This window comes from Vitis riparia, chromosome 7 (assembly GCF_004353265.1).
Source record: "Vitis riparia cultivar Riparia Gloire de Montpellier isolate 1030 chromosome 7, EGFV_Vit.rip_1.0, whole genome shotgun sequence".
Classification (NCBI taxonomy): Eukaryota; Viridiplantae; Streptophyta; class Magnoliopsida; order Vitales; family Vitaceae; genus Vitis; species Vitis riparia.
The window spans coordinates 8319469-8459064 of NC_048437.1; the positions used below are offsets into that span (position 1 = coordinate 8319469).

The following is a 139596-nucleotide window of genomic DNA, read 5'->3' on the forward strand; positions in this document are numbered from 1 at the left end:
ATAGAGATTGAAGAAGCTAGCTATGTGTCACAGACTTAGGCTTTTCCTAAGCTCATGTGCCTTAGACAACTTCAAGACACTTGACGTCATTAAGTCAACCTTCCCCTCGTACTTAGCTAGTTAGGCTAAGTTAGGCACACAACTTGGAAGCTAAGAGAACCGAAGGCAACACTTAAGGAAAAGAAGTTTTTATTACACAAATGATGCTTTACAATGCTTTGGAAGCTCACTTGCTTGATGTCTTGGCCAAATGAGGTCCTCAACTATTTATAAACACCTTAGAAACTCTCTGAAACCTTGGAGGGTTTCTTACAAATCAAGAATTCTCTAGAACATCATAGACAAAAACTATGTACAAGCTATGTACAAGTATATACATGATGTCTTTGGAACTTTCTAGGATGTCATACTCTTCTTATGCCTTCCACCTTAATGTAAAGATGTGTGGACATCTCTAGGCATCTCTAAAACCTTCCACACTCTTCCACTAGTGGATGCTTCCAAGAGATTCTAAAAGTTTCATGCTCCCTATATAAGCCTAAGGGAGGAGGGTCATTTGAAGTAGGGTGTGACATATGTCTTACATTAGCCTCAAGCTAGCCAAACATATATCATGGGGGGACCCCATAGATATTTGACACGTGGAATAGCTCCCTGAGAGGATGGATATCACTAACAAATGTCTATCCATGGTCTCTACGCAATGGTAGTATCTTTATTCCACACACACCATTATGAAGTATTATGACAATGAGATATATATTTATACCTCTTGAGGACATATGAAGGATGAAAAAACAAGATACCTACCCTTTCTATGAAGGGGCAAATAGAAGGCAACGGTGACTTAGTCTCAACCATCTAATAGAATGGGCAATAAGTTAAAAAGAAAGAGAATAGGGTCAATCTCTTAATAATGCACAAGTGAATCCATTCATTACATTATGCTCAAACTATAAAAGGCATATTTTAATTCCTTTAATTTCTATTTTATAAACATTTCTCAAGATATGTTAAAGCAAGAAAATTTTAAAAATTTGTCTTGCTCTCCATTTTTCATCCATATGTCATTATCATGTTTCTACCACATATTACATGTAGGGAATCCCTAAATCTCTTCATTCCCAACCCTGAATCACTTAGGATGCATGCTACCAATCCTAGGACTCCCTAGATCTAATCACAACCAAACAATATGATAATTAAACCATAAATAATATAGATCTAGAGAGAATAAATATCAAACCTATAATCTTGATGTTCTCATATCAATTTCAATCATATATGAAGTCATGTAGGGTGGATCATAAGTCTTGTCAACTAAATAACCTTCCACCAAATCACTCTCTTTCATGGATATAAGCACTAGAGAAGGATAGTCTCCTCTCTAGAAAGGGAAGTTAAGGTTCCCCTTTGGAATCTCAAAATGAAGAGTACAAAATTGAAGTCATAAACCCCTAAGAGGATTTATATAGGCTTCTTTGTGAGTTTAAGTGACTTGAACCTAATTTGGATTTGAGTTACTTAATCTAGTCCACTTGGGTTCTAATTAATTGATAGTCTTATTAGGCTATAATTAATTAATAGCCCAACTAGAAAAACTATTTATATGATCCAATGCAACCTTGCATTTTTATTAAAATGTCTTTACACACATGAATTAGAAACCTAAATATACCCTTAAAACCATGCCACCATAAATCAAAAACTTAAACGAGGACCATTAGGACCCATAAGAAAATATCAACTCCCTCAAAATCCACTTGGTTGACTCAACATCCTTTTAGAAAAAGTCAATTACACTCTAATATCCTATGAAATTACAATGAGATACAACTCAAGCCTATTGCATATAGACTTTCCATAAACTGGTATTTGTAACCAACTGAGATATATGTTATCGACCTATCAATATTACTCATTCGATTTTTGAGTTATAAATTCTTCTATTATGTGATTAATTGAGACATTCTAGCTCACAAAAGCATATGTCAAATTGCACTTAAGAAATTACTACGACCATAGATTTCATGATCACACATCCTTAAGATCACTCAATAGGACACGTTGTCTCAATCTCATGAGATATCTACTTTTGTTGGGAATACTACTCACCACTAGCCTTTATTAATAGTATCTAAATCCATAAGGAAAATATGAGCACCTTAGGGCTTTAGTCATAGATCAAAGTCTTCTGATGACTTTAATACAAGTTTAATATTCTCTAAACGTTGAAAGTCCATATAGTATAATAGTTTAGTGAATCATGACTACTCAATAGCTAATGTCATGATTCACCATAGATCTTGTCTAATGTGTAACTATATATATTAGTACATTCACCATGAGAAACTCGTGTCAACAGCCAAAATCAGTCATCCCTTCAATTAGAAAATAGTGCATTACAATTTGAAATGAATTGTCTAAGTCTATGAACCAATTATAAACAAATCATCTACTTGTAAGATCGATACATCTTGTGCTTACCTCAAGCTAACCATGCATATATAATGGTGGGACATTCAATGGATCTTTGACATGTGGACTTCCCTCATGAGAGGGATTAAGTGTCTACCCATGTTTTTTACACAATGATATTATATTGATTCCACATGTGCCTTTATAGAGTATGATTGGTGAGATACATATGCGTTCCACTTTGGGATGGATAAAGGATGAAAAGTGAGACACCTATTTGTCTTGCGAGGGAATGGATAGAATACAACACTGACTTGGTCTCAACCATCTAGTGAAGCAAGCATCAAGCTAAAGGGAGTGAGAATGGTGTCGACCTCCTGATAAGGCATAGATGAATCCAATCACCACATTTTGCTTAGACTATAATGGACGGACCCTCATTCCTTTAAAAGCCCCATAGCTTTAGCAACAAATGCTCCTAGGATGAACGTAGAAGATCTGAGTCAACTTGAAGTCATGAACACTTCTAGGCCTTGGTAACCAATTAACCTACATGATAGAAATGGGTTTAGGTATAGCTCAATAAGGAGTGAACACATCCAATCCTCCTTAGGCGTATTACAATTTCGAACCAAGGAGGCCAATATTAAGTATATTGCCCAGAAGTTTGATTTTATTGTCTAATTATTAATTAATGACTTCATCAACAGATACCTGGAGACTTACCAAAGCTAGGGGTCCTTATATCAGAACAAAGAGGTTATGAAGAAGGAAGCTGGCAAGGGATCTTAAATTTGTCCTGTATAATGCAGGATGGATATGATGGGACCAAAGTGGCTCTGTTAGCCCCAAAATTCTTTTGAGTCGGTCATCCATCAGATTTGCAAGATCCATACGTAAAAGCAGCTCCAAGAAAATATAAACACTTCTCGTACTACTACCTTTGTCTAAAGACTTAAAACTATTTTCTTTTGCTTAAAGTTAGCATCGCATACCACTGAATAATACTCGAGCATCATATTCTATGAAGTTAGTCATTTTGGTGAGTGGAAGCCAATGAATCTAATTCAAGGTGACACAAACTTTCAAAAACATGTCCTTAATTAGATCTTTTTTTTCTCCCCTTACAGTTGGTCAGAAGATTTGAATTCCAAACTCTTGGGGTATGAGTTGTGCTTGGTGGGATCATCAAGAGGTAGAAGGGAGAAGAGTCCAAATTAACCATTGAATATATGTTTCTGATACATTCCCATATATATAATTGAAATATCTCATCTTAATCTATTTAAGATTTTAAGAATAAAATATATTATTCAGTCTCATTCTTACTCCCCAACAAAGAACAAAATATAAACTATGCAAGTGAATTATGATTATGCCTTGATTAATTCTTCTGACATTTTCATCAATGTTTTTTCCTACTTTATTATTCTCTTTGAGAGCTTGAGTTGACATTTAATGCAAAGATGGGTCATGGGAGGGTCCGGTCCAACATACCTACCCCAAAGAAATGAACCTAAAATTAATAATAACTAGTAATAAGAGATGCCATGGGAGTTCAGTTCCAATCATTTGTACAGAAACTGAGGCCTCAAGTTAGCAAAACAGCTGAGATTGATGGCTAATCATCAGTGTTGTTCTCTCTCATTTACTATGGTTGGTGTCAATCACTACCAGTCACCAACACTGAGCAGCAGCTCCACCAGCATCAGTGTCATCAAGATAAGCATTGAGATACGCATACGAGCTGTTAGGAAGCCATACATGTGATCTCATTTAAGGCTACACCCCTCTTCATCTGCCTCACATCCATGTTCAGCCACAAAACTTATCTCCTAGGGGGGCCATACAGTTTGAATATTAGCTATTAAGACCCTGCTTGTCGTCATCTATTTTTCCATCACTATTGACTTTTTCATTTTTTTTTTCTTTTTTGCTTAGTGCCAAGGAATGGGACATCTTTAAAAGGAGAATATTGATAGAATGTATGAAAATGACCTAACACTGTTGTCCTCTTGCTTTTCTCTTTTTACTTTTTTTTTCCCTTTTTTATGTTCTTTATATACGTATGGAACTTGGAAATGCAAGACATCTTCATTCTCACTTTATTCTCAACATCTTTTTCGCAATAGATCAAGCTTCCCGGCCGGTGATTTTATCAATTAGTGATGCCTATCTAAACAAGGCAGAATTTAGAAAGTTGGGATTCCCTGAAAAATATAATAAGTTAGAAGTGGTCCATTACGCATGTTGGCCCAAGATTAATGACAACCAGAAAGAACCAATGATGAAGATATATTGCCTTGAAATGAGGTCGACATGTTGGGATTGGTTTTATATCAGAATATGAACTGTAAGCTGGTTTTATTGAGATTTAAATCTGTTGAGAGAGAACTAACATCTAGCTCAAATCACATGAAAGAGCAAGCCCCAAATATTTTACAGATGGTCCATTCATGTCTTTAAGGTATTTTACAAGTTCAAAAAAAGTTGAGATATATTGGGACTTTCTCTACTGGTCCCCTAATCAATGATTGGAGTTGGGGACTATATATTCTTCTTCAAAAATTAGAATTGACTGACTGGATCGATTCCCTAATAAAGGATTCAGATTTTAGTCTCCATTTAGTGGTGCAACGTGCAACGTGCAACGTGTTTGTGTCCATTAACATGAATGTGAAAACTAATTTGCATGCCCGCAATGATTGGTCCAAAGTGGGGGGTTGGGGCAATCGTTTTCAGAATTTGAAGCTCCTTGCTTTAGCCACTTCACCCTTCTTGACCAATATGCCAACCAATGTATTCCTATAAAGCATAGAACTTTATAGAACCCTGCAAGTGAACATTGCCCATAACAATCTTGGAGGGGACAAAAGCAAAAAATCTTAAAGCACTACCTTTCACCCATCTAACCTCACGGCCATCTCAGAAGAATAAGTATTACCACTCATCCAGTTTAACTAAAAATTCTAATCTTGACAAATATCACAAGTATGCTTAAAAGTTGGTAACGTATGGAAAAATCGTTATAAAAGCTTATATAACCTATGAAAAGTTTCTACTATTAAAGGACGGGGACATACGTACGTGGATGCAAGTGGCAGTGGAGTTAAGTCTCAGAGGTGTGTACGTCTCGCCCATTTTCGGAAAGCCATAAAGCTGTGGTGCAAAAAGGGCTGCCGACTCCAAAGCAACGTCACTTTAGTTCCTCTCTCTACAGACTACAGCCTCCACCTGTCTCTCAAATTAAATTATGTGTGCCAACTTGTCTCATGTTCCTCTCCGGGACTTGCAAATTAAAATTCGGACCGATTAAAGTCGAATCTATTATGCCATTGCAGTTCTGTAGCATGCAGCTGCAACTTCAATGCGGCACCAACCCACTAATTTCCCTTTTCCTTTTGGGTGCTGCCAACTTTTTACTTTGCTACAATGCTTTATAACAGGAGGAAGGCTTCGAATTCATTTGAGACGATTAGATTTCTCGAGTTCAACCGGAGCATGATGCTGCTGGCCTATGATTTCCTTCGTGCAGGAAACTTGATTTTAAAGGAAGAAATGTTTCTTTTCCTAAAGAAAAGGAATAGAATGAGTTTCTTGCACATGGATTAACAGTATATTTTCGAATGAAAGGATTTGGGTTAAAATATATTTTATATCTTAACTTTTCGGTATTTTATATCTCACATTCAAAATATCTCTCCTGTTAAGTGCAAATAATTTATCCCTAATTACAAACCCTCATAAAAATTTATTAAATTATAAAGAAGATCTTATTTTTTTATTTTTTTCACATTTTAGTTTAAACATTGGTTTGAATTTAGGTAAAATCAACTTTGAATTATCATTTTTAAAGTAATTTTTTTTAAATGTTTTTAAAATATAAATCATTAATTTTGATTTTTTTTTATTTTAAACAAATATTTACATGACTATTCGTGATTTTTACATATAATTACGAAATATGATAATTTCTAACTTAGACAATAAATATTTTTCTTCAAATAAAATTTACAATAGCACTTAATAATATTTCAATTAGAATAAGCAAATTTTTATTTTAAGCGAATTAAAATTTTAAATTTAAGATAATTTCGTGTCATTATAGGAGTGATTTTTGGTTGCAATTTTGTATAGAAACTTCAAATCATTAATAATGATTGTTTATTTAATATTTTAGTTCTTATAATTAAATTAATTTGTAATTAGGAATAATCAAAATTTAAAATTATTTATATTCATAATTAGAATTAAAATAGTAAAAGGAAAAGGAAAAAGGTAATACTAAAAACATATAGAAAAGGTAGGACCAATGTTGAGGTCATTACTTAATGTATTAAATCTTTTCAAATCTATTGGTTTTGTCCTTATTCTTGCAATTCTAGAAATGTTGCAAACAGTCCTCGTGGTCGTTGACCAAGATTAGATTCATCTGTACCTAGTAAGTCTTATTGATGATGTCATGGTTCTATGAAACTGTTACATTTTAATTACAAAATTATTTTATGAAAAATCTAATAAATTCATATTTTGTCAAGATTTTTTTTTTTAATTACACAATTGATTTATGCAAGTCTTATAAATTCGTATTATTTCACAACTATTTTCCGTTGAAATCCATCTTGTGTCATATACAATTACACCTTTGACGTCGTCACCATAAAAGTCTAAAAAATGTGGTCACATCATATGGATATTTTTTGATGAGTTATAGTCCTTCTTTATAGAATTTTCATAATAGAAAAAGTCATGTTATACCACCAATTGGAACAATAGAGAAGGAATACAAAAAAACATAAAAATAAATTATAAAGATGTGGCATAAAAAAAATAAAAAAAATCAATGCATATTTATCATAAGGATGTTTTCTAGTAATGTCTTGATGAGATATATTCTCTTACGCATGGTAGACCTCCAATCGAGATAGTTGAGTTGTTAAAAATGTATGTTATATTAGTGATGGATGGCCACCGCCTTACAAATGCTAACCCACCTCTTGCACTTGCAAAAATAGCTATTGAATTCTAATATTGTATACATACCTTAAATTGAATTCTTTTTTTTTTTTTCACATTTTTTTAGAGTTTTACCTACTTAATATAAACTTTACATGTCTATGTTTATTTCACAACTTTTTTACTCTTATAATTTTTTAAAAAAAATTTATGAAAAAACTTATTTGGTAAGAAATTTTGCATAATAAATATGAGAACATCTATTATTTAAGGATGACAACGAATTTGCATTTTTTTTTTCCTATCTTGCCTCTTACTTAAATGGGATAAGTTTGGAAGAAAAAAGATTTAACCTAAGTTGGGTTTGAGTATTACATTGTTTTGAATTTATTTAAATTTTTTTTTTCTTTTTAACACATATAAGAAATAAATATAAGAACTTATAAAAATAATAATTTTTCATGTAATTAGAATAAAATAAAAACGAGGTGAAGTTGGATGCATATGGAAAATTTATACCTTTCCCATGTGATTTATAAAAATTTAAATTTCGAAAATGAGAATAAATTTAAATAATGGGTTGGATGGAGGGTAAACGGCCTCGACCCGGTTGCCATCCCTGGGCTGGCTGTTGTGCGATTCAAGACTAAAACAAATAATAAGAATAATAATAAAGAAAAAAAGAAAAAGATAAAATAATGCCTGTTGGGAGGAAGCACAGTAACGCAGACACGGACAGCGATAGAGGCCTCCACCACACCACACCATCTACTTCTTAAGCTCACTCTTCCACTTGCCTCACAGCTTGCCTAATACCAGAAAAAATAAAATAAATTACTTTCTCATAACAGGTCCTCTTCCTCTTCAATCTTTAGGATGCGCAGCATGGCCAGTTCCGCGTCTTCTAGAGGCATAGTCGCCATTGTTGGCGTCGGCCCCAAGCTCGGCCGCTGCATCGCCCGCAAGTTCGCCCACGAAGGCTACACCGTCGCCATCCTCGCACGCGACCTAGGCACTCCTCCGCTCTCTCTCCTACCTTCGTTTGGTTGGAGAGAAATTAATTGCAAAAAATAAAAACTGTTATTTTTCCAACAAAACCTTTTCGGACCAAACGGAGGCATTTCACTTGTTTTTATGTGTTTTGTTAAGTACTAATTGGTCAATGACCAGCAGAGAGGTTATCGAGGTTCGCGGACGAGATAGCGAGAGAGGAAAAGGCCCAAGTGTTCGCCATCAGAATCGACTGCTCCGACTCCAGAAGCGTAAGAGAGGCATTCGAAGGTGTGCTATCTCTTGGATTTGTGGAAGTACTAGTCTACAATGCGTACCAGCCGGTGCCCTGGCATCCCACCAACTTCACCGACATCCACATCGATTCCTTCCAGAAATCACTCGCCGTTTCCTCCATCGGCGCCTTCCTTTGCGCTCAACAGGTTTTTCTCAATTCCCCCACCCAACCAAAAAAAAATAAAAAATGAACGCACAAGTATTATTTTGTTTTCCTTAAGTTTCTAGGAGATCGATAAGCTTGTTACTCGATGGTGTTTGTTAAGCAAGCTGTTGAATTGACTTTGGTGAAACGGAATCAGGTGATTCCGGGAATGGTGGACAGAAAGAAGGGCACGATTCTCTTCACCGGATGTTCGGCTTCGCTGAATGGCATTGCCGGCTACTCCGAATTATGTAATTTCACTGAATCTCAGCAAGCCCAACTTCAGTGGTGGAATCTTTTTTGAAAGATTCAGTAAAGAATTTCTTACCTTTTCCTCCTGTTTTTCCACTTAAACAAACAGGTTGCGGAAAATTCGCCTTGAGAGCTCTATCACAATCTCTGGCGAGGGAGTTTCAGCCACTGGGCGTACACGTGGCCCATGTTATCATCGATGGTGTGGTCGGCCCACCCAGGTTCCTTCCTTTCTTATTTATTTTTCGTCAAGATGTTTGCGTGATGAGTACTGATTCTCCCTTAGAGATTCCCCTTTTTTGACATTGTTTTCAGTTTTCATCAAATTTTCCTGTTTTTGTTCTTTACGATCGCTCGCTGGCCGTTTTGAGACAAAACTACTGTTTTTAAGGGCCAATTTTGTGGTTAGCAAACATATTTTCCCTTTTTTCTTTTTTCTTTTTCAACAACAGAAAATACAGAAAATTTAATATACAGCCCATTCATTTTTTTTTTTAAATATATATATATATACACGAAGAAACTAAAATAATTACCAGTATTTGGCCTAAAAGTAAAATTGAGGTTTACATAATTAAAAAGATCAAATCTTCAGTTTTTATAAGCATGGACTAAGCAGTTGACGCTATTGTCAGATTGATGTGATTCTTGTGAAGTATGGTCCAGGGAGAGGAATTTGCTATCATTATTATATGATTAGTTGTTCAAAATAAATAAGGTTATTTTCTTGTCCAGATTTGTAACAATTCTAAGATACCTCAATTATTCATTTCTCTCCCACCATAAGCATGAAAAGAAGGAAGAGAGAGAGAGGGGCAAAAAGGCTAGGTATAGCGACCAAAGAGGAATGATTAGCAATAAATAGGTAATGGTGATGGATGCAGGGCGGGAACATCAGGGTCGCAAAGATCGTCAGTTGGGGAGCACCAGAGCGGAGGAGGGGACGGGTCTATGGACCCAGATGCGGTGGCTCAAACCTACTGGCACTTGCACATTCAGGACCGGGCCGCTTGGACCCAGGAGATCGACCTTCGTCCTTGCCCCCACAGGCTCTTCTAGTTCTACTCCCTCTTTATAGTTTTCACCTACTTTGTTTGTCGTTACACTATTTCATTCTTCCTCCTCACGCCCCCCCCCTCCCCCTTTTTCCAATTTTTTTCCCCTAAGGTACAAGCAGCCCTCAGCCTTAAGCTGATAAGCAATGTATGCTAAGAAGCAAGACCGCTCACGTGCTTGCCAATCACTAATCCCATGAGTGATTGGTGGTGTGCACTGTGGGGTCTCATATATACTTTTCAGAGTTGGTCCAGGGCGTGATTTCAACGCGGTTCTTTTGTAAGGGTCAATGACGGCTCCGCTGAGTCCCACACCAACAGCCCCAGCCCCATCCCCTTGGTTAAACTTGTCTCGTGCCTATGCTTAGTAATTTGTATTTTGGTGGTTGTTTTTCTTTTATTACGTGAGACTGTGCATAATATGTGTGATTTTAATGATGAAGGATGAAGAATTTGTGAGAATGTACATAATGTCTCTTTAATTTACTTCTTTGAATCCGACTCAATGACTTCTAGTACTTGCAGTGGAAGAAGGAAAAGGGAGGGGGATGGGCCACGGCAGTGGGCAGTAAAGGAGTTGGGTGGACAAGTTGGGGGAAGAATGGGGTATAGATGGGGACAGTGGATGCATGGATATTAAAAAGGAATCGTGTTCTAACTGCGGACGCACAAAGTGGATGTATACTTTCTCGTTATATATGTATACATATATGTCCGCATTTAGTATGAGGGGAAGGGACTCGGTCAAAAAGCTCGCTGCGTGTCCATTGCGGTACTTGTGGGCGAAGCCGTCATTGGTTGGGTCCTACTTCTCTATTTGTCCATACACACCATTTCATTAGGGAGAAGTGTGACGTCATCTCAGTTTCAGATCCGATATTCACAAGTCTTATCTCAATCATTATTAGCTCCATTACCATGCCAACCATGCATTATTTATGTGCCAATTATCCTCATCAAATCTAAAACCAAACTATTTGGACCTAATGAAAATAAGAATTATCTTTAACTCCGATTAACATCGACTCCAATTGAGTGCCATAGTTGGAGCAGCTTCAAGAAGTCTCAGGATATTCCAACACCTCATTTTTATATAAAACCTGATTTTTGTATATTAAATTTGGCCACAACAATCTTTATCAATCCTTGATAAGTCACGGATATGATATCATAATTATATAACTTATATATTAATATAATTAAAATATAAACATTTTTCATCTAAAAATTTAATTAAATCAGGATAAAATATTTTTAATTTTATTAAAAAGAAAAACTAGTAAGAATAAAATAAATTTTCATTATTTAAATTTATTCAAATCTCAACGGTCATATTTATTATCTTAAATCATCATGATAAATATTGATATTTATTATAAAGTTTTTAAATAACATATACATTTAATTTATATGATAATATGAACAAAGATGATATGAAAGCCCAATGACCCTACCTCTTATTTTACATGTAAAGGAACCTATTCGGAATTGGTTCGACGTATGGTCAACTTTGAAGTATGCACAATTAATTGGTTTAATATTGAGCATCAAAATTAAATAGAATTGATCTAATCAGTTTTGGTGTAATGAGAATTGAACTAATTGAACTTAAAGAGTATTTAGGCCCGATTGGTAGATAGAACCCAATGCGTGGAACAAGTTTTGAATGTCTTATACCTCAGGAGCTTTGCAACCTTAGGTGACCCAAGTTTATGATGGGACTGGAAAAGAAGGGGAAGGTGGCACACTAGGTGAGTAATTAACTTAATGGAAAAGAAGGGGAAGGTGGCACACTAGGTGAGTAATTAACTTAATTTATGAAAATAGTTGATATAAGATTACAGTTAACAAAAGATAAGCCAGAGATAAAAGAAGTGGGCGGTTTTACACTAGAAAAGTAGAAGGTCATGGACACTAGGGCATTTATATATACGTACTTGGAAAATAGAAAACCGTGAGCCAAAACGATATCTTATTAGGCTTTATACTTAGATAATCAAAATTATTAAAAAAATAGAAATTGTTCCGTTTAGATCAATTTGGTTTTGTTCAATTTGATCAGATTGTCGGTTCAATATGTTTTTTCACACCCCTAGTTGAACCAACCGAATTGTTCATTCCGTCGGGTCATCCAGTTTGATGCAAAACGAGAGCCAGACCATGGCCTGGTTGATGGTCAATTTGGTAAAGTCGCCCAATTCAACGATTGGACCACGAGGCCTCCTTGACCGTATCAGTCGATTTACCAAGTCAGCAATTGGACCATGAGATCAATCCGATTAGATTCGAATTTAACTTAGTCGCACCGGAAAAGACCATGGTGGAACCAGCTGGTCTAAGTTTTTAACTTTTCAAAACAATAGATGAACTAGTACCAATTGATCTGTTAGAGAATTAATTGATAACTTTGCTGGGGACGACCCATCGCCACCCTAGCAGAACCTCACAGGATTTCAAAATTTATATCAATTGATCCATCCCCCTAATCAACTATTCACTTGGTCGTACATTGAATTCCTGTTTATAGAGATTGATCAATCACTCTTTTGGAGGATTAAGTCAGTGGCATACGAACTTTACAAACTAAGAAGCGAATATTTGTTGGTTTATGATTGATTAAATTGTCAAAGATCATGTGACTCTGATCTCTTTTTATGTTAGGCTTGATTCATGAAACCCACCTATACAGGTTTATATGATATATTCTCATGACTAGACCCCGTCAACTAGAGAAAATGTGACTGGTTTATTTCAGACCGGTTTTTAACGAATAAAATTCCATACATTTCATATTCATTTTTACTTATATTCCCAATCTAGATTTATAGGTTGGTTACTGGACATCACTAATGCTTGGTGGTTCCACTTTGATTATGGATCTTTCATCTCAATCAACATTGAGAATTTTGCAAAGTAAAACCATATTATGAATACCTACAAACAACTACCAAGAAAGGCAAAGATATTGAGTGCCTTGGCAAGGGGCATATTATGGATACCTACCAAGGTGATCGATAAAAATGAGAAATGTGTTATAATTGGTTTAAGAACTACGGATAACTAATGTGCAATCTACTCTAGTTTTAGTCCTTAGTGTGCAGTCATGCCAAAGAAGATGTCATAGAGCTGTGGCACCAAAGGAGTCAAGGTAGTTCATGGATGAATTGCTAAAAATGGAAGACATCAGATCAAAGACAGTAAAAGTAATTCATCAACATATGAACGGGAAAGCTAATCAATGAATGTGATTGTTGTCTCATTATAGCAGTTTCTAACCAGCACAATATATAATTCAAAAGATCAGGACTTACCAGTCTAAAAGTAGCTTGTACAAAAACCAATTCCATGAGGAAGAAGGTGCTGCAGAATTCCAACAGGGCGAAACAACACAGCTTTCAGATCCCAGGACATAACATCCTAACGTCGACCAGTGTGAGAGCCTTTCTTCCTTCCTCTATATGTTTCAGTTCCCAAAGAAAATGGATGCACAGGAAAGCGGTTCAAATTTCTTGTTTCAAACTCGTTGCGGGGATTTGAATAAGCATGGTAGGTATTATAATTGCTCTTGTTTACCCCCTGATGCCATGATGGAGGCATTACAAATGTATCAGCATAAGGCCTAAAAGGCGGCAATCTCATCATATTTGGAGTGGAGCCCATATCATGACTAGAACACCGGTATGGTGTATTTCCATGGTGAAATTCCATTGGAGAGTGGTAAAAATTGTGGGCAGGATCAGTATGCAACTGGATATTGGAAGCTGTGACTTTAGAGGGATATGAGAGCCTCTGATGCCACTGTGAGGATTCAGGGGCTCTTGACTTTATACTCGCCTGTCCAATTGGAAGGGCCTTTTGACAATGATCATTTAACTTTGCATGTCCCATTGCTGTAGCCCTTCCACATTCATCAACTCGCTTCCCCTTTCCTGATGTAGTTCTCCTTCTCACTTGAGGTGGTCTTGTATGGTGGAAATGTTTCTGATACTCTTCACCTAATTATCATTGGAGGTTAAGTCAGACAGAAGATCTAGTGTCTCTCCTTCTATCTCAATCTCTCTATACATACCTCCATTTGAAGACAATTTCTTCTTTGCTTTCTTCTTTGCTCTGACAAGTCTTGCTGCAGCACCTCGTTTATGCTTCTCAGCAAGGACTTGTAATCGTTCTGCTTCATTTTTCCAACGCTAGAGTGGGAAAAAAACCATGCAAGTAAACATCACCTTAATAGGATGGTAAACAGAAAATTTTCTATCTTCTCAGGAACTCCTTACCTGTCTGAAAGTCTTCAATTTATACAGGTTACGGCCCTTCACAAGCAAGGGAAAAAGAGGAGGCAACTTCTTAATCCCTTTGCTCCACAATACTTCAACCTTGCAAATCACAAATACTTATTAATAGCTGAATCAACAGCAGGTGACAGTAAGACATATGCCACACTGAAATAGCAATAGTAATGGCACAAAAAAAGATTATCAAGACTTTCACTCTGATATAAAATCATTAGTTTGGATAAATATAGATCTCCCAAGGACAAATTATTTTGGGCCTAACCCAGAATGTGCAGCACATAACTGTCCCAGCACATGGTTTTACCTCATAATCAACTTAAATTTTCTCCAGAAATAACATCCCATATTCTCAGCCTTACTGTAAATGTATGTTGTTGTTTGGCTGCACCATAGCTTTCCTTAACAATCCTCCCAGCAATAGTTCTCTTGCCTAGAAGCTTCCCATTTCTTTTCACTTTGTCAAACCTGCCCGGAGTTATATCCTCAATTTACAAAGCAACAAAATCTAGGACCTGGGATAAATCAGAAAATTCAGGAATTATGAGAGCACAAATCTAGGACAAGTGAGTACTTTGCATAAACTTTCTGTGTGAAGAGAACAACATCTCCCTTACAGACATCACCTGCACAAAGAAATAAACTTCTAATTTTCTCCAAACAGAACTCCTAGAAAGTTAACCAATGAATGGACAGGCACATAAAGGAAACATTCTTTTACCTGTACAATTAATAAAAAATGAAGATTTGGGATAAAGCATTTCACCATTTCCCTCTTTTATTCTGAAATGCAGGACAGACATAAAAGGAATAGTTAGATAAAATTAGCATGTATTAACAAAATAAGTAACTGGATTACTAATCCCATCCCCTAAACCCAAAAAAAATAAAAAAATAAAAAATGAAGGTATAGAAAATGGCAGCATGTTAAGGCATTACATATAGATTCTTTTGTTTGCTTCTTCCTTTTTTTTTTTCTTCTTTTTTTTTTTTTCTTTTTTCCTTTCCCCCCTTTTCAAGCATATTTGATGAAGTGCACCATAATTGTAGAAATGCGTTTGTAGAATCTAACAAACAAGAACTCTAAAAACAAAGAAGCACATATGATCCCAGAACAAAGATAACAATTCAAAAGCATGCTTAGCAGTTGTTCCTCCTTCTCAAGTCACTTCAAAGCTTAGAAAACTCAGAAAGGACAAATAGCATATTCAACAACAGTAAAGCACAATTTGGGAACAACATTTGTAAGATTAAAGACAGAAACCTGAACGATAGACAGGTAAAAATGAAACTTGAAATCGAGGATGAGAAAACAGCTTCACTTGTAAATTCAAATTAAATGCAGCACTTCCTACTCATTGAGCATGCTCCCCACCCATGCGGTGTTTAAATGACTATGAAAGGTACACCTAAGTTTATTAAACAAATTCAAAACTTAGTCTCCATCCCTTATGTAAGGCTACCATACAGTTCTACAGGATCAAGCTACAGTTTCCATTTTCTAGACAACAAATGCAAACCAAACCCTGCCCCACACAAAAACATCATGATTTTATTTTCCCTCAGGGAAAAGGAAACAACATCAAAACTTTCAGCATATAGCAAAGTAGAATTCCAGAACAAGAAAGGTAAAAAGCCAGGAGAAAATTTAGATGTTTTTAAGATCAAATTAAAATTAATTCCCATATGATATAAAGTGCAAAAATAGGCGAGGTGGAGAATCAACCAACATAAAGTTCAGTTAAGACACCCCCTAATGAGGAAATGGAGAATGAACAAAAAAAAAAAAACAGATCAGTGATACACTAAAGAAGCCATCCAGAGAGTGATTAGTAATCTAAATGCCGTTGTTTCCTACCATATATCAAATGAGATTGTAAATCATTTTGGAGGAAAGATATAGATTTGTGTACATAATCATTTTGGAGGACATTGCAAATTTGCAAGATTTGTGTGAAAGGAAACAGAATGTGATGCTGGAAGCTATGTTCAAGCATTTAAAAGTTAATTATCCCACCTCATTCAATTGAATATGTTTATTCATGTTGGTTGATTGGAAGACTAGAACTTGGTAAGTACTGGGAACAATGGTTCTCTAGAAATTGTTGGATAGGAGTGTGGAGAAAGTTGGTAGTTATGTTAAGCAAAGCAGGATATAGAAGATGAAGGTTATCAATCACTAATTGGTAATGGATGTTGCAAGCTAACAAAGGTAACCTTGTGTTGCTTAACAGCTAAGACATCATTATAATTATTTAAGGAAAGCATACTTTCCAATGTGATGTTCGCATGGCAAGAGGAAAGTGTACTTTCCAATGACCCAATGCTACAACTCAGCAACACAGTAAACATACAAACATTTAGTTGAGGTTGTAAGTCAATAAAAAAATAAAGGAAGAAAGAAAGAAAAGAAAAAAGAAGAAACAAAAGCATGAATACGCATCTGAAGCACAATGCCTTCCATGTCATTCCCAATCAATCTCTTATTGAACATCAACATTTTCTCCACTCAGAAAAGAAAGTGTTATAGCTTTTTATTTCCTCACTGCAAAGAACAATCCTATTTAGGGTCCTTAATTTTTGTGAATTTATAGGGGAGCAATTTGCAGAACTCTTTAAATCCCAAAAGGAACATGGCATTACAAACTGCAACCACAAAAAAGTCTGAGAAAGGCATAGATAAACACAATTTTTCATTGCAATGAACAACTTACCTCCAGTGCTCTTTAATTCTCTCTATACATACTTCCTTAGTTCCTGTTATTCTCAGGCCATGCTTCCTCAAATACACCTTACATTCTTTCAGTTTTAGCTCTTTTATATCACTCCCTTCTGCAGAACACAAAGAGCATCATTCAAATACTGGTCCCCATATGTTTGGATTTCAAAAAGCAGTAGAGAAGGGGGGAGGGGGCAAGAACTTCAAATTCTATTATTTCATTTAAGGAATATGAAGAAGAATAAAATATAATAAATATATTTAAAATTTATATATTTTTTAATTCTTGAACCTCTAGACAGTAGAGGAATAAGGAAAAAAAATAACATCTATTGAATTTAAACTTATTTTTTCTATTCTTCTCCTCTTTTTGTCTCTTCCATTTTCCCTCATTTTATCCTAGGAGTCTTGCTCTCAAAATCTCATGAATGTTTGTTCTCATCTTCCTCGGTTTTATTCCTTTGTTATATAGAGATAAAAAAGAATCTAAAATACATAATTTATTATATTTTATTTCCTTCTGCCAAACAAACAAGAAAATTTTCCTATGATTTATTCCTTTGCCTATAATTTTTGAGATTCAAACAAAAAATTAGTTTCAATTTTTTTTTCTACTCTTTTGCCCCCAAGAACCTGACACAAGATTAACAGCTGAATTTCTTGTGCAGAAAATAAGAGCCTGGACGTCAAGCAAATGACAATAGCAATGGTGATAAGTGCATTGTTTTTCACACGATTTTTATAATCTCTTTTATAACTTGCTTGTTAAAATTAATTTCTTAACCTAAAAAAAAAAAAAAAAGGAAAGAAAGAACCCTAGCCTTGGAGAAGGCGGATGACTCTGTTGCAGATATAATCATCATTATCATCATCATCATCATCCTCTAGATCTTCTTCATCATCATCGGTTTCCATCACCTCATCGTCACTCCCCTCACTGCGCACAACACCACACCACGCAAGAACCACTACATTACTAAATTTGAAAAATAAAAAACAAAAAATCCAATGATCAAGAAACAGAAAATGAAAACAATAAACAAGACCTGCAAGTTGAAGCGCCACACTCCTCGTCGTCTTCTTCGTCGTCGTCGTCATCGGAGTCATCTCCCTCGTTTTCTACTTCTTCTTCGTCGTCGTCGGAAGATGAAGACAGGCATATAACAGTTCGCTTACGTTTCTTTCCAGCCATGCCTGGAAAAGAAATCACTAGACTAAAAATCAACCAAAATGGAGGGGAAGGAACTGCTTCTGATTAGAACACCGAAGCGATTAGCCACAACTTAACTCCATGTCCTAATTCGAAAGATGAAGATTAAAGAAAATAAAAAATTAAAAAATAAATAAATAAAAAAGAACCCTCCTTCAGAGCTGTTGTATTTGGACCGTCCACGTTAACACGTAGATAGACATCCACGGTCTAGATGCAGCATCCCGATGACCAATCAACCTTCATTTGAAAAATGGAAATGGTAGTCATTCGTGGTGTGCATCGGAATTAATTTTTCAAACATCTTATGACTAAAATCAATAGGTCAAAATTATTTTCCTTACATCTCACGCTTCAAAACCAATCTAAATGATTAAATTTCAATTATTAGACTTGTTTTTTAATATGTTTAGTTACAAAAAAAAAAAAAATAATGTATGTCTTTCAAGAATCATGACCCGTGTCTCTCTAAACAAGGTGGGCCAGGCTGGGCTTCGATAGTCTTGGCTTATGTTTGGACTGGCTCGTGCATCCTTAGTGTTAGCCCATTAGGGTTTTGGATCTAGCTTGGTTGGGCTATGGATATGGGATTTTGGGCAAATCTTGTTTTGCACGAAGAAGTTACTCTTCACATTTGAGGATTAAAACCACATCGGAAATATGATTAAACACAATTTTTTTAGGAATTAATTAAGGGCGCAACTTGGATAAGTCAGATTGGAATAACATGTTCAAAGTCGATGGATAGGTCAGGTCGAATTAACCTATTTAAAGTTGTTGAATAACTTAATTTGACCTTCAATTTAAAATAGTCAATGTAAGTCCAATCCAATCTCACTTGTCTAAACTTAAGTTGGTTTAGATTAGATTTTAAGTGATTAGGATGTGATCTAGTTGTATAACTCAAAATTTATAAAAAAAAAAAAAATTATATATATTTATACTAAGATGTGAATTGCTAATGGAATAAAATTTCAAAATAATAATAAAAAAATTAAAATAAATTTTAAATCTTTCTAGAAAAATAAAAAAGTATATAAGATAATTAATATTGAAATTCTTTAAAAATGTATAAAGAAAATGAATATTAGTATATAGAAAATATATATTATAAATATTATAAGAATATTAAACCAAATTTAGGTTAAACCCGGATTATTTTAACTTCGGCTCCAATCAAACTAAAATTAAGTTGAAATCGAAAAAACCGAAGCCGAGCGCAACCCTTTTTTTAAAATAATTATGTAAGCCCAACCAAATTGCCCCGGGTCATCCCATTAACCTCTGGTAAGCCCAAGAGCGATGTCGGACCAAACGTACGTCCCCACATGACTGCACCTTGACCTATGTATTTGTTATTTCTCCTCTATCAATTCATTTTAACCTGTGTGAGAAGGACCATCACCATGTTTGCTCATATTTCTCTCTTCCTTTTGTTTTCTTTGATACACCTTTACCATGTACGAAAATCCACCAACTCAAGGAAGGCGACATTCTGACAGAAACTGCCATTGCACCTTTGCTTAAGATTAGAGATTTCTCAAGCTAGCCAGAGTTGAACCAGTTGGGTTCAGGACCTTCAGTCCAACCGCAAAAATTAGGACATCACTGCATTGCCCCTAAAAATTCATATCGTTTAGTTCTCTTAAGGTAAAATTGGAGAATTTGGGTGGAACACGTTTGAATTAGGAAGTATCGAACATAGCAGATGATGCTACAATGCCAATTCCGACATGTGAGGCCGGTTCAAAAGTCAAAACATCAAATGTCTACTAAACCAGTTGAGAAATATTCTCGTCTGCAATTACACACTTAACTACGGCTTTACACAGAAAAAACACAAACACATGAACATTATCACGTGGAAAAAGCAACGAGGGCCACGGTGTTGATCCTCCCAAACTGTTAGGGGTGTATACAAAGCTTGTGCATAGAAACCTAGAAACGGTCCCAAAATGACTGGGGGGCCCATCGATGCAGTGATGAAAATCCCCAAAGTTTTGAAGCCTCAGAAGTATCTTAACCACCTCATTACCCACTTTTTTTTATTGGCAAAAACAGCCCAAGGCAAGCTGGTAGTTCTTCAAGGTCTGGCATGGGCTTAAAATTTTATTGAGCTTTTGCAAGAGCGCGACTAGACACACCATGCAATAATTTGGCAAACCCAAGGAAGCTCAGTTTTCCATCAGTGTGCCTAATCCAGTCATGGAGAACCGCATGAACAGGGACAGAAGGGCCCAGGCCAAGTTCCTGCAACAATATTTCCAAAATACTGGAGATCAGTTTTTGTTTCTTTATGTTTCCTAAGAAACTACATCAAATCAAAGAGCATAGAAGAATGAACTATCCTTCACAAGTGAGACATGGAAGAAGATGAGCTTAAACTTCAGTGTTTCTCCGGTCAACTAAGTAAAAGCCTACAGGGACTTGAGTAATATTTAGTTTTGACATTGAAATCTGATAAAGGCAAGAAAACTCTTGTATTTGCATTCAGCCCAAATGGGACAATGAGCAAACAGAGCACTGAACCGAGTAGGAATAAATGACTACTTCAACAAACTCTGAGAAACAATTTTAACTGGGGACATCAGATAAAGTTAATTCTGATTATAACAGAAATCGAAATCAAGAATGTAATGTAGTTCAACTATATAGTGGACTCCATTAATTTGTGCTCTGATTTCAGGCTTAACATGATCCCTTAAAAATACTTCATAAATCATTAATCTCCCCATGCCAACTTGAAACACATCTGGACCAAATAAAATCTTCTGTGTCTACTATTAAAACCATATAAAAAATTTTATTTATTGACAAAAAAATAACCCAACATACCGAAGCCAGTTCCTCAATTACAATAGCCCTGTTTCCATCTTTCTCAAAAAGTTCATAGGCACAACGAGCATGTTGCTCCCATCGATCTAGAGCCTCAAGCTGATGAACACTCAATGTAGCTGCACAGAATTCCTCAAAGTCCATCCTTCTGTATTGAAGTGCATTAAGCTGTCACAGAAACAAGAGAAAGTGGTTAACCGCTAGAGAACAAGAACATCAATCACTTCTTCAAGCAATGCCACATATATCACAATAATCAAACACTTACTGATGCCAGTAAATCATGGACACGAGACTCCTTCATGGCATCCGTTGCATTTTTCATCAAGGCCTGAACAAAGAAAAATGTTCAGAGCATTATTCATAACAAACCTGGATAGAAAATTTAGACACCAGGAAAGAAACAAACCGCTCTGATATTTTCTAAGCTTATGGTGCCATTTTTGTTTGGTTCCAATAGAGCAAACTGCTCCTTCAGATAACAGAGCTCATCTACAGTCAGCGTTTTAGATAAAGCCTGCCAAATACCCATAATAAAAAAAAAAGTCAAACAAACAACCATGGCGTATGTGCTAAGACAAGAACTGCTAAAGTTCAAACCTGGAAGCAAGAACAAAGAAGATATGTACACTGTAAAGTTTAGTAAGAAGCATATTAAGGGTCTATCTAGAATAGTCTTCAAGGAAGAATGGCTTCCCATGGTTATTAGAACGACATTGAAGTGCATTAAGTTGTCAAAATTGGGGTGACCCATTGAACCTCTGGTTAGGAAATTTTCTCTCACAACACATTTTAAGTTATAAAATGGAGATATTATCAAGACTAAACATGAAGAACTCCAGAAAGATACAGTTCAACTTGTTAATTATATATGTCACATCGGGCTACAAAACACAAGGAAATGAAAACAATGGAGCTATGCAACAAGGGGATTCCCAACAGCTGCAAAAGAAAAGCCATGCTTAACACTCATGCAGACATGGTAAAATAAATCATAAAAAACAAAAAGAATCTCATATACAAATAGATATAACAAACGCACCCTTAAAGCAGCTTTTCGAAGAGATGATGATCGCATGTAAGCCTTCATGAGTTTCAATATTAGTATATCCAATGGAACTTTTATGTCATTATTTTTAATCCAGGGATGACCTGCAACCGAAGAGTGTGAGTAGCATTTCACAAATAAAAGCACAAATAACCAGCAGTTTTTTTACGGGGTATGAGGACTCACAAAGTGCTTGAGCAGCAGTCATTCTTTTCCGTGGATCTTTATTCAGTAAACGCCTGACAAAGTCTCTTGCCTCAGAAGATAAAGAAGGCCATGGTGGCTCATCAAAACTTGGGTCAGCTTTTAGAACTGCTCGGAAGATGCCAGACTCAGTTCGAGCCCAAAATGGACGGCTGCCACATAATAGGATATATGCAATCACACCAATACTCCAGACGTCAGCCTCTGTAGTGTAAGATCTATGCAGCACTTCAGGTGCTACATAGTATGCACTACCGACAATGTCATTAAGCCTTTCATCTGCAAACAAGTTGAAACATTAGAAACTGTCATTGAATCCCAGAGTTATTTGAATAAACAGCTAGCAGACTATGGATTGAAGGGCTCAGAACATGCCTGGTTTCACGAAATCTGACAAGCCAAAATCTATGGCCTTAAGTTGTGAGTTTTCATCCTTAGACGTGAACAGGAAATTCTGATCCAGCAATTAACTACACTTAGATGAGAATACATAAATGACAAAAAAAAAAAATGCAAATACCACATCCAGTAAGAGAAGTGTGCAATCAATTCTACAAAAACCCTCCCCCCTTTCTCCTCATACCAAACTCCACACACACAAACACATGAGAGAGAGAGAAAGAGAAAGAGAGAGAGAAGATCAATCCCTCAGTAAGTACTGCACTCGTTCAGGCTTAACTTAACACATGATGAACAATGCACAAATGGAAAATGTATTCCACCTCTGGTTTAAGATCCCGGTGCACCACACCCTGGAGGTGGCAAAATGAGACAACATTCAATATCTGGATCATGACAGCCTTTGCGTCTTCTTCAGTGTATTTGCCACCCCTGCAGAAGTAAAAGATCGCTTAGTTATCAGCCCCTAACCAACGTTCCACTTTTTTAATTTCTCATTTTTCTTGTCCATCTAATGCATCCAAAATCTAAAAGATTCAAAGATTACTGTGTCTCATTATAACTAATACACAAAGAAATACCTTGGATGTATTATAAAAGAAATACCTTGAAAGTATTCTATCCAATAGCTCCCCTCCTTCACATAACCTGAAAAATGCAAAACAATTATAGAATCTTATTATTAGAAAGAGGAAACAACATAGAAACACACTCGATTCATCCCGCTGATATTAAATAAATAGATAAATAATAAATATCCAGAAAATTTTTCAGCATGGTTGTAAGACAGAAACAGTAGCAATTTGTTAAGGAAGAAAAGGCCAAGCAAATCCTCATTGCTGATTGAACTAGTTAACAGTTTAACTTATACAAAGAAAGAGTGTGATGTCATTAAATAAAGCCACCATGAATACTTACTCCATTACTATATAGACATTATCATGGTCTTCATATGCATCATAGAATTGTACTAGATTGTTGTGCCCTGTCAGAGCTCTCAATATCTTCACTTCCCTTCTCACATCCTCAATGGCAATGGCTGTAGTCATCTAGCAACAAAAAGGATAACCCACATTTAGCAAAAAACACAAGTAACCCACTGATATAAATATATATATATATAGCGAGAGAGAGAGAGAGAGAGAGAGAGAGAATTGAAGATGTAAGCTACTAAAAACACCATAAAAAAATTCCAAGTCACAGCAAAACCCAATTTGCTACAAACCAAAAGAACCATATGGATTTGAACAACTCTTATCAGTGTCCAGCAGAGAACACTTCTACCATCAGCTCTCTATTGTGATCTTTAAAAGTATATACTACTTTCCTTTCCCACTTTACTACTTTTGCCATTTTTTGAAATCTCTCTTCTTATTAGAAATCTTGAAGGTGGCTGGCTGCCAAGGCTCCGAGCGAGCCTGAAATAGGCCATGTTCTCGCAGTCAAAGTGCATAAAAAATGTAATCTTTTGCACGCAATACAATTTAAATATTAGAATTATTGTTTTTCACGATTAAAAATTTTCTACCCACAGATCAGATCTCTAAAATTTTCAAACTGTTCAGTTAAGGATATGAATCAGTCACTCAGATCATTCGTTATCAATCGAAAAAACCACCCCAAATTCGCATAATTTGACCAAAAAAAGGGAACACAATCAAGAATATAGAACTCGGAAAATGCCGAACCTTGGCCTTTGGTATAACCTTGACGGCAACATTTTGACCCTTAAGCTCACCCTTTTTAAACCTAGCTGAACAGGTGTACCCAAAATGGCCTCTCCCAACCTCTTCCCCAATCTCATACTTGTTCCCGAAATGCTTCGAAAACCCAAAGCTTTTATCCAGCCCCGCCACTCCCTCCGCCGCCTCATTTCCCTCCGGTATAGCCGCCTCATTCGGCTTCACTGAGCCGTGCCGCCGCGCCAACGCAGCTCTGATATGTTTGGCAGGCGACGGAGGGGGAAGGGCCGCTTAAAGAAGCGCTTCGGAGTGGAGTTGGAGCTCAAATTCGCTGGAGATCTCGCCGGGGACTTCTTGGAGAAGAGGTAGTGCGCTGGACTCGGACTGTAGAAGGGGAAAAAAGGTGATTTCTTCCCAGCCTCCACTTCCTCCCTCCGATTCTTAGGGGTTTCGCCATTTACAGAATTAGCAGCCGCAGCAGCCTGGTCATTGTGCTGAGCAACAAGGTCATCCTTCCTACCGGACACGCTGGGGCTTGGGGAGGGCTTGGAATTGCAGAGACCCATTTTCCACCTCCCCAAACACAATCCCCAGAAACACTAACACACACGCAGAGAGAGTTCACACCAACATTATCTGAATGGAACTTGTGTAGCAATTTTGCCTCCTCCGGTTTTAAGAATAAGAAAAGTGAGGAAGATGGTGGGGACTGAAGAGAGAGAAAAGAGAGGATGCCTACAAGCTGCTAAAAAGGAAACGACGGTGTGTTCGCTTTTGTCGAAGCACCAAACTCTGGGTTTTGGGGGGTTTTTAATTAGCGCGCAACGCCTTTTGCCCACGTGGCATCCATCTGGAGCATGTCGCGGTTGATTAAAATTTTTGTTAATAAGGACTAATGGAGTGGGGACCGGTTTATCTACATTGTCTTCCCTGCAGTTATACCCGGTGGGATTGGAAAATGAAATTAGTGAATTACCCCACCACCCCTTCCTTCTCACACTCTGGCGCGGGCCCATTCACATGAACCCAGAAGCTCGCATTTAATTTGAGGCCTTTCTCTTCATCCTCTCTTTTAATTTCTATTTTTAATTTTTAAAATTTTTTATATTTATGTAAATAACTTTTATAAAATAATAAAAGCAATTGAGTTCATGCACTCTGCCCCCGAGGAGACCCCTATCCAGCTTTTCTATTTGACCCACCATGGCCGCCTCCCCGTCAAAGCAAATTATTTTTGGAAAATAAATAAATTAAAATAAAGTCAACCCATAAGATCTTCATATAAGCAAAGATGCAGCGAATCCAAATCAAGCATGTGACAAAATCACAAATACAATTACCCTTTGACTCGATAAACCCAAGCCTTTGATTTTCAGTTTCTCCAAACAGCCTCTTAGACCGGTTATTTTCTCGAGAAAATGATGGATGAAAGATACGAATTAAAATCTCAAGTTGTTTTAATATTTGAATGGGTTAAAATAAAAGTGGGTAAGGGAGAATGACTTTAGAGAACCACTTTGCCATTTTAGCATTAAAATAGGAAATGGAAAGGAAAGGGGGCGGTGGAAAACTGGTGAAAGAATTGGTCCCATGAAGAGTGAGCGAAATGTATGGTTTTTTATTTTATTAATTCCTCCAAAACAGAACCCACATTCATTCTCCTTGCCGCCCACCCAACAATCCTAGAAATGATTTAGTCCCCCGCTATACTTTGACACCCATTTTTGACCTATTTTAATTTTTTGAATAATAAAATTATTTTTATTTAAAAAATCAGTATTAATTTTAATAAAATTTAAATTAATAAAATTTTTGAATCAATGACTCCAAAATCCAATATAATTATCTTTTTTACTTATAATTTAATAATTAAGAAATATTGTTTTGAAATTTTAGAGGTAGTTTAATTAGTTCCGTATTGGATTTGTTTCTTAATGGTTATTAGTTTAAGTCATTCAGGATCACTAGAGGTTTACCAATCGTTAATTTCAAAACCTGTGGGATTAGTCCAAATACGCATAAAAATCGAGAGATATCGGTTTGATTCCTTTAATGCTTTTTAAAATCTATAACTTTTCCATATTCTAAAAACCAGCGAGGTGAGATCAGAGCTGGAATCAGCCTTACGTAGCAGCGTGGGAAAAAGGCGTAGCCTTGCATTACAATTTACAAGATGCTTCCAAACCGTCCAAACCTACCTTCTCCGAATTGATGCCGTTCATTGCTAGGAATATTACATACACATTCAATATTAATATATGTACTCGAGCAGACATTTTCTCCAATATCCTTTTCAATTTGTGACGCACTTGCGGGTTGTGGGTTTTGACTATTGAACCATAATGACGACGATGATGATGATGCTGCTGCCACCCTTACCGATTAGGCAAGTCAAACCCCTTTAAATATTATATTATAAGAAGGAAAGTTTGTTCTTTTTTCTTTGTAATTTATGGCATTATTGCAAATGACACTTCGTTTTTTATTTATATCCTTAACCACCCACCTGCCGTCAGATAAAATCAACAACCACAAACAAAGGTATCATACGTTGGTATCAAATGTTGAGGCCCAAATATGACATTTGGGAATTTTATATTTTGAAAACCACTCCAACATACAGATCTAGGATGACCCTTGCCGGTTTGCCCCGTAACCAATTCAAAAATGGTCATCATCATTTTAGTGAAGCTATTATGCATGAAATGAAGATGTTTTCTCAAGTCAAACGGTTCACAATCCCAAAAGAGGCGGGAGGGAAAGGAAATTTAACTAACCTGAACGTAACTACCCAGAAGATAATAACGGTAATGATGGTGAAAGAAAAGGTGGGGGGGGGGGGGGGGGGGGGGGGGGGGGCGCGGAGAATTCATTATATGGATAGATCCACTAATGAAGGGCACGCTAAGTTAGCTTTGAGAAAAAGAAATTAAGTGGTGCTGGAGGCACATGTCCTCTTCTTGCATTAATACCTTCCAGAAGCAGTGCCTCAGCCCTCCTTTTCATAGTTGGTTTCAGGATGGGATTGGCTTTTAAAGTCTGTTTTAAGGTGGCCCTCAGACGTCAGAATTTGAGTTCATTTCCCTGCGACATTGTGCTCTTGTAGCCCCCTGGCCCCTGCAGGAATTTTTACTTTTATTTTTTATAAATCCTTTTATTATTATGGACCTTTAGTGAAAATGAGTTGGGGTTTAAAATTCAAACTGAAAAAATGGGTGGTTCGATGATAATCATGAAGCATTAACATTGTGGGCATGATGGAGGGCGTGCTGAAAAATCATACAGCAGATATAATGAATTCCGAATTGCATGCTTGGAGGAAATAAGGTTGAATTTGAAGGATGTGGCCCTAGACGGTTCCACTTATCCTATCATAAACTGTTGGAAATTGAATTGAATTTGATTCCCTCTATTGACATAAAGAGGACAATTCAGTTTTTCTTTTGGGTTCATTGAATTTTATGTTGAAATGACCCCCATGCCTGCAACCAAATGATAGAAATTTACTCAGAGAGACAGGATCTAACCAAACGTGAACCAAAAATTTTCGAGGCAAATTGCTTTAGAACTCGAGAAAAGGTTCTGATGAGTTGACATAATTCCAGGACAATGTTGGCCGGTTCCCCTTTGATGAGTAACTGCTAAGTTTTATATCTTATGCTTGGACTGACCCACGCCTTGTGGTGGAGATGTCAATGTCATTTGTCACCCGACTTCAACCTGTATAAAATATATGTTTGCCAAAACATCATCCGTACTACAATGTTTTTTGACATGACGAACTGCAACCTGTCATGGTAAATTTTTGGCTCTGATTCAAGATCATTTGGGATTTCATGCTGCCCAAGTATGCATCATTGATTCACTGTAACTAATCACAAAGCACCAAAAAGAAGGGAGAAGAATTAATGCTAACAAATTAATATTAACATGTGGGAGTTCCCAAGCATACTTGATCTTGATCTAGGAAGATATGGATAACTCTTGAGATGTGAAATTCATGGGGCCATTCTCCATGCAATTGTCTAGGGCAAAAAACAGATGCAATAGCATCGTTGTTATGCGTATGTCCCCTGCATTAGTAGGTCAGATACGGATGCTGGAGGCCAAAATCGAGTTAATGCACGCGATCTAACGCATGGGCTACACAGGCCAAAAGATCGAGACAACCATAAATCGAATCAAATGACAAGTCATTCATCTGTGCATCACAAGCAATAGACTAGACTAAGAGGTTTGCTCTATAAAATCAGAACCACAGCTGCTCTTCAGATGGACTACTTGCATTTTATTATTTGGTAACATCTGGCATGAGAATATCAATTTATCTAATATCAATAATGGCATAAGTCTGTTGCTACATTACCTTTTGCTTTAAGTTGTCTCATAAGTATGGAGTGGAGAAACAAAGTTTGGAGTGAAAATCCATCCACCTTGTATAAGATGTATCAATCCTCTCCCAGGCCACATGGATGAAATAATAACTGAGAATAACAGTCAATTTATTAAGGCCGAGTACTTTCTCCCTCCTGTAACTCAAGAATGCCATTGCTTGAACCAAGTGGCTGCAAAATGCCAAGGTCAGCCATGTATGAATCAACCAGAAGTTCTGTCCCCACCAAAACCAGACTCCAGAAATTTAGTTTCGTCGAGATGACTAATGTCACCCCATGCTTTTATGACCCACTTATCCCCATCACACAAGTGAAATATATTGACAGATGTATTCATTATTTTCCCTGCACGTCCATTTGGAGAAGCCCGCTTGTGAAGTGCCCGAATGACACCCCCATGAGTGACCACAACCACACGCTCTCCTGAAATGAGACCAAGTAACACCATGTAAATTTCACGGACAACAGAGCATTCTCCATTAGGAAAAGCATAAATTTTCCATGAGGCAACAATAATTTTATTGGAATATGCCTAAGAAAAGAGGACAAACCCCTATGTACATAGCAAGTATACAATTAATGCCTAACAGCCTAAGGCAACCCCAACACCTTAAACCTCACTGAAACAGTTGGATAAATCCAAAGAAGATTCAAATTTACAGTCTGAGACTAGGCCGTGATAGAAAACTACATGCAAAAATAGTTTTCAGATTCACTTCTGAGCTCTTCAAAAAGCATAAATTTTTATGAACTTTCATATACTTGTGATATGGCTAGGGAGGCTTTGAAAGGCAATCAAGGTTTTTTAAATACTTAAATAGGGCATAGCACCATTACTCATGATTTTTAATACACCTGAACTTAGTTTTTTTTACATTCCCCCATGTAGACTTACTTAGAAAAGAGATATCATCATTTTAAAATTACCTTTATGCTTGCTGCCAATTCTTTTCAAGGACAATGTACAGCGTTGATAAACTTGATCACGACTTTCTCCACCACCCTGCATTATATGGACTAAAATGGATGAGTAACAGATCCAATAAGTTCATCAGACATTCCAAAATTGAGTTCCATGTCGAGGATGGGTTTCATAAGGTATTAATCATCATAATTACATTTCTCCAAAATTCTTCATTCTTTTTTGAAGTATGCTATTGACCGTGTACACTAGCTGTTTCATTTGCAACTTACAACAGCTAACATCTATTTGAACTACTCCAACATCAGACAACCTCATATCAAAGACTGAAGTCCAGCCTGATGTATCAAGGCCTTGCATTTGAACACAGTCTGTACTCATGTTCCATCACTTGTACTTAGTTCAATGCATTTGAAATGAGCTCAATACAATGCCATCTTACATGGTCCCAAAAAATAAGGGTGCAAGCGAGGCCTGGCCTGCCAAGGCCAGCTTAATACACAAAACCCCAGCTTGAGGTCCATCCAGCCTAGCCTCATCACATCCCCTAGCCAGCAATCAGCCTGCCAGCTTTATTAAATGAACTCCAGGTCAAGCTGTGCACTTTCAACATACTATTGACAAAAAAATTGTCTTGAATTCAAATCATTGGATTTGAAAACCAAGGGGTGGCAATTGGGCTGTGTTGTATCAAGCTCATGTTGTTCAAGCTAACAAAAATGAGAAAATTTACTCAGCCTGAATGTAACTTAATAATTGTATTAGATTCTTTTGACACAAATATTATCCATTTGTTACAGGGGTAATACAACTCAACTTGTGGGATCTGTTAAATGAATATGTTGAATTGAGTTGGGTTGAATTATATTAAATTAATAGAAAACTAATCCAAATAATCCATTTCCATGTATATTACGAGAACATGGTTATGACCCGCTTGACATGATTATGACTCGTTTAACTCATTCAATCTTTAAAATTTGCATAAATTATAAATTAACTTATTTTTTTGAGTAATTTATAAAAAAATATAATAAATTAATGTAATTTATTAAGAAAAACTTATTCTTAAAAAATAAAATTCCTTAAATTCTATAACCTTGTTGTATCCATATTTACACCTAATACTAAGTTTTAATAATTGGTCTAAAAGATATTAGCATTGTAGCTTGCTAGATAAAAATAAAATTTTATTTAAAAAAATAAAAGATCAAAATAATAAAAAGGAACTATCAAAAAAAAAAAAAAAAAGGTTTGTCCAAAAACAAGTATTTTCAAAATTTCAAAATTTATATTTCAAGTGTTCTGCTGCCTCTCTAATTATAGAAATGATAAAAAAATAAAATAAGTAAAGATACATACAAAAGTTTTACGAAACAAAGAAATCATCTTTGAAAAAATTTAATTTATTTTTCTTGTTAAATATACTAAAAATAAAAGCAATCATAAAAAATAAAACTTATTAATTTTATTTTTATTTGAATTAATATATTTAGAAATGAATACATTGGCACCATAACCATATCCCTTTTTATACTCATATTTTTATCCATTTTTAATCCCCATATCCACATCCCATTTATTTTATATAAACTCAAATACCCATTACACATTTGAAATAAACCCAATATTCAGTTACCAGTCTATAAAAACCTAATACCCAATACCCATTTCACTTTTACAACTAGCACCAAATATATACCCAACCTTTGCAAACCTAAATACCCCTTTCATATTTCCACAACTTGCATTGCAAGTTAAGAGTCAAGATGTAAACAACTTCACCTTAGGCCACCGCCATATGTGAATCATGGCAAAGATGGCACCAATCAAGATTGTGATGCCATTAATGCCCCTCCAAAGATGGCTTTCAAGTTTCAACCACTAACAAACAACATCGTCACACAAAAAGATCATTAAAATGGAGAACTTTTGAAGTTTCAACATTCAAGGGCCAATCTTAAAGAACTTGTCAATAACAAGTGGGTTAAATTTCTTCTTTCTAATCATAGATGGAGGGTTTTTTTATTCCTCCATCATTGCGGAGATCCTCTACTCTTTCTTTGGTGATTCTCTGCTTTTTATTTGGTTTTTCTCTAGATTTCATTCAATTCAATTTGACTCTAACTTGTCTCCAAAGCTAGGGGTGGGTATTTTTTTTTTTTAATGGCTAACCAACCTAAACCAACCTACATGGTTGGTTTGGTAGTTTGGTCCACTTAGGAGTTTTTTTTTCTTAATTGATTTAGTTCGGTTTGGTTTAGAGTAGTTCTTTCAAACTGAATAAATTTGAACCACCCCAATTCCCTAATAAAATGCTTTTATTTGTTGTTTTTATGTCATTTAGGCTAGTGTATCAGGATTGTTTGTGTATTACCTTTTTTTTTCTTTAAGTTCTTTTTCATATGTTAAACAATTTAACAAATAGATTTTAAAAAACTTATGATTTAAGGCCTAAAATGTTATATTTGTTGATTTATTGGTTGAAAAAACAATATGGGTTGTTGATATATATATATATATATACCGAATTTAAAATCACCCCTATATGGACTGGTTTAGTTAGGTTAGAGGCATCAATTTGGTGGTTTGGTTAGGTATATTTTTCTAATTGATTGATTTGGCTTAATTAAAAATAGGGCTAAAAATTGAACCAAACCAAACCATGCCTGGCCTTGTCCAAAAGTTATTGATTCATCTCTGAGTTGACAATTTAGCAAAATATTGAACTTGCATAGATATCCAATGTTTTAAAAGGGTAATGACACTCTTAAGGCGTTTTATCCAAATAAGGGAAAGCATAGTAATATTTTAAAAGGCTAAAGAGGATCGTCTATGAGTTGGCAATTTAGCAAAAAACTGAACTTGTATATATATCCAATGTTTTAAAAGGCCAATGACACTGTTAAGGCGTTTTACCCAAATAAGAGGATAAAGGCTAAAGAGGATCTTCTCTGAGTTGGTAATTTAGCAAAATACTAAACTTGTATATAATAATAATAATAATAATAATAATAAATACTAAACTTGAGGCATTTTACCCAAATAAGAGGATAAAGGCTAAAGAGGATCTTCTTTGAGTTGGCAATTTAGCAAAATACTAAACTTGTATATATATCCAATGTTTTAAAAGGCTAAAGACACTTCAATTTAGCAAAATACTAAACTTGTATATAATAATAATAATAATAATAATAATAATAATAATAAATACTAAACTTGAGGCGTTTTACCCAAATAAGAGGATAAAGGCTAAAAAGGATCTTCTATGAGTTGGCAAAGGGGTCTAGTTACAGCAAGCCAGACCTGTTTTGCAGCCCTGCCCACAAATTTCTCCAATTTCCAATAGTATACACTTTTGTTTAAACTTTAAAACAGCAGTCCAACATTCACAAAAAATTTATGATAAAATTAGCGTTCTACAGATCACAAGTATAAAATGAATACTTACAGGAATTTCTTGATCAGTCCTATGAGATAAAAAAGCTTTGTGAGCTTCAGGATTAATTTTGGCTAGTTCCTGGTATACAAGACCTTGAAGATCCCCCAAATTTCTTTCCCGTAGGTCTGGATCTTTAATAACCTGAAACCAAAGCCCAACAAGAAAAAGTGAAGAAATAAAAGATATAAGCCTAAAGGTTCTTGTCCTCCTTATGTAGATGACAGTAGGTATAGTTGTTTTTTAGGTATTTTTCTTTTAGGGGAGGAGAGATCAGGTGGAATGAAGTGAAGGGTTGGTCGTCATGCATGATCAAGATGCTAGAACCATTTAGATATGTGTTCCCAAGGTTGTCCAAATGCATTTGTGCTAAGTTTTATCTTTTATTGTATTTCCACTCATCCATATCAATTTCCTTAGCTACTTTCTTATGTTACTACATATGTCCTTTGTGAGTTTGTGTGTTCTACTTGTCTAACATTCTATAATATTTCCTTTAAACAAGGACAAATCACTGAAATAACAATCGGAAAAGGGGCACTATTGTTACAAAAAGAAGGTACAACTAATTCATCCACACATAAAGAAGCCTGAACAAAATTGACCATGATTATGCATATCTAATAGGAAACTCCTTTTCTCTAATTTTACAGCTACTGTTATTTCATGTATGTTATTGATGGCATCAATGTATTTGCTTCAACCTTCTTTCCTCTGCAAAACCCATCAAATTAACTCCATAAAATCTTTATAATCTAATTCACAAGAGCCAGGCAAAGTCTTAACTTTTAACAATAGTATATTCCTCGGGTGCAAATCATAAAGGTTATCAATATCTTTAATATTTTTCCTCAATTATTCCATATCATTCCCATTTCCCAATTATGAAAACTGAATTTTATTTAATTTTTCATATTGGTATAAGAACAACTCTCATCTAAGGGCCTAATAATAATTTCCTGGTCTTCAGAATCTTATCAAACAATCACTGCAGCCTTGACAAAGTCACAAAGCATTATCTCCCGTGAATTTCACATTCTTAATTTGAATCAGAAAGGCCCAGAGCCTCTATTGCTTCCATTTTCCCAAATCTGCTCATCGTTCATGCGTGTCTTCATTTTTTTGTTACAGCTCAATTTGCTAGCAAAGGCACTGATGTAATTTACCACCTCTTCCAATACTAGCTTGGCTGTCCAGAACCTTCTGTCTATATTTTGGTACCTCTGGTGCCATCAATTGTACTCTTATTTTAACTCCTAGCTTAACCTAATTATTGTCATATGTTCCCATCCAATGCTTCAGCTTTCTTTTATCGTATCATCCTAAAGGCATATGGTAGTGATTCTATCTATTTTTCACAGGGCATATCAAATTCCAAGCCCATCAATCAAAGTTTTAAGCATCCAAACTGACTAGATGCTTTCCAGAACAAGCTTCCATGTGCCATTTCTTTCTAATTTAGTGTGTAAACAACAAAAAAGGAAAAAAAAAATTAGAAATTTTGAAGCAGATACAGTAAAAAAAAAAAAGATAGTTTAAATGGATCCTGTTAGCATCCCATTGCATCTGCATTTGTAATAACAGAAACAGGAAAAGAAAAAGAAAAAAAAAAGGAAATATATGTTCAGAAAGTTGCTTCTTGTCTCACACCTCAAACCTGCCACAGCTGGTTGCTATTGCCTGTGCTGTCTCAAAAGCTCGTTTCAAGTCAGATGAGTAAACAGCAGAGATTCTTGGTCCCTTGGATAGTCTGTCAGCCACCTTCAAGAGAGAGTAAAATAATTATCAAGCATTTGAAAGGCAAAACACATAAAGACATGTAAAATAAGAGTTAGAAGCTTACTGCAGCTGCTTGTTGTCTCCCAGCTTCATTTAATTCAACATCCAGGTGTCCCTGTTAAAAGAAATAAAAATGAAGTTGGGCATGAGATGAGGCAAAAACCAAAGCATACAATTCTACAAGACCATGAGCTGACAACGGGTTATTCTCATAAGGTTTTCAACTAGGAATGAAGCCTACATCAATCACAACTCTGGAAAACTTATAGAATCGATGGGGAAACTTTTGAGTAAAACAGCAAATAGGGCAATGCAGTGGAATTTATAGGGCATCCTCTATAGAGTGATATGTCATTTTTGAATTTCACATACCATTTACCGATGTCAACTGATCACAGGCTTAAAATTGTGGAAAATCTAACAATCAGAAGATAAACCAATCGAATTTCAAGGGAAACAAATGTATTTCCGCATACCTGAATTCTTCCATCAGCATTCCAGGCAGTTTCGCCATGACGTACCACAATGATCTCGACATAGCCCGGGTCAACTGGGCCCAATTGAGGGTCACCATTGCAATCAGATTCAGAAGAAGCCCTGAATTCAGAGTTTCAATTCAAGTCTAATCAGATTATATCAGAGCCTTTAATTCAAGAATCGTGTGATTACATATTGTTCAAAAGGGTTCCAATTAGCAGCTAAGAAAGGTAGGAGAAGAAAAAGAAAAGCAACTAAATCAAAAGTTCCATCATTTACAAATCCAGATTTTAAGTTCTTTTCTTTCGTTTTCTCGGGAACCAAATCGAAGGTTAACCAATGAAGAAAAAGAAAGGAAGTTGAGATAAGGGAGCAAGAATGGAGAATGGACCTGGAACCCGAGTCCGCCATGAATGACTCAGGAATTCTGAGTAGGTGAGGTCGGCGTTGGAGTTGAGTCCTACGCTGCAAGCGAAGATTGGGAAAATGTTTTAATGTCGCTGCAAACAAAGGTGGATTCTTCCGGCTTATGGACCGGCCAGCCACCTGATCAAAGGGTATTGTGCCAATCCGATACTCGCCCCTCAGCATTTCTTCGGGCCATTCAAATTCATGGACCAAGCCTCGAATGTATTAGGATAAGCCCTATATGGGCCGGTATCTTTAGCGGCCCATCCCATTGAAATACAGCATTTGTTGCGTCCACGGAAGGTTGAGACTTGAGACATGCAATTGCCGAAGCAAGAGAACGAACAAGGTAAAACAAAAAAGAATAATAAAAAATATTATATTACAAATGAGTGGTGAATATTTCATTTATGAACTTCCCCATCTAGTCATGTTAAAGATGAGTAATCAGAGATCATTCGATGATGCTTATAAAAGACTTCTCATACCATGTGGAAGGACCATCTCGAGCAAGAAGATGCTATTTTTATTCTTTTCTTTGATTTCCTCCTCCCTATTATACATTATTAAAAATAATATATATTTCTCTTTATTTTTATTTGCGTTGTATTTATTCTTATTTTATAACATATTCCAATATAAACCACTTTCTTTCCCAGAGATGGGCTTGGGCCTCATGCATTCATGCGAGCTCCATTTTCTTTCTACGAGCTCAAATAACTTAGAAAGTAGGACTTAATATATAGACTACTTCTTGGCTTTTTTAAAAAAAGCCTCAAGCAATCATCCCTCTTAATTTTATTATTCACAATTTTTTTTGTTATTTTTGTTTTTTGGTGTTGAAAACTAGCCATGGGAATACCAATACTATTTATTTAATAATTAATAAGAGACATTATTAACAAGTATTTAATATAAAAACAATGGATGATGTATGAGAAGTATGTGGAGAAATGGAGTGGAAGACAATATATGAACAAAATTAAAGAAAAGAATTGTTTTCATTTGATTATGGTAATTGAGTTTCTGTTAAATTGTAGTATTAAAGAATGAGAAATCTAAATTATTAAGGGATGTGTTGCACTAGATCAAAATTTAGAAACCCTTTTTTGGATATTCAACTTTTTACAAAGAATGGTAATTGTTTTTACTTTGATAAAATTTAAAGATGCATGGATTTTCTTCTACTCAAGATAGCCATGAATTTATCTTCACATCCATTTTTTTTTTTGGTAATTCACCTTTTTACAAGTTGGAGTAAATTATTCATTTCTTATTATAAAGACTTAATTTTTCAAATATGTAATTTTGTTGAAAATTCCTTTTGTATTTGGATAAATCTTTTGATTTATAGGATAAATGGAATAGGACATGAAAAGAGTCTTGTTCTAATTCTCTTAATCAAAACCATCAAGCTTCATCTTTCATTTTAGCATAAAATTAATTTGGGTTTCCTATTTTAATTGAAAATTCTTTTAGGCCCTTATGCTAATCTATTAGCTAGCCCAAGATGTTTCTTAATTAAGTTTTGCCAATCAGAGACAAGGTTAAGGCTATTAACGAGTCAAATCTAGTTAATAATTTCAACGTTCCCTTTAAAAGTTTAAAATAATTAAGTTCAAACAAACACAATATAATATCAATGACTTAAGGATCAAAGCTTTTAAATGATAAGAAGACTTATGACTTTTACTAAGATTGTCACTTGTTGATGAACTTGAGTCTAATTTTTTATTTTTATCTTTTTTTCATGCACGTAAAGTTTCAATATCATCCCTTTTCGAACTTTAAAAGATCACATTCCATTATAATTGGATGATTTCATGATTTTGATGAATCCTTGACCCTAATTCTTCCTAAATATGCTTTAAGGGATAAAAACATGTTATTGGAGGTTTCAAACCTCGTTCCAAGGTTATTTTTACATTTTATAGTGCAATTAGTCAAGAAAAAGGAAGAATTGATTGAATCAATTAGGCTTTGCCGATTAAGGTACACTTTGCAGAGTCTTTCTCTTCTAATATTATGTGTTTAACAAGTTGAGACAAGATTTGTCAAACTAGTTGCTTAATTAGTTAAAATCTTGAACCCTAATGCTCACCTACTAATACACAATGACTAGTGAATCAGTCAAATCGGTTGCTCAACCAATTAAGCCTTTTTTTTTTTTTTTTTTTTTTTTCAGGTTTTTGGGATTGAAAACATATAAATTGAAGTGTTTAAGAGCATTGGAGATGAGACTCATTGCATTTAATTGACAAACCAACTATTTCTATTATTCAAAGCTCTTATAAGTGCATTTATTCCAAAACTTGCCACTTTTTCAAGTACACTTTCAAATCCTTCTTAGTTTTTATTTGTGTCGTGAGCTTTACTTGCTATTAGGATTGAAAATTACATTTTCACTTTCATTCATCTTTTGTGAGAAGTGTTTTTTAAGTAAGGTAGATCAATTAAAGTTTTTGTAAAGGTCCATTGGAATTTTAGAATCTAGATGAATGAATTGAAAGCTTGAAGTTCAATATTTGGATGTAATGGAACTCTCCGTCAATTAAAAGCTTGAGAAAGTAGATGTAGACGACATGTTAAACCACTATAAAAGAGTTTGCATTTCCTTCTCTTAATCCTTATTTTTTGCTCTTTACTTCATTTTTTTTTCTCTCAACTTGCCCTTAATTACATTTTTTGAAAAAGGATGAACACTACAATTCACCCTCCATCTCTTGGTTGTTAAAACTACGTTTAAATTAGTTTGATTATATATATATATATATATATATATATATATATATATATATATATATAATTTTATTTTAACTTCTAATATCATTAATTTTTTGAAGTTTTTCCTATATTTTTGTAAGTTTTGACCACTTTTCACTTAATTGATATTTTGGGTCAAAATTTTCACCGACATTTCTCGATATATCTTGATATATTTATAAAATGATCATTATATTTTTAAAACTTGATAATTCTCATTCTTATATATGGAGTTGCAATTAAGTGCTATACTGATTATTTATTTATTTATTTTTCTTTTACATTAATTGCTAGCTCATTGTTAGCTCGAGATTGTATGGGCATATTTTGCCTAATGAGTATAAAAGAAATCTCATGTTCTTTTTGCAACCAAAAAAAGTAGGAAGATGAATAATATAAACATCATCATATATACTAGGATAATGTACCACAGTTTAGCAATTTTTATTGTTGTATGGACTGTACTTATAAAAAAACTCATTTCCCACGTGGCCGATCGAACATTTCTTAATTTGTTTCAGTCTCCTGAATGATTTCAATTTCCAGATATGGAGAAAGATATGTTTGGGAATTTCACTCATTTTCAATATCTTTCTTTTGTCACTGCCCCCTGGTTTTCTTCTATATATGTTTTCCCATTGTACAACTAATGTTATAGAAAATTTTGCATTACCTAGCTATAATTGGATCCTGAAGTCTTTAGCTATCTTACTAGCTAGGATTTACTTCCACATGACAGAAAATCGATCAGCCAGGCCAGCTCAGTCTTCTTTAGGACTATGTTGTTGGATGATCAAAATGGAGGCGGAAACCGCAAAAGCAGACCCCGATAGAATATCGCCTATTGGACCTAGTTCTGGACACTGCTCCCAATCATTCATCCCAGCTGTCAATGCCGAGTTCACCCTCCCCCCTCGACCAACTATGATGAGTCCATGTTGCCCTCCTAATGACTGCAGAGCTGACATGGTCTCACCTGAATTTGCAAGATACTTTTCCATGTAAGCAACTTGCCCTCCTACATGTCTCTCGTAGAACCCTGCAAAGAACTCATCATCAAGCTGCATCTCCTCTTCTTGCTCAGCAAGGTTAACCTTACTGGTGCCAGGTCTAGTGCATTTGGAATTTGCATTGGCGTCCAATAGGAATCTAAGAACTGTGAGTTTCACTCCTGGATGTTGGGCCACGTGGCTGGCATAGACCAGTGCTTCCCTATCATCTTTGCCACCAATAAATATAACTGCCGCATGTAGAAATATGGATGTTCTTGATATTTTGCTGGTCACTCCAAAACCCCGATCCACTAGTATTCCCACTGAGCACGGGGCATTCTGAAGAACCTGTTAGACACCATAACGATCGTTATGACAAATTAGGAAGTTCAGATTTTCTTTAATACTATATTTGGTTCTCAGTAAGGAAAAGAAAATAGAGAGGAAAACTAAAAAGAAGGATGTCCAGTATACTCTAGAGCATTTTCCGTTCTTCTGTGATATATATGCATATACCTTTTTGTTCACGAATCGGAACTTGGAGTCGGCTCCAGTCATTTTTCTATCCTCTGCCGGGTATTTGTGGAATGGCAGTACGATGAGGGAAACGTTCAAGTCCCTTGCGAAATGGCAAATATCCTGGTGCATGACACTGAATGGTGAGAGGGCAAGCATTCGACGGAGGGTAATACCACTTTCATGCTCCTCTTCGTAAGTTTTGATTGCAGTAGTGATTTGGTCTCTCATCTCTATCACAGCCCTGTCGGTCACAGTCACTACTTCCACTCCTTCCCTGTGTACAAGTGTGGACTCTATTTGCTCCGTGAGCTCGATCATGTCAGTCACATAAACCATGATCCCAGGATCGCCTCTCCCCCGAGATATCTCAATGAAGTTAATGGTAGAAGGCAGGTGTTGAGGGCCATGAATGCATAGCAAGACTCGAAGCTCATTTTCAGAGTCGAGCCATTGAAGTGCCATCCGTTGATTTGGTGAGCGTTTCCTTGCACGTCTGATGATGTAGGCCCCCACTAATGGGGCGTAGATCACAGTGAAGAAAATTGCAAGTGTCAAACCAATTCTGGTTGAAGTCGTCATGATCATTTCATGATTCTTCATCTGGTTTAGGAACACAAAGCCGTTAGATTGTAGCGGTTTGGATGGTACAGAAGAATAGCTTTAATTTATATAGCTGGTGTTGCTCCAAGAATGAAGTAGTAAGTGGTACAGAAGTTGGGTCTTTGCTCCTCTCCTGTCTTTATATATAGACATGCCCAAGACATGTATTCACTGGTAATGTTTGTGGGGTTCTAATTTCTCGAAAGTTAGAATGTAATGCAAGTTGAAAAGCATTGAGCCTTCAAAACCATGGTGACAAATTGCAGGACACCTATCAACTTCATTGAGAATGTTCTCAGTAGGAGCCAGACTTGTCTCAAGGTAGGAGCACCAGCCATTATATATAGTTGAAAGAAGGGAATAGAAAGGCTTACGTACGTGGAAGGTGAAAAGAGCCAAGAACATATGAAAATGGCCCTTGACATTAAGAAGTAAACCAAGTGCAACTGATTCTGGGAGATTAAATCCTAACATCAGCCCTGACAGGAAAGTTCCGACCACTTTCCCTAATGTTGCAATCACAAAAATGAAAATCATTCTTGCCCATGTCCAGGGATTGCCTGGATTGAACATCTGAAAATCGACTCCCAAGCCCACCCAAACAAAAAAAATTGGATAAAAGATGCATTTCAAGAAGTAGTTGAGTTTGCTGATCATCATCTTTGACAATCTGCCCTCCCTAGGCAAAGCAATTCCCGTTATGAACGCGCTCATCATGGGGCTGTACTTGCCTTTAACAGCCGAACAGCCGCAGCTAATGGCCACAAAAGCTACCGACAGCACCATGTGGGAGCCTTTCAGAGATTTTCCTGCCGGGTTTTCATGATTGACCCAGATCATTAGAATTGGAGATATCACGGCGGTGACCACTACTTGAACTATCAAGGTAGAAGTTATCTTCAAGATATCCTTGGAATCCCTGAAACCGAGATTTTTGTCGGCTGAAAGGATAACAAACCCAATGGAGATGAAAAGAGTCGATACCAAATCAGAGTACATCCCAGCTGCAACTAAAAACCGTCCTATGTCTGATTTCCCAATCTTGAGGTCAGTGATGAGGCGTGTTAGCAGGGGAGAGGCAGTGCCAGTGAGGGTGACGGAGAGGGAGACGGTGAATTCATGGCTTGGGAACTCCGAATAATTAAAATATGGAGTCAGAAGGTATGCTAGTATGAACGTTGAGAGCATCCCAGAATACGCCACTATGGCTTCCTGAGTTGGCCGCTGAAAGAGTATGCGGGCATCCATTTCTAGACCTAACGCAAGCATGTGGAAAATCATACCAAATTCGATAATATCATTCAAAGTTTTCACTATGTTGTCACGGTGATCTTCTTGCGTTAATATTATGTTGCCAGCAACTATCCCTACCTACAAACACCATAGATATAGGAAACTGAATCACAATAAGAACTTCCCATTAATATGCACATGCATACTCATAAGAAGAAACAGAATTCCTAAGCTAGATATCGTTAACATTGATCCAAAACACAATGGATTGAATGAATTTTTTTTTTATAAAAAAAACCATTGAATGCTTAGAACCATCATAAGATGCATTGTCCTCTCCTGATAATGAAAATGAAATAATTTTAGTGTTTGGGAAGAGAGAAATTAACTTACAAGGGTTTCTGCAACCATCCTTGGCTGTTGATAAGACCTCAGAAAGGCACGGGCTATATTGGATAGGAACACTACGACGAAGAAACCCAAGATATATGCTGCTGCAACTTTCACATTCGTCACTAAATCTTTACACGGCAGGTTCTTGGAAATCAAGTCGGGGAGATCAAAATTTACTTTGCCCATCATTCTTCTTCTTTCTCTCTTTCTATTTCACAATCACAGAGGAAATTCTTGTGTTCATGGACATCTCCATTTTTGTTCTCTTTGAAATTAAATTCATTCATTTTTAGGACTTTTTTTTCAAAGCGTTGAATGAGTGGTTTCAATTGGTTCCTTGATTGGAGGAGAAACTGCGGGAGTGAAAACAGGTGAATTAGCCATCGATAAGTCTGGATATGGAAATGTTGATTGTAATTGAAAAAAATGGCTTGTAACATTTGGAATTGATGGGCCCTGCCTTGTGGTTTGCAAAAGGTAGAGTTTACATTTAAAAACCTTTAGAATTGTGACAAAAAGTGGGTGCACTGAATGGGAAAAAGCTCTAAGAGTGCAAGCCCTCAACCATCGATCCGATCCATCGGTTCACCGGTTAACCGATTTAGTTCAACGTGAAAAAGGGCTTAAAAACTGATCCAAAATCGGATACATGACCAACCTACGATTCAAATTTCCATCCATCAATCCGATCCGATTTTAAAAATATTGCTAATAGTCAGGAAGTCGGCAATTCTAGCATAAGAGATTAAAATTTAAAAAAGCTAATATATTACTGCAAAATTCTTAAAATTTTTAATTTTCTGAGCAAGAAAAAGTTATATGCAAATCAAAAGAACCTAGTAGAAAAAGCAATGTTTCGAAGTTAGACACCGTCATTTCTCAATCTTGACTTATACATAAATTCAAGTACATGATTTTTTTACCAAATGATCATAATAATTTTAGGTTTATGTGTCTCATCAAGACCTTCAAATTTTGATTAAAATAAATTAAGTCGAATTATAGGGTGATGGGTTAAATTTAGTTTTTAAATAAAAAGGAAAATAAAATTATTTTAAATATTTTTTTATTTTCGATGATAAATAATTTTTTATAAAATTTGAATAATAATATTATAATAAACATAATAGTATTGTTGGGTTAAAAATGATAAAATTTCAATACATCTTACATAATATGAATATCATCTATCATCTTTTTCGATACCTCTAATCAATTAAAAATAAATAAATTCTCTTTCTCAAAGTTGTTTGTTTCCGAACAAATGCATCATCACCTAAGTTTTCATTAGAGGTATGAATTTGTTACTTAATCTTTGAAAAGGAATTGTGAGGCAATTTTGGTTTAGGAATTTATGGAATTAATTAGTTTGGTTTTTGAATTCCAAATTACTTTTAAAAATTATTAAATTTATTAATGAATTTAATATGTTGAAAAATTCATAAAATATAGTTATATACCTTGAAAAAAAATTGAGTTATTCTAAACTTGTTTTGATCCATAAAATTGTGATATTTATTTAATCATTTTTTTTTTGTGTTCCAAATTATTTTTAATGAATCTAAGTATTAAATGTTACTTAATTTGGTGTCTCTTTGTCCACCTAAAAATTTGTAAAAAATAGTTGTATCTTGAAGAGAAACTAGCTCAAAGTCATTCTAAACCAATTTGAGTTCATAAATTTCTTATGTTTATGCCTTTCGAGTTCCAAATTAATTTAAAATTGACTAAACTTATTACTTAATCCTAAACATTTATTTTTGTTTGACTTTGGGTCTATTTATTTAATGAAAAATTTGGGAACTTTTGGATAAATTTAGAAAAATACATCCAATTGGGGGAGAAATCACTATGGAGGATTTTAGCATTTTGTAGAGGGAAATGGAAGAAAAAGGAGAATTTTTTTCCATCTATTTTCTTTTCTTTTCTTTTTCTAGTTTTTAAAATTCTTTTATTTCTCATTATATTTTTAATTTTTTTTCAAAAATTATTTCGAACAAAAAGAAGCCAAACAAGAGTTCAATAAAAAAAATAAAAATTTAATCACATTGTTAAACAAGCCCTAAGGTTTTCCAATAATGAAATCCTTTATAAATAAATTTATAAAAGAAATTATTTTGTTAATGAAATTTGAAGAATATAATGGTTAATATTTTTAGATGACACACTAAAAAGGTTACAATGGCCAATATGGTTGGTTTGTTTAGTTAGATTTTTTATTTTTATTTATTTTATTTAAAATGTAGTTATGTATAGAGGAGAAACAAATTTAACCCCTTAACTATCACTTACTTTGGAATCTATTTGCTTTACGAGAAGAGTTAGAAAATAATGAGTCTATGAGACGAGTCACTTTTGATCCATATTTTTCATAATTTTTTTTTATTAAACTTTAAATTATTTTAAAAATTATTAAAGTACTCATCAATGAATCCACTAGGTTTAGTCCATTTAGCATCTATTTCTCAAGTGAAAAAATTTGATAAATTAGGATTATGTGCAAATGAGAAATTAGCAAAGTTTTTCATCATCAGCTTTTGTATTATTTGATCGGTTCTTGAGTTTCATGATATTTTAGCAATAATTAGATTGATTTTTTGAGTTTCAAATCATTTTTAATAATTAACAAATCAACATGCATCAAATACAACTTGATTTCAATGGGAAAAGTCCAAAAGAGTTAAAGAAAATTCAAAAAAACATATGCAATTTAGAGAGAAATCATATATAAAAATTCCAAGTACCGGATAGAAAAAATCGAAGAACAAAAATACCATGTTCTACTTTATCAAATTGAATTTTGCAATTTCTTTTTAAATGTTTTTAATTTCTTTATATTCTCTTTTAATTTTTAAAAAATCGAAGAACAAAAATATCATGTTCTACTTTATCTAAAACTATTTGCTCTATTAATTTTTTTTTTCAAAAATTAATTTAAGAGAATAATAAGTAAAGAGTACTATAATTTTTGCATTTCTAAATCATACTGATCAAACAAGTTTTTCATTTCCCAAATATGGAGAAAGATGTTAAACAATACTTACCTGAAACTAGATGAAAGCAAAAGCAAAATCATCCTGGGAAATGCATATACCTAGACAACATAAATTGCTTTTGTAATTTTTTTTGTTTTTGGTATATTCTTTTGTCACTGTGAACTAGTTTTCTTCTATGTTTTTCCATTCTACAAGTATTATTTTGGAAATTATCGAATCATCTAGCTGTAATCGGATCCTGAAGTTTTTAAGCTATCTTACTAGCTAGCTAGGATTTATATTTACATAACCGAAAATTCTTCGGTGAGGCCAGCTATTTCTCCTTTAGGACGGTGTTGCTGGATGATCAAAATGGAGGCGGAAACTACTGAACTAGACCCCGAAAGAAGATCACCAATGGGACCTAATTCTGGGCACTGCTCCCAATCATTCATCCCAGCTGTCAATGCTGAATTCACCCTCCCCCCTCGGCCAACGATGATGAGTCCATATTTCCCTTCTAATGACTGCAGAGCTGACATGGTCTCAGCTGAATTTGCAAGATACTTCTCCACGTAAGCAACGTGCCCTCCAACATGTCTCTCATAGAAGTCAGCGAAGAACTCATCATCAAGCTTCATCTCCTCTTCTTGCTCAGGAAGGCTAATCTTGCAGGTGCCGAGCCTTGTGGATTTGGCAATTGCATTGGTATCCAATAGGAATCTAATGACTGAGAGTTTCACTCCGGGGTGCAGGGCCACATGGCTGGCATAGGCAAGCGCTTCCCTATCGTCTTTGCCACCAATGAAAATGACTGCTGCATTTAGAAATATAGATGATCTTGATATTTTGTTGGTCACTCCAAAACCCCGATCCACCAGTATCCCCACGGAGCAAGGAGCATACTGAAGCACCTGTTTAGGCACCAAAATGATCATCATCACAAATTAGGAATTCGGATTTACTTTTAATATATCAAAAAGTCCCAGTGTGGAAAAGTTTTGAGTATAATTTGAAGTCTAGCTTCCCCAACTTCTGACTTCTGTATCAAATATTTGTGTACATACCTTTCTGTTCACGTACCGGAGCTTGGACCGGGCTTCAACCATGTTCCCATCTGATGCCTGGTACTTGTGGAATGGCAGTACAACGAGAGAAACGAGCAAGTTCTCTGCCAAAATGCAAATATCATGGTGCATGACACTGAATGATGAGAGAGCTAACATTCGCCGGAGGGTTACACCACTTTCGCTATGCTCCTCTTCATAAGTTTTGATTGCACTAGTGATTTGGTCTCTCATCTCTACCACTACCTTGTCGGTCACAGTCGCCACTTCCATTCCTTCATTGCGTACAAGTGTGGACTCTATTTGTTCAGTGAGCTCGATCATATCAGTCACATACACCATGATCGCAGGATCATCTCTCCCCCGAGATATCTCAATGAAGTTGATGGCAGAAGGTAATTCTTGAGGGCCATGGACGCATAGCAGGATTCTAAGCTCGTTTGTGGGGTCGAGCCATTGAAGTGCCATCCGCTGATTTGGTGAGCGTTTCCTCCTTGCACGTCCAATGATGTAGGCCACCACTGATGGGGCGTAGACCACAGTGCAGAAAATTGCAAGTGTCAACCCAATGCCGGTTGAATTAGTGGTGATTTCATTCTGAATTTGGTTTAAGAAAACAAAGCAGTAAGATTTGGATGGTAATATATATAGTCGCTGATGCTACTCAGAGATTAAAGTATAAGCGCTACAAATATCAAGTCTTGCTCCTCTCTCTTATCCGTACATATAGACATGCCCCATGCATGGATCATGTTTGTGGGGTTCTAGTTTCTGGGAACTTAGAATGAATGCAAGTTCAAAAACCTAGCCCATGGTGACCAATTATAGTACAACTGTCAACTCCATTGCCAAAGTTTTCGGTAAAAGCCAGACTAGTTGTCTCCAAGTTTCATGATTTGGTAGGAATATCAACCATGACAGTTGAAGGATGAGGGAATAGAGGCTTACCTGTACAGCGGAAAGGGCTAAGTACATATGAAAATGGCCCTTGACATTAAGAAGTAAACCAAGTGCAACCGATTCTGGGTGATTAAATCCAAACAACAACCCTGACAGGAAGGTTCCAACAACTTTTCCCAATGTTGCAATCACAAAAATGAAAATCATTCTTGCCCATGTCCAGGGGCTGCCAGGATGGAACTTGGGAAAAATGACCATCAAGCCCACCCAAACAAAAAAAATTGGATAGAAGATGTTGTTCAAGAAGTAGTTGACTTTGCTAATCATCATCTTTGAGAGTCTGCCCTCCCTAGGCAAAGCAATTCCCGATATGAAGGCGCTCATCACGGGGCTGTACCCTGCCAAAGCCGAACAGCTGCAGCTTATGACCACAAAAGCTACCGAGAGCACCATGTGGGAGCCTTTCAGAGGTTTTCCTTCCGGGTTTTCATGATTGACCCAGCCCATGAAAATTGGAGATAGCATGGCGGTGATCAGTGCTTGAGGTATCAAGGTAGAAGTTATCGTCAAGATACTCTTGCAATCCCTGACACTGAGATTTTTGTCGGCTGAAAGGATAACAAACCCAATGGAGATGAGAAGAGTTGATACCAAATCAGAGTGTATTCCAGCTGCAACTACAAGTCGTCCTATGTCCGATTTCCCAATCTTGAGGTCAGTGATTATGCGGGTTAGCAGGGGAGAGGCAGTGCCAGTGAGGGTAACGGAGAGGGAGAAGGTGAATTTATAGTTTGGGACCTCCGAATAATGAAAAAATGGAGTCAAAAGGCATGCTAGTATAAATGTAGAGAGCATTCCAGAATAGGCCACCATAGCCTCTCGAGTTGGCCGTTGAAAGAGTATGCAGGGATCCATTTCTAGACCCAACGCAAACATATGGCAAATCATACCAAAGTCCTTGATATTATCCAAGGTTTGTTGTATGTTTGCAAAGAGTTCTTCCTGGGTAAGCACGATGTTGCCCGCAATTATCCCTACCTGCAAACATTTTCCATATAAGAAACGAAATCACAATAAGTCCTTTCCAGTAATAGGATATAAATCACACCCACTACAGAACAGCACCGTTAACAGAGACTTCTTATAAATCAAGGATAATGATTTGTGTAATGCGTTCACATACAAGACTCATTAAATGAATTTGATGATGTAGATATGTAATTCATTAGTCGATGATTAATGCAAATGGGAAAGAGTATTAAGTAAGAAAAAAAAAAAAGAGAGTAGTTTTGTACATCTGCAGATGATGAAATGAAACGGCGCTGAATACCTAGAACCATTGAGGGATACATGTAAAAAATTTCTTGTTTGGAAAGAGGGAAACTTACAAGAGTTTCTGCAACCATCCTTGGCTGTTGAAAAGTTCTTAGAAGGGCATGGGCAATATTGGATAGAAAGACTACAAGGAGGAAACCCAAGATATATGATGCCCCACCTGTCGCATTCGCCACTAAATGTTTACATGGCTGTAGCTTTGTGGGCATCAAATCTTTGAAGTTGACATTTGCCTTCTCCATTCTTCTTCTACACTCTGATCTCTCTCTCTCCTGCTCAACCACGGAGAAAAATATATGTGATCATGGAAGTCTCCATTTTTGTTATTCTTTGAAAATTCATGAACTTTTGGGATAGTTTGTGTTTTTCTTGCGAGGTTGAATAAGTGGTTGCAATTGTTCCCTTGTTTGAAGGAGAAAGTGAAGGAGTGAAAGCAGGTGAATCAGCCGTTCAGAAGTTTGTATGAATTTTATTTATTTATTTATTTTTAAACCTATGACTTCTTTTACTATCATTTTATTAATTAATTTAATAAACTATGAATTCCAATTTTTGCAATAATATAAAATGTGTGAGTGTATATATATATATATATATATATATTTTAACCTTTTTATTGAGAACAATTTATTTTTAAACTTTAAATAGTTTGTTTTTTATATTTTTTTCATGACTTATATAATATGCATTCCAATTTTTGCAATAATTTAAAATGCTTGAGTTGTTTTGGCATGGTGGCATCAACATCATTATATATATCGATTAAGAGGGTGTTTTTTTTACTTTTTAATTGAAAGTAATTTGCTTGGTTTTTTAATTTTTTTCTTAAAGTAATTTGCTTTTAAACTTTAATTTCTAAATGGAAAAAGGAACATGTTATATATATATATATATATAAAATAAAAAATTAAGTAATTAAATACTAATTTTTTGTACCTTTACCATGAATATTATTCCCTTTCACCTTTTCTTTCTACAATAAGAGTGGATCAAATAAGTTTAAAATAGGGAAATTAATACAAGTACAAAAAATATTTGAAAAAAATAAAAAGGAAAAAATAAAAGAAAAAATTAAGTAATTAAAAACTAAGTTTAAAAAATTAAGAAAGAGATTGTTATGCCTTTAAAATAAATATTACTCCCTCAAAATAGATGATGTTTGTTCTTAAGAGATCTTTTCTCAAATTTTAAATAATTTATTTTTGTATAAAAAAGATAGAAAAATTAGTATTTGACAATAAACTATATAAGTTTAAAAGTATAATGTTTAAAAAGGAAAGTAGCAAATACTCTAAAAAAATTATATTTGAAAAAAAAATTAAAAAACATAAGGAATATATTAAATTAAAGAATTAAGTAATTAAAAATAAAAATTTTAAAATCAAGAATATATCTTTTGACCTTTATGGTGAGCATTAATTTCTCAAAATAGATGTTTGTCCAAAAAAATTGTCCATCATAATAAAAATACAACTAAAAATCATCAAAATAATATTTAAGTACTTTTATGGGATAAAACTATTGATGAACACGTATGGATCTTCTCATGGGTTAAGATAATATTTAAGGAGGTTCCCAGAACCATTAGTGCCCTTTAATAATGAAATAATTAATATTGGTATCATATGTAACTTTCATGCAATTACAAAATCTCACCAAAAGTATAAAAAAATAAAAAAAACAAAAAAAAACCAACCCATGTATAGTTTGGCATTAGTCTACATGCACAACACGTGGAGAAAGAGAGGAGGAATTTTGGGGTCTAGCATGTGGGAAGTAACAGCAAAGCCATATTCTTGTAAACTTGTGTGGAAGAAGATCATTGAGAAGCAACCAGAAAAAGAAATATATTCGTGCACGAAGCGTAATTAATTTGAGAATACAGAGATAGAATATGATTCCCAGCATTTGTATGTGGGGTATAGCATGAAACCATTGATTATGAGTCATGTGGAGGAGTAAGAACATGAAGTGCTAATGTGCAAGCGATATAAACAGCCAAATTGAACCTCTAATTGTGGCTATATCATTAAAGATAGCTGTCTTATTTAAAATTAATCTTCCTTTTTCTGAATCAAAATGGCTACGAGTTTCGGAAAAGGAAGGATGGTAACGGTGTTGAGCATAGATGGAGGGGGCGTTAGGGGGATTATTCCTGGCACCCTTCTTGCCTTTCTTGAATCCAAGCTTCAGGTACTCTTGACAAGTGGTTTAACATGGAGGGGATGCAATCTTTTATTTTTCTTAGTTTTTGTCGTTTTCACCATTGACATTTGCTTCCCAGGAACTTGATGGAGGCGATGCAAGAATTGCAGATTACTTTGACGTGATCGCAGGAACAAGCACTGGTGGGCTGGTGACCGCCATGCTTACAGCTCCCAACAAGGACAATCGCCCTATGTTTGCAGCAAAGGACATCAACAGCTTCTACTTAGACCACTGCCCCGAGATCTTCCCTCAGAACAGGTATATCATTCATTCATACATGGCTTTTCACTTTTGAGGTCATGTTCTTGTTTGATCTGCAAGTATGGGTAAAGGACGTCCGTCGCTTTGGGTAGACAAAACTGAAGAAATTGTGGTTTGATTGATGTGTCCCTCAAACTGCAGGCGCATAAGCTTCGGGAAGTCAACCATCAGTCGGTTTGGTAGTTTGATTGACGCAGTCAGGGGGCCAAAGTACAATGGGAAGTACTTGCAGTCGTTGACAGTTAATCTACTAGATAAAGTTTACCTCAAGCAGACCCTAACAAATGTTGTCATACCAACTTTTGACATCAAGCTCCTTCAGCCAGTAATCTTTACAACCGATGAGGTATGGTACTAGTAATTACCCGGCAGAAACATTTACCAAATTCTTCATTCTTAGCCACGAAATGCTAAGTTTCCTTCTAAACATCTGTACAGGCAAAGGTGAATGTTGCCAAGAATGCTAGACTATCAGATATCTGCATCAGTACCTCCGCAGCTCCCACTTATCTCCCAGCACATTACTTTGAGACAAAAGAGGCCAATGGAAAGACTCGCAGTTTTAATCTCATTGATGGTGGGGTTGCAGCTAATAATCCAGTAAGTAGCTTATTGGACAAAAATCGTGATCATTTTGGATGTCTAATGATCGGTATTTGCAAACGTATCTGTTGGTGAAAAGATAACAAAGGACAAATCTTACTAACTCCACAGACACTAGTGGCCATGAGCCACATTTCCAAAGAGATCTTGATGGATAACACCCAGTTCATTGAGATGAAACCAATGGACAGCAAGAGCATGTTAGTTTTATCTTTGGGAACCGGTGCACCCAAGCATGAAGAGAAGTACAGTGCAGCCGAAGCTTCCAGATGGGGCTTACACAGATGGGCATATAACAATGGCGCCACACCTTTGCTAGACATTTTCAGCCATGCAAGCTCTGATATGGTTGATATTCATGTTTCCACCGTCTTCCAGTCACTCGGCTGTGAGAAAAACTACCTCCGCATTCAGGTATGTACCAAGGAATAATTTTTCACTCATCTCTTCTAAATTATTTCCATTACCACCATCCAGTGGTTCTAATATCATGGCGATGGATAAACAGGATGACACATTGATAGGTGAAGAATCATCTGTAGATGTTGCAACCACTGAAAATCTACAAAGGCTTGGAGAGATTGGGAAGGAGCTGCTAGCAAAACCGTTGTCAAGGGTAAACTTAGAGACTGGCAGGCATGAGCAACTCGAGGGAGAGGGAACCAACCAGGAAGCGCTCACTCAATTCGCCAAGATGCTCTCTGAAGAAAGGAAGTTCAGGCAAGTGACTAGGTAAAAGTTGTACCGAGGGATTTGCTTTTCACTGATATATAATATTCGCTCCTTACCAGGAAGAAGGAATAAAGATAGCAATTAATTATAGCTTCCTTCTCCTTTGGAATATGGAATTTGTTCTCGTTCTTGTGATCCATCCATTAGCGTGGCCCGGGGACTGTTGAAGAATTCTCACTTTCTTGTTTGTCAATGGACTGGCTTGAGGCATATAGTCATCAGCAAGCATCCTCATCACAAAGTGGTGAAGCATTCACATGGATTGATGTCCATGGGAATGCTGCTTTATTAATCATTTGAACAACCAATATGGCCTCCTTGTTCTAAGTTGATTTGGACACCTTCAAACGAATTTCTAGATTCATATTACTGCATGCTCACTTATCCATACTCTGGGTCAAATTAAGTACCATGTGAACATCGATCCAAGGTTCAAAGGAAAGGAAGTTTTTCAAGCAAATAATTTTTGTGTAAAATAAAAAGGCAAAAGGGACTGTAGTGAGGTTTGTGACAAAAAAAAATAAAATAAAATAAAATCTAAAGGGCATTTTTTTTAAATATAATAATTTGAAAATTATTTTCAAATTTATCATATTTTTTAAAGAATCAATAAAAAGTCATCTTTTTGAAAAGACAATATCGGTTTAAAATTTAAAATTTATTGATAAAATTCTTTTTTTAAAAAGATAACTTCAATTTTTATGAGTCAAAATATTTTTACAACATCCATATTTTTAAATAATTTTTTTTAATGAAATTGTATAAATATCAAATGCCTACTAGAGAGCGCAGTGGACTTATAAAAGGTACCATGGTTGGGCTCGAGACCCCACTAAACGACGAGCTTCAAAGCTACCATCAAATCCTGAAAGTGCCAGGATCAGAAAGGGAAAAAGATAAAAAATAAAAAAAAGGAAAAAGGAAAAAGATAAAAAATAAAATGAATGAAAGATAAAAATGGTGAGGAAGTCAAGGCCAAAACAATGATCAACCAAATAACCCTGGCCTTGGCTAGCTGTTGTCTGCTCAATGAAATGGCAAAAAATTGACCCGTGGGCTGGACTTTGAACCTTCCAAAATATTAGGTTTGTAGAAAGATGGATAGACTCAAGCTGCGGGCGGCTAATCGATGAGAAAAATTTAAGTCCCCACCTAACCTATGACATAACATCCTCGTGACAAATGTGCCGGTTTTAATGGCTGGTTACTTCTTGTGCCCTCATTCGGATAAAATCTTCCCTCTTTTATGATTCAAATGAGAGTTGTATTTAAATTCTTTTACAGAAAGAACAAAAGTGGCACTAGAAAACAGCTCCGATATCTATGAAACATGATTAAGAATGATGGCACCAAATGTTGTTTATGCAAGTTGATGGGGAGGTTAGTTAGAATTTGGAATGATTGTGTTTGTCAGGGTGTGTGAATATCCATATATTACGTAACAGGGTGCATGAACGATTGGAGACCTGTGGATGAGCATAAAAAATGATAGTTTATAATAAAGCAGCCGCAGACCAAGTCTCAAGAAACTATGGCATGCATTCAATGGAGATCAGACGTGGGATTCGGCCAGATCAACAAAGGTGTGCCTACGATTAACAAAGATATAAATGTACACAAATATATCCGGTATACGTAACAGCAAATGCATCACGTGCTGCCATCTGAAATTCTTGGTATAATTACCTGAGTCGAACCTCTTGGCGATCAATACAGAAACCACAGCCCTCTTGATTGAAATTAGCTTGCCAGGCGACACTTCATTTTGTAGTGACTCTTTGGTATTTGAATCAAAATGGTTAGCAGCTGCACACAAGGAAGGATGGCGACGGTGTTGAGCATAGATGGAGGTGGCATTAGGGGTATTATTCCTGGAACCCTTCTCGCCTTTCTTGAATCCAATCTTCAGGTACTCCGTCAACCATATGTAGCCTTTTTCTTCTTCTCTTTTGTTCTCTTCTTTGCTGGCATTTATTTCTTATTTTGTTCATCTGTGACTGTTAGGAACTGGATGGTGCCAATGCAAGAATTGCAGATTATTTTGACATAATTGCAGGAACAAGCACAGGTGGGCTGGTGACCAGCATGCTTACAGCTCCCAACAAGGACAATCGCCCGATCTATGCTGCAAAAGACATCAATAACTTCTACTTAGAGCACTGCCCCAAAATCTTTCCTCAGAACAGGTGAATCTTTCATGGGACTTCATCAAAATGACCTCTTGTTTGTACTAAAAAGAGTTGTTGGTGATACAAGTTCATATGCTTTCCATCGTTGAGTACCCAAAAGTAATGGATGTTCCTATGGTATCAGCGCGAAACCAAACACAAGTGTGTCCGGTGCAACAGGGCCAAAGTACGATGGAAAGTATCTAAGGTCATTGACAGATGAGTTACTGGGTGACCTTACCCTCAAGCAGACCTTAACAAATGTTGTCATACCAACTTTCGACATCAAGCTCCTTCAGCCAATAATCTTCTCAACCAAGGATGTATGATTCTAGCGATTATCCAGAAAAAATTTACTAAATCTTCCGATTCTTGAACTCAAATGCTAGGTTCTCCATTTTTTTTAATAAATTTTGAATTTGTGCAGGCAAGGACAAACGTAGCCAAAAATGCCCGATTATCAGATGTCTGCATTGGTACTTCTGCTGCTCCCACCTATCTCCCAGCACATTACTTCGAGACCAGGGATTCCAGTGGAAAGACTCGCAGTTTTAATCTCATTGATGGTGGGGTTGCAGCTAATAATCCTGTAAGTTTTTTTTAAAAAGAACTAAGCATTTTCTGTGGTGCATCATTTGCAAATTGGATCACACCATCTGTATTATCTGTTGGAAATAAATAGAACCATTTTTAATCACTCCACAGACACTGATGGCCATTAGCCAAGTTACCAAAGAGATCATCTTAATGCACAACTCTCAGTCTGAGGAGATAAACCCAATGGACCCCAAGAGGATGCTGGTCTTATCATTGGGCACCGGAGCACCCAAGCTGGAAGAGAAGTATAATGCAGACACAGCTTCTAGCTGGGGTCCACTTGAATGGCTACTTGACAATGGCGCCACACCATTGTTAGATATTTATGGCCATGCAAGCTCTGATATGGTTGATATTCATGTTTCCACGCTGTTCCAATCCCGGCGCTGCCAGAAAAACTACCTTCGTATTCAGGTAACAGGGTCTATACTTTTTCTCATTCAATTTATTTCACCACCATGGAGCGTTTTCACTAATATATGGGAGGTGGATGCACAGGATGATACGTTGACCGGTGACGCGTCACCTGTGGATATTGCGACCGTTGAGAATCTGGAAAGGCTAGAGCAGATTGGAAAGGAGCTACTAGAGAAACCGGTGTCAAGGGTGAATTTGGAGACGGGCAAGTATGAGGAACTTGTGGGAGAGGGCACCAATAGAGGAGCTCTTGCCCAATTCGCCATGCTGCTCTCTCATCAGAGGAAGCTTCGGCAAGCCATGTGAAACTTTCAAAAGTGTTCCTAGAAGGGCTTTAGTATTGATCTCTCAAAATGTTTGTTCCAATATTAATTCTTTGGAAAAATACTGGAAGAATGAAAAAGGCAGAACTTGTAGTTAATTTTTAAATTTAGTGTGATGGATAGGGCTCTTTCCTTTTTGTCCATTGCACGCCATAGCTGGATGCTTTGGAATGGCAGTGGGATGGGCATAGAATGAAGCTTTATTAATCAATCAAGCCTACCCCCAAGTTGATTGGGCAATTTTTAACCTGTTTTGGTTTTATACTTGAGTTCAATGATTATCATGATTATTTCTGTGCTAATCACGGTTAAACCAAATTCATCAACCCGCTCACACTAACCATAGTTAAATGGTCTTGGCAAGAAATCTTCCAGGCATTAAAGTGAGTCCGCGGCTGCTGACGGAACTTTGACTGGACATTTGGGATTAATTTAGTATCCGCACAAGCCATTGGCCAACCATAAGGACTTCAATGGGTCAACTCTGTTATGTTGCCACTTCAGCAACCAACCAAGCCCATCTGTCTACGTGAGAATCAAGTTGGGTTATCACTATGGTCATCATCCATGGCCAGGTTCACTATAACATCAAGAAATGGGGCTCGACTTAGGTGCCCTTGCTTGCATTCCTACATATTCACCGGGTACAACATGACTTTGAATCATCAAGTCATAGTTTCCATTAAAATAGGAAAATGCCATTCAATGAACAGAACAGGGGAGCTGACCAAATCAACAAAGGTGTGCCTCTGGTTAAAAGGAACACATATATATTCACAAAGATACAACTTAATGAAAGGGTAACTAATAGGGCGTCGCCCATGTGCTGCCTCCTCAAGTTGTTGTTATAAATACTTCAGAGTTGAACCTCTAGGACATGTGACATAGATAAAGACAGCTCTTCTAATTGAAATTAATTTGCCAGGACACACTTCATATGGTAAAAGAATCTCTTTGAATCCAAATGGCTACCAGGTCTGCCAAAGGTAGGTGGCATTAGGGGCATTCTTCCTGCCACCATCCTAGCCTTTCTTGAATCCAATCTTCAGGTGTTGTATCACCTTTTCTTCCTCTCTATTGTTGTGTTCATTATTAATTGACATTATTTCTTATTTTGTTCATCCATGATTCCTAGGACCTTGATGGGGCCAATGCAAGAATTGCAGATTATTTTGACACAATTGCAGGAACAAGCACAGGTGGGCTGTGGTGGTCATCATGCTTACAGCTCGCAACAAGGACAACCGCCCATATATGCAGCTAAGGACATTAGCAATTTCTAGTTACAGCACTGCCCCAAGATCTTCCCTCAGAAAAGATGAATCTTTCATGGGAATTCAAAACATCTATATTGGAAAGGATGTGTAGTATACCATATAAAATTTATTAAGTGCTCACAACTATGGAGCTTTTCATATTGATGGATGTTTGGAAGTGCCTGAGATCATAGACAAATAAACTATATACTAGCATGGTTCAAAGTCGCGGTATCGGTCATTAACTCGGACGGTCCCGAGACACATTGGCATCGGTGTCTCGACTCGGTATCGGATGATACGCAAAATATAATAATTAATTTAAAAAAAAAAATTACAAAAAATATTATAAAAAAATTTAGAAAAATAAATATAATTAAATAGGTTTAAAAGATTATAAAATAAAATTTATTTCACATTTAACATTATTTAAACAATTATAAAGCCTTTGCAGAAAGCAATTTATAATAATAATAAAAATTTAAATTATTTTATTTCACATATAATAATATTTTTACTAAAATACATAACTCAATCATCATTTCCATTTTAATTTTGCTTAAATGATTTTAATAATATTAATATAATAACAAATTAAATGGTTTGAATAGATTGTTAATAAGAAATTAATACACCAAATATGCTATCATTACCATATAAAATAATGCACTACATATCATTTATATCACACCATTAATATATGAAACAGTAAATCATTATCATATGAAATAATAATTTAAAAAATCAGTTAATATATTATGAATATCCTTTCTCCAAATACCCAATTCACACCTACGACCCTTTTTTCAATATCACCAAACCACTCACAGGACTCACCCACACTACGGTGAGATAGGGCCAAAAAAGCAGAGAGAGAAAGGCAATTACAACTGTTGTTGTATTCCCAACGGCACCACCAAAGGCGCTCCACATCCATTCTGCAATTAGTGATGCCCTCAACCTCCTTTTCTTATACATCTACAACACTCATGGTTAGACCGATGTCTTTCTTCTTTTTCATAATGGGTCATGGGTCTTGGTTGTTGAAAAGTTTTTCCTTTTGAAGGCAATATATGATTTTTCAAAGGTTTTTTAGGTTTAGATCTCAATTGTTGTTCATTTGCTATGATTTCGAAGTGAAAAAAGGATTTCTTTTGGTAACTCGGAAGGTTCGACCTAGTCAACTCGGAATCCTAGATCGAGTCAATCAAGACTAAAACAATTCTTGATTTGAGTTTGAGTTTTAGATCATATCGGATATCAGGTATCAGACTCGATCGATACTTTGAACCGTGTGTACTAGGCGATCTCACTTGCAAACAGTCATTAACAAACATTGTCATACCAACTTTTGACATTAATAGGCAAAGATTATGGAGGAAATTTTACCATGTTCTGAAATTCTTAGCTAATTTCAACCCATTCAGGGCGAACATCTCAAACAACCTAATTTCAAATCCTCAGTCCATGATCCATCAGAGCCCTGCCGTATCACTTGCATGCCAAACCAACAGGTACGACAACCCTTCACAAACTCATCCGATATAAACAAGGGACACTTGATAATTTGAAATAACTTTCTATTCTATATTTATTTTTTCACCTAACATTTTTCGGAACATCCGCCCAACAAGGGACATTACCCATTAAAATAAAACAGAAGCAACAATACATTAGAGAAAGTAAATCGATAGGTTTCCAAGTTCAGACTACACTAAAGCTTTTACAGAACTTGGCAGAAAACATGCAAATGGAGTCACACGCTGAAGCAAAAAGGGAGAGCTATTTGTACCGGGCAAGAGAATCGGGGAGTAATAGCCATGAATTGGAGGCCAAGAGGGCAGAATTAACCAAGACCAAGGAAGAACTCGAGAGATCAAAAGACAGAGCAACACAATCATGGCTAGACTCCAAACCACTGATTGACGAGCTTGAAAAACTAAAATCAGGCCTTGAAAGTGCTAAGAACCGATCTTCAATGTCTAATATTGTCATCTCTGATCTCCAATCACAGTTTGAGAGCGTTAACATGAGCATCAAACTGAGGAAGAAAGAAGAAGTCAAGGCCAAAATGAAGACCACTGAGATATACCTGGCCTTGGATCAAACACGAGAAGAGATGGAAAGCCTCAAGCTGGAAACAGATGAAGAGCGGCGAGCAAGATCAAAACTCAAACAAGTCCTGCGGCTGAAGAGGCAGCGCCTTCGGACATTGCAACTCACACTTCGAGCCATACGAATAGAAACTGAAGCTTTCGGTGCATCGGCAGCTGAAGCACTTCATCACATCAAGCGTTCAGAAATGGATGATACCAAAATACAACTCATTCACGAAGAGTATCAAGCGTTAACAAGAAGGGCTAAAGAAGAAAAATCTCTTGCGGATTGGCGAGTTTCAGTGTCTATGGAGCAGAAGCTTGTTGCCGAGGCAAGGCGAAACTCAGCATCGAGAAGATTGAAGCAACTGCATTCACACAACAGATCAAGGAGGGGAATGGGAGAGGAAAATATAACCAGAGATGGAAATATAATAGCAGAGGAGGAAGAACAAGATCTGATGATCATGGCTGAAACACAAAAGGTCAACAACAAACAGATTGCTTTCTCCCCAGCTCGAGCTAGAGTGATAGCTGAGTCTACTCGCAGGAACCCACCACGACAGTTTGAAAGATCAAAAAGTAATAACAGATTGGACGAGAAGAAGAAGAAGAAGAAGAAGAAGAAACCATCAATTTTTCAACAAATAAAAAGCTTTCTTTTACTGAAAATAACAAGTTTGTTTGGATGATTTCAGATGGGCTGATTCATACCAATCTAGTTTCAGCCAGCAAAGAAAAGCTAAACTCAAGCCTGACAAAAAATGGAAGCATTTGGTACAAAATTGGTTCAAGCTTGAGCTCCTTGTAATTTCATTCTCTCAAGGGATCCGTTAGCCTTCTACCCTTCAACAAAAACTGCATTACAAACAAACCCTATTAGCTGAAGAAAATAAATTAAGCTCTTGTGTACTCCTCCTGCTCGGAACTTAGAACTGATTTTGATGATTGTACCCATCTAAATGAAGTAGACACATGCCTTTGCCCCTGTTTGTAGAAGCTAAAAAATCTAGCAATAGCATAAACAAAAATCTAAGCTCTATTTTGTATAGTATCAACAAATAAATGTATTGGATTTAACCACTTAATATCACATATATTGATTATATATGATAAAAATAACATAGAATAAAATAAATATTAAAAAAAAAATCCAGCAAACAGCACCATTCGTTAAGGATTTGTCAACGTTACCTTGTAAATCAATAAAGAAAATACAGTTGGTTTGGAGGACGATGAATTAGTGGGTTAAGTTGGAAGTCCTGAAGTCCTCTGATTTATTTCCCAGAAAAAGAAAAAAAAAACGTCATTCCAATCATCTGCTAATGAAAATGGTTTCTTTGGCTTAATGGTAGTAACTGAATGGGTGCACTGAAAAGCTCTGGCTTATGCCTTTGTAAGTGTCAGTGAAGCCGTTTAGTGTTCCAACTGATAAGTTTATGAAGTATTTCTCCATGTGCATCATTTTAACTTAATTGGCTATTGAGAAGAAAAATATGGATACATCAACCTCCATAGAAATACCCACAACTTAATGGCAACATTATTCAAACCATCCTCTAACTTCCCTTTCTGGCATAGAAATTGAATTCATGCTTTCCAACATGTAGAATCGCAACAATCATCAGATAACAGCTAAGATTTATCAATCAGCTCATTATAGGACCGTGACTTGTGTTTGTTAATAGTCCAATCCCCAAACTCCATATTTGTTTTTGATTTTATATAAAGCCAAGCATGGGACTTAACCTTGAGAAGCTACAAGGTTCCATTTCTCACACTTTCTTATTCATGGATTAGATTCAAGCCAGTGGCAATATGTTACGGAGCTGCATTCCGTTCTCAAATTAAGCCTTGGATGCCATTTCTTTCATATTACATGCGTAGGTATATATCTAGTTCACCACTCTACAGTTTTTCCTTATCTCTCCATCATGTCCAGTAAGTACACCAATGTAGCTCATCTTCACCATTGATGTTTTGAAAGCCGAGGCAAAAAGAAAGGGAAGCCTGTTGTACAACATAACCATGGGAGCAGTTCTGTTGTCCCCCATAAGAGCTTGGTCTGACTGAAGAAGTCCAGAGTTGTTCACAAGGTTCCTATAGTAGACATTATCAAACTTGTTGGTAGTAACTGAATCTAAAGGAGCCAAGTTGGTGTTGGAATCAGCTTGATTTGGGCAAATTTGCTGCAAGCTCTGCAGGAGTGATGCATCTAGTGTTGGATCAGGATTACCAGTGTTATCGAAGTTGAACAGCCTTGATTTGAATGTGAAGCATTGAGCAAAGCCAATAGTGTGTGCGCCTGTATGGAACAAGTAGAAAAATGCATGGATAAAGTTCTTTTGAAATCAACTCCTTATGAACCTACTGTGTCATGGAATTTCTTTGATACGAATAGAGTTCATTATGCAACTTAATTGAGACTTCCTATATATATATATGTGTGTGTGTGTGTGTGTGTGTGGGCGCGCAGAAGAAGAAAAAGATGATGAATATATCCAGAGAAGTTCATTTCTCATCCTTCAGACAGAAGTTCAAAAGAAATGAACATGGTTTGTCGGTAGCAAACCTGAGAGCACAACCACATCCTTCAATGTAAGACCCTTGGAAGTAAATTTTGCAGTGATATTTTCTAAGGGCTCGATAGGAGATGGGAGCTGCTCATTGGCCGCAGTCTCATTGGCTGTTAGGCCATCTCGACGACCCATGGCTACAGGCCAAAAAGGCCCTCCAACCTGAGAAAGAGTACACAAAAAATATTACTAGAAACACAAGAAGAGTGAGAGAAACGGTAGTATGTGGTAGTTACAAGCTTTAAATAGAAATGCAACATGGTGGAATTCCTTACAAGATAAATAGCCTCTCTAACTGCAAGAGTCAGTATATCAGCACAAGAAACAGTGGATGGGCAAGCTCTCTCCACATCAGCCTTGATTGCATCAATGACCTCAAAACCTCTAGCCGAATTTCGATTAGGTAATGCATTTTTCTCCCCCTTGAATGCACTGGATTCATCCAGTAATATGGACGCATCACAACCCTATGTACCAAATGGAGAAAAAAAAAAAAATTCAAGATCAGTTTCTATAGATGAGAAGTTTTGAATACTAAAATTTCTAGCTAATATCATGTCCATCCCGATTAATTATATGAACCTACAATTACTACTGTTTCCTACAATGCAAAGCACCTCACTGTTTTTTTATTTCCATTTTGTTGGGGGGTAGGGCGTCAAGTGTTATGGGAAGTAGGTTCAACAGTTTGCTAATGGAGAAATTAAATCAAAGCAATAAGAAGCAACGTGACACACTATATTACATTGACAAAACAATCATGGAAGTGTAAGCGCAAAAGCGAGGCAGCCATCCTAGTCTCCTTCGCAACAGCTGATGCAACACCATTTCGAACAATCCCTGTCAGGTTAGGACAAGAGTAGTCATAGAAATTGTAATCAATCTGACCCGAGACACAATGACCCAGGAACAAGAGGCAGAACAGGGGAACAGTATAAAGTCTGTATGGGATGATTTCCATGTCTAGAAAGTGAATAAGACCATGTAACGGCTTACCAGTTTGATGATAATCAGTGTGCGCAAAAGCAATTTATATAGAAATGAGCAAGCCTGCAAAGGATAATGCAACTAGCACTTTTGATCAATTTCTATCAAGAGTGGCAGAGCCACTAGAGATGTCCCTTTCCGGTGAGTTTGGTAGAATCCCACATTTTCCTTAATGTTGAAAATTTTCAGTCCCACCACATGGGTTATATTACAATTGCTCTGAGTGGCAGGATGAGGTATGCCTCTAGAAAGGAAGATGGTGTCAATGGTGATTCAACTTTTCAGCCTTAAAGTTGACATGAATCTTCATCATATGGAGAAAAACTAGGCTTCAAAGGGATATTCTGAGTCTCTTTATGGACCAGATGCTTTCACATTGGAGATAAGTCATAGTAAGGAAGTTGGGGGCAGATTTTTTGGTCCAAAATCATAATTTTATACTGAAAGGTGCACATTAAATCAATCATATATCACATAGTGGATTAATTATAGGTAAGCACTAGACATTGGGGACTAGACTGATCTATCAAAATTTTCCACCACATCTCATGCCATGCAAGAAGGCACAAAATACCAGTACAGGTGAGTGGGAGTCAGTAGCAAAGTCGGAAAGCTAATGGACTTTGTGCAACTTTAAGCTAAGAAATAACACAAATACAATCCTTAAATTACTAACCCAACTTAATTTTTATGTACAAATCATCATTTGATCTATACAAGTCATATGACATTAAGGACGCATATTCAATGTCCCCAAAAAAATTGTCAAAAAGCAAAGAAGAAACAAGGCATAGCACATTGCAATTTGCTACCTAATTTCATTAAATTTAATAAAAAGCAGCCACATCTGAAAGCAGCATGTGCATTTATAGCATAAAAAACATCATCCAAAAACAAAAAGGCAAAGTATCATATGCACACAACCCTCCAGCCATTTATAAAATAAATTTGACATAGAAAAATTGGAAGTTGCTAACCAAATTAATTATATAGTGAGTAGTGGAATCCAGATGATAGAGCTTAATGGGTGCATGCCATGCGGGCAGTGATGAAGATAGATCCCCAACCACTAAAACCAGAAAGAGGGAGGTGGCCGATCACTTGATCAGCTAAGCTGGGAAACTTTAAGGGTTTAATTAAAAGTGATTAGATAATACCCACATTTGAAAAAACAATTTTCAGTATTGAAAATTACACATGATTTATTTTGACATTTTTAATCTTAAAACTTTTTCCTCCATGATGTGAAATAAGGGTTAGATATTATTGAATAGTAATTCTGTCTCTATATCATGTTTTAAAAAGATAGAGATCATTCTTCTAAATTTGCATTTTGAATACCCTTTTAGTCCAATACCCCAAGTCAAGGACTCAAGGGCTTCATCTATGACGTTGGGAAGCCAATCGAGGTTAGTGGCATCATAATTATCTTAATTGACCTAAAATCAGCTAAAAAAGCTGTGGTTTTAATAGTGAAAAATCCAAACCCTAGCCCAATCCCTCTTGTACATGTGACCTTCTTGGTGGAGAAGAGGATACCAAAAAATGATTCCTTTTCCATTGAAAAAGTTACAATCGAAATCTTTTTACCTTATTTAATGAAATAATTATTATATAATTTGAATGAGGATCCTACCACATCACCGAAGGTAATCGAAGTCTCTTAGTTTTAAATTTGGTTGGGCTGGTCATCTTCTTTTGTAAATTCAAAGGTCTTGAATATACTGTTCATATTCTCCATGGTACCTTTTAATGTGACCAATGATGATTTTTACAAAAATCTGAAATTATTAACATTTTCTTAAAATGGGGGATGCAGTCTAGAAATCACGGAAGCCAACAATAATCAGGCATGAATTTCTATGCACTTGCGGGCAACTTGGATGAAGAGCGAGTTCCAACAATTCACTTGAATGATGCGGATTGACCTATTCAATGAATCCATGAACCCATTTGTGTAGACTCTTTCATTTTCACAAAGTAAATAAAAACTAAATTTAATTTAACAAATCTGATCTTAATTCTTCATTTTCCAACCTTACCGGACTTTCAAAATCCAAAATAATCTGCTTTTTTTTTATTATTATTATTAATTACAATAGAACAAAGAAATTGATTTTCTTTCTATCCAAACAAATCAGATCTTTGAGAAAAACAATGGAGATGAAGAGAGATACTTGGGCATGTAATCTGTAACATTGGAAGCCATAATCGTGCAATCGTGCACTCGTCCCCTATTTCAGGCCACCAAAACAAAATGTTTCGATGTTTCGAGAAAACGTTTATTCCCTTGCCTTCCCTCATTTCTCTCTAGGGCACGAGAATCGCGATTCCCCAAAACAAACAAAGTCATCGGCGGCGTCGGAGACGGAAAGGGTATCCATGGAGTTATGGAGCGGAAATTGAATCCAATATATTGTGAAATTTAAAAGGAAAAGAGCTCACAACAGATTATATATAAAAGAAACAAGAAGAAGAAAAAGATAGAAAACAAGATATAAATGGGAATTAAGATGTAAAGGAGAAAATAGTTTTCATTATTGAATTTCCATGAAGGCCTTCCAGTTCCAGAAACTACAGCAACATGATGTATGATATATCATTTGCAATCCTCAATGTTCTAACAGAGGCCGGTACAGCAAAAGAAATCAATGCAGTTGTCCGTACAAGCATAGCAGCATGAGCAGCTACAACACAAAATTTCAAAACAACATAAAACTAAAATTAAACCAAAAAAAAACAATTGAGCGATTAGAGTGAAGAAGAATTGGGGACAGATATCGGAAAAGAAACGAATAATTACCATTCATCGGCGACTTTTTCCTGCTCGTCCTGTCCTTGTATGTCGTATGTTTTGCTGGAAATCTCTATGGATTGGGTTGGTGGCGGATCCATTTCTTTTCTCTCTTTCTATGTCTCTCTGTCTCTCTGGATGTGATGTATGGAAGTGGAAGTGAAAATGAACAATAACGGAGAAGAGATGGTGCGGAAGAAACCAGAAATCACGTGACTGCACTTCCCTTAAAGCCTAAAGGTCTCAGCTCAGTGATCATTCTTTTTTTCCTCTCTTTTGAGAAAAAAAAATTCCATAAAGTTTTGTGGTGTGGACTTTGGTTGACTAAATGATGATTGGAGAATCTGGGGCATTAGCCGTTCGATGGTTTTAGTAGACGACCATCCTACGGTTGTAAACCCCAAGTCCAAAAGTTGATCCTCAAATTGGTTAGGTGCCTTAAAAGACTGGCTGTTGTCCAATTGCTTAACTAACTGCGTGTAAAGGCTTTGGAAGATCCAATTTAGTAAACTCCACAAAACCTTCCAGCTTAATTATATTAAAGGAGTTCATCTCTCGTGTCATAAAATTTTATAGGCAAACATTAGGGTATCCATTCGGATCCTTAAAAGTATATGTTAAAATTTTAATCGTTGAATATTACAGAAATAAATTAAATTAAGGTAAAATTAAGTAAAAAAAAAATTGGGAGCAAAGTACATTGTAACGGAAAATAAAATGTACATGTAACATTTTTTTTTTATGGATTATAAATGAGTTTGAAGAGATAGTCCAAGTCATTGAGATATGGATTGAGCACATGCCACGTGGAATCGAATAACACCCACATTTAGTGGGCTTCTTGGTTGTTTTTGACTTTGGGGTTTGTCATTGTTGATAATTGCTGATGGGCTATAATAAAGGCTAGTTTTATATGATGGGATCATGGGAGTGAGCTGTCACCCTATGGTTTTTGGGCATCCAGGTTAGGGACCAGAGAAATGGCATAGGGAGCCCAAGAATCATGAATGAATCAATGATGAGATTCAATGCATATCATCGCAGTACATACTTTTCATATTTGGACATATACAAGATTTAATCGTCAATGGCGGAAGCACATTTTTATTTACTTGAAACTTTGAAAAAAAAATATATATTATATTTAATTTTGTCTATAATCAAAGCATTTTACCTGTGTTCTTGTATTGCCAAAGCAAAAGTTAATCGCAAGAGTTGGAATGAAGATCTGACCAAAAGAACAGCTGAAGGTTTGGAAGTTGAACGTTTGAGCATAGCAGCAATCCATCACTCTCAGCAGGCAACCAACAACAGAACCGGAGTTTAGAAATGAAACGACTAATATCAAACTGTCACGTTGAGTTGTTCGTAAAAATGAAAGTGAACGGTGAATACAGAGGCAGCTTTAACCATCCAATATCTACACGTTCACTTGGCTCTTCCGATTGTACAAGGAGGTGAGAATATTACACTGGCAAGTGTCATGGTAAAAGAGCTTTGTAATCGCTGTAGCTCTAAATTAGTAAATAGTGTACATACAAAACCTGATTCTAGATCTCCCAGTCCATACTAAGCTCCAGGACAAAGAAGCTTTGCTAATTCATAGACGAGGTGTCATCGATCAAAATGAGGCCCAGGACCTACTATTGCTACTCACTATAGCCGCGAGGAGATCTATGAAGCAGTTGTTGACGAGAGCCGCCGTATCAGCAACGCCCGTGTAAAAAGGGAAAATGATGATTCACCCCCACGTACGCTTCTTTTTAGCACCATAATTAATAGGGCTGGGAACATTTGCAGGAGGGCTGAGATGATATGCTCTCTGACCCGAATGCGGAGGAGATAAACTAGGAAGGGCCTCGAGGGTAGAGCGTGGGGAATGATGAGAGGCCACTGTTAAGTCGGAAGTTTCACGATGAGATTGTTGGCCAGTTCCACTGGAGAAAAAGAGTAATGCATGAAGCTGGGGCCAGAAACCGTGCAAGAGTTGAGATTACCAATTTGAGAATGCATTTGAGTGAGTGATCTGGAGATGCAATGATGGAAAGGGAGGGGTAACTCGGAAAGGAACTACTACCTGGCCTTTTTTCCTTTTGAGGTTTTTTTCCTTGGAGATATTGGCACCGGATCAACTCTATCATTTGACTTCTCTCTTGATTTGTTAGCTTTATCCTGTTAAAAGGTAACATATGCTACATAGTATCAATTACCATCCTTCAGCAAAAACAAGCAGTGTGGCACTGATAACCTACCGGCAATTTCATTCCACTAAATGCTTGGGTGAGAAGTGGCACATCCAGCTGTGTTGAGTTTTTCAGGAAACGATGTTCCAGTAACTTGATAGCTGGAGGCCTCTCTGCAGGATTTCTTCGAAAGCAACAACGTAAGAAATCCTTGCCTTCCGACGACAATGTTTCAGGTATGGGTGGGGATTCTCTCATAACCTTGAACATAGCAGCAGCCTGCAACAACAGAAGAAAATGTAACCAACATAACTAACAAATACGAAAATGACAAATGACATATTAAGTCCAAAGGAAGTGGAGGAAGAGAAGTTAAATAACAGTTAAATGGAGAATATAAAAGCTGCAGCAAAGAGATGATGTGTTCTCACATAACCATGCTTCAATGTATATCCTTATAATGCGAATAAATGATAATATGGAAAAACAGCATACTTACATATACAATGGAGATAGAGGTTTATGCTAATTAAGTGATCAGTAGAATGAGATACAGTGATTCAAAGAACAAAATAAGTAATTTTCTTGCACCTTCAATGAGCCAAGTTGGGTAACAGAGTTTTCAATCAGGTTTATGATGAAGAAATTTGTCAACTAAAAGCATATATAACAACAAGAATGATAAATTAAACAAGCACTGTGCACATAGAATGCAGATTTATAATACAGTGCCCCTCATTCTTTCCAAGTGTTGCAAGGGAGAAAAACAAGAAGCAGCTAAAATAGAAGAAAGAGGCTGATGGCAAAATTCCAAAGAAAACTTGTTCTTTCACAGGCCCTTAGTGAATTTTAGCATAATGGAGGATGATTGTGTAATGATGACTAATTCAAATGAGCTCAGGTCCTAATGAATCAAGCACATTATGGAACATTAGGTGCTTACCCCTTCATACTCACTCCAAGGAGGTTTTCCATTCAGCATTTCAATAATAGTACAACCCAAACTCCATATATCAATAGCAAAGGCAAGATCAGAACTATGATCTTTCTGCATCACAGCTTGCATGAGCTGCCAGAAAGACAATGATGTCAGAATTAGGAATGCCATAGATTATAAAGAATTAATGTAGCGCCTATAACACACCTCTGGAGCCATCCAGTATGGACTTCCCTTTAGAGAAAGATCAGCTGCTGCTCCAGTTAGCTGAGTAGAAAACAAATCCCAAAGTTTTAAAACTCGAGAAAAGGAAAACCGAACTAGCAAAAAAATCATTAGAATAGCAAAAACAACAGAATCACAACAATAACAATTATTATGCCACCAACTTTCCTGAAACTTAAGCTGTGTTAGGACTTAGGATATGGGCCCACAATTATACCAAGCTAACACCACTGTTATACGTGGACCCATATCCGTGGGAAGACAAATCAACAGTAGTTAACAGGTTATAAATAAATAGATGGAGGAATAAATAGTAGGAGAGACTCAAACTCAAGAGCTTTAGTTAACCATACAGCTGATATACCATGTTAGACTACCTAACTTTTTAAAAGCTTTAATTGCTAGGAGATGTGCCCATTATATATACCAGGCTAACAATGGTGATGATAAGTTGCCGCAACAAAGAAAATGTAGCTCAGGTCTCTATTTTGACTGCAGACCTGATGACCATAACTATTATATCTTCCCTTCCATCCAATTCATTTGCATGACTAATAAACATGTTTTGACCACAATCTATGGTCCACGTCTGTTTTTGGCAGTCATTGTCCACATCTCTAACACCAACTCAACCCCCCAATTATTTGAGCCAAACTTTCAATATTAGAAGAGGACTAAAATTTGTTGGAGGATGAACACATGGGTAAATTTTAAGATCAAGTATTTGATCACTTAGTATAATCTTTCTGATAAGAGCAGGATAATAGCATGAGCAAGAATATATTACAGAGATACACAGAGAATAATCTCTACAATAAGAAAATCTAATTTCCCATTTACGTTTATATATAAACAATGTAATCTTAAGTCTGATTCACTTCAATGAAATGGTAGGAAGAAGTTGATTGAGACAAAATAAGTGTAGGAGAAGACACACTTCCTCTATACAAAACATCAATGAACTGAAGATTACTGATAATGAGAATCAATTGGTTACTGCCCACATAAATGAAGGCATATTATAGCAGATATGACAGCTGTTTTTCATTTATAAGTTTAAGAACACAGGAATATTAGGTTGTTAAGTTCAGAACTCACATGTTTAGACATCCCAAAGTCAGCAAGCTTAACAACTCCAGATGCATCAACAAGCAAATTAGCCCCTTTGATGTCTCTATAAAATAGGATAGTCGAACTTACATGTCAGAATTGATATTCAAAGAGGAGGAAAAATTACACTAGATAAAAGATATTAAATCCCCAAAGACACAATGCAAAATACATAAGCCCTTATCCCATCAGTCTATCTGCAGCTATAACTGCAAGAGGCATGACAAGAATCAGTGTTGTATACTTATTTAATGTGCTAAAGGCATGCATACAGGGATAAATTAATCAAGCTAAAGAAATACACCAGATTAAATATGCTAAATCTCCAAAGAGAAAATACACAATACGAAACCCTTTTCCCCAACACCATTTACAACTGCAAATTTTAACAAGATGCAATTTGATACTCTCCTTTGTTAATATGATTGTGTTCTGAGATTAATTTCATCACTCTGGTAAATAATAATAATAATAATAATAATAATTATAATAATAATAATAATAATCCTATTGTTACCTGTGTATTGTCTTTGTGCTGTGTAAGTAAGCCAGCCCAGAAAGAATATGGCGAGTAAAATTGCGAACAACAGATTCTGTAATAGCTCCACAATGTTCACGGACATATTTATTAATTGAACCAGGATGAACATATTCCAGGTATATATAAAGCCGGTCTTCAACCTGCATAGGCATAAAATTGAGATATTAATCAGTTAAGTTACTATGGAAATCTAACAAGACAAATGTTAAGCATGGATACCATAATCTGCAACTGGATCACTCACTGTTTCACTACCAAAATACTGCACAATGTTTGGATGCTTTAGTTGGCTAAGAATTTTAATTTCCTGGAAGAATGGAAAGAAGGAAGAGGAAAAAACCATAAGTTTGTACTGAATTGAAGATATTTATAGCTAAATACAGCAAAGAAATAAGTATAATCTAATTGTAATAAATTCATAAATATTATTGATACCATGACAACAACCTAAGGGGGACACGGATAAAACCCATCAAAGTTGGCCATATCAAGGACTTCATAGGCTGAATAATCGATTAGATGAAAAGTGGGAGAATTAACAACTAGTGCTATGGTGATTAACCGACCATTTAGCAATGAACATTGTAATAAAAAGTAGAAACCCCAAATGTGCCAGTAGGTAACTCATTTTTTTAACTTCTTTTACACATCAGAAGATGGATGAGGTTTTCCAAGGAGTCAGATGACAAAGCATAAGCAAAATAATGAGCATAAAAGGCTACAAGTATATCCTGTGTGATGTGATATGTAATTGCATAAGTTCACAAAAAGAACAAAACAGATTTTGTGAAGAATACTTAAAAACAAAAAACAACAACAACAACAATAATAATAATACTTAAAAACAAAAAAAGTAACCAAGACACTATTCACAGTTATAGGCTTTCTATTGGCCGTTGGAGATAACTTTGGATAAACTCTAGCTAATTATCCAGTTATTTTATTAGAGTATTTATCTGTTTTTTAATTTTCATAAAGATGTGTAACCCCTAGTTTTTAGCTTTCTGTTTCTTAGGTTCCTAGTTCTTAGGAATATTTTATTTTTCATAATTATCTTCCTAAATAGATTGCCTATATATTTAAGGCTTGCATTCTCAATAAAATAGAACAGAGAGTTGCATTTTTCCTCTCTGATTTCATTCCTTGTACTAGCTCTAGCTCAAAACATGGCCATTGGGTTGAGTCTTGCTGAGGAATGTCTAATACATAATTTATTCTCTTATTTGACTACAAAAAAAAGAAAAGAAAAGAAAAGAAAAATAACTAGGATATCTAATCCTTCTTTTGAATCAACTGACATGTAATGAGCTTTGGTATAAAGTGGTACAATTTCACATATGTGACACCCAATTGCTTGGTATAAAGTGATTGTGATGGCTCATAAGTCATAACATGAGCTTTGGACCCTTATGAAAAAATTTCTTTAAATGGATTGAGTCCAATGTTTAACTTGCAAAATCATGAAATATAACTAAGTTGATTAGGAAAGTATAGCAATAGCTGGAGGATAACCTGCTCTAACTGCTTTATACTCTCTGCAGATTTTGGGTCATCAGGAAGCAATTCAACTTCTTTCATTGCACATAGAGCTCCAGTTTCTCTGTTAGAGGAAAAAAAAAACAAAAAACAAAAACAAATACTAAATAAATATTAAAGTTTACTGTAACAGAGACATGAACAGAATGAAATTCACATACCGATTGGTGGCAACATAAACACTTCCAAATGTTCCACGCCCAATGAGCTTTCCTTTTTGCCATTGGGTTGTCATTGGAAATGACTCTGTTTTAGCAATAACAGGATGAATAGAAGATGCCTGTGGAGGTGCCACCACTCCTGGAGGAAGAGGTAACCGATGAACATTGGCATGGCTATTATTTTCACGCCGTGCTGTTAAGGTTTCAAGGGATATTTTTGGATGCAACGGTGATGCAGGTCCACTGGGGCTTCGGGGATTTACATGGGGACTTTTTACTGTTGGACTGTGAAGGGGAGAATTATCCGTACTAAACATGGTTTGCTCAGGGGACATTTGAGGAGTGAAGCCTGTGACCATATCAAAGACAGGCATCTCTGGTGCTGACCAACCTTGAAATACTTGAGGAGACACATTTTGAGAAAGGAACCAATTCCCAGTACTTGTTCTTTGTGGACTTACTGCAGGACTTGAGAGGGAGCTAGTTGGAGCACTCCTAGTAGGAACATCGAGCTTGAAGTTGACTCGATTGTTTTTCACACTATTTTGACCTTGAGGCAGGTATCTAGATGACAGTGTGTCAAATTGCTCCATACTCTTTCGGGCTTCATTGTAAGCAACCTTACTGAAATAGTAAAACAAGTAAGCATGGAGGTAATATTCAACACGCTGCAGGAGGCACTCGTTAGGAACATGTAAATGCATAAGAACCTAAAAACATGAAGCTGCTACAGGCAAACACATCCTGGTTGCCTGTCAACCACTTAGAATTAAGATTTTTAATTGTCAGCTAACTCACAAGAAAAGAAATCATTTCCACCTGATATAGCAGATTTAAGAAATAGGTTTTGAGAAGATGAAAAACAGAAGAAGAATACTCCTAAAGAAAAACAAGTTTGTGAAATCCATGTCATTACCAAAAGTAAAGCCATCAGTGTGCTAAAGATCCAGTCAAGTAGACCAACTATTACCAAACTAGTTAAGGGTCAGCTGCATTGGACGCTGACATCTCAGATGAAAAAAATTAAAAAAGACTATACCTAAGACATAATTTCACTGTGAAATCATATAGCAAGTGAATCAACTTTTGAAATATTAAAATATATATAGATAGCCAATAGCATTTATCTGAGTGAGAATCCATATATTGAAGCTAAATTGATTTGCAATAACAATAGCTGATCAATATTGTGAGCAGTAGAAGAGAGGATTGAAGACAAATAAACCCCCTGAAAGTAATCTTATCGTGCTAGTGCTTGCAGGAAAGGATGAACTTTTGAATCTCCCATCAAAAAACATAAAATAAAAAAAATAAAAAGAAATTAAACAATATAAAGGAAAAAAAAAATGAAAATGATTGAAACTTGTTCACACAGGATAAGTTTCTGGTGCATACTGCATGCAAAATCGCTTCTGGTTCTTTATGTTCGGGCACAGGTTCAGAGTTGCAAAACTTTATCAAATGTATGATAATAGATGAGGTAAGATTCTTCAATTTACATGATAGCCACAATGATTAAGCATTTTATATGCCCATGAATTGAAAGCAGAAGTTTTACCGTCTGTTTGATTAGTGAGAAAATGTAGAAAAGCAAACGAAATTAAAGTCTTGAATATCATGTTTTCTTTGGTTGCAAAAACAATAAAAAAATCTACCTGTCAGTTGCGGTGCTTGACACCGCCACCTCTCCATTCCCATCTCCTACAAAACTATTTCCTTTATCCCGGTCCTCAAAGCCTCTGCTCAGGCCCTCTTTAGGCGAAGGAAGAGGGCGATCACAATTCAAATTCGAATTGGAGCCGCCGTTGCGACGAAAAAGCAGAGCCAATTCCGGGCGCGGCAGCGGATGCGGCACCACGGACGACAGGCGCTCAGACGAATGGTCGAAACTGGAAGACGAAGAGGGCAACGGCAACAGATCCTTGGGCTCCGCTGAACTTCGCGATCTCACAAGTGCGTCAATGTGATTGCCCCGCACATGACGGAGCTTCCTGGCACGGGTGAGACGGCGCCGCGACGAAGACGTGGAAGAGGAGGAAGAGGGAGAAGAGAAGGCAATGTTCTGCCACCAAGGCATTGCTGAGGTAAGAAAACATGGTACGAAAGTGAAAACGAAGGAAAAAAATGTTACGGGAGGACGGCGGTGGTGGTGAAAGAAGGAGTTGATGGTGAGTGAACGGCGGCCATGAGCGAAGGAAGCTGTAAACCTAACTGCGGAACGAACATGGAGGTTAGAGGCGAACGAGGGACGTGGCCCGACAGAGGGACGACTTCTTTCTCTCTCTCTCTCTCTTTCCTGTAACGCGCTTTACAACATATTTCCAACCGAAACCCCAACGGTGGGTGTCCATCTTGAGGTCAAGATGCCCTCCGCTCCAACCAAGTCAAGCCTAGTTGTTCGCCTTCGCCCGTTGCTTTACATTTACTCTTTTCTAATTTATTTCTTTTAATAATTAATTTATTATATTCTCTCATCATCCCTTTCCTTTTTCACACAATCAACCATTAACCCCTATCTTTTTTTTTTCTTTTGTCATTAAAATAATTCATACTATTATTAGTCAATTAGGCATCAGATACATATTGTATTACATAATAGCGTAAGTTGTACTCCATATTTTTGGTAAGCAATTCTTAACCGACTGGGAGGAGGGACGGAGGTATAGAGTAGAAGATGACAGTCGACATGGTGGAAGGATTTGTTTTTAATATAGAATAATAAGTTTAGATATTTGTTAATAACAAAGAGAGAGCCGACTTTGTCTGTCACATGTACGTGTGTACATAGATAAAACTTGTAAGTAGTTTGGATTCAAAATGTAAATAAAAACGGTCGTTATAACGTAAGCAGCGGATAATGGTAATATCGGGAGTAATTTAGATGGGAGCTGTCATGAAAGTAAACAAGGCGCCAGCTCATTGTCAATGGTCATCCGCGTAAAAAGAGAGCGGGCCCACACTTTTGGCGCTTCTACTGACGCGTGTCATGTGTAGGCCATCTGGTTTGTCTGATCCTATACGTGCGTCTTCATGTGAAGGCCGCTAGGTTGAGGTTTCATCTCACCATATCTAAGAGACTTGGCCTTCATTCCGTACGTGGACTGACCTTTTCGCCGGCTAACGAATGAATTCCGTCTGTCTTTGTAGCGGTCTTTGCACACGGACGAGTTTACGGGTTATGGAAAAAAATTTTACAGAATAAATTAGGGCCGCTCTGGAGCAACCAAAAACAGTTTTATGTGCTCTCAAATATTTTTAAAACTAAATTTATTTATAATGTTTTATTTTTAATTATTTTTTTATAAAAATAATTAAAATATATTATTATAAATATTATATTTTCAAAAAAATTCTCCAAAACTTTTTTTTTTTATCAAGAAAATTACCTGACCTGTTTTCTAATATGAAAAACGATCTTCTGTTTCCAAAAAAAAAAAAAACTATTTTAAAAAAATTATAAATTATTTTTCAAATTAAGTTGTCAACAAGTTCTAAGTTACTTTTAAAAACAAATTTTTATTTGAAAATTTAAATATTAAAAATGAGATCCCATTTATTTATATTATTTTCCATTCTCATTTAAAGCATAGAAATTATAATAAAAATATATGTTGAATGATATTTTTTATTTTCTGGAAAATTTAACTCAAAAAATGTAAAAATAAAAAATAAAAAAATGAAAACACAATTTTCAAATTTTTCTTAAGAAAAGTGAAAATTGTTTATTAAAATATTGAAAATAAAAAATGAAATAAAATTCTATAAAAGAGCTTATAAGACCTATAAAAGAAATGCAAATATTACAAATATTAAAAATATAAAAAAAAACCATTAGTATATATATATTTCAAATTTAAATAGTGTTTTGTTTTTAATTATTTATCTAAGCTAAAAACCCCATATATAATTATTATGAAAAAACAAATTTTTAAAACAAATTCTTATAAAACTGTTTTTGTAATAACCGAGGAATGGTCAAATCCTCGGTCAAACGTAAGAGTGCCGACCGTCTTGGAACAACCATTTCTTTTTACATTTTGTACTTCACTTAAATATGTTGTGGTGGTTGGTTAGGGAAAAGAATGAAAATGATGAGAAATGATAAAATTAAATCAGATAAAAATTATATCCATTCCTTGGTACCAAAACTTGAAATGGTATAAAACCATTCCCAACCTCCGATTGGGACTACTATTATATGGATTCAACCAAATTACAAAGTAATCAGTAAAGCTCAAGAACCTCAGAATCAAAATTATCCGCAGTGGGGCAGCAACAGAAACTGAACAGGATGAAGAGGAAAGAAGCAGTTGAATTAGAAGAAACAGTAAAAACAAATTTTCCAGAACAATTCAGAATGTGTTATCCACATGGGTTTCTACAAGCACAAATTCAGCTACCACCCTAACAGCAAGCAAAACTTATTCTCTGACCGCTTGCCCTTGTGTTGAGCCAATGTGAATTCCAAATGCCCCATACTGTCTACTTCAGTGTTCTATACCTCTCCAGATTCTGCTCTCTCTAACTTTGCTGCCACGATCTTACAAACCGGCATCGTCTCGTTCTTGCTTAAAAGCTTTAATGAAGGGTGAACCTCCACATCATGCATGAGTATTCTATCCCCAATATCTAGGTTGCTCACATCTACCTCAATTTTTGAAGGGATGTGTTCGGCCGGGCAAAGGAATTTCAAACTAGGCCTTATCCTGTTCAGGTAGCCCCCTGTTTTGGCATATAGTATGGTAGTTAGTGTATCAGAATCGTTACAAAAGTAATCAGCCAACATGCAATGGATTTAGTATGTCTAAGTGTTGAGTGGGGACTAGGTGGTGGTGCCCTTTGCTTTTTGCTACTAATGACAAAAACATGTATTGATAAGGTGAGATATCTAGTCTGATAGAAATCACTTGTACTATTTAGCGACACATGTGACAACAGAATCAAAGGTCAATAAGGACAAGATGTGACAGAGGAAAATGAACAAGATCTCCAGAAGCCGAGTTTTATTACCAATTTCATTAGAAAGCATTGTAAGACCTCATAAAAAATGAATTCAACAAACTAAGTTCTATGAGTATTTTTAACCACTTTGCAAATATGTCTATAGTAAACACCAAAATGAGAAGGAGCCTGAAATGAGGTTAATCACCGATTGGTTCTGTTTACAACAGATGAGATTAAGAAAATCCTAAAAATTGTGGCAGTGACAAAATCACAAACTCTTCATCACAGAACTAATTTACTTTAGTGCAAAAAAAATCCTGCAGGCCAATAAACTACACTTCTCTAAATATCTTTTCAAAATTTTCCCGATCTGGTTACAGAATTTTGCAAGTTCAAACATCTATAGTGTTCCAGGCTTTCAGCACCTTTGAAACAATATCCTTTCAAATCATCAAATCAAACAAATGAGTATCCCTAGACTATCATAAGGGAAATAATAATAATAATAGCTTCCAACTCCCAAGCCCTAAAACTCAGGACCTCAAAACAAGGTCCAAGCACTGTTCTACCATAGAATATCTAAAAGAGACCCTGGCATCCAAATGCCTCATCAAACTTTACTTTCCATTTATCAAAATTCCAGGAGTCAAGAGATCTAGGGCCAAGCTTATCAAAAAACTGATTACATTAAGCCTGCACCCCACTGTTAGAATGGCAGTGGTAAGAGATAACATCCAAAGCCTTCAAGAGTGATATAAAGTGGCCAAATAACATCACTAATATCAAACTGAATATTTGGCCTACATGGTTCTAAACTTAGATAATATATTATAATTTATCAAAATGCCAAACAATTATAAAAAACCGATATCATAAGCAGCTAAACATCAATCACAGTGTAAGGAATGATAAAATAAAGGCTTTCTTGATATTCTCTGGGAACAATATAATCCATATACATCTAAACTAGCATAACCCAAATCACTGAAACTAAACATATGGACATGTATAAATATGTTGTTTCTTGTAAGGCTATAATCAGATTCTGCAATCTAAAATAACTCCATGGCTGTTCGATGTAGTTGCTCTCACAACTTTCATTTGGCCCAAAGAAATCTTAGCTTAACTAAACCTAGCCCATGATTTGATTTTGTTTCTAGTGACTTAAGAAATCAGGAAAAGAAGTGAGTAACCGAAGAGCCTACATAAAAGTTTTGTATAAGACTGGTATGCCATCCTATTTCACAGAAAATGAAATCCTAAAACCAAAAAATTGGACTCATTCTCTACCATTTTGAAGAAAAGTGGTGCAGTGTTAACAGAAAAATATCTCACATTAAATTACCACAACATCCTTGAGTGGGAAGTTTCCAATACCAGTTTAGGATCTAAATTTTCCTTAAGGAAAAATAGAACCTAAGAATCTCTCTTCAATTGAAAGAACAAAAGTTCAGAACTACAGAAGCTCCCTCGACAGGTCAAGCTTCTAAGCCCATTTACTATTGAAATTTCATGGTTGAGATGACCTAGATTTTTCGTAGGGGTGGCAAAGTTTAATATGATTCGCCAACACAACACAACACTAACCCAACACGCTTTTCGTGGATTTGGGTTGAACATAAATGGGTTTGGGTCAAATTCATGTCAACCTACATAATTTGTTTAATAAATAGGTAATTTTTGGGTCAACCTGAATTACACAAATTTAACCCAAATTGACCCATTTAATAATACTTCTATTAACCTAATTATACTTTTAAACCATTTAACTTATTTTAAATTTGCTTTTAAATAAATACATCAATTAAGTTATAAACAGTTGACACATTAATCATATAGATATATACAAGATTTAACTCAAACACATTATTCAATAGGAAAACCTGGTTATTAAATAGGTTGCACCATGTATCACTTATTTAATAATTAGATAGTATTTGAGTTTATGTTTTTGACATGATTATTATTCACGTGGGACTCGGGTTGAGCAATGTGGTAGAATACCTAAGGTTTTACATGACATGAACAACACACCAACACAAATTGCCACACCTAATTCTTGTATCAATGTTTTAACCATCAAGCAAAGACTATGAAGCCTCACTCCTCAATTGTACAAGCATTACTACAAAGCACTAAAATTCACCATTTCCAGTTTAGGTTAACTTATAAGGAAATGATACAACATTGAGGGGAAAAAAAGGACAAACATCACTACCACATACACACCCACAGACCCATAAACAAAGACAGGAGTCACAGGAGGAAGAACCAGAAAAGCAAAGAACCAACCTTTCTTGAGACCAGGACAGACGTCTTCTCCTTTGAAAACAAGGGGCACATCAACCTTCAACTCCGAGCCCTCATCAGCCCAAGCAAACACTAGGTTCAAAACCTTTCCTGTTGCTTCATCCCTATGAATCTGCAAACCCACATAAACCAAACCATGAAATTTAATCAAAATAAAATCAGTTTCGACACGCTCATGGAAAAGATAAATCAATACTCACCTTGAGAGGAAGTACTGTACCAGATTCAAGGAGAACCGAGGATCCGGACCCGGCACGGATCTGGAGCGGAAACGTCGTAGAGCAAATGAACTCCGGTTCTACGGACTTGAGTATGGCCTGAATCTGCTTCCTCTCAGTGGTCAGGAGACGCTTCCTGGACACCGATCTGCCATTGATATTGCCTCCGGTAAGGAGTTGTTGGGCAAACACGACGGCCGGGATTCGACCTTGCGCTCTGTCTCTAGCGGAGACTTTGCTTCCGGTGAACTCTCTAGAAATGGCTTGGATCGTGTGGTACGCAGAAGCTGGAGGTGATGATGAGAGATACAATGACCTAGGGTTCGATACCGCCGTTCTCAGGCGGCCGGCGGCGGCGCCCCACCACGTCGACATTATCGTTCGCTGCAAATGTGTTTTGCGTCCAGATTTTAGGAGGGTTTTGCGATTTTGGGTTTAAGGCTCGTGGAGGCATCATTTTGGGCTTGAGGGATTGGGCTTGGATGGGACGAGCGAGGCTGTTTGCACCCAAAAACCCATGTAAAACAAATAAAAGCCTATTGGGCCCACTATTATGTACTTGGGCATTGGGTTAGGTCGGTGGTATGTGAACAAGCCCATGATCAGCTAGAAAATTCGAATTTGAAACAAGTTGGGTTGAAACTTAAAAGTTAAAAGAGTCCAAATGAATATATTAATTAAAACATGATAATAGAAATTTTCTTCAAATGATAAACAATTTCCAGCCAAAGCGGGCTACTTTTGGCCGGCTAGGGTTTGAAAACCCCAACCTCTCTTCACAAAGACTCCAGCATTTGTGAAAACAACATGAAATCTTTTTCCAATCTCCATGTATACAGAAAACAAGATTAGGATAAAATAAAAAAAAGGGTAGTGTCAAAAATAATGGCTGAAAAAGAGAGCATCCGATGGAGGACAACGTCAGAGTCAAGATGCAAAATTATAGATACCCATGTTGACAAAAGGTGACACAACTTTTCATTTTAGTAGAGCCATCAGAGCAATGCCCCAGGAGCAGTAGTGTATAAATAAGAAGTGGGGTGTAATTGGGGTCTAATGTCCATGGCCATAGCACGCCAATTTCAGGAACCAGGTCTGGTCCTGAAAAGGAACGTTCCCACGATTTCTGTTTCAAAATTCTCAAGGAAATTACGGCATGAAGAGAAGCACCAAGTCAAAGACTCGGCTTTTTTCAAGCTGTGAATCTTGAAAGCCCACCCTTTTCTTTTACCGACTGTGGAATCGGATTTGATTGAAGCATGATATTATCATTAGATTTGTTGAATGAGTCGGCAGAGAGACGAGCAGGAACATGGTTTGTAATTTGTCTTCAAGGTTGCAGATTATTTTTCTCTTGCTTGTTTTAACAAGCAATTCAATCTTAAAAATTGTAGTAAGAGAAGTGATTTTAGGATGAAGAGGTTAAGATAGGTTGTACTCCAATTGAAGGCATTCAAGAGGTGTACAGTATCAGACACATCTTTTTTCTTTTAATATTTATTTATTTATTTAAAAAAGTCATCATCATAAGCCATTATTGTTTCCTTTTTGGACTAGCACATAAAATGTGGTTATTTAATTAGCTTGTATAAAAAGTGATGGGTGTGTAAAGATAAGAGCAAAAGCATTTGGAAGGATATGCAAATAGGGACACCAAATCCTCTGGTGCTGACTTCTCTAAACCAAACAGAATAATAGCAGTTGATTTTGGCATTTTGCGTTTTGGTGTAAATGTAATCAGAAAATGCCTTTTGTCTGCACGCATTACCGATCTTGTGGACAAAATAGCTTATATAAGCCACTTCTTTTCACACGCCATGGGTATTTTTTACGGTAAATTCAATTATGTACTATGATTTTCCCTGTGAAATTAAGACCGCTCACTTGTGTGGCCCTTGGAAGAAATTTTTCAAATTGCCATCATTTTCTTGAACGACATTTTTAGGAGGCTTTTGGTCTCATGTACTATAAGTCAAACGGTTGGAAATTCTTATTTCTTTTCATGTGCTTCACGAGGGTTTGAACCCAAACAGCGGGGGAATTTGTACAACTTTTCTTTCTGATTTCATGGGAAGGTTTTATTTTTCAAGATTAAGTACTCGAAATTATTGACTTGAATCGATTTTCACTGAATGGACTACAAACGTTGTAAAAAGGGTGCATGACAAATCCGAATACCAGTGTGGGAAGGGTGGAATTGGAAAAGGGCCGCTATGGAAACGAAAAGAGCGTTGAAAGGAAGGGGAGATGGGGAGAGGTTGAAAATTGAATGACGGTGAAATGTAAGAATATTCGTGTCCACTTTATTAAATTATTAGTAAATAAATAAAGCTGTGTTTGTTTTATTGCTCATGCACGTGATAAACTTGCCCCCCAAAATGTGAAAAGTCAAAGCTAGTGAATGAAATAAGAGGCAGCGATCGTGACCAAAATGGTTTATTATCTGCATGCGCTGATGTACAGCCACCTGGCGCCTCACCAACTCTTCTCCCAACACGTAACCAGGTGCCTTTTTTAACCTCATGGTCCTATGGTTTTAGGACAGGGTTAAAGTGAGCTCCCAAAACCAAAAGGCTCTAAAGATTTGACTGGCCATAATTTGCACCACGAAATTAGATCATTTAATGCAATTCTGAAAGTGAAGCAACATCTTAACTTGAACAGCACCGATATTCAATGGCTATGTTTTTCCCTCATACCGTCCAAAAAGTAACACTGCCTATTAAATGTTGTAATAAATTAAAAGCAGTCAAGAATCTGGGAAATGCCCCGAAATGACCAAGTAACCCGGTGTGACCCGGTGGGGCACCCGATGAATTAAAGAAAATCAGCAAAGAAAGGGGCGTTTCGGAACTCAGCTCATTCAGACAATAACAGTGAGTCTGAAAATGTAGCAGAGGGAGGGGGTGGTTCACATTAAATAGGATGAATCTCTGCGCACGCAATAGCTCAACAACACACTGGACGCAGTCAGAGAGGATCAGCGGAGGCATCAGGCATCCCACCTTCCTTTTGTCTCCTCCACCTCCTAGATCCCACTGTCTCCTCCTCCCTCCTACGCCATTTTCAACTTCTACTGACGTTGTCCTCTCCCTGGCCCCCCAACCACTCTTTCTTGTTCGTGTATCACATGATGACTTGTAGAGTTGGGTGTGTATAAGCCTCTGAATCAACGTCCATAAAAAACATATATAATATTGAGAGAAAATTTTGAAGTGACGTGAGTAACCGGTAGCGGGGTAGACCTGACGGCTGAAGAGGGTAGCTCCATCAGTTGGGGGAGGGAGGCAGCTTAAGGTTTTGTCACTTCGATGCGAATGGAGAAAAAAGGCACCTCCTCCACAAACAGGTCAATCAAAACTAGTGTTGGCAGGCGGGTCAGAAGGTGACGGGAGACTTCCCCTTGTGTTTGTGTGTTAGTGTCTAGTGAGGCTTCGTACCTCTTCTGACCGGTAATAGCAGGTCGTTCCCACCACCCCCTTTGTGTGGGAACTCGTGCGCGGTTATGGAAGGTTGTAGAAGCATTTAATTAGCCAATCCGGGAACAATGTGCCAAATGTGCTCTGCCCCTGCCTTTTACGCAAATGCCCCTCGTCTCAAGACTCTCAACAAGATGGTCCAGATTCTTTTTAGGGTCTGACGCGCCGCTTGATTTCGTGCCACCTACCACTATTGTCTAATTACCTCCTCACCCATTTGTCTTTCCCAAAATTACCACTTATTTATCCTTTGAAAATTTGAATTTTATTTATTTTCTTTCATATTAAAATTTTGATTTATATTATATTATAATTTTCTAAATTTTTTTTGGTTAGAATTGAAAGGAATAAATTCTTCTATTTTTTATATTAAAATAAAATTACATTTTCCATAATATCTTTTTCAAGCTAATTATTATATCTTGGTAATAACATATTGCTGTCATCACCCACCTTTAATTGACCTACAATAAATAAAAGATGAATTCACAGCATCCATCATTTGAAATATACTTCATCAAGTTGTGCATAAAAAAAATTTAAAGTAAAGGGGGTAGTTTAGTAATAAAATAGAGTTTCAACGGCGGCAGAGGGTGAGTTTGACATTAGCACGAGACACCGCAGGGACAAAGTGGTAACTCAGAGATGCATTTACTTGTTCAGAATAAGAGGACCTTAACAAAATTGCTCCAAAATATATAACAAAATCAATTATTAATCCAACGGTTTATATCACTCCTAAATATTCAACGGTTCATGATACGCCACACCCTGGGTTCTTTGTTATATTTGACACGCTTGTGAAGGCTCTCGGCCCTTTTTCTCCTAACCTTTCTGTTATTATTACTAAATTTTCTATTTTTATATTCTCTCTCTAATTTTCTTGAAATAATAATGGGAGATTTTTCTTTTTCTCTCTGCAAATCCGATCGTTCGCTGTTGCACCCGAACCCTAAACCTAACCTCTCTGGAATGAAGCAAAGGTTGGACGCTTGGCCATTTTGAATAGTTGAATCTTCGACAAAAAGGTCCACGCTTAGTTTTCTCACGATCGGTGCTTTGTTGTAGATGTTATACACTGCAAAAGAAGAGTTTGACACTTTGATCGAGGAGTTGAAACGAAATCGAAGAATATCAGAGGTGAGATTTCAACCTTTATGATCCTTTCTTTTAGTATTTCTGGTTTTGATCATCAAAATATGATAAGAGTTATGGTGGATAATAAAAGAACTTGCTGTTTGGATGGCGAGATTGTTAGGAGTGATGGTTGTGAATAAGGAGATTTTGCAGATTTGATTCTCAATTAGAAAAACTAGATCTTCAAAGATCCGTGTACCTAGTGTGTTGCATTTGAAAAAGATGAAGTTAGAGAAAAAAAAAGATAGAAAGAGTTTCACAGAGGGAAATAACGGTGATGCGTGAGTTTCAACGCAACGTCGTTACTAGTAATTTCTTATTAAGGAGTTTAAACGACTGTGTTTTGAAGACCTTTTTATTGTTTGAAAATTCTTGCCATATTTCTGATGATCAGTTTACAGTCATTTCTTCTTCTGTTGGTTCTTCTCTCTTCCTTTCTCCTTTTTTTTTTTTTTTGTTTTTTTCCTTTTTTTTAAATTACAGTGACTTCAGTATCCTTTTTCTTGGAAGCCACTGTTTGATTATAGATTTCGTATTTGACTCGACAATGTCGGTTCAATAGAAGAAAATATTGATGTGGAGATTTGAATCTTTTTATAGCGATTTGGTTCTCCAAACTAGAATGCTGAACAAGGTTACCTTGGCTATTCATCGTTTTGATGGCTCCTTAATATAATATGTTTAAATCATTATTTTTCTCTTTCTAGTTTTCTAGATCTTTTTTTTTTTTTTTTCATGATTTTTCTACAGAAACCCTTGGCAAGAGGAGGGATGTAGAATTCTTTTATCTATTTCTCTACTTTTGCCTGCCAAACTATTCATCGTTTTGATGGCTCCTTAATAGAATACTGTCTTTTTTTCCCTGTTCTTGATCATATTTTTGCAGTTGAGTAGAAATGTCATCATCTAATTCTCCTTGCGCGGCGTGCAAGCTTCTCAGACGGAAATGTACGCAAGAGTGTGTATTCGCACCCTATTTCCCACCAGATCAGCCTCAAAAATTCGCTAATGTCCACAAGGTCTTCGGTGCAAGCAATGTTTCAAAGCTACTCAACGAACTAAATGCCGCCCATCGAGAAGATGCCGTGAATTCCCTAGCTTATGAAGCGGAGGCTCGTCTTCGTGATCCCGTCTATGGCTGCGTCGGTCTGATTTCAATTCTTCAACAAAGACTCAAGCAAGTTCAGAATGACCTTTTCACTGCCAAAAAGGAACTATCTGCATATATTGGTCCCTCAGCGATGCTACCTATTCCTCAACCTGCCGGCTGTTTGCCACAACAACACATGAGTAATCCTTGCTCATCGTCTCAGATTCCTTATAATACGCCTCCAATGTTGGGTCTTCCCACCGGTCCAACACATGGTAGGCAATTGGTAATACGTGAGCCGCACCAAACGCAGCAGTATCAGCATCAGCAGCAGATCCTTGAGGCTCAGCAAATAGCGGAAGCTGTGGCAGCAAGAGAGCAACAAGAGATGTTGAGGACTTATGAGCAGCAGCAGCAGCAACAACAACAACAACTGCTTGTTAGGTTCAACAGTGGGTTTGACGCAGGTGGTACGGTTGGTGCAAGTAGTTTCAACCAGATGACTGCTGCAATTTCACCATCCCTGGCTTTGGGTCCATTTGATAATTCTTATCAGCTTGAAGAACAGCAACAAGAGCTTCATAGGCCCCAGATGCTGCTTTCAACCCAAACACAACCTCAACAACAGCAACCACAGTTACCTCAACAGCAACAAGTAGGGGTGTGCACGGATCAGTCAGTTCGGTTCTGAGCATTAAAATCAAATTGAATGACTTCAATTGATTTTTATGCATGAAGAATCGAACTAAAAATTTTCGTTCTTTTGGTTTTTTTTTTTTTTTTTTTGTTAACTTGGGCCAAAACCCAAAATCATATAAGAGAGTGCACAAAAAAATTTTAATAATACGATAATAACATATTGTTTCAGGCTGCTCAAATCACATTACTTCCACTCATTTCAAATGATATTAATATAGCCAATGACGTGAATAACTATTATTAAAGGGCTTATGTGAGTTATACGATTCAGGGTCCTATGAAATTTCATATGATAGATGTGCATTAAATTAATAATGTAACCTTATAAACATTCGTATAATTTTTTACTTAGTCTTTTTAGGTGAAAAACGTGGATTGAGTTCAATGTTATATTTAGAAAATCCAAATTATAGAATAAATAAAAATAAAAATTGATCAGATTGAATCTATTCAATCCAAACCAAATTGAATCAAGTTTAAAATTCGGTTTGGTCAATTTTACTGCTTCAATAGATTTTTAACACATTCCTAACAGCAAGGATTTGGAAGCAAGGAGGGTGGGAGCGGGGGCCTATCTTTTTGAAGTCTTGCAGCTCAATCTTTCAACGATTTTTCCTTCTTAGGTATATTCACTCTCTCTGGTTATTTATGGTTTATGATCGTACGCATGAAGGTTTCTGAATGTTTGATGCTTGCATTTCTGAACTGTTTTGATGCGATGCCTCTTGTGTGAAAATTTGGGTGGTATTTGCAATATTTATTAGGGGAGTGGAAGGGCAAAATTACTCATTATTGCATAGTACAGAAGGGTGTTAAGAGAATTACTGTCTTTTCATTGCGTGAAGTGTCCATTCATCAATGATAAATGGCCCCATCAAAACTTGCAGCCCTGGTTTCTTTCCTTTTCTTCCCTTGTCTTCCCTTTTTTCTTTTGAAAATATATTTTGCCATCTTCTCTCTCTTTGACTCTTTGCTGGCCTCTACTAGCAAATACAGTCTACAACGAACTGTAATTGTTTTGTCTTGTCTTGTTTAAGCTATTGTTGCTTGGAATTGGGAGTGAAGACAGGAAGAGAAATCAAAGAAAAGTCTGTCAAGTTTGTTTTGCACAAACCAATGGACAAAATGGGGTAATTACATGGCTAAATGGGTGTTGTGGGAATTTGGCTGCGTCCTACCCACTTTTTAACAATGCCAAATCAGTTCATGGTATTGATTTAGAAAAATGTTTCCTTGTTGAAGACAATACTAATTACTACCCTTGTTGCATTGTAGGCTTTGATTTCTTATCAACTGGAGGGTTGCAAATAGTTGCATGCAAAGTTCTGTTATCTAGGCTTTGAAAACACCAAAGGCTTAGATGGAATGTGGGAGTTAAGTCACTGTTGGTTTTGGTGTTTGAAGGAGGCTATTTCTTTGGTGAAACATTTAGGACACCACCTCAAGTACAGTTCTCTTCTTCTGGTTTCATTTTGCATTGATTCCTATTACACACTTTCTTCTTTCTAATGTGCACCTTAGGTCAGAATCGGAGTATTAACGTGGTATTTATTTTTTTTATTTAATTTTAAATAGAACTTTAATATTCAATAGTATTAAATATTAAATTATTTATTTTTTAATATTTTATTTTTATTAGATATTAAAAAATTAAAAAATCAAACACCCAATATAAGACTAGAACATCCTTCTTTGATTTAAAAATTTATAAATTAGAATTGAAAAGTTCTCAAGGCCTTCTTTTTCTTTCTGAAACTTTGACTTGATTTGGGAGACAGAACCTGTACCTTAGTTTTGTAATATTTGTTTTGTAACAGTGCAGAACGGGGCTTACAAGATTTGCTGTGAGCCACTAGGTCATTTATTGTCCATCAGTAGAAGCTGTTGCATGGGGAAGGGTGGTGAAAAGCTGTAAGTTTTTTAACTTTTTATCTTCTTTTCCAAGGTGTACTCACTACTCACCATTAGTTTTAAACCTCGACATTAATCGACCATTGATGGTTATGATATAGCAAGTCGGTATTTCACATTGGGATATCAACCACTTTGATTTTTATTGAAGTTTTGTGTACATGTAGACTGCACAACGCTACAAATTATACTGATTTTTGTACCGACATTAAGCAGAAAATGAGGGAACAAAAGGAAGGAGATGATTTTTGAAAGTCATCATGTAGTGGGTGGGCCACAACCTCTACCATTTGTTGATAATGATCTTCTTTCTGAGTCTTCTAAGAACAGACATGTTTGACTGATGAACTGGTTCATCCTGGGGCTTTTTATTATCATATTCTTTCAGAGTTATCATTAGTTATTCAAGCATAGAATTATTATATATTCTATGAAATAGTTTTTGAAAACCTTTCTCTTTACGAGGACCCCCAACATGATGATACTTTTAGGTCTTGGGAGTGGGTGATTTTATGATAGTTGTTTCTACATCATGAAGTAAAATGAAATGAGGTTCCAAGCAGATAGTACACAGATTGAGACCAAAAATGATAGGGTCAAAAATAATGGCTAGTAAGGAGAGTATTCAATGAAAGGACATTGTCGGAGTAGACATGCAAAATTATGGATACACATGCGTGTTGACAAAAGGTGATACCACTTTCCATTTTAACGGAGCAATCAGCAATTTTATAGAATTGATTAGGGTGTGATTGGGTCCATCCTCCATGGCACGCCAATTTCAGGAAACAGTAATAGTCCTGAAAAGCAACCATCGATTCTTCCCACGATTTTCTTTCAAATTATCCAGGAAAGAAATGTACAGAAACTCAAAGTCAAAGACTCGCCTTTTGCAAAAGTGATATAAAGGCCAGGGGTTTTGTTGTATTTCTGTGCAGTATCTCGCCATTGATTGGTGCTGTGGACTGTGGTGTTTGAAATCCTTTCCTTTTGCCGACTGTTGAATCAAAATTGATTGAATATGGAATTCTCGCGAACTTTTTAAAGGGAAAGGGAATGAATTGGTTTTTTTTTTTCTTTTTTTTTTTTATCCTTTTTAAAAGGCCCAAATTCAATTTTTTAAAACATAATTATCAATTAATTAGCCTAATTGTATCTAGAAATATAATATAAAAAAAATCATAGAACCATCAAATACATACTTGACATGAGAAATTCAACCTAAATCTTAGCAAATGTAAAAATCATGTTTGTAAAAACAATTTATTGAATATATAAAAAAAATACAAATTTAGCTGATTCGAATGTTGTGGATGGACAGAAGACTTATGCCACCAGCACTAATAATTCTTCATCATGTTGATAGCTTGAATTTTTTACTTTTGCCTTTTATACTCAAAAGGACTTTCAAGATTTACTCAAAAGATTTTGATTAAGCACTACGATTTATTCGAAATTAAACACTCCATAATTAGGGCAATAGATGTTCTAATTTTTCTGAGGCAAACTTAAAACATGTTTTCATATAGCAGTCCATAATTAGGGTAGTAAATGTTATAATTTTTTGGGGGCATATATTGTAACACCCCCAACCTTAAATTAATGTAAATTCATAATTTATTTAATTAAGAAAACTAAAATTTTGGGCTAGTTAAATATGATAAGGCTTTAATTTTGGGCTTTTGAAAAAAATAAATAAAAGAGGGCAAAATTGTCTTTTCCCATTAGAAACCCCAAATATATATATAAAAGTTAGATTGTAGAATTCCAAGGTCATTCTTCGAATCAAGTCACTTAAACCTAATGGAAAATCCTATAAACCTAATGAGAAATCTTATAATACGCCTCTATGGATTAAGGTTTTCATACAATTGTCTTTCACTTCTAGAGAAAAAGAGAGTTATAATATTCAATCTCTCTTCCTTTTATTGGAAGTATGTCAAGATTAAGGAAGAACTATCAAACAAGAAATTTTGAGTTTATGAGACTTTCGATGACATCAATTTGATTTTACAACACTTGGATTCAAGGTTTGGAAATATTCAAACCTAAAGGTTAATATTTTAATCTTAAATATCAATTTTTTTTTCCTTTTTTCTTTTTTTTAAAAAATGGTATTGTTTTAGTTGCTTAGATATAAGACCCAATACCTAAAAGGAAAGTTTGAATTTTGTGGAAATATCTTATGGATTTGTACTTTTTATTTGTTGAGAGTATAAAAAAAGCATTAATGATAAGATCAAATATCACACTCATTGATATTTTGTTTTTATGGGGAAATTCATAAAATTTACATATGATGATTATAGGGTTATTGTGGGAGAAACTTTGAGAATAATACAATGTGGTTATGAAGATTTTTGTAGTATATTTTAGGGTTGAAAAATAATATGTTGTTTGGGAATAATAGGTATTTTTCTTAAGCTTTGTAGTTTGCAGAAGTGTTTTTGGTGTATTTTTTAGGCATAGAAGAATTAATCTTAATAAAAAGTTAAATAAATTATTTGGATAATAGGCTAAAATTCTTTGAGAAAGAAAGTTGAGTAATTGTTTAAGAAAACAAGTTAAATCAACCTAAGTAATGAAAATTGGATATTTCCCTAGAAGCATATTAATTTTCCTAATTTTGATATATGGTTAACTAACAAATAAATGTGCAGTTAGAATATAATATTTATCAAAGTTTTAGTTTGATGGATTTCTTTAAAATCTTTTAGGTGATTCATAAGATATTTGTGTAACTCTAGTCCTTTGAATTTATCCAACTCAAGTAAGGCTTAATAGTGCAATAAGTCATTTTATAATTCTCTATTTATTTTTCATCTGTTCTTTTTCAAGTATAAAAATGTTTGAATTCTGTAAATCAAATCAAGTAATATTTTTCTAAAATATATTTTGATTTGTTCCTTGGTTTATAAAATAAATTGGGAATATCACGTGAATCGTTTATTATTATACAAGTGAATTTTTATTGTTTAATTTATTACAATGATTTTGAAACTATGGTTATTCGTGACCCTAGTCAACAGGGGATAAGTTGTTAACTTTTATTATTCTTGGTGAGGGTAATGATAAGTATAACCTTAACCAATTATGTGTTATTGGCCTTTGGTACCATTGATTGGAAACTGTTCCATCTACCACTAAGAGGAACGCTTTGAGGTTAGCCACCTAATGCAAGTCCCAATATTTGGGCATGGCATTAGCGGACTAGAGTAAAATATTTGTTTGTGAACTTTTTTGAATATAAATGAATTATGTCAAATGTATTATATTGTTTAATTTTTAAAATGATAGTGTTGAATTTTCTAGAAAAAAAAAAGAATTAAACTATTGAATTAAATGAGTTTACTTGTTATTTTTTTTTAATAAAGATATGATATTTCCTATGATTTAATTATGTATTATACTTGATCCTCCTTGTTAAACTGTTTTTCCTTATTGAGCCAAAGATGAGGAAAGTTCAAGATAGGAAGGGTGCTTCTTTAGAAACAAATTCAAAGTTGGTTATTAGGATTCTTAATTTAAGACTATTCTATTATTATTTATAGATTTTTAGTTTTATTTTTGTCAAAATGTTTGTGATAATTTTATTTAGTTTTGGATTTGTTAGTTAATAACATTCTTGCGTTGGACTCCAAGTTTTATTTGTAAAGTAATCGTGGTGTCCTTGCCTTTCAAGTTCGGTGTTAGCATCAAGCCAACTTGAATCAGGTTCGTCTAGCTTCATTGAAGTCAAACGGACTTCTTCCCTTCTTTGTGCTCCTTGAGGAGTCCATCCAGCTGTACTATAACCAAACGAACTTCTTTCCTGCACAAAAGGATGTTCAGATGGGTTGTTTGTAGGAATGGCAACGGGGCGGGTTTGGGGCGGGTCGGCCCCCTCCCAACCCCACCCCGTTTATTTGAAGCAATTCCCATCCCCGTCCCATTTAAAAAATTAAACGGGCGGGGCGGGGTGGGCCGGGGTGGACGGGTAGGATACATTCCCATACCCGCCTCGTTTAACTTTATATACATTCCCATGATCAGGGGACTGTTGGGGCTAGGGTTCTGTGTGCAGGGGTTCACGTGCTTCCCATGGACTGCCATCAACTTCTTCCTAAGGATGGCCTTAACGCTGCTCCTTCCACCCTCCAGCTCCTCCAGAACTTCGCCAATCTCCCCATGGTCGGAAAACCCCTATACGGCGTCGTTTCCGACGCTGTCTACATCAAAGGCTCCCATGATCAGGGGACTGCTGGGGCTAGGGTTCTGTGTGCAGGGGTTCAGGTGCTTCCCATGGACTGCCATCAACTTCTTCCTCAAGGACGGCCTTAACCCCGCTCCTTCCACCCTCCAACTCCTCCAGAACTCTGTCAATCTCCCCATGGTCGGAAAACCCCTATACAACGTCGTTTCCGACGCCGTCTACATTGGAGGCCAGCACTGCATCCCCTACATCGCCATCGGAGGTCAGCCCCTCCCCCACTTCCTTATCCTCATCTATTTCCCTTTTTTCCCCTTTTCTCAAACCCTATTTTTTTTTTTAAATCTTTAATTAATTCATTAATTTGAATTTCCCATTAATTTTTTTCCCCATGATTAATCAATTTTAGCATTAAGATTTTCCCCTTTTTCTAATGGATGTGGAATCAAAAGCAAATGCAGTAGAGATAATTTTTTTTTTCCTGCTTCTTTTCTTTATCATTGCATAATCCATGTGTTTGGCACCTGAGAATTCAATATGATAATTTGTAGACACCATGTGCACTATATAATTATTAATAGTTTCTAGACTGTTCTTTAGGTGTTAATTAACTCTTCTCCAGAGAAAGAACTGTTGGATTCCTATTTGAGTAGAAAATCATTGGTAAACATAAAATATAATCGGGGTGGGGCGGGGAGCGGCGGGGCAATACTCGAACCCGCCCCGAACCCGGCCCGGGTTTGAAAAAAAATCCCAAACCCGTCCCGTACCCGTTTAGTAAAATAATATCCCATCCCATTAGGGGCGGGGTGGGTACCCGAAAAGACCCGCCCCATTGCCATCTCTAGTTGTTTGAGTACGCCCCTTCGAAGCTTACATCAGACAAGAATAACTTTGACTATTTTGTGAAAGAGAGTGAGTGTATATGTACACGTACCTTGTTCGTACTTCTTGGAGGGGTTTATATAGAGTTGATGGCACCACCACTATAGTGCTGACTATACATACTAGCATTTTTGGTAATGATGATTGTTCTTAGGGCGGCTGGGCAATCATCACAGATTAGGGCGCCTGGCAGGTGCCATTTGCTCACGTGCTAAAATCTTGGACCATGCAGCTGATCGTCCATTTAGCCTGCCAATGCTTAGGATTGTGTGCAACAATTAATTGATATAGACTTGTGTGCTAAATGGAGTCCCGTCAGCTTCTTAGATGTCAGGCGTGATTGATCACACATGCTAGAAGTCTTACAAACTTGACTTGATAGATCTTCACGTTTGAGAGTCCAAACTGCCGATTATGTCCGGTCCTATGGGAGAAGGGAACCCTTTCACTTTTGGTATCAGACATAATCTATCTTGGCCTGAACCAAATGATCCCAGATGAGTTACATATTTGTCCTAGACAGCCAAGGCGTCTTGAACTTGAAAAGGACATGTGGAGGGGAATCCCCCACATTTGGGGTGTTACATATATTTATATATATACACATGCACACACACATGCAAATATAAGACTTAGTATTTTGGACAACAGATAATAGTAGTTAGCAAGCCACATATTATTTCAAAAATTGGAAAGCTAAGAATATAATGCTTCAAATGATTTATAAATCAAAGTTAAAACAAATAAGTTATGACCGATTAAAGTAAGTTGTGTAATAGTAGAATGTCAAGTTAGAATTTTTCAATCGCATGTTAAAAAATTCTGACCTCAAGGAATTTGACAACTTACCAAGTTGAAAAGTTTTAAGTAGTTGTTAATAGCCTTGTCCTAGAAATTCTTAGGTAACATGACATTCAATATCATACATCTTACACGCTCCAATAGTCTTCTATTCATCATTTTAGCTGCCCCATTATGTTGTGAAGTTCTTTTACATGTCAAATATCAAGAAATACTGGAATTCCTACAATACTCTAAAGATTCATATATTTTTTGAATAGTCATCAATGAAATAAGCAATATATCTTACACTACCAATAACAAAAACTAAAATACGACCCGAACATGAAAATAAATATAATCAAGAATACTTAAACTTGTGTGAGATGCTAACTTAAAACTGACTATATATTGATTTCCAAACACACAAAATTCTCAAAAGTCTAAATTCTTTGACTTCATACCTTCAAACAAATTCCTCTTATATAGTTTCATCATACTTTATACTTTATTTACTCATTTCCTAGACCTATATGTCATAACTTTGTATCATCTAAATCTAACTTCGATGTTGTAGGGAGCCCAACTCCATTAATAATAGTGTGTTGCCTACCAAACTACATAAACTTCTAATCTTCTCACACTTCATAATCACTAATGTTGTTTCGACTATGTACTCTCAACTATCGTAGTTGTATAACTACATTCTAATACATCTAATGCTTCAAGGGAAATCAAATTAGTCTTCAATTCTAGAATGTGTCGACTAACACTCGTAAGAGTTCTAACCACTCCATCAAATATTTTGAATTTAATTATTTCCAATTATGACAATCTTACATAGTACCAATTAGCATGAAATTGGTTCATTTTAATTCAGTATAATCATCTTAATTCAGTATAATCATCCGAAACTACATTCATTCATGCACAAAAATATTCATTTGGATTAGTTTTGTTACCATAAGGTCCCTTGATGAGTTTGTGTAAACTTTGTAGTGAAAAAAGGTTGAGAAAGTAGTGTGAACCAAGCACTCGAAGCATAGTCTGCTACCTACGGGTAGCAAAGCTAGGTAGCGGAAATTTCTACCTAGCCAAATTTCCTCAGTTCAACTAATAAAACCCTCCGCTGCCTTTAGTTAGCAAACCTAGGTAGCCAAATCGACTGAGAAGCCCATTTTCTTTCCATTTTGATATCATTATTCATGCAATTAATCATCTCCACACTGCCTCACACCTTACAGGAGAGCTCCGCTACCCCAAGGTCAGAAAACCTCCATCCTCGGGAAGAAAAGTAGAGATCACCAGATGTCATGGCATGCATGCATGCCCTATAAAAAGCTTCAAGAATGGAAGCATGATGTCGAATCATGAAAAGTTCAGCAAGGTTGTAGAGATGACATGCTTAAGCCATTCTTCATGTATAGATTAGTAGCATCAAGCTTAATCACAAGAGCTCAACGAAGAAGACAAAAAAATGGAGAACTAAGAAGCTCACTCAGCTTGATCTGTCAATGTATAGCACATGCTTGGGTTAGCGGAATGTTCTTTGATACCATTAAAAAGAGAAAAAAAAAAAAAAGCAAATAAAATGAGAGAGAAATTCTGGAATGTTCTTTGATATGATTGATTTTTTTTTTTTTTTTTTCAAAAAAACTACAGCCTCCAAATTGCCATGCAATCAACAAAATAAAAATCTTTGTGGTCAAAAGATTGACACCTCAGCAACAACTTAACAAAATACAACTAATTGGTTACCCATTCTCCTCATACAATTAAATGCATGAACAAAAATCTTTTTTTTTTCAAATTTAATTTTTTTTTGTCCAAAACAAGTATGAAATATGTTTATGGATTACAATGCCCTTTACATCCTCCATTATTTGAACCAAACTTCATCAATTTTATGTCCATTAATGCCCATAAGATTTTAAAAAGAAAGAGGATGGTGTGGTAATAAAATATTTTTTTGAAGGGTAATTTTCTGATTCTGCAAATGGAGGGTGATTTTGATATAGGTGGAAAAAGGGCCTGCTATATATAACGAATTAAACAATTACCAATCCAACGGCTCGTATTACTCTCCTAAACATCGACCGCCATTGTAACGACTTTCTTCACTTTTCCGTTATTATTATTGCTAAATTTTCTATTTTTAAATTGAAATAATAATAGAGATTTGTCATTTTATCTCTGCAATTCCATGACCGGATCTTTCGGTTTTGCACTCAAGCCCTAAACCAAATCTCTTTTGAATGAAGCAAAGGTTGGAGTGTTGGCCATTTTGAACAGCTAAATCATCGCGAAAAACTTCGACCTTTTCTTTTCTCACGTTTCGGTGCTTTCTTGGACATGTTACACTTTGAGAATGAAGAGTTTTTGATACTGTGATCTGAGGAGTTGAAGCGAAATCAAAGAATATACGAGGTGAGATTTCGATCTTTACTATCCTTTCTTTCAGTATTTGATCACGTTTGGATAATCAAAATATGGGAGAGCGTTGGTGGGTAAGAAAAGATCTTGCTATTGAGATTCCCAGATTGTGAGGGCTCATTGTTCTTGTGGAGGGGGAGATTTGCTGATTTGATTTTCAAAATCAATCTTGACCCCCAAACAAAATGGGAATTAAAAAATAAATAAATCTAAGATCCGTATCCCTGTGTCTTGCATAAGTTAGAGAATGGAAAAGAGAGTTTTACAGAGAAACAAAAGTTTCAGATTTCCTTTTGTGTTTCTCGGTAATCAGTTATGGGGCAAGTCCTTTTTCCTTCTGCTTCTTTTCTTTCTTCTTTTCGTATTACAGTCGCATCAGTTTCTTTCTTTCTTCCAAAGCTACTGTTTGATTGCACATTTCGTATGTGACCTGAATATGAATACGAATGGATATACATATTTATATATCGGTTCAGTAGCAGATGGTTTGGAAATGAGAAGCTTTTAACAGCTGCCTGACTCTCTAAAATGGGCTAATGATTCTTCGCAGAATGCTTGTATAAACTTGCCTTAGCGTTCATAGTTTGATGGCTCCCTAACAAAATACGTACAAAATCATTGCTTTTCTTTTCATTTTTTTTTTCCCATGATTTTGTTACATGAACCCTTGGTATGAAAACCGGATGTAGAATTCTCCTATCATCTCTTTCTCCTGTGTCCCCTCTAGTAATTATCTAAGTCGTTCAGATCTAGAAGAATCCCCTATAGTATTTATCTAAGAGTTGCTCACATCCAGGAGAATTCATTGATTTTTTTTTTTCCTTTGATGTTATTTTTCCAGTTCTGAGTAGAAATGTCATCATCTAATTCTCCGTGTGCGGCGTGCAAGCTTCAAAGGCGGAAATGTACACAAGAGTGTATATACGCACCCTATTTCCCACCAGACCAGCCTCATAAATTCGCTAATGTCCACAAGGTCTTCGGTGCAAGCAATGTTGCAAAGCTTCTGAATGAAATAAATGTTGCACATCGAGAAGATGCCGTGAATTCCCTAGCTTATGAAGCGGAAGCTCGTCTTCATGATCCCGTCTATGGCTGCGTTGGTCTAATTTCAATTCTTCAACAAACCCTCAAGCAAGTTCAGACTGACCTATTGGCTGCCAAAAAGGAACTATCTGCATATATTGGTCCTATAGCGATGCAACCTAATTTTCAACATCCCGGGTATATGCCACAACAGCACATGACTAGTCCTCCTTCATCGTCTCTGATTCCTTATAACATGTCACCCATGTTGGGTCTTCCCACGGGTGCTTCACATGGTGGGCAATTGGTGATTCGTGAGCCACAGCCTCAACAATCGCAGCAGTATCAGCATCAGAGGCAAAACATCCTTGAGGCCCAGCAAATGGCGGCTAGAGAGCAACAAGAGATGTTGAGGACTTTCGAACAGCAGCAACGGCAACAAGAGCTTATGAGGTTTAACAGTGGATTCGAAGAAGCTGGTACGGTCGGTGCAGGTGGTTTCAATCAGACAACTGCGGCTACTATGGTACCGTCCCTGGCTTTAGGTAAATTCGACAACCCTTACTAGCTCGAAGAGCATCACTATCAGCTTCAGCCCCAGCTGCTGCTTCAGACCCAAACACAGCAACGCAGCTATGTTGTCATGCCCTGGATTTTGGGTAATCCAGGATTCGACTTGTGATCTCAAGTCAAAGGTTTGACCTTAAGATTTACTCCAATCCAATCAATCCTGGTAACCTAATTTTATTTGGGGATAGATGTTTATTTATTAGAAATAATTAAGTTATCAGGATTGACTGCTAGATGGTGAGTAAGAGTAACCCTTAAAATTAAACCTTTGACCTAAGATCACAAGTCAAATTCTGAGTTACCCAAATTTGGAGCCTGACATACCTCCACAACAACAAGGTTCTAGAAGTGAGAAGGGCAGGAGCTTGGTCTCATCTTGTTAAGTCTCGTAACTCAGTGTAGGTTTTCGTTCTTAGGTATATTCACCCTTAGTTTTATGAATACTTGATGCTTGCATTTGTGAACTCTTTTGATGCTGTTGAAAATTTGGATAATTTTTCATAAAAGCGGCAATGTTTTTAAGGTTTATAGAAGGCCAAAATTATTCTTTATTTAGCCCAATTGGTGAGGGAAGTGTGGTGACATATGGTCTACTTGTCGATTGTTGATCGCTTCATAACAAAGTCCTAAGGGTTTGGTCATAGAAAGTTTCTTAATTAAAAAAAAAACCAAAATTACTCTTTATTTTGCCCCATTGGGAAAGGAAGTGTGATGACACATAATTTTAAGTTCGAATCCTGACACTAATAATACACCCAGATTTGAATCCTAATAGAAAGTCAAGATTTGAGTTCTTACAAAAAAATCTTGGTCATGGAAAGTTCCTCAATTGAAAAATATATAAAAAGATGCCAAGAAAATTATGATCTTGCCATACGTGAAATGCCCATTCGTCAATTATAAGAGGCCCCATCAGAAATTGCAGAAATGGCTAGTTTCAGCTTGCTTCCTTTTTATTTTCAAAACATATTTTCAATCTTATTTTATTTTTGTTTCTCATTCACCCTTTGATGGTCTACACTTGGAATCTAGTAAATCAAACGTATACGTTTTGTGTTGCAGTTCGCAAAAACCAGTGAATGAAATGGGGTAATTAAAATGGCTAAATGGATGGGTGTCATCCGAATCTAGCTGTTAAAAACACGTTTTTCAAGGAAGCCAGAATGTCAAAACCGCTCGTGCTATTGATTTGGAAAGCTGTTTCCTCATTTGCTTGTTCCACTAACTTAATAGTATGTGACGTAGAACTGATATGTACACTCCCTCCCAGTGATAAGACAATACGCCCTAGGGCTTTCCCTTCTTATCAACCGGAAGGTCGCGACCGCTAGCTGCATGCGAAGTACTGCTTCCATCGAATGTGGGTGTCAACTGTTGGTTGGATAGAGATGTCAACACCACAGTGACTGAAACGACTGAGGGAGATCAATACATAATAATCAAGCAGAAATTAACATATATCCTCTTAAAATAGAGAGATAATGAAATGCATATGCCAAATTCCAGGAGTTTGTAAGCCAGAATAAAATCCAATAAGGGAAAGGAAGCATCATCTTTTGGATTAACTATCATCAAGGCACGTAAATGGCTGCTTGGTAGAATAAAATGGACTTTATTCTAATGGAACTCTCAAGTTAACTCGTTGTTATCTTCTTCCAATGTGTTTTTTAGGCAATGACGATTGATGGGAAGTTAGTAACACAAACTAAATGAAATTGGTTTACTGAGAATTGCTACTTTTTCCCCCTCTTGCCTCTATATTTGCCTTATTCAAGGAAAGAAGAGAAAGCGAGGAGAAAGAAAAGGATAGAGAATCTAGTTTGATGCGGTTCATATCTGATCTGCCTTACACATACAAATAAGGGAAACTCACTGTTCCCTGTTTAGGTAAAGATACAAGGAAATGATACAATAGTCGCCTTGAGAGGAAGGATTGTACGTCATTGGAAGAGTACGGAGGATCGGACCCGGTACGGATATGGAGACGAAGCGTCGTGGAGCAAAATAACACGGGATCTACGGGGCTTGAGTATGGCTTGAATCTGCTTCATCTCGGAATTCGGGAGATGCTTTAGGTATCGCCGCTGGTAAGGTACTATTGGGCGGTTGAACACGACGATTCGACGTTTGGCTCTGTCTCTCCCCAGTGAATTGAACTGTAGAAGAATGGCTTGGTTCGTGTGGTGCGCTGCAGCAAAATGTGGTGCGTCGGACGGTGCACTCCACCACCTGCTCATGATGGGTCTATCTGCAAATGTGTTTTGCTGCCGACTCGTCTTTTTAGGCTAGGGAGATTGGGCCTGGATGGAAAGGAGCGAAGATGTTTGGATCACAGAAGCAACGTAAACAAATTAGCCATTGGGTTCACTAGTATCATGGTGTTTGATTTTTTTTACTTAAAAAACTTAATTTTAACCCAACTTAATGATATTAAGTATTAACTTATTTTTTATCATTTTATTTTTCTTAAGTACTAAGTATTAATAGGGGCAGGGTTGTAAATATACTGATTTTTCACTTGCCTTCTTTTATGACACTCTTATATTTATAAGGTGCTAGAAGGTCCATGTGTCATTGTCTGGTTGCCCAAACGGGTAACCACCCATAACAGAAGAATATTCTTTGAGTTTGCATGATCGTGTTATTGATAACAAAACTATCATGATTAAAAGAAGGATAAAAAGTTGTCTTCAAATGATGAACAATTTGGCCCAAGATCATATCTAGTCAAAGCTGGCTGCCTTTGGCCTATGAGGTTTGAAAATCTTAAACTTTATTCACAACCACCCAACATCATGATACCACCATTGAAGAGGCCAATTTCTTTGTGATCTATTAATTATCACCACATGGCACACTTTTTATACTATAAATTCTTCATCCACATTTGTAACTTAATCTAGAATTTACACTAGCATCCTTTGCATACCTATGTTTCGTCTTCCTTTAACTTGAAGCTCTCCTTGATTAATCCTATATGTAGACTACAGGAAGGACATTAATACAAGGAGTGAGTTAGTTTGATCGATCCTCTCCAATGATCAAGTGAGTCCCGATTTATTATTAGATAACTAATGACTAAAGGTGTGTGTGTTCACTTAATTATCTTTGGACTAGTAGTCCCATGTTTATAAGGGAAAGAATTATGGCATCTTTGGATCATCCAACGCCAGCCAAATTATAGTTTTATTAATGGGTCGACTATTTCATTTACCTTATAAATGAATAATTTATAATATGTTATCCATTTGAAAATGATTGAGGTATAGTTCACTCTGCATTGAGGGGTAATGCATAGCTTGGGGCAAGACCACGAGCTGTTTATGAAACTTGATGAGAGCAAGACTAGCCCCAAAACCCAAAAAGAGGCCAAAAAAAAAAAAAAAAGGTGAAAAAGAAACAAATAATCCATATAGGTAGTCAACTAAAATAATTTTTTTGAGAGTTCATTTGAAAGTAATTTAAAAAAAAAAAAAAAAATTCTAACATTTGAAAATTTTTATCATTTAAATATTAAAAATATTTGAATTCCCGTGCAACCATTTCAATAAGGATAATAACCTATTTATACTATTAACACCACAACGACCTTTTCCTACCCTCTCTCTAACTTTTGTATATATATAGTCTAAAGACTTATTAATCAATCAATCCCATTGCTCATCCCAATTCAAAATTAATAAAAATATACACATGCTTGTTTCTTTTCTGGAATGGAGCATGAAGCGTGTTTATTTAATATGTTTGTATAGACCCTGGAAGGCGTGAATAGAAGAGCAATGCAATTGGAAGATGTTAAAATCCAGATATCAAATCTTCTGGTGCTGACTTCTTACAACCAAACAGAACCATAGCATCTGATTTTGGCATTTTGCATTTGGCTGTAATCAGAAAATTAATTCCTTGTGTCTGCAAAATTTCCACCAACAACCCCGCACACGTACGTTAACCATCTTTCAGACAAAATAGCTTATATAAGTTACAGCTTCTCTTCACATTTCATGGCTATTTGTTAGTTAATCAATGGCCTTTTTTTTTCTGAGTCTTTTTTCAGTATGGTACGTTTTACGCTCATTCTATGATTCTCAATATACAATTATGACCACTAACTTATGTGGGCCTTGGAAGAAATTTTGAGTCATCCTCATCGTTCCTATTGAAGCAATTTTTTAATAGAATTTTCCTCTCTTGATTTTGACACGTAGAGAAATTATATCATATTTCCTTTTGATTTTTAAGAGATTAAATTAATTTTAAATCATTGGCTTAAAATTAATCTAACTTGTAGACCTTGATTACTTGATATCTCTCATCTTTATCAAAGTATTTATCGTTGAATCATGTTTCAAATTGACCAGTCCGTACTGAAAGTCGGATTATGCTAATGAACCCTACAATAAACAAGGTTAGGCTCAAATCCATGCACGTGCCCAAGATCCAGAAGTCAAAGTTCACCATCGAAATTGATTTGTTATATGCATGCAACACGTAATCGGAAGCCCATTTTTTAACCTCATGCAACGTCTTAATTGAGTTTTATTCTTTTCTTAATTCACCCAGAATTTGTCACATCCAAAATAAGAGCCTATAAGGATTAATTAGATTATTTAATGTGATCCAAAAATGAACACATCCAAAATAAGAGCCCTATAAGGATTAATTAGATTATTTGATGCGATCCAAAAATGAAGCAACGTCGTAACATACAATCTAAAAGTAACACTGCCAGCAAGTGTTGATATAAATTCGTTAATTGGCACACAAATATTAATTATTCCCTATTAAAAAATGGTTATGAGATATAAAATAGAAAATATATTTAAACAATCTTTTATTTCACATTTAATATTATTAAATTTTTTTCTTATCCCATCTTAATCAATTAATTAAATTTTAAACAACAAAAATAATAAGAATGCTAATTATTTTTAAAATTTTATTTAAAAAATTAAAAGAAAAAAAAATCGAGAGAACTCAGAGAAGCATTGGGTGGAGACCCTCAAGGGATTGGGCTGAATTCTGCTAAAAAAAAGATGTCTTTTAAAACAATGTCCTATACTCCTATATATAAAAGAAAATCGATTATTAATCCAACGGCTCATGTCGTTCTTTTAAATATCCAACGGCTCATGATACACATATCATGGCTTATAAGGGCGTGGGACACCATTGTAACGACCCTCTGGCCTTTTCTCCTACCTGGTCTGTTACGATTTTTATTGTTTTTTTTTTTTTTTTTGAAATAATAAGAGGAATTTCCATTTTTGGTCTGCAATTCGATGATCGGATCAAGCGGTCTTGTGTTCGAACCGTAAACCAAACCAGTTTGGAATGAAGAAAAGGTTGGAGTGTCGGGCATTTGAACAGTTGAATCTTCATGATAAACGTCGACGTTTGCTTTTCTCATGGTCGGTGCTTTCTTGTAGACGTTATACTCTGAGGAGAGAGAATAGTTTGAGACGGTGATGCGGGGACTTGAACCGAAATCGAAGAATATCCGAGGTGAGATTTCCGTCTCTGTGATCTTTTCTTTCGGTATTTCAGGTTTTGTCCATTGAAATCTGAGAGGATACCGTGATTGTGAGGAGTCAGTCTTTTTCTGGAGAGGGAGAATTTGATTTGATTTTCAAAATCAATTTTGACAAAAGAAAAGTGAAAAAAAAAAAAAATCTAAGATCCGTATCTACAGTGTTTTGCATCTGAAGAAGTTGAACTCAAATTTATTGCTTCAGATTTCCGTTTATTTGTTTTTCCTGCTTCTTTTCTTCTTTTCGGTGCCTTCTTTCTTTCTTCAGAAGGCACTGTTAGATTTCATATTTCGTACGCGGCTTGACAATGTCGGGTCAATAGGAGGAAATAGACGTCTCTAAAATCAGCAAATTATTTTTTTCAAAATGCTGTATAAACTTACCTTGGCAATTCATTACAAATCATTATTTTTCTTTCTCAAGTCCCTGTCTCTCTTTACTTATTTTCTTGATTTTTCTACAGAAACCCTCGGCATGAGGAACGGATGTAGAATCCTCTTTAATATTTTTTTCTAGTTTCCCCTATATTTCTCAAAGTTGTTCATATCCAAGAGAATTCATTTATTTGTTTTCATCTTATTTTTGCAGTTCTGGTTAGAAATGTCTTCGTCTAATTCTCCGTGTGCGGCGTGCAAGATTCGCCGGCAAAAGTGTACGCAAGAGTGTGTACTCGCACCCTATTTCCCACCAGATCAGCCTCAGAAATTCGTTAATGTCCACAAGGTCTTCGGTGCAAGCAATGTTACAAAGCTTCTCAACGAACTAAATGCTGCAAATCGAGAAGATGCCGTGAATTCCCTGGCTTATGAAGCCGAGGCTCGTCTTCGTGATCCCGTCTATGGCTGTGTTGGTCTGATTTCAGTTCTCCAACAAAGACTTAAGCAAGTTCAGAGTGACCTTTTGGCTGCCAAAAAGGAACTAGCTGCATATATTGGTCCATCAGCGATGTTACCTTTTATCCAACATGTCGAGTATATGCCACAGCAATACATGAGTGATCCTTCTTCATCGTCGGTGATTCCTTATAATATGTCTCCAATTTTGGGTCTTCCCCCCGGTGCTTCACACAGTGGGCAATTGGTAATTCGTGAGCCACAGCCACAGCAAACTCAGCAGTATCAGCATCAGCAACGACAGATCCTTGAGGCTCAGCAATTAGCTACAGCTATGGCAGTAAGAGGGCAAGAGATATTGAGGACTCATGAGCAGCAGCTACAGGAACAAGATCTTATTCGGTTCGACAGTGGGTTTGACGCTGATGCTATGGTCGGTGCTGCAAGTAGTTTCAACCAGATGACTGAAGCTGTAATGTCACCATCTCTGGCTTTGGGTACATTTGATGATGCTTATCAGCTTGAAGAACAGCAACAAGAGCATCAGCTTCGGCCCCAGCTGCTGCCTCAGACCCAAAAACAACCTCAACAGCAGCAACCACAGTTACCTCAACAGCAGCGAGGAGTTGGAAGCGAGGAGGGCAGAAGCGTGGGCCCCTCTTGTTAAATCTTGCAGCTCATTCTTTTAACAATTTGTCGTTCTTGGGTATATTCACTCTCTCTGTCTCTTATTTATGGCTTATGCTTGTGCACATGAAGGTTTCTGAATGCTTGATTCTTGCATTTCTGAACTGTTATAATGCTATGCTTCATGAGTGAAATTTGGGTAATGTTGTCTTGGGGCACAGGTCATTGCCTGGCCAAAATTACTCATTAGTGCGAAGTACTGTTGGGTATTGAGATAATTACCATCTTTTCACCGCGGGAAATGTCCATTCATCAATTATGAGTGGCCCCACCTGACATTGCAGCCCTAGCTTCTTTCATTTTTTTTCTCATTTCTTCTGAAAACATATTTTGCTATCTTATGATTCTTATCTATATATATATGGTTCATACCCGCAAATAAAAGCCTACGCCGCCTGTTTGTTTTGTTTGGCTAAAATTGAATGGTTGCTGGATATTAGGAGTATAGTTGGGAAGAGAGGAAAAACAAGACAAAAAAAATCCAGTTAAGGCTGCTTTGCAACCAGTGAACAAAAGGGGTAATTATATTGCTTGTTTCGGGATTTTGGCTGTGTCAAACACCCCTTTTTTTTTGTAGTAGCCGGAATGTGAGAACAGTTCGTATTGACTTAGAAAACAATGACATGTGACATAAATATTCATATATTTATGTTATGTGCCTGTGTAGAGAACTGCAGTTTGGTTTTGGTATTAGGCTTTTACCATGTGCTGAAATTTACTCCCAGGATGAAGACAATACTACCCTTGTTGCATTTGTCTTGCTGTCCCCGGCAGGGGACCCCCGGCTTTTACCATGCAAAAATGTGTTACCTGGGCTTGAAAACACCCCAAGTCTTACACGGAATGCAGGTGTTAGCTGTGGATCGGGATTTGGGAAGAAATGCTGACACCGAAGTAATGGAAATCAGGGAGGGACACAATTATGGTCAAGATATAATAAATTATTATATTTTCTCCTAAAACAGAGAGACCTACTTTTTCTTTAGCCTTTTGATCTGGTTTATGAACTCCATGAATTTGATATATACATTTTACTACCAGAACTCCCAAAAAAGTGAAAGGAAGTATCATCATTTGGATCAACATCAACCAGGTATGCCAATGGCTGCTAGGTGAGCGTTGCTATTATTTTCCTCCATTTTCTTTTCTTTTTTTTCCTTATTTTTTATAACTTTGATGCAGCCATAAATAGAGGGATAGAAAATTCGCTTTGATTCTGTTCATATCTGCCTTAAACACACAAAGTTGGGAAGGAAGGAGGGAGCAAAAGAGGGTGATAAGGCACCTTTGGTTTTGGTGTTTGAAGGAGGCTATTTCTTTGGTGAAACATTCTGATGGAAGTGTAGGACACCATTTCAAGTACGGTTCCTCTTTCTGGTTTATTTTTGCATTTGATTCCCATTATACTTTCTTCTTTGCTCAATCCTTGAGTGGGGTCGGTAAAGGAGAATTACTAAGAGTAGCGCGTACCTTCTTCGATTCAAAAATTTGTAAATGGCAATCAATTTAAAGGGAAGAACTTGTACTTGAGATCTCTATGATCTGTTGAGTAACAGTGCACAATAACAGTTGCAGAACAGGTTTACAAGATTGCTGTTGTCGATCAGGTCATTTATTAACTATCAATTGAAGCAGTTGTATGGGGAGGGGTGATGGAAAGCTGGAACTTTTTCTCTTCTTTTCCAAGATGTACCCCACTCTAGTTTTAAACCCAAACATGAATCAACCATAGATGGTAATGATAGCTAGTAAGTAGGTATTTTGCCCATTCATTGATGATTCTCATTTTTTGCTTTATTGAAAAGTGAATCACATGTGAGATAGAGCTTCTTCTACAATTCAAACTAGAGCTCTTATCACGTTTCACATAAGGAATAACTTCTTGGTTTTTTGCTCTCACTACAAGTCTAAATAAATATGAAAAATCTTTTTGTTCAAGCCATAAATTATTTTAATAAAATTAATCAAACCGAACAAAAAAAAAAAAACTCTTATTGAATTTAGAAAAGGGTTTTTGAATTCTCACGAATTACTCTAAACTAAGTTTTGATACGTCATAAATATTATTAAAATTTATACCAATATAATAACATTAAGAGTGTGAAAAGAGCTAGATGATTGTAGTGGGTCCTGCAGATGTGGGTGGGCCACAACCTCCAATCCCAGTGTTGTGATTAATCATGGTTGACATGATTCTCTTTTTTAAATCTCCTAAAATCAATGTTTGGCGGTAATATTTTTTTACCATGTTTATTTCCCATACATATATGGTAGATAAACCTCAGGAAATGCTCATAACCACCGCACACGAGGGAAGGTAGAGTGATATTAAGGTCCCTCACACATGATAGGGAGCATAGACGACCCCTTTGATTGGCTAGTAAATGGAACCTCTTTGGCATGACAGGTTTGGGAGCAGTGGGTACACTGTCAAGTACAGACAAGACGAATATATCTGCTTCATTTTTATCATGTTAGTTTATATCAAACTTAGAATCTATATGACGAATGGGTTGAAAATGAGAATAAATTGAAAAGAGTAGGGCCCAAGGCTCAACCCCCATGTGCATGGACCTTGTTATTCGTACATTGCTTTGAATTACTTTGGAAGCATTGGCATTTATTGACTTCTTATTTTATGTTCACATGTTTCGCAACCAGCTGCTTCTGCAAAACGTAATGCTTTCTTTGTATTGCTTGATTGTAATCTCCAAGCTTTACCAACAACAAAATATATCATCTTACAGTTCACATTCATCAGGTCTTATTATAAAGGAAGTAGAGCTGAAGTTGACCGCCAAATGTGATTGAATCAAGATGAATTTCAACGATTTTATTTTTTCCAAGATGAACAGAGATGACTTTGCCAATATGAATGGCTTTCCCGTCGTACCATAATATCACCTGCAACAGAGAAAACACAAATTTATGTATAATGGTTTCCATGACTTTCAAACTAAGACGATGACTTAAAAAAATTTATTAACCATCTTGTTCGCCATGGCATCGGCAAGCTTACAAAATAAAAAAAATAAGAAGGATAGAGTAGTAGTTTGATATCAGTTTTGTTTTTGGAAACATTTTGATTTGAAAAATAAAAACACTGGACGTATTATTTTTTTAATTTTAATTAATAAAAGTGCTGAAAGAATTTTTGAAATTGTACTAGCAAATCAAGTGTCCAATGTTACCAGACATGACTCCGCTTGACACTAACAACCTCAGTATTTGAATAGTCCGATCTTTAGCTAAAATTTTAAAATATGGCAAAATATACAATATTTATAAGAGAATAGTGAACCTATCATTTTTTATGATCGAGATTCAAGAGGTACTGGAAGTGTGGAACCCAGTAACAAACACCATAAAAGCCAAAAAATAAGGATGTTGAGGAACGGTCAGATAGCTGGGCCATAAAAATCCAACAAAACAGACGGTAGATAAACCAGAAAGTTAGGATGCTGTCTTTTGGTCGTTTAGCGTGCAATAAATACAGTTCATGAATCAAATCGTATAAAAGGACATGCTTTCTTAAATGACTCTCTCCGTCCTGTCCAATAATGCCCCTGGCAGACTTGTAGAATTAAAATGCCCAATATTTCCTCAGATCAGAATAGTATTGCTTCCATTTTCATCTCATGCAAAATCTCTCACACAAGGATACTGGTTCACCAATAAAGGAGTAAAGATTTCACAACTTGATCATAGATGGATAGCAGAAATATACGGAGGAGATTTTCACTAAACAAAACACCAGCAATTCCCTGAATGCAGTTGATGTTTGATTTTCAAATGCAGGCAGAGAATAAGATACAGCACCTTTCTGTAGCCACTGCTTGATAAACAAGGTGATATGCAAAATTTCTATTGGCAGAACTTTTTAAAATACAACCATCCCAACTGGAGAGACTGCTCATTTGTGGATCCTGATGGTACGAAGAAAATTATGTCTGTGACTGTCTGAGCAAGAGAAGCATTATCTGCATCATGAAGAAACTTCAAACGACTTTGCTGCAAATGGATTATGTTCAATAATAAGGTAGTGGGAGTTTCAACTCTGATCCAGCTAAAGTTGAATTACAAACCAGAATAAATAGTATATTCTAAAAGTTTTTTCTATTGTCTTTTTTTAAAAAAATACAATTGAAACTGAAATGGCTGTATACTCACCTGAAACTTAATCTGAATCAGAAGATGATTGAGAATGTGGATCCAATGTCATAATCATCTTAGACAGCCTCTCTGCAGTGTCTTCTAATTCATCCTTTGCAAATCCCCAACTTCTAAGTAATTCAGTCCCAGAAGCTCCACGTGCAATACCAAACCTCCGAAGATTTCCCAGTCTATTCTCCAAGAATGGCAAGATAGCACTGGTAGAACGTAGTCTTGCTGCCATAGGGATGGAATGGACATCAAGAGATCCCCTTGAAGGGCGGCCACCCATCACTGGGCTGCCTAAGAGTTCACCATGTTGGCCAACAAGGTTTCCAAAGATTGAAGGGAAAGGCAAGGGAATTGGAAGGGGACAATGAGCCACAGATAGATGAGAGAATAATGGTTTTGTCGTTGCATTTTCATAAGCAGCATGAACTGTATCCTCCACCTCAGAAACTGAGGCCCTATAACCACCTGTAGAACAAAGTAAATTAGAAAAGAGAATGCATTGAGTTCCTTACAACTACAATAAGCTAAATAGTTAGAACTGTCAATAAGCTGGTTAGCCAGACAAACTTCCAGAAAGCTTATAGGCTAGAATAGAACAGACTCATGTCTGAGACCAGATACGAGATTATATTTTCCTTATTAATGTCCCCACAAAACCACCACCCCAACCCTTGCCAAGTATATATAAGTTACAGGTCTATCCCAACTCAACATCTACCAACTTTGGGCCAAGGCAGACCTTTTAAAGCCTGTCTAGCTCCTCCACTGTAGTTTTAGTAACTTGCCTTCACATGAAAATTATCTTAAAAAGAGCCAAAGGGAAGAGTCAACTGCAAGCCATAAGCCTAAGTGAGTACACTCTAAATGCACATCCATAAAATTTCCCATTCTGTTTGGCTTCTTCTAATGACTCAAACTGGAGATAATCATTGCAGTAACTATAGGCAAAGCCTAATCTGAATCTAGCTTGGGAAAGAAAATCTAAAAAGCTGTATCCAAGTTCAAGACAGAAGGCAGCATTCAAGAAAATAGCTTAGTGAAGATAAACTGAATCATGGCCACCTAAAAAATTACATTAGTAAACCCTATAGCACATTGAAGCCCATAGTTCCAAAACACCCTATGCAGCTCAGCTTTGACCAGTTCGGCCACCTCGATATCCAGAGCATTATGTTTCTTTTGTATACAATGAAATTTGTTTAGACCTAAGGCCAGTAAAACAGTAACTGTTTTTTGAGGAGCATGATCAGCATAGTCCAGCAGAATAGAATGCAGACTAGGATGCAGAAAAAAAATGAGAAGAAAAGAAATGTGCAGATTCAACATGACACCTGACCCAAAGGCTCCATGAATAGTCAAAGATTCCACTTCCTGGAGGTCTTCCACATCCTCTGCTATCTCTGGTGTAAATGGATGCAAACTCCCTAGCAAAGACTGTTCAACCTGTTTCCCTGAAATTAAAATCTCCAACAATTTACCAAATGCTTATAACTAAGCGTGTGGAGCAAATGGCCATTCAGATATATACCAGTTAAAGAAGGTGCCGGCATCGCAGCATCCAAAGTAGCTACAATATTCTGCCTAGCCTGGCCTGCTAACATTTGTATGAGCCCATAGACATCCACAGCACCAGAAACATAGCATGAATCTGTAGCAGGCCCAAGTGTTTCCATTCGAAAGGGGAGGGTGATAGAGTGAAGGGCAGCAGCATAAACTGCACTACAGTGGTAAGGCTTTTCATCCTCTAGGCATAGATATGAAGAGACTTTACCTATATTATATAAAAGAATATCAGTCAAAAGAAAGACCCAAATAAGGCAAATTATGTACAGAACTATAACTAACCACACTGAGTAAACCACTGTTATAACAAGAGTATGCAAACCTAGTCGATTAAATTCAAATATTCTTCAGAAGAAAGATGCCATCGAACCAATAACTAGTTTGAGAGACAAGAATCACATTTATGATAAAAAAAAATTCATGCTCAGCACAGTGAAGTAACATAAAAGTATTTGATACTGCATTACAGGACAAGAAGACCAGGGAATGATCTGAACTGAATTTTCCACAAAGAAAGTAATGCTTACTTCTACCCAGTAAGGGTAAGCCAATTGGTACAATTAATTTACAGAAGGATGATAATCTTGAGAATGAAATTGCATCATGAAGTTCACAGGCCATTGTCTGCCTACGACTTCTGCGATTCATGTAGGATTCAGGGCCCCGGACTGTATACAGCAATATCGGGGTGTTTGTATATTCGTCTGCAATATTCTCCAGGAAATCAGCCGCAACACTGGAAAAACCTCCAGAATCATCAACAACAAATTGAATACCCTGTCAAAAATCTGGAGATTCAGTAATGAAAAAAGGCCATATGCATCAAATTAAAATTCATTTTGAGGGTTTAGCATCAAAGAAAGAGATGGCTGAAAAAAAGGCTCATTGGTGTATTTAGAAACTTTATAGAGAATAATTGGCCTATTTGTGCAACTGTAACCATCAATCTACAAAAGGCTTTTAAAAGCTTGTAAAACTAGAAAGCTCACCAACCAAAGGAAAAAGGGAAAGAAAAAAATGGCATTCCTAAGATTAAGATATCTGAACATATATTTAATATAAGATAAGATCAGAGTGAACTTTGAATAGAGAAGATCACCAAACATCCTTTTTAGTACACAGGTCTTGCATATCATACCTAGCAACAGGAAAAAAAAAATTTATATACAACATTTCATGATCTATAGCTTCCACTTTTCTCTGATTTCTTTAAGAGTCCATGTAAAATTAGGGGCATATTTATGGTGAATCAGAAGGTGAGAGATAGGGACAAGTCAACAAGAATGAAAAGTTGAAGGTTTGGGTTTTGAGGTTTGCAGAGGACATCTACAGTAGCAATGCAGATGATTGTACAGTGTTGGGATGGTTGTGGAAGAGGGGTGAATATGAATTTTGAAGTGGAAGTTATCTGAAGATCAAGCTTCTAGTACTGCTGGCTTAGATGGTGGTATTGCAATACCTCAGTATTTTGGTTTGGATTTGAGTATTAGTTTACAATACCTTGGCTTGGATTTTGAGAAGTGTTGGCCCATAAATTATAATTTCTCAATTTCTTTCCTTTAGAGAATTGGTAAGATGGATGACAGAGAGTCATATTGAGGCATGGAATTTGAGGTAGAACCATTGGAAGCTCTTTTCAACAGTTGTTCAATGTGAGATTCAATTGAGGTGCGGTTTAATCAAATGCTCTCTTGGAAGAGAGAATATTTTTCTAATGGTGGAAGACTTGCTTTTATTACAAGCACTCTATCCAACTTGCCCATCCATTTAATGTCTCTGTTTGTGATTCTCAGAGTAGTATGCTCAAGGCTGGAAACAAAACCCCAAAGAATTGGGACCAAAAGCAGTTAGTGATGACCACTGAAAAAGTTTCTTTGGCTTAAGTTAGATCAACATTAACTTTTCTTTTATAAGGTCAACTCTAACTGACAGGAACATTTTTTCAGCCCCACCTATTTCTTTTGTACCTTCAATTCAAATATCAGAGGAAGCCATAGTACACCCAGGTCAAGCCAAGCTCTAATATCATTTTCTAATTCTCATGCCCAAACCCCAACCCATGACTCAGCCATGAACTAAAATCCATTACAAAACCAAGTACAGAGCACTTCTTCCTCAAAGTCCATTTATGAAATGAAAAAAATTGAGGATCACTTTCTTTTTATGTTTCTTCTTTGGAGAGGAAGCACTACTTGGTTGATTAGGATACTATTTGTTTGAATAAAGAGAATGAAGGATCGGGGTCAAGAAAGCTTCCATTGTTAAATAAGGCCCTTTTAGGGCAGTACTTATGGAGATTAGCCAAAAAGAGGGAGTGCCTATAGAGGCAGATAAGTCTAAAGAATTTTGAGGAGTCGGATGAGGGTTGGTACTTGAGAAAGGGTAGGGAGAGCCATGGAGTGACTGTCAGCAAACAAAATTGGACATTTATCAAGTGAAATGACCAATCCTGGGGGCATCAGGTCTAATTAGTGAACTGGCCTCAAGAGTTTTGGTTGGACTATTTGGGGTGCTAGCTTGCCTTTGAAAGACTCTTTCCCTGCTTTAGTTAGATTTGCTTCTCAAACAGATGGTAGTTCTGGTGGGTCGAGTTGTTTTCTAGGAGTTCCCATGGTTGAGAGTTGCAAATGGTTGAGGCTTTCATACAGATTATTCTGTCAGTGAGGGTTACTGGGCATTCCCCATATGGTGTGGACCATGTTCATGGTGCAAGTAATGGGAGTTTCCTAATTAGGTCTTATTATAAGATGAGAGTTTCTTTGAAATTTCCCTTAAAAAAAATGGTGTTTGAAGGTTTCCTTGAAGGCCATTTTCATTGTTTGAGAAGCAATATGGGAGTAAACTCTGACAATGGATCAGCTGATATATAGGATCACTCCTTGGTGAATTAGTCCTGCTCATATTAAGGCAATGACAAAAGAACAAATTACCTGCTTATCTGTTGTGAGAAAGCTCAGATTTTGTAGTGTTTATTGTTTTCTCTTTTTGAGATTGCCTGGGTAATGCCTTAGTCACTTAAAGAGTTGTCATTGCATTGGCATGGTGAATTTGCAGGAAAGACATAGGTTAAAGTTTAGAGGATAGGATGCTTTGCTTGTTTTGATACATTTGGAATGGGAGGTGATAGGAGAACTTTTGAAGACTTTGAAAGTGTGGATCAGTAATTGGAAAATTCCTTTATGAATTTGTTATTTGGTTAGTCTATGTGTTGGGTTTTGAGAACCTTTCCTTGATGGATTTTGTCGATCATATGGAGAGGGGCTAGGTATGGTCTAGATTTTCATGTGTCTTTTCATTTTTGTCATTTCACCCTTTGTGTACATCCTGTGTATGTGACCCACCTTTTTTATAAGGATTATTTATAAATAAGAGGAAGGATATAAGTCTTCTAACAGTTTCCTTGACAGAATCATACCAAATGTCAAGAGATTTTACCAATAAAAAGGATACCTGAATATGGTCACACTCTTCCACAAAAAATCGAAGCCTCTCATTCATTTCTTCTCCTCGCAGACCTTCAGAGAACACATCCATTCCAATTCCATAGTTGTTGAAGTCTTGAGCATCCATCCACAATCCATTTAATTCATATAAACTTTGGGGATGGTAATGAACTTTTGAGAAATCCGTCCAAAATTGAACACCATTTTCTAGACTTTCAACTATATCCTTATCCTGAATTTCACTCTCACGATCATTCTTCCCACTGTTGATACCATCCATTGGAGCCAAATTCTCTTGCTCTTCCTCATACAAACTTTGCAAGAACAAGTTCTTCTTATGAGGTTCAGATAAATGAGTGGAAACATTTCCAGGCCTGCACATAGTTCTGGAAACATGATTCATTCATTTATGATAGATCCACAAAATAGAACAGAAGGACTATATATAAAAACAAAACACAGATCAATTAGTGCTCTCAAAGCTTAGAATAGCAGCTATGCATAGCTTGATAGTTCTTTAGGTTCAAAAATTGAAAGATCAGACTGAATGCCACTTATTAACCTTCATAACTTCTTCTCCAACCTAAAAAATTGTTAGGGATTGCATTAATTGGTTTAATAATCACAAATTAAAGTTGAGCAAAGGCAATTTTCATGAAACACTGAAGAAATTTAACTAATTTTGGCTTTAAAATCCAAGAACACTCATTAATGAACAATCTAAAACAGCATTCTAGATCTCTTAAATACACATCTTCATGGGGTACAGGAGACAATAATCTCAATGTGGTAACATCTTTTCTTTCTTTCTTTCTTTTTCTTCTTTTTTTTTAATCCACAAATTTTGTTTATGCATATTTTAAATTTAAAAGAAAGTCCACAGATATTGTGTGGTGAGTGGAGAATAAGATTGGAATCCACCATTACCTATCAAAAAAAATAAATTGGAATTCACCATTAGATGTATAATATAATTTTAAAAAATAGCATAATTCGGCCCCAATATTTCTTATAAAATATGTCAACAGAAGAAAATCAAAAGCAAGAGCCTGTTTAACATGTCTTTTTCTTTCCAGGAAATCTTTTCAGAAAATAATTCTGCCCCCATTTTAATAAATTTTTCTCTTCTCTCTTTTTATTTATTTATTTATTAGCGGGGAAACTTTTCATAGATTGAAAAATTACCTTCCATCTATGTTGCACATTCCACTAGGAGGTTTTCCACTCTTGCAAGTAATGGCTTTCACGCTTGAACTAAAGATAATAATTTTTTATTTGTCTAAGGTACCTTCTTTCACTTTCAGAAAACTTTAAGATTTGTCTTTCACGCACAAAGGATGGGTTAAACATGTTAAACGCATCAAGGGCCTAAAAATTAAGAAGATAAAACAATTTGGTTTGATTTCCTTTGAAAAACAGAAAGAATTGAATTTTTCATAACTCTAGAATTTTTAGAATTATTCAAGTCACACAAAGAAGTATTTAAAAAAAATTCTTTACATTTCAAGCTTACTGCCTAGATCAATTATTATTATTATTATTATTATTATTTTTATAAGTAAGATAAGTATTGTATTACGGGAAGACGCTAAAATAGCGACTCAAAATGTACAGTAAAGAGAAGTAAAAACTCACCCCCTTGCAAGAGAACTCCCTAGATCAATTATAATGTTCCCAATCATATTCTAGAGTAATAAAATCATGTCCATTGTTCTTAAATTTTATAAATCTCTACTAAGTTTTAAGAATGCAATAATTCATTGAGTATTTTAGACTTTTGAGGGATATTACTCAATATCTCAGAACTTAAAAAGATGCTCCCCTCAAACACAAGGTCCTAAAATCTAGAAGGAATCCAATCTTAATCTAGAAAATGATGTCCTAAAGATTTCCTAAAGTCCTCAAACCTAAGAGCATCTATGGGCTTTGTAAAGATATTTGTCAACTGAATCTCAATAGGAATATATTCTAAGGATATTACCTTTTGCTCAACTAAATCGCTAAGAAAGTGATGGGGAATTTCAATGTGTTTTATTTTGAAATGAAGCACAAAATTTTTAGACATATCTATGGCACTCAAATTATCACAAAGAATGCTCATGGTTCCTTGCTCAAAGCCATAATCATTGAGCATTCCACAAATGTTGCATACGACTCCTCCTCAGCCTCTACCCTGGATAGGGAATTGAGCCATACTCGATAGTCCCACTTGCATAACAAATTAGTCTTCTTACTGCGGTAAGATGAGATTCTTTAGGACAACTCCGGTAACATGCACAAGCCCCAACACTAAAGAATATATTAGGCCGGCTAGTTGTCAGGTACAATGGGCTTCCTGTTATAATTCTATAAAGCTTTTGCTTAATATCTTTACCAAATGTGTCCTTAGAAAACTTTGTACTCGTGTTCATAGGTGTCCTAAAGTGCTTACCTGAAGTGAGTCCAAACTTCTTAACTAACTCACTAGCATACTTAAACTAGGAAAGAAATATACCATTACTAACTCGTCTAACTTGTAATCTTAGGAAGAAAGTTAACTCACCTACCATACTCATTTCAAACTCTATTTTCATCTCCTTAGTACCTAAGCACTATACTATGTACACAAATTTTGGGCCACTATAAACTTGTCCTCTAATCTTATAATAAATAAGGTCCTATCGAATCCCTCCCCACCAACCCCCACCCCCCCCGACCCCTCCCTTCCCCTCTTAAATCTTTGCTCTAACAAGCAATAAGTTTCTCATACCAAGTGAGGAGCTTGTTTCAATCCATAGAAAGCCTTGTTCAATCCATACACATAATCAGGATAGTTAGGATCTTCAATTCCCTTGAATTGCTCAACATGTCCCTCTTCTTCCAACATGCCATTAAGAAAAGGCACTCTTGACATCCATTTGGTATAGTTTAAATTTCAATAAGCATGCTATGGCTAAAAAAGAAGCCTAATAGACTCAAGCCTAGCAATTGCAGCAAAAGTCTCTCCATAATCAATGCCCTTAATTTAAGTGTATCCTCATGCTACCAATCTAGCCTTGTTTCTTACAATCGTCCCATTTTCATCACACTTATTTTTAAAAACCACTTAGTCTTTATAACATTTACTCTCTCAAGCCTAGGAACTAAGTACCACACATCATCCCTAATAAATTGATTTAATTCCTCATGAAGTGCAATAACCCAAGATTCATCTCCAAATGCTTCCTTCCAATTGCTTTGTTATATTGTTTTCATATTTATTGATTCCATATTTGCTATGCCATATCTCATTAGATATTGTTGTGATATTTCTATCATATTTATTTATCTTTTTGCCACTTTCACAAGTTTCTTAAGTGTGTGCATGTGACTGGTGGTGGGGGCTTTTCATGAATAAGAAGTGGTTTAGACTAAGCTTTTTATTTTTGGGGTTTAGTGAGGTTTTCATGAGACTTGGGGGGCCCTCATTGTAATTTTTATTTATTTATTTTTTGATAGGTAAAGGAAGGTATCTATAAATTAGTAAGTACACATGACGTATGCAAAGAGCACCTAAAGCAAGCCCTCAAAAGAACGAGCACAAAAAACACCCTGACACTCAACAAGATTCTACCCACTCTGCAAAATCAAACAAAGGCATTGAGCCTTCACTTGAGTACATGCTAACCCAAGAAGAAAGATTACAAAGAAACAAGAGTTTTAACAATTGGTCATTCTATTCCTTCTCTTCAAAAGCTTTTTGATTACGTTCCTCCAAATTGTCCAAAAAATGCAAAGAGGAGCAATGTTCCACACCTTTTTCTTCCCTACAAAAGAGCTTTGCCAACTTAAGAGCAAAACTTTCACCAAAGAAGGGATCACTCAATCTATCCTAAATAAGGAAAACAATAGGTACCATAGAATCTTTGCTTTAGAGCAATGAAGAACTAAATGATCAATAGACTTCCCCTACTCCTTGCATAGATAGCATCCATTCCCCAATGGTCACCCTCTCTTTTGGAGGTTATCTAAAGCTAGAACTCTTTCCTAACTATCTTCTCTTACAAAAAAGCTCACTTTGGACGAGACCACGAATTCTAGATAATGTTCGTTAGAAGGAGGACCACCCTCCCCACTTCTAGAACCGCATAAAAAGATTTGATTGAAAATAATCCCCTTTTTAGTGTATTTCCAAACCACCTTGTTGCTATCATCTCTCCTAACCGATTTCTTGCTCACATGGAGAAAAAAGTCTCAATGACATCCAACTTTCAATCATTAAAGTGCCCAATGAAGCACAAGATCCAATAACCCACTCCTCCTATGTCATCCCACAAATCTACCACCTATGCCTCCTTTAACAAAGCTAAAGCATATAAAGAAGGAAACAACCTACACAAGGGCTCTTCCCCATACCATCAGTTTGTCCAAAACTTAAACCTTTTGCCATTACCTACTTCAAAGGAGGTTCGACTAAAAAAGAGATCTCATCCTTTCTTGATGGCTTTTCAAATACCAACCTCATAACTACCCCTAACTTCACAAGGGTGCCAACCCTCTCCTTCCTTCCCATACCTCCCCTCTATAATTTGCTTCCAAAAAAATTCCCATAAAAAACATATCTCCAACTCCACTTACCAAGAAAGGCATGATTTAGGAGAGAGAGACTTCTAACTCCCAACCCCCCATTTCTTTTGTACGTGTTGACAATCGACCAACTAACTAAATGAGGCTTTTTCTTTAAAGTCCTACCTCCCCAAAGAAAGTCCATTTGAATCTTCTCTAATCTCAATCTAACCTTTCTAAGGATGACTAACAAAGACATACAATAAATTGGAAAACTCGATAAAGTACTTCTAATCAATGAAAGTCTCCCTCCTTGTAAAATATACTATCTTTTTCATAGTGACAATCTTTTGCAAGACTTCTCTTCCACATAGCCCCATATTGTTTTATATCTATAGGGGGCTCCTAAAGGCAATCCTACGTAAGTAGAAGAAATTTCCCCCACCTTACAACCCAATTCCAAAGCCAATAATATATCTACATCTATAATCCCTCCAATTGGAATCAATTCACTTTTATCCAAGTTAATTTCGAACCTTGATAAAGCCTTAAACCACATGAGCAGCCAACTTAGATGAATCATTTGATCTTGGGAATCCTCACAAAAGACCTAGGTGTCGCCTACAAACAAGAAATGGACACCTCCACCCCCTCTCCCCCTTCTAAAACCTGACAAGGAGTCAATTGTAATCTTTATATTTTGTCACAAAATTGCCAGAAAAGGAAATTGTTATTGTATAATTTTCGGTTGCAATTTTGTTTCATTTCTTATGGGTGTGGGTGCATTTATCTCAATGGGTCTTAGAGTTTATGAAAACTTTAGTCTTCATTAGAATTAACTTCGATAAGGTTCACAATTGCAAAATTCAACGTAGATATGCATCAATAATATGATAAACATTATGGAACGGCAATTGAGTGAATTGAAATGAAAATAGCATGGACAAGGGGCTCAAAACTTAGCAAAATTGGGAGAGGGTTGTCTTGAAAGTTCAAACACCTAAAATGGGTGTTCAAACGCTCAATGCTCCTTTTGACTTCCTAAATCGTGTTTTACTCAAAACAAACTCTGTTTTTGGTATTTTAAAAGGCTGGAAACTCTTAAATTGTCACTAGGAATATAAATAGACTTATTTTATATAAAAAGAGAGCCTCCTGATAACCTAAGCCATACTAGAGTGTTAAGCTCCATCTCCTTCAGAATATTCATTCAGTTGGAAGAGGTTTGCGCCAGTACTGTGGAAACTTCAACAAGGGGGGTCAAGGGATCCACTAAGGAACATAAAAGGGGTGTTGCATTGAAGGTGTGGAAGATACAAACAGGAGCTGTTGATCTAAGACCCTTGGGGAAGATGCATTTGTTCAAGTAAATATATGTATTATTTTCTTATAATTGGTGAAGTTGTTAAAGGTCAGGAAACCTGTGGTTTTTCTTATTGCCTAGTTCTGCAAAGTGGTTTTTCCACATTAATCCGGTATCTTTTTGTCTATTGATTCAATTTCATGCACTGGATTTATGATCTTTGATTGATTAATTGAGGTAAAAAATAAAGTTTATAAATTTTGAACTAGGGATTAATCAAGGAATACCTATTCACCAAAACACCACCCCCTCTCTCTAGGTAGTTTCATACATATAAGGGCTTCAAAATTTTCTTTCAAACTATACAACAATTGACTGAAGAATAATAATTTTGCTCCTTCAAGTCATGCTTCCCTAGAAATCCAACTGCACTTAATCTTCTCTCTACACAGACTAATGCATTTGCAACATAAATAGTCTGAGTACCACATGTACATAATCAAGTCAAACAGCCAAACTTATTCACACCACACCCTAATATGTGATAATGATTAAACTAATTATTGCTGATAATCATGCAATATTGTCAAATTATCCATTCATAATCACATGACAAACTAATTATCAATGACCTACATTGCATAGCACCACTGTGTGTTGCAATAAACAGAATCTTCAAGCTCATTACAGCAAAGGACTAAAAGTCTTACCATGTGACGACATGTGACGGTACAGGTGGATTGTGATCGTACAATGTACCATGTGAACTCATAGATCCAAGGGATCCTGCAATGTCAGACTTCAATGAATAAAATTATGAAAGAATATATCATCTGCCTCTAGGAGACTTGATATGCAATGAAAGGGAGCAGTAACAATGGACAAGGCTTTTGATTGACTCTTTAAACAAATTCTACATTGCAAGATAGAAAAACACGGTTTTAAAAATTCCAAGGACCTAATTATGAATAAATGCATCAGCCACCACAACACCAGTAGAAAAATAACTGAAAGTTTTTCAGTTAATATACAGTTTTCAAACTTACCTAAGAGCTACATAATTGATATTTCAGAATATCATCATTATTGGCTTCTTCTACAGGATGGTTTACCATGTGAGATACTACATTTATAGATGTCTCAAAGCCCATAAAATCTTAGTGTCTATGAAATCATATCTTTGTTGGCATTAGCATTAATGCCCTTTTTTTCATTTATTTATTTATTATTTTTGGATTTTTTTTATTGATCAATTTCCATAAATGCAATTTTCTCTTTTAAGTGAACCATTTTTCAGTCACTTTGCTTTGTTATTTCATGTATTGATAATCTATCTTTATTTGGATGAACTTAGCTAGTTAGGGATAAATGTTAAATCAAGTTTTCCTAACTCTCAAGCAGATATAAATTGCATTAATAGATTAAAAAAAATGCACCATAAGCATGACTCTTGAGCTTAGTCTTATCTTGGGATTCAAGCTAACATAGGCCTTACCATGAATAGGCAAAGAAAATAACTTTAATATGATGCAGTTGTTGGAAATAAGAATGAACATCGGGAACAACTAACCAGAACCAAACAAGCCTACAGAGAATTTACATCTAAATTTTCTGGCATCTAACTAACAATATGCATATTAAAAAGGGCATCATTGAAAAGGGCATAGTGTCTAAATACTAAATTGAGTTACAAACTTACAATAACCCTCCTGCACTGCAATCTCAAAAATTATCATGCAACAAGGGTTGAAGAAAGCATAGATCAATTAATTAAAGAGGCTGCATCAATTGAAAAGATGCAATAAAACCCTCCTGCAATCTAAAAAATTATCATACAACATGAGTTGAAGAAAGCATAGATTATTTAACCAAAGAAGCTGCCTCAACTGAAAAGATGCAATAATAGTAAAAATGGACTCTGTTCCAACAATAGAAAGAAACCCTTTTTTTTAAATTAGAAACAGCCATTTTATTACATTGAAAACGGTAGAAAGAAACTAAAGTGAATGACTAACCAATATTAAAAGATAAGCATACCTTGAAAATTAACTGAAACCAAGCGAGGGGTATATGTGGCAATGCCCTGCATATGCTTAAGATATAAGCACAGTATCTCCTCATATAAAAGTTGCAAAGAGAAGTGACAAATCATTAAAATTGCTAGAAACTAGATTGATGGAACAGTATACTCATACAGAAAACTAGTTATCCAACTTCAAGAAAAAAATAAAATAAAATAAAATAATAATAATAATAAAATAAAATTTGTAAAGTGGGCTGTTGTTTGCTCTCATAAAACGAAGGGTGGTTTGGGGATTAGAAATCTTTCTATTCTCAATAGGGCCCTCTTGTGCAAATGGAGTTGGCGTTTTGCGGTTGAAAGGGACTCCTATTGGAAGTTTATTATTAGTACGAAATTTGGGATTGAAAGAGGTGGGTGGAGTACCTGAGGGGTTAGGGAGGGCTATGGGGTGGGGCTTTGGAAGGAAATCAGTAAGGAAGGGTTGTTGTTGCTCAACAATGTTTCTTTCTCAGTGGGGGATGGCAAAAGGGTGAGGTTTTGGAAAGATATTTGGTGCGGGAACATTTCCCTTCGCAAAGCCTTTCCCTCCTTGTATGATCTAGCGGTTTCTAAAGACGCGTGGGTAGTGGACTGTTGGGATTCAACGGGGGAAGAAGGAGAGTGGACTCCTCGCTTTCTTAGACCTTTCAATGATTGGGAGATGGAGGAGGTGGAGAGATTCCTTTCGACCATTCAAGGAAAGAGGCTAAATGCTGATGTGGAGGATAGGATGGTGTGGAAAGAGACGAAAAATGAAATTTTCACTGTAATGTCCCTTTACAACTCTCTTGATCATAGCAGTGCAGTCTTGTTTCTGTGGAAGATTATTTGGTGTCCGTATATTCCTACAAAGGTGGGTTTTTTTGCTTGGGAAGCTTCATGGGGGAAGGTTCTTACTCAAGACCAGCTCAAGAGGAGGGGCTAGTATTTAGCTAACAGATGTTCCTTGTGTTGTGCTAAAGAGGAAACGATAAACCACATACTTATTCATTGCTCTAAGGCGAAGATTTTGTGGGATCTCATGTTTTCTCTATTTGGTGTTAATTGGGTCCTTCCGCTCACGGCTAGAGACACGCTTTTAGGTTGGCATATTACATTTAAGGACAAAAAGCATAGAAAGGTTTGGCAGGTAGCTCCTCTTTGCTTATTTTAGACGGTTTGGAAGGAAAGAAATAGGATAGTTTTTTATAATGAGGTCCTGGTGGTTCAAAGATTGAAAAATTCCTTTATTTGTAATCTCTTTTCTTGGGCTAAATCTTCTATAGTTGTAGGCCCCTTAACTTTGTTTAACTTTGTGGATTGATTGGGTTCTTGTTGAGGGCTGGTGAGGGTTTTTCCTTTTTGTTTTTCTGTTTTTAGGCGGCAATTGTATACTCCTTGTATGCTCTAGGTCGCCTTTCAAGCACCCTTTATCTAATATATCCTTGTGTGTTTATCTATCAAAATAATAATAATAAAATAAAATAAAACTTGAAGGAACCAAATATACAAAACTACCAGTAAGGATAAAAAAAATATAAGTTTGTCCAATACATTCACATATTGATTAAAAATTCCAAAATTCCATGCCTTTATACATTTTAATTAAATACACATAATCTTGGGATAAAAAAATAAGCTACGCCTTGAATATGATTATCATTCACAAGTTCATGAGTGATGCAACTGGTAATAATTTCATTTTTCTGAATAATTTAAATAGGTCATAGTTTAGTTGAAATCAACACAGAAAGTGTTGATGGTAGCTTTTTTTTTCAGGGTTCAGGGTTAGCCACAAGGACAATGAGCTACCAAGGCATGAGAAAAAAAAAAAGAGGGGGAAGAGTATATTGGCAGTGTTCCTAAAAGGCAGAGCACTAAGGTCTCAAGGAGAATTTTGGGGAGAACTTTGATCAAGTGCTCTTGGAGGAGAGAAAAGGTCCTTCCAAATGAACCATTGGACCCTTTATAAAGGGCCTAAGGTTGCACCTTATTGATTGAATAAGCCCAACCAAAAGGTTTGAGCCTACCATAAAGGCAAGCCTATTATGCCTGTTGACAAAGGGGACATAGCCCTGCATGCTGCAACCTCTAAAGCAGTGCATTTCTAGCTGCTTCCATATAAGCAAAAATAACCTCAAGGCTCTATTTGGATCACAAAAGTAGTAGAAGGGGAAAAAGTAGGAAATAATCCAAATTCCCTTGTTTGGTTTGCTACAGAAAATCTTAAGGAAAATCAGATATAGTGAAAATTAATTAGAAATTTATACATTTTCAAAATCGTTATTTTTTATATAAGAGAGAAAAGAAACAAAATAAATTTGGAGAAGCACATGAGAAAAATTAGTTAACTTCAAAATCTATTTTTTTAATTTTCCTTCACCTTTTCTTGCCTTCCATTTTTCTTTTCTATTTTCTTTCCTTTTCGTCAAACTTTTTCAAGATCCAAATGGAACCTAAGAGCATGTTTGGTAACTATTTTCAAAAACAATTTTGAAAAATAGTTTTTCTAAACAATTTTTGAAAATTAATCTCTGATTTTTGTAGAACAAAAGTATGTTTAAAAACCTAAAATGTTTTTAACCTATTTTAATATTTTTTAAATATGTTTTAAAAATAATTTTTATATATGTTTAAAAATAATTTTTATATTTAGTGTTTTATTTTTAATCATTTTAAATGTTTGTATAATTATTTCTTATACCAACTCTCATAAAACAAGTGAAAACAACAAAAAACAATTGAAAGATGTTTTTTGAAAAGACTTTAATTTGTATTCTTAAGAACTAAAAACAGAAAACGGTTTCTTGTTGTCAAACGTATTTTCTATATTTTTTGTTCTAGAGAACAAAAAACTGTTCTCCAAAAAAGTTCTCAAATAGGCCCTAAGAATCATCGGGCGTTCCTCAACAAACAAGGTTCAATCCCTTAAATCTGCAATCCCATTTTTAGTTATTATACCATAGGAAAAGAAAAAAAAACCCCAGATTTGCTCATAAAAACAGATTAAAATATCTCATCCCCTAAAAAAAATCAATTGAAATTACATGAATAATATAAAAACTCGAGAATTTTTCTTATTCTGTATGAGTTCAAGTAAAATAGTTCCACCTGTAGTGTTTCACCAGTACGGTAGAGCACATCCATATCCAAATGTTGATTCTTGAAAATTGGATCACCATTGGGATCCCCAGCCAACCCAAGCAACTCATCCTTCAACATTAAGCACATGAAGTCACTACATTATTTAAAAAAGGAAGCACCACAATTTATTTTTCACAGTCATATCATGCTAAGAAAGGCATTACCAAAGCATGCTAACCAAAATGGCTCTTGAATTAATATCATCAATTTTAAAATGACTTTTCATAAGACAAGTCACAAGTTTAGCAACAAGTGAAGCAACAAGCAGCACTTATCAATTGAATTACCTAAGGGACTAATTCCACTTTAAGATCCACTATGTTTATGCAAGCATTGGTCTTTAGTACCTTCCAAGAATTTCTGATATCAACTTTTGAACTCCCACATGTTAATCCACATCCAAGGAGACAACATTAGTTACCTAATATTAATTTTTTTTATAGACAAAGGCAGATTGAATTAATAAATGCCTAAAAACAGGAGGCATTACCTAATATTAATAATTGAACATGCATAGGATAAGATAGTTTAGGGCCTGTTTGGTAATTGTTTTTTAAAATAGTTCTGAAAAACAGTTTTTGAAAACTGTTTTATGATGTTTTGTATGAAAAAATTTGTTTGGAAACCTAAAATGTTTTTAACCTATTTTTAATATTTTTAAATATGTTTTAAAAATAATTTATATTTCTATTGTTTTATTTTTAATCATTCTACATGTTTGCATAATTACTTTTTAAAACAGTCCTTAGAAAACAAGTGAAAACAATAGAAAATAACTAAAAAATGTTCTCTAAAAACAACATGTTCTCTATTCTTAAGAACAAAGAACAAAAAACGGTTTTTGATTATTAAACATGTTTCCCTAGTTTTTTGTTCTAGAGAACAGAAAACTACTCTCGAAAATAGTTCCCAAACAGACCCTTAACAACTTGAAAAACTAGATTTTAGAGAAATATGAGAAATTTCTTAATCTATGAGAAGACCATTCAATAACTACCTTCAACAGGAAAAACTATGACATTTTTAATTTCACCAAAATTTCTTACATTATTCAAATTTCCTCCATTTATAAAGACTAACCAATTTTTTGACGAGTAAGAAAATTGCTTTGTCCAGGATAACAACCACTTGACATAAATGCAGAATTCAGCATTTGATTTACAACTTGCAAATATCAAGTGTGAAAGCAAGAATGAATAGAGCACCAAGTTTTGTAAATGTATTCTCTCTATAAGATGGAGCAGTTATGCCTACTAAATACAAAAGTAATGACTAGTTCTTGCAGGAGCTCTATATCAACATCAACAAATGTGTTTTATGTGTGTAAAAAGCGAAAAAGCGAAAAAGAAAAAAAAAAAAGAGGAAACATTAGAAAGTGACAGAACAGAGTACTACCATCCGAAAATATTTTAAAGATGAGCATATGTTGATTAACCATAATGGACTGGTATGAAAAAAAAAAGAAAAAAGAAAAAGAAAAACCAAGTAAACAAAAAAGAGGCATAATCATGTCTGATTAACTCTACCTGAAAGTTCCAGAAATGAGAGCCAATGAAATTAGCAAAACCTCCAACTTGAATAGTCACAATTTCCCTCATACTTCGTCTCAAAAGGGGACTTCCTTAACCAATGTAACTTAAGAAAATTTATTCTGACAAAAAGATTTAACTGGAAAATAAAAAATAAATAAAATAAATATTATGGAAATTGAGGGAACAATGCAAACCAATTCAAGTATGACAACAGTAATACAATCACCTGATCTAAACATCTAAGTCAGTAATCCACGTGTTCAACTTCTTGATTTGATAGCATTCGCAGTTGTTCTTCACCTGTACTGCATCACATGAATGTTGAAATATTTCACCATATAAAGTCAGTGAATAGCCTATCAAAAAGAAAGAAAAGAAAGAGAAAAAAAAAAGCATTTTTTTTTTCCATTTTTCACTTGTGATTTCCTGGTGTCTTTCTCTTTGTTACTTTGGGACCTTTTTTCTTCCATAAAATTCAAAGAATGTTCAGTAAGAAGAAAACAGTTTTGATGCCATTGCAGCTGAGGTACAAATGGAAAACCAACAACACTGTCTCGATTCTTTTAATAGAAAATAACAGCAGAAACTTATCAGTTGGCTTCAAAATCTGACAACAAGGCATGCACTCCACTTGTCTGCTAAAATGTTTGTTACAGATTAAGGAGAACCAACAGCAATGCTAGTAGGAATGAAAAGAATTTAATGTATAGTTAACTTGGATAAGCATGAATTTCAATCAGATAGTGAGTAAACCAACAGCATGCCTAGATTCATCCACCAAAAACCATCTCTACTGAAGATTGAAAATTAAAGAGAAACAAAATATTAACCTGTGTTTTAGGGTTCGTTCTTAAAGTTCACCCAGAAATGAGCTTGGTGCGCTATGAGGAGAGGGAGGGAGGGAGGGAGGAGGGAAAGAGGGAATATGGTTCAAACTGATGGGAAGTCCAGGGCTCTAGAGAGAAGGGGGAAACCTTGCTTTGGAAGGTGGAAGATTCTATCGTTTACTAACACTCTGTCGGTCTATTACCTAGAAGGGAGAAAGCTTAGAATTAAACCAAATAAACTCAAAGCCCAACCCAATCTATAACTTGCACTGTTGTTCAATCTAAAATTCAAAGCCCAACCCAATCTAAAGCTTAGAATTAAACCAAATAAACTCAAAGACTAGGTCATGAATCGGTTAAACTGGGATGACCCGGCAGAAATTCCGAGTTGACTCGGATAAATCGTCTTAGTTACCAAAAATTCCGTAATGAAACCCAAAAATCAAAATTTTCCTTCCTAAACAAACCAAATACCAAACATCAACCAAAACTAGGAAATCTCAGAGAAATCAGTGATTCTCGTCAAAAAGAAAAGTTTTTTCACGACCCATGATTAAGGACCCGTAACGAAGAAGACGACCTCTGATGAAATCTCCGAGGAGGTTGAGGACATTTCGTCACTAACCTCACAACGGATGGACTGCAGCGCCTTCGCGTCAGCGGTGTCACTGCGATGACTGGCGAGAAACATCAGATCCCTCGTTCTCCATTCATCCTGGGTCTCATCCCTCTCTACGTCTCCATGGTGTCCCTGAGGAGGGTGTACGCAGAGGAAGCTCTCTGCTTCGGCCTCTGCTTCGGCCAAGCTACGGTGGTCCCCTCTCTCCGTCCGTGATGTGGGTCAGGGGCGTGTAAATTGCAACTTTTATTTTCTGGTTTGAGTTTTGTAATTTAACAGCTGGGTTTGTTTTCATTTCAATATAAAAAATTGTTTCAGTTTGTTTCCGAAAAGTTCCGAAGAAAAATAAAATATCGGGGTAATGATTTTCTCCAAAGAAAATCAATTACAATAAAAATTAATTCAAAATATATGTATTTTTAAATTGAATTATTAAAATAAGTGAAATAAATTTAGAATAATAATCCTAATAATTTTAATTTCATAATATGCATCAGGACACCGGCCGAATCAATGACCCTGACTTCAATACTCGTTGAGAAAAGATACTGTGCCTTTATCGTTTGCTGTGCTGGTAAAGAGCAGCCCTTCTTACTCATTCCCTAGTCCACCATGTGTCCGATTCAACAGGATTCGTATGACAATTTGGCTCCTGTTTCAGCCATTATTAGAGATAAGCAAGACCCAGTTCCCATTAAGGGAAGGCAAGGACATGAAGACATTGATTTTCTACTCTCTTTATGAAGATTGATTACGCTGGAAAATTTGTGGGCATCCATCCCAGAAAATGTATCTGGAAAGGTTCTTTGCCATGGTTGGATCGCTGGGTATCATCAAACCCTATGGTTCAATGCTAAGCAGGGGAAAAGGCCAAAAAAAAAAATGAAGTTGCATGCTTAAACAAATCCAGAGGCTGCAGAAAACACAGCTGAAAAACAGAGCGGATGTTGATTTTCTTAGCAAACGTGATACCAAATGATAAAACCCCAACAAGCAGAACTGAAAACTAAATGCAAGACAGAGAACTTTATTATAGAAAAGGATTATCATGTCAGCTTCCTCCAGTCCTCCAACAAAGGGAAGAGCTACAAAGCCTCAATGAAAAGGTGAGAAGACTCAAACTGTCTAAAGAACCTGCAAAATCTAACCCTCTCTTCTAAGAGATGGGTGCCTCAAAAAGACTTCAGAATGTTAGTTTCGCTCTCTGTATATTATGTTTTTTTTTTTTCTAATGTCACAGTCCGATTCCCCATGTATATTTGTATCTGCAAAATTCATGGTGGGATCAGTGCATGACTATACGTCATCTTCTCCTGGCTTGTGAAGCTGATCTTTCCAACTGTGGCCCTCGGATTTATCATCTTCATCGTACTCCATGCTGTCTCCTCCAGTACCTGATACACCTTTAGCAGACCCAGCTAAATGGAGTGGGCCTTGTGGAGAGCCGGACTGGGAAATGTTTTTCTTTGGGACGTCTCCAACCTGAACTTGGGGCACCCATGATCCATTTGCAGGAGCAGCTGAAGTGGATGGGATCCTCCGGACGTGAAGTCTGTATTTCTGCAGAGGGACAAGAACTTTTAAGGACGACCCACTCAAGAAAACTGAAAAAGAAAGGCTTCTATGTTAACACCCACCTGTAAATGGCTTTTTACTTCATCGTTAGTGAGACCTTCCACTTGCATGAGTTCTCGAATCTGTTTAGGAGTGGCTGCTGCAGAAAAGGAAAAATTCAGTAGCATGTCCCAGATGGAATTCCATTCAAGGATCCATGATCTCAAATTGTTTTCTGAAAACATTTCCGTTAGAAATCTCAAACTATTTCAGCTTTTCATATTTGCAATTTGCAGGTCCAAATTTTTAAGAATGCCCAAAAAAAAAAAAAACTTTACCATAAAAAAATCTGCCTTTTTTTCTTTCTCCCAGCAGGTTCAACAAAGCCCCATCCAAAATAAACAAATTAAGGATCTGAAAACACTGAAAGATCAACAAAAATATCCTTCTCCAGTGCAAAATCTTCAGAATTTTTTAACACAACAGTTCAAAAATAGCAAAAAACGATATCAGTTTAGGTTCAATTTCACTTTCATTCTGTTAGCTTGCTGAGAAATTAAAGGAAAAGGGAAAAGGAAAAATAAAAACAAAAAAACCCTGAAATTCGGAACCCATTTTTTCCCTTTTCTGGTTAAATTTATACTGACCTTGAGATCCCCCAAGTTGTTGAAGAGCGTTGACGAAACGCCGATGTAGCTCCGGTGACCAGCACCGCCTCTGTTTCCTGATTCCCTGTTGCGATGGCTGCTGTTGCGATTTGCACTGTAGCCTCATCGAGTCTGTCAACAAAGTCGAAACAGAACCAGAACCAGTTTCCCCACTATTCCCACACTTTGAATTCGAATTGTTAGGATCCACTTCGACCATCGGAGTCATGAGAGAAAGACCAGCAATTGGCACAACCTCCTTGTCTCCCTTCGCCGGAAAACCAGAGCTCACCTTAAATGGCACAAATGCCCCTGCCCTGTTTCCATAATTACAAGGCCGAATCGGATTCTCAGACCCAGAGTTATTATCTTCCTCATTTCTCTGCCATCAAGAAACAAAATTCAAAATTCCCATTCGGTAAATTCCCAATAAATCGTAATTCTTCTTTCAAACAAGTTCCAAATTCACCTGTTGGAATTCTAGTACTGATTTTTTATTGTTATTATCAGAGCTTCGGTTACAGCTCCAGAGCTGTGCAGAGCTCATCCAGCTCCTCTTGTCACTTGAATCCTTTCCCATTTCTGCTCCCTCATCTCCTTCAGATCTACCCTTCAATGGAATGAATTCTTCTGTGACATGTCCACCCTCCGATTCAGTACACTGCATTGCTTCCTCCCTCAATCTCAAAATCGCTGCACAAAATCAAAAACCCAGAACAAATCAAAAACCCGCAAATAAATTTATCTTTCCATACCCAAAAATTCGAGACAGAAAGCGACTGACCATCGTTTAAGAGCAGCATGCAGAGAGGAAGTTCTCGTTTGAAGCCATCGATCTTTCTCATCTCATCTTCCAATCCTTTAACATAATCATCAAGCTTCGACAATTTCTCAGAACTGTCTCTCATCATCGAAACTTCTCTCAGAAAGCTAGACACAGTTTTCAGTTCGCACCCTGGATTCAAATCCAACCTTAGCTCCGCCATATTCGAACCCATCTCACTCTCCCCCTCACTGCCTCTCAGGTTAACACCATGGACTAGAGTCCATTTATACACGAAGCTTCGGGGGGCAAAAACCGGAATCCGTGGATCCGAAAAGCGGTATTGGAAAAAGCTTTAAAATAAAAAGAGAGAGATTCACAACAAAAAGATTCGGTTTCGCATTCGGGTCGTCGCGTATTTGAGTCAACTCGGCGAAGCGTGGAGGATGACTCGGTGAGTTGGGTGCTGGAATCTTTGGATTCTGTGGAAGCGGCGGAGTGTAAAAAATTATTTTTATTTTAAAATTTAAGAATTATTTATGCTTTTTAGCTTTTTGGGCCTTTCAAGATTCTTCGTTAGGTATGGCCGTGTAAAAGCGACATATTTTGTTGACCTATTAGGGGTAATTTGGTCAGGAAGAATCATTAATAACTTTGTAATATCGTGAGATATTGAGGTCTCGGTAGTTGAGATTTTGGAGGAGATTGAAGATACCTCCCTTGTTATTTATGTATTAATGAAGGAAACTATTCCTCTTTTTCTTTTTCTTTTTTCTTTTTTTTTTAAATCATTAATATGACCTTGCCTGCTTGGATATAAATGCACTTAATATTTATTATATAGGATATTTTTGTTAAAAAAATTATTATATTTCATTTTTTTGGAAAAGTGGAGATTATTTCCTCTAATTAAAGACCATTTCATTCCTTTTAAAAAGTATTAGTTTTGGCACATCAAACAATTAAATAATAAAATATTAATTTTATTAAAAATAATTTCTATAACGCAGTTATATCTTTTTGCTAACCTTAACATTGTGGACTTAAAGTGCATTTAAGAATATTTCTACTCAAAGTGTTTTTAATATAAGTATTTTCTCAATAAATGTTTTTAAGAAAATCATCTATCAAGCGTTTCTTAAAAAAACACTATAAGTGATTTTTCAATATAATAAAAGTATGTTTGACAGTAATTTTATAAAGTGTTTTTAGCATTTCAAAGATGTTACCTAAATTTTTTTAAACGTTTTATGTTTTTTCAAAAATATTTTTTAAGTTAAATATATTTTTTAGAATTACTATCAAACAAACTCTTAATCCTTAAATAAAAGCAATTTAATAAATAGAAAATAAATCCAAATCTATTCAATATTATATATAATTTGAAATTGATGAATGATTAATACCATAAAAATTAAAAGCAATAGGATAAAATAAATATCCAAAGAACTCTCTAATATTTTGATCTTGGAGAACATATGGATAATCTTAAGCTAGTTTAGAAAGATTTCCAAATCCTTATATATTACAAAAGATGTGTCAGAAATTGTGGATGAAGCCTTACATGCATAAGGATGTATTTGGCACATATGCCAAAAGTGTACAAAGGCTTGTTTGCAAGTATGATTTTTTTAGGGAGTTTATGAAAACATCCATGTATGGGCAAAGTGCAATATTATAGTACTTTCCACCAATCACATTTAAGTAGCTTAAACGAATTAAAAACTTATATACTTTATGTATAGTATGGAAGAAAAAGATTAAAAATCTTTGAACATGCCCTCTAATGCTCGACATAATCTTATCATACCAATACAAGATTATAAGAGTTAATCACATGTGCTTATTACTATGAAGCCTCACATAAGATGCAAAAGAGATAAAGATAACACTAAAAAAAATAAATTATATTTTTTCATTCGTACTCTACGGAGGTGAAGGGAATAACTTATCTGTAAGCTCAACTAGATAGAGTCTCCCATAAAATAACTCTTTAATCATGTTGTGACTCCCGGTTTATAGCCCTCTCTAACCAATCTCTACTTGTTGACATATTTTTTCATCTATTGTATCAATCATATGGTGAAGTTAAGTGTATGTCAATTAATAAGTAATCATGCTTCAATAGCACAAGATAAAATAATGAATGAACATAAATCTCAATGGTCAAACTAGACAATACAACATGAAACCACAATCTATGTAGTCTCATACTCCTAACATGAGCTTGATAAACACCTTTGGGTATCAACCTAGTAAAGGGATTCATAACCATTTAACTCATAGATATGTGTTCTAGGACTACTTCCTTTTGTGCAACCATGTCTTGTATAAAATGATATCTAGTATCAATGTGTTTAGTTTGACTATGATATTTGGGGTCATTTATGTAAGTTAAAGCAGCCAAGCTATAATAGTAGATTGTAGCTAGCTTAGAACTGCATGCAACAATGTCAAGCTCATGAAGGAACACCCTCAAATAAACATCCTCTTGAATCGTGGTTGAACAACCAATATACTTTGGTTTCGTGTTGGACAATGCAATACATTTATTAGGCCATATATATCCAAGTATATAAGCTACAAAGAAAACAATGCCCTAGTGGTTTTTCCCAAAGATTTCCTTATCAATTTTTTAATCAAAAAATTTTCACAGAAAGGGAAGTCAATTTTATCTAGTTGACCTAATAGGCCTTCCCTTGATAGTATGCTCATTCGATCTTACCCAAGCATGTCATTTCACCTAGTCTACAGTTGAGTCTTAAGGAAAATCAAATCATCACTATTTGAATAATAGATATCCAAGTCAAAGAAATTACCCACCAAACGACCATTACTATAAAAATTTATTCCTAAAAATAGTCTGACATTATCCTATTTAAAAGTGCATTTAAAGTTTAGTTTAAGCAATGCATAGAGTAATAATGTGTGAACTCCAACCAAACGTAACTAGTATGTATTAATGCCTAATAGTGGGATGCTAGTTCTATTTCTATGGATATTTGTTTGTTTCCAACTAGTACTTGATGATACTCCACAAAAGCAGACCAAGTTATTTTGTTACTCCTTAATACAAAATCTAATCTAAAGATGAATGAGTAAGAATCTGAGTTGAAGAGTACTTTTTTCAGCTTAGTGCAGTAGCGAGTGAAGTGTTCCCCGTTATCATAGTTGACACATACTTTGCCTTCTTTTTACTATGTTTGTTTTGCCTGCATTTAGTGGTTTTAGTCTTATCAGACTCAAGTTCATCATTCTTTTCATTTTAGGCAACTCTTTTGAAGTTATTGTATTTATGATCTCTTTTGCAAACTTTTCTCTATTGCATAGGTGGAGCTATGAGCCTTAACAACCTCTAAACGCTTAGCTCCAAGTTCCAAATAGTATGACAAATCACTTAGTTGTGTGTCATATTGATTTTATATGCTTCCATGAGTCAATCAGGGAACAACTGTCATCTTAGACTTGTTGTTCATCAACAAGGTTGTATTTAGTTCCTTTAAGTTTGCATATCATAATTTATTTCATTCTAAGATAATATTTCTTTCACCAATTTTGGTAGGCTTCCATATCATGTCTATGTTGAGTGATATCCTTATGCTTAAGTTCAATTATCAATTGGGTTAGTGTTACCTCTAGCTCATCTAGGAGATATTGAATCTTACAATACCATGTATTGTAATTATTGTCATCCAATTTTTCTTCCTTGTTAAGGTCATCTACAATGTTTTTAGAGGTCTTTAATTTGGATAATGCATAAAAATGGGATATTAATTTTCTTAGCATACTTAATTTTTGTTGTACAAATATTAGAAAAATTAGCAAATTCACTAGTCATAAGATAGAAAGAAGAACCAAGTTTTCAATCATCCCTTGCACCACTTAAATCCTTTATCTATTTTGACTAAATTTTACACAAAAAAATACTATCCTTACAACATTAGTGTATGTTATTAGGCCATTTGGTAGTTAAGTTGGGAATGATGAATTTCTCCATTTCAATTTGTTTAAAGTCATGTGGTGTCACTAAATGGTTGGTAAATCGAGTGTCCTGAACTTTACAAAAGGTCAATTTTGACTTCTTAAAAGTTTCTCTTAAATCCGTTAACTTGGAATTGGTGGAAGAGAAGTTATACGTTACTTGTTTCACTAATTTGTGTTGAAGAAGTCAGAGTTGATTGTTAACTGGATTAACAATCGAAACTCTTTCATGAGTAAATTTCTTTAAGACATTGATCCATATAGAAATTCTCTAATTTGAAAAGGAGAAGTAAAAACAATCATAATCCTCTTGCACAAAACTATAAATGATGCATAAAGTCATACTATAATCCGGGTATAACTACATAAAAAACTAAAAGAGAAGTTGATATGTCTACTTAATTGAAGCTTCTTGACATGCTCTAATGTTTGTCTCACAAGCATTAAAATCATAGTCATTCGAGAGCTTGAAGAAATCATTCTCATGACCCTTATTGTAAGTGAGCAAGTCTAAAACAATGGAGTAGGTTCTCTTTAAAATGGAAAATAAGAAAAAAAGAAAAGAAAAAAAGAGATAAAACAAGTCAAACTAATTTAAAATTTAATAGCTATTTAAAATTTTGGGCAACTTATTATATTTTCTCATGTGATCATAATTATTTAATGGATTATCTAAAAATTTTACAGTTCAATAAAAAATAGACATATTTGATAACTTTAATTTTTTCTTATTCTTGCCATATAAATGTTATCCTTTTTAATCAAACAATTCTTTATATTATATTTAGTTTGATGAACTTAGTATCATATAGAATAAGAAAGAGAATAACATATCATATTTCACATTTGGTTAATGATAGGATATAATAACTTATCCTATCACTTAACAATTTCTTCTTTCAATTAAACACGAGATAAGTAATGAGATATATCATCCACTCATATATATATATATATATATATCTTTTTTTTACACATGATATATTAATCTTAAATTAAAAGGTATAATAAAATATCATGTATCGTAAAATTATTTATTTTATCAATTTTTTATTTTTTACATTACTTATTTTATAAAATAAAAAATATTATAAAATTAAATACATGGTTAAAAATAAAGAAGTACAAAAATATTATAAAATAATATTTATTAAATTTAATATATAAGAATATCATATAGAATCATATTATAAGATATACCTATCTTGTCTGTCAATTAAGCCTAATATGAAATTAGTAAATAATACAATTCTTATCAACATGCTATCCTAATCATTAAAAAAAATCAAATCCTACGAATAATAAAGTCCAAGAATAATATGTCGACAAATTGCAACCTTCTCACGACAAGAAACAATAACGATTCTTTTATTCAAAATTATCCTCTAATGTTTCATTCAACATTCGGTACATACGCGAGAAAATAACTCATGATTAAAAGAAAATAATTGGAAAAAATAAATAAATAAAAAAATCAATAGCAAACAAAATGGCACAAGCTTATCGGCAGGGTGTGGCCCTTATGCGTAGATCGTGAAACGTGGAAGTGCCTTTTTTGGACAGCAATTTTCGTGCGCTATTTCTAGAATTAATTCATGAAATCGCGAAACCGTGAGACCGATAGATCCTGAATCACATTCCCATTCTTGGATTCCCACTGTTTACACGTGGAATAAGGCATCCAGTTTGACGCGTGTGGAATAAAATATTTAAAAATAAAAAAATATCATTATAATTATAATTATAATTATAATTATAATTATTATTGTTATTTGTGTGATCTCATCCATAGGCTATTGGCCTTGTTGGAGATAAGGATTCTTTGACATTTGCCTCATGATTTTGTTTATTTTCCCCACAAAGACAAACAACGAGATGCCTCTACATGCAAAGATGACGGCCCTCAAGATGCTCTTCTTATGCTAAATGACAACTATTTCCAACCATCCATTCTGTCTTTATTTGACAAATTATATTCAGGCCCCGCGGAAATTCCCCCAAGCTATATTTAAAGCGGAAAAATTCCTTTTTATAAATTATCCCATAATCTTCAATTCTATGAAGAATCATATGGATGAAACAAATTAAAATACTTGGATAGATCTAATCTTCATAAGAAAAGTCACGATCCAATTTGGTATCTATTTTTTAAAATAGTTCTAAAAAAAAATGAAAATTATTTTATAATATTTTAGATAATAAAAGTCTTTTTTAAAAATTGAAATGTTTTTAATTTATTTTTAAATCTATTTTAAAAGTAATTGTTATGTTTAAAACTTTATTTTTAATTATTATATATATTTATATGATTATTTTTAAAAAGAAATAAGTGAAAACAATTTACAATAAGTTGTATGAAAGTATCATATTTTTTATGGCATTTTTTCAGTTTTTTTTTTTAAATGAAAATTTGTTTTTAAAAATAATTATTAAATAAAACTTATATTATAAATTATCTGAAAATACATTATTTTCGGAACAAAAAATAGAAAACAGATTTTTTATTATTAAATATGTTTTTTTTTTTTTAAATAATTGTCAAATAAAACCTATATATTTTTAGGTGACAAATTTATTAATGGCTAAATATTAAAATAATAACCATTAAATTATTTTTGAAGGAAGTCATAAATTAAAACCTAATTAATAAGTTCAAGTTCTATAAAATAAATCATTTACAAGTGTTCGATATTTTATTAAAAAATATATATAGATTTTACTTATATCATTAAAATTTATTTTTTAAAAATTTAAAATTTGAAAAAATAAAAAATAAGAAGTATGTCCAAAACAAAATTTAAAGTAAAAAAAAAAGCTAACCTGGGACTTGTTGATATTATTGTGAAATTTTTTGGTGCATTGAAATTTTCTAACTTAATTTGAACAAAAAAAGGTATGGTAATTTTGTAAATGAGAATGATTATAAAAAGTGTAAGATGGTGACGTGACGAAGAAGGAGCAGTGGGCAGGGCACTGAGATCATGAATTCCACCACGAGTCCCAGTCATGTATTTATCTGTAACACTTAATTGTGTTGTAAAACCCTTCATGCAGTCGTACCACTGTGTCCATTAGGTGGAATTAGGAATATATATATATATGGAAATAGGAATATATACACACAATATATATATATATATATATATATATATATATAGAGAGAGAGAGAGAGAGAGAGAGAGAGAGAGAGAGAGAGAGAGAGAGAGAGAGAGGGAGGGGTGGGCAGTCTCCACCCAACACCATATGTTTTTCTCCTCTGTTTACCCTTGATATTCATAGGTGATAGGACTAGAGAATGATTGTACTTGCCCCATCTCTCTCTCTCTCTCTCACACACACACAAAAAAAAAGTTCAAATCCACAAGTCAAATATAGACTTTAGTGAAAAAGTAGCATATTTGCATTTTCAATTCTGTGCCCAAATCCAATTGTTGTTGATTAACGGCGAGAAATAAAATAAAAAAGAAAGAAAGAAAGAAAGAAAAAAAAAAGGTGGGGGGTGATTCCACCATTCTTTATATTATGCTGAAAATAGGATGGTTGCTTGGAAACATATGCGTGTTTATCGGAGACCAACGGTGGAAATCCAAAGTTGGTATTTTATTTTTTCTTTCATTGTAAAGCCGGGGGTGATTCTCTCTTCATCTTCACCAATGGTTCTGGATTGCACCCATTAGAAACTTTCTTTTCAACGAAGCAATGGTTCCTAGGGGATGGACCCTAGCCCTATCGACTGTTTAAGAGATTTGACACATGATCAATCTCTTTGGATGTCCCACTGCCATTCATGTGGTGGTGCCTCATCAACTCAACTTGCTATTTTGCAATCTCAAATCACCGTTGAGAAGATCAGCCAAACTCAAAAAGAGACTCCCTCGAGGATCAATTATGGAAAAATGTTCCAGATACCACCACATGTGGGAAGATTTTTCTAACTAAATATTACTACAAGAATCCATTGGACCTAAAAGTAGATAATATCCATTTAAGAAAAAAAAAAAAACCAATATTATGATGATCATGATGTGATTATATTCCACTTGATTTTACATATAGATATGATTATGATATCCGATATTAGCTAGAATAAGTTATTTTCGACCTACTCTCAAGATCCGAGTGTTCATAGGATTAAGAGCATATCTTACTGATCTCCATGACATCATAATTTATGTTAAGAAAAAAAAAATTTAAGATACTTATTAAACTCTTAATCTTAATTATTGAAAATACATGATAAATTTTGGACCGCTTATGGTACAATAAAATAAGATTAAATATAAAGAATAGGTAAAACTGATATCAACAAACTTGATATAAAGACGATAAGATGAATAGTAAATATAGATGTTGGCATGATCCTCTC

At 35.7% G+C, this 139596-nt stretch overlaps 17 protein-coding genes across 35 annotated transcripts; 6 read left to right on the plus strand and 11 right to left on the minus strand.

Moving 5' to 3' along the window:
• Window positions 1-8157: 8157 nt before the first annotated feature.
• LOC117917780 (3-ketodihydrosphingosine reductase) lies at window positions 8158-10581 on the plus strand. The gene is made up of 5 exons (XM_034834170.1): window positions 8158-8386; window positions 8548-8807; window positions 8964-9057; window positions 9168-9279; window positions 9943-10581. The coding sequence occupies exons 1-5, from the start codon at window positions 8251-8253 to the stop codon at window positions 10115-10117; spliced, it is 777 nt and encodes a 258-aa protein (XP_034690061.1). The 5' UTR covers window positions 8158-8250; the 3' UTR covers window positions 10118-10581.
• Window positions 10582-13296: 2715 nt separating this feature from the next.
• LOC117919419 (zinc finger CCCH domain-containing protein 62) lies at window positions 13297-18445 on the minus strand. The gene is made up of 9 exons (XM_034836619.1): window positions 18168-18445; window positions 17943-18058; window positions 17117-17234; window positions 15124-15185; window positions 14977-15028; window positions 14765-14870; window positions 14388-14486; window positions 14183-14300; window positions 13297-14108 (listed from the first exon to the last, which is right to left on the minus strand). The coding sequence occupies exons 1-9, from the start codon at window positions 18311-18313 to the stop codon at window positions 13531-13533; spliced, it is 1395 nt and encodes a 464-aa protein (XP_034692510.1). The 5' UTR covers window positions 18314-18445; the 3' UTR covers window positions 13297-13530.
• Window positions 18446-19995: 1550 nt separating this feature from the next.
• On the minus strand, window positions 19996-25285 carry LOC117918716 (CDPK-related kinase 5). Its single transcript, XM_034835565.1, is given in 12 exon segments — window positions 19996-20581; window positions 21167-21334; window positions 21435-21497; window positions 21576-21683; window positions 22209-22318; window positions 22401-22697; window positions 22794-22872; window positions 23141-23249; window positions 23424-23465; window positions 23736-23866; window positions 24506-24780; window positions 24783-25285. Coding segments are annotated over 12 exon segments (1806 nt in total). The 5' UTR covers window positions 25066-25285; the 3' UTR covers window positions 19996-20440.
• Window positions 25286-28657: 3372 nt separating this feature from the next.
• On the minus strand, window positions 28658-36103 carry LOC117917257 (phosphoglycerate mutase-like protein 4). Its single transcript, XM_034833467.1, has 7 exons — window positions 35902-36103; window positions 35510-35630; window positions 35098-35148; window positions 34905-35015; window positions 33267-33398; window positions 29821-29896; window positions 28658-29316 (listed from the first exon to the last, which is right to left on the minus strand). The coding sequence occupies exons 1-7, from the start codon at window positions 36099-36101 to the stop codon at window positions 29096-29098; spliced, it is 912 nt and encodes a 303-aa protein (XP_034689358.1). The 5' UTR covers window positions 36102-36103; the 3' UTR covers window positions 28658-29095.
• A 3205-nt stretch (window positions 36104-39308) lies between these two features.
• LOC117917448 (cation/H(+) antiporter 28-like) lies at window positions 39309-40820 on the minus strand. Its single transcript, XM_034833736.1, has 2 exons — window positions 40190-40820; window positions 39309-40021 (listed from the first exon to the last, which is right to left on the minus strand). Exons 1-2 carry the CDS (start codon window positions 40790-40792, stop codon window positions 39443-39445), a joined length of 1182 nt encoding a protein of 393 aa, XP_034689627.1. The 5' UTR covers window positions 40793-40820; the 3' UTR covers window positions 39309-39442.
• A 140-nt stretch (window positions 40821-40960) lies between these two features.
• LOC117917452 (cation/H(+) antiporter 28-like) lies at window positions 40961-42604 on the minus strand. The gene is made up of 2 exons (XM_034833738.1): window positions 42419-42604; window positions 40961-42163 (listed from the first exon to the last, which is right to left on the minus strand). The coding sequence occupies exons 1-2, from the start codon at window positions 42602-42604 to the stop codon at window positions 40961-40963; spliced, it is 1389 nt and encodes a 462-aa protein (XP_034689629.1).
• A 2813-nt stretch (window positions 42605-45417) lies between these two features.
• Window positions 45418-49010, minus strand: LOC117918001 (cation/H(+) antiporter 28-like). The gene is made up of 4 exons (XM_034834512.1): window positions 48749-49010; window positions 47409-48398; window positions 46461-47057; window positions 45418-46307 (listed from the first exon to the last, which is right to left on the minus strand). The coding sequence occupies exons 1-4, from the start codon at window positions 48935-48937 to the stop codon at window positions 45696-45698; spliced, it is 2388 nt and encodes a 795-aa protein (XP_034690403.1). The 5' UTR covers window positions 48938-49010; the 3' UTR covers window positions 45418-45695.
• A 1696-nt stretch (window positions 49011-50706) lies between these two features.
• LOC117917738 (patatin-like protein 2) lies at window positions 50707-52851 on the plus strand. Its single transcript, XM_034834109.1, has 6 exons — window positions 50707-50888; window positions 50980-51161; window positions 51306-51510; window positions 51603-51764; window positions 51879-52181; window positions 52276-52851. The coding sequence occupies exons 1-6, from the start codon at window positions 50775-50777 to the stop codon at window positions 52501-52503; spliced, it is 1194 nt and encodes a 397-aa protein (XP_034690000.1). The 5' UTR covers window positions 50707-50774; the 3' UTR covers window positions 52504-52851.
• Window positions 52852-54171: 1320 nt separating this feature from the next.
• On the plus strand, window positions 54172-56249 carry LOC117917739 (patatin-like protein 2). The gene is made up of 6 exons (XM_034834110.1): window positions 54172-54408; window positions 54504-54685; window positions 54813-54990; window positions 55095-55256; window positions 55373-55678; window positions 55763-56249. Exons 1-6 carry the CDS (start codon window positions 54295-54297, stop codon window positions 55985-55987), a joined length of 1167 nt encoding a protein of 388 aa, XP_034690001.1. The 5' UTR covers window positions 54172-54294; the 3' UTR covers window positions 55988-56249.
• Window positions 56250-61094: 4845 nt separating this feature from the next.
• LOC117917858 (peroxidase 10-like) lies at window positions 61095-62939 on the minus strand. The gene is made up of 4 exons (XM_034834297.1): window positions 62678-62939; window positions 62208-62399; window positions 61929-62094; window positions 61095-61661 (listed from the first exon to the last, which is right to left on the minus strand). The coding sequence occupies exons 1-4, from the start codon at window positions 62891-62893 to the stop codon at window positions 61252-61254; spliced, it is 984 nt and encodes a 327-aa protein (XP_034690188.1). The 5' UTR covers window positions 62894-62939; the 3' UTR covers window positions 61095-61251.
• A 4096-nt stretch (window positions 62940-67035) lies between these two features.
• Window positions 67036-74732, minus strand: LOC117918436 (mitogen-activated protein kinase kinase kinase 5). 3 transcript variants are annotated; one of them, XM_034835098.1, is made up of 11 exons: window positions 74062-74730; window positions 72407-73030; window positions 72222-72309; window positions 70954-71016; window positions 70686-70849; window positions 70157-70232; window positions 69041-69100; window positions 68840-68965; window positions 67966-68175; window positions 67791-67885; window positions 67036-67650 (listed from the first exon to the last, which is right to left on the minus strand). In XM_034835098.1, exons 1-11 carry the CDS (start codon window positions 74481-74483, stop codon window positions 67455-67457), a joined length of 2124 nt encoding a protein of 707 aa, XP_034690989.1. In that variant the 5' UTR covers window positions 74484-74730; the 3' UTR covers window positions 67036-67454. The 3 variants fall into 3 exon arrangements, with proteins under 3 accessions (XP_034690989.1, XP_034690991.1, XP_034690990.1); XM_034835100.1 differs by having other exon boundaries at window positions 67460-67606; window positions 74062-74732; XM_034835099.1 differs by having other exon boundaries at window positions 67519-67676; window positions 74062-74731.
• A 1819-nt stretch (window positions 74733-76551) lies between these two features.
• LOC117917302 (50S ribosomal protein L25) lies at window positions 76552-80291 on the minus strand. Its single transcript, XM_034833529.1, has 3 exons — window positions 79861-80291; window positions 79643-79772; window positions 76552-77128 (listed from the first exon to the last, which is right to left on the minus strand). Exons 1-3 carry the CDS (start codon window positions 80251-80253, stop codon window positions 76902-76904), a joined length of 750 nt encoding a protein of 249 aa, XP_034689420.1. The 5' UTR covers window positions 80254-80291; the 3' UTR covers window positions 76552-76901.
• A 3911-nt stretch (window positions 80292-84202) lies between these two features.
• Window positions 84203-88551, plus strand: LOC117917849 (LOB domain-containing protein 36). 5 transcript variants are annotated; one of them, XM_034834278.1, is made up of 6 exons: window positions 84203-84497; window positions 85381-86239; window positions 86819-86906; window positions 87321-87413; window positions 87559-87728; window positions 88101-88551. In XM_034834278.1, the coding sequence occupies exons 2-3, from the start codon at window positions 85391-85393 to the stop codon at window positions 86864-86866; spliced, it is 897 nt and encodes a 298-aa protein (XP_034690169.1). In that variant the 5' UTR covers window positions 84203-84497; window positions 85381-85390; the 3' UTR covers window positions 86867-86906; window positions 87321-87413; window positions 87559-87728; window positions 88101-88551. The 5 variants fall into 5 exon arrangements, with proteins under 5 accessions (XP_034690169.1, XP_034690170.1, XP_034690173.1 ...); XM_034834279.1 differs by lacking the exon at window positions 87321-87413 and having other exon boundaries at window positions 88101-88194; window positions 88362-88551; XM_034834282.1 differs by lacking the exon at window positions 87321-87413 and having other exon boundaries at window positions 88101-88194; window positions 88411-88551.
• A 7717-nt stretch (window positions 88552-96268) lies between these two features.
• Window positions 96269-98541, plus strand: LOC117919203 (LOB domain-containing protein 36-like). The gene is made up of 2 exons (XM_034836330.1): window positions 96269-96475; window positions 97323-98541. The coding sequence occupies exon 2, from the start codon at window positions 97335-97337 to the stop codon at window positions 98073-98075; it is 741 nt and encodes a 246-aa protein (XP_034692221.1). The 5' UTR covers window positions 96269-96475; window positions 97323-97334; the 3' UTR covers window positions 98076-98541.
• A 4736-nt stretch (window positions 98542-103277) lies between these two features.
• LOC117917693 (LOB domain-containing protein 36-like) lies at window positions 103278-106841 on the plus strand. 4 transcript variants are annotated; one of them, XR_004651742.1, is made up of 5 exons: window positions 103278-103419; window positions 103504-103579; window positions 104194-105144; window positions 106167-106218; window positions 106308-106841. XR_004651742.1 is itself a non-coding variant. In XM_034834053.1 (3 exons), exon 2 carries the CDS (start codon window positions 104206-104208, stop codon window positions 105103-105105), a length of 900 nt encoding a protein of 299 aa, XP_034689944.1. In that variant the 5' UTR covers window positions 103278-103579; window positions 104194-104205; the 3' UTR covers window positions 105106-105144; window positions 106308-106841. The 4 variants fall into 4 exon arrangements, 2 of the variants coding, with proteins under 2 accessions (XP_034689944.1, XP_034689943.1); XR_004651741.1 differs by having other exon boundaries at window positions 103278-103579; XM_034834053.1 differs by lacking the exon at window positions 106167-106218 and having other exon boundaries at window positions 103278-103579.
• A 1607-nt stretch (window positions 106842-108448) lies between these two features.
• Window positions 108449-128396, minus strand: LOC117918412 (protein misato homolog 1). 9 transcript variants are annotated; one of them, XM_034835047.1, is made up of 12 exons: window positions 128292-128396; window positions 127066-127144; window positions 126834-126975; window positions 125275-125376; window positions 122160-122205; window positions 120833-120908; window positions 114303-114669; window positions 111380-111629; window positions 110818-111060; window positions 110621-110740; window positions 109296-109754; window positions 108513-109105 (listed from the first exon to the last, which is right to left on the minus strand). In XM_034835047.1, the coding sequence occupies exons 3-11, from the start codon at window positions 126903-126905 to the stop codon at window positions 109303-109305; spliced, it is 1728 nt and encodes a 575-aa protein (XP_034690938.1). In that variant the 5' UTR covers window positions 126906-126975; window positions 127066-127144; window positions 128292-128396; the 3' UTR covers window positions 108513-109105; window positions 109296-109302. The 9 variants fall into 9 exon arrangements, with proteins under 9 accessions (XP_034690945.1, XP_034690938.1, XP_034690942.1 ...); XM_034835051.1 differs by having other exon boundaries at window positions 127066-127139; window positions 128292-128372; XM_034835050.1 differs by having other exon boundaries at window positions 127066-127139; window positions 128247-128327.
• Window positions 128397-129285: 889 nt separating this feature from the next.
• Window positions 129286-131557, minus strand: LOC117918415 (transcription factor HHO5). 2 transcript variants are annotated; one of them, XM_034835056.1, is made up of 5 exons: window positions 131271-131557; window positions 130956-131179; window positions 130487-130868; window positions 129923-129996; window positions 129286-129845 (listed from the first exon to the last, which is right to left on the minus strand). In XM_034835056.1, exons 1-5 carry the CDS (start codon window positions 131482-131484, stop codon window positions 129582-129584), a joined length of 1158 nt encoding a protein of 385 aa, XP_034690947.1. In that variant the 5' UTR covers window positions 131485-131557; the 3' UTR covers window positions 129286-129581. The 2 variants fall into 2 exon arrangements, with proteins under 2 accessions (XP_034690947.1, XP_034690946.1); XM_034835055.1 differs by having other exon boundaries at window positions 129923-129999.
• Window positions 131558-139596: the final 8039 nt, after the last annotated feature.

Bases quoted from the DNA above. Each gene is read 5' to 3' on its own strand.
- LOC117917780 (XM_034834170.1), top strand. From the start codon at position 8,251: ATGCGCAGCATGGCCAGTTCCGCGTCTTCTAGAGGCATAGTCGCCATT. The intron at 8,387-8,547 runs GCACTCCTCCGC...AATGACCAGCAG, and splicing joins CATCCTCGCACGCGACCTAG to AGAGGTTATCGAGGTTCGCG. The intron at 8,808-8,963 runs GTTTTTCTCAAT...AAACGGAATCAG, and splicing joins CCTTCCTTTGCGCTCAACAG to GTGATTCCGGGAATGGTGGA.
- LOC117919419 (XM_034836619.1), bottom strand. From the start codon at position 18,313: ATGGCTGGAAAGAAACGTAAGCGAACTGTTATATGCCTGTCTTCATCT. The intron at 18,059-18,167 runs GTCTTGTTTATT...TGTTGTGCGCAG, and splicing joins TGTGGCGCTTCAACTTGCAG to TGAGGGGAGTGACGATGAGG. The intron at 15,029-15,123 runs GTAAAAGAATGT...TTCTTTGTGCAG, and splicing joins ATTTTTTATTAATTGTACAG to GTGATGTCTGTAAGGGAGAT.
- LOC117917257 (XM_034833467.1), bottom strand. From the start codon at position 36,101: ATGCTGAGGGGCGAGTATCGGATTGGCACAATACCCTTTGATCAGGTG. The intron at 35,016-35,097 runs GTAAGCTTCTAA...TCTCTCTTGAAG, and splicing joins GGAGACAACAAGCAGCTGCA to GTGGCTGACAGACTATCCAA. The intron at 29,317-29,820 runs GTAATTTTAAAA...GTCTCATTTCAG, and splicing joins AATTGGCAGCAAGCATAAAG to GAGAGCGTGTGGTTGTGGTC.
- LOC117917448 (XM_034833736.1), bottom strand. From the start codon at position 40,792: ATGAAGAATCATGAAATGATCATGACGACTTCAACCAGAATTGGTTTG. The intron at 40,022-40,189 runs GTATATGCATAT...GGTGTCTAACAG, and splicing joins TCCGATTCGTGAACAAAAAG to GTTCTTCAGAATGCCCCGTG.
- LOC117917452 (XM_034833738.1), bottom strand. From the start codon at position 42,604: ATGGGCAAAGTAAATTTTGATCTCCCCGACTTGATTTCCAAGAACCTG. The intron at 42,164-42,418 runs GTAAGTTAATTT...TGGTGTTTGTAG, and splicing joins GGATGGTTGCAGAAACCCTT to GTAGGGATAGTTGCTGGCAA.
- LOC117918001 (XM_034834512.1), bottom strand. From the start codon at position 48,937: ATGGAGAAGGCAAATGTCAACTTCAAAGATTTGATGCCCACAAAGCTA. The intron at 48,399-48,748 runs GTAAGTTTCCCT...AAATGTTTGCAG, and splicing joins GGATGGTTGCAGAAACTCTT to GTAGGGATAATTGCGGGCAA. The intron at 46,308-46,460 runs GTATGTACACAA...GTGCCTAAACAG, and splicing joins TCCGGTACGTGAACAGAAAG to GTGCTTCAGTATGCTCCTTG.
- LOC117917738 (XM_034834109.1), top strand. From the start codon at position 50,775: ATGGCTACGAGTTTCGGAAAAGGAAGGATGGTAACGGTGTTGAGCATA. The intron at 51,162-51,305 runs GTATATCATTCA...CTCAAACTGCAG, and splicing joins GAGATCTTCCCTCAGAACAG to GCGCATAAGCTTCGGGAAGT. The intron at 51,511-51,602 runs GTATGGTACTAG...ACATCTGTACAG, and splicing joins TAATCTTTACAACCGATGAG to GCAAAGGTGAATGTTGCCAA.
- LOC117917739 (XM_034834110.1), top strand. From the start codon at position 54,295: ATGGTTAGCAGCTGCACACAAGGAAGGATGGCGACGGTGTTGAGCATA. The intron at 54,991-55,094 runs GTATGATTCTAG...GAATTTGTGCAG, and splicing joins TAATCTTCTCAACCAAGGAT to GCAAGGACAAACGTAGCCAA. The intron at 55,679-55,762 runs GTAACAGGGTCT...GTGGATGCACAG, and splicing joins AAAACTACCTTCGTATTCAG to GATGATACGTTGACCGGTGA.
- LOC117917858 (XM_034834297.1), bottom strand. From the start codon at position 62,893: ATGGAAATCATCCCATACAGACTTTATACTGTTCCCCTGTTCTGCCTC. The intron at 62,400-62,677 runs GTAATATAGTGT...TTTGGTACATAG, and splicing joins TCCATGATTGTTTTGTCAAT to GGTTGTGATGCGTCCATATT. The intron at 61,662-61,928 runs GTTTGCTACCGA...TGTTCCATACAG, and splicing joins GGATGTGGTTGTGCTCTCAG to GCGCACACACTATTGGCTTT.
- LOC117918436 (XM_034835098.1), bottom strand. From the start codon at position 74,483: ATGCCTTGGTGGCAGAACATTGCCTTCTCTTCTCCCTCTTCCTCCTCT. The intron at 72,310-72,406 runs GTATGTGAATTT...TTCCTCTAACAG, and splicing joins GTTTATGTTGCCACCAATCG to AGAAACTGGAGCTCTATGTG. The intron at 69,101-70,156 runs GTGAGTTCTGAA...TTTTCTACTCAG, and splicing joins ACTTTGGGATGTCTAAACAT to CTAACTGGAGCAGCAGCTGA.
- LOC117917302 (XM_034833529.1), bottom strand. From the start codon at position 80,253: ATGTCGACGTGGTGGGGCGCCGCCGCCGGCCGCCTGAGAACGGCGGTA. The intron at 79,773-79,860 runs GTGAGTATTGAT...GTGGGTTTGCAG, and splicing joins GTACAGTACTTCCTCTCAAG to ATTCATAGGGATGAAGCAAC. The intron at 77,129-79,642 runs GTTGGTTCTTTG...ATGCCAAAACAG, and splicing joins CTGTCCTGGTCTCAAGAAAG to GGGGCTACCTGAACAGGATA.
- LOC117917849 (XM_034834278.1), top strand. From the start codon at position 85,391: ATGTCATCATCTAATTCTCCTTGCGCGGCGTGCAAGCTTCTCAGACGG. The intron at 86,240-86,818 runs GTAGGGGTGTGC...CATTCCTAACAG, and splicing joins AGTTACCTCAACAGCAACAA to CAAGGATTTGGAAGCAAGGA.
- LOC117919203 (XM_034836330.1), top strand. From the start codon at position 97,335: ATGTCATCATCTAATTCTCCGTGTGCGGCGTGCAAGCTTCAAAGGCGG.
- LOC117917693 (XM_034834053.1), top strand. From the start codon at position 104,206: ATGTCTTCGTCTAATTCTCCGTGTGCGGCGTGCAAGATTCGCCGGCAA.
- LOC117918412 (XM_034835047.1), bottom strand. From the start codon at position 126,905: ATGAGGGAAATTGTGACTATTCAAGTTGGAGGTTTTGCTAATTTCATT. The intron at 120,909-122,159 runs GTATGCTTATCT...CTGACATTGCAG, and splicing joins GGTTTCAGTTAATTTTCAAG to GATCCCTTGGATCTATGAGT. The intron at 109,755-110,620 runs GTGTCATGTTGA...TTTGTTCTACAG, and splicing joins TCATGGAGCCTTTGGGTCAG to GTGGTTATAGGGCCTCAGTT.
- LOC117918415 (XM_034835055.1), bottom strand. From the start codon at position 131,484: ATGGGTTCGAATATGGCGGAGCTAAGGTTGGATTTGAATCCAGGGTGC. The intron at 130,869-130,955 runs GTGAATTTGGAA...TCTTGATGGCAG, and splicing joins CAGTACTAGAATTCCAACAG to AGAAATGAGGAAGATAATAA. The intron at 129,846-129,922 runs GTGGGTGTTAAC...GTCCCTCTGCAG, and splicing joins AAGTAAAAAGCCATTTACAG to AAATACAGACTTCACGTCCG.